Source organism: Solea solea, chromosome 8 (genome assembly GCF_958295425.1).
Source record: "Solea solea chromosome 8, fSolSol10.1, whole genome shotgun sequence".
Lineage (NCBI taxonomy): Eukaryota > Metazoa > Chordata > Actinopteri > Pleuronectiformes > Soleidae > Solea > Solea solea.
Genome location: NC_081141.1, coordinates 12,311,065 through 12,419,171, shown reverse-complemented (window position 1 = coordinate 12,419,171; position 108,107 = coordinate 12,311,065). Strand labels below are relative to the sequence as shown.

The 108,107-nt window shown below is 41.4% G+C and overlaps 3 protein-coding genes across 4 annotated transcripts; 2 read left to right on the top strand and 1 right to left on the bottom strand.

Moving 5' to 3' along the window:
- The first annotated feature begins 11,537 nt into the window (after positions 1-11,537).
- On the top strand, positions 11,538-16,942 carry coq5 (coenzyme Q5, methyltransferase). Its single transcript, XM_058635202.1, has 7 exons — positions 11,538-11,743; positions 12,756-12,905; positions 13,000-13,224; positions 14,196-14,302; positions 14,782-14,870; positions 15,844-15,955; positions 16,762-16,942. Exons 1-7 carry the CDS (start codon positions 11,551-11,553, stop codon positions 16,861-16,863), a joined length of 978 nt encoding a protein of 325 aa, XP_058491185.1. The 5' UTR covers positions 11,538-11,550; the 3' UTR covers positions 16,864-16,942.
- Positions 16,943-18,814: 1,872 nt separating this feature from the next.
- On the bottom strand, positions 18,815-85,224 carry znrf3 (zinc and ring finger 3). 2 transcript variants are annotated; one of them, XM_058636887.1, is made up of 8 exons: positions 84,786-85,224; positions 49,006-49,128; positions 28,016-28,090; positions 25,521-25,652; positions 24,582-24,692; positions 23,550-23,717; positions 21,334-21,436; positions 18,815-21,235 (listed from the first exon to the last, which is right to left on the bottom strand). In XM_058636887.1, the coding sequence occupies exons 1-8, from the start codon at positions 85,011-85,013 to the stop codon at positions 19,488-19,490; spliced, it is 2,688 nt and encodes an 895-aa protein (XP_058492870.1). In that variant the 5' UTR covers positions 85,014-85,224; the 3' UTR covers positions 18,815-19,487. The 2 variants fall into 2 exon arrangements, with proteins under 2 accessions (XP_058492870.1, XP_058492871.1); XM_058636888.1 differs by having other exon boundaries at positions 24,582-24,689.
- A 14,350-nt stretch (positions 85,225-99,574) lies between these two features.
- Positions 99,575-102,300, top strand: xbp1 (X-box binding protein 1). The gene is given in 6 exon segments (XM_058637250.1): positions 99,575-99,944; positions 100,474-100,570; positions 100,697-100,813; positions 100,973-101,053; positions 101,056-101,139; positions 101,245-102,300. Coding segments are annotated over 6 exon segments (1,194 nt in total). The 5' UTR covers positions 99,575-99,708; the 3' UTR covers positions 101,824-102,300.
- Positions 102,301-108,107: the final 5,807 nt, after the last annotated feature.

The window sequence follows — 108,107 nt, the reverse complement described above, 5'->3', positions numbered from 1 at the left end:
CAAAATACTATACAATGACTTTTTTGACTGATTTTGGACGACGTACTATACTATGACTTTTTTGACTGATTTTGGACGACATACTATACTATGACTTTTTTGACTCATTTTGGACAACATACTATACTATGACTTTTTTGACTCATTTTGAACGACATACTATACTATGACCTTTTTGACTGATTTTGGACGACATACTATACTATGACTTTTTTGACTGATTTCGGATGACATGCTATACTATGACCTTTTTGAGTGATTTTGGACAACATACTATACTATGACTTTTTTGACTGATTTTGGACGACATACTATACTATGACTTTTTTGACTCATTTTGGACAACATACTATACTATGACTTTTTTGACTGATTTTGAACGACATACTATACTATGACCTTTTTGACTGATTTTGGACGACATACTATACTGTGACTTTTTTGACTCATTTTGGATGACACACTATACTATGACTTTTTTGAGTGATTTTGGACGACATACTATACTATGAATTTTTGGTCTCATTTTGGACGACATACTAAACTATGACCTTTTTGTCAAATTTTGTACGACAAACTATGACTTCTTTGAGTGATGTTGGACAACATACTATACTATGACTTTTTTGATCGATTTTGGACGACATACTATTCTATGACTTTTTTGTCTCATTTTGGACGACATACTATACTATGACTTTTTTGATAGATTTTGGATGACATGCTATACTATGACTTTTTTGTCTCATTTTGGATGACATACTATACTATGACCTTTTTGAGTGATTTTGAAAGACATACTAACCTATGACTTTTTTGAGTGATTTTGGACGACAAGCTAACATATGACTTTTTTGATCGATTTTGGACGACATACTATACTATGACTTTTTTGACTGTTTTTGGACGACACACTATACTATGACTTCTTTGACTGATTTTGGACGACATACTATACTATGACTTTTTTGACTGATTTTGGACGACATACTATACTATGACTTTTTTGTCTATTTTAGACGACATACAATTCTATGACTTTTTTGACTCATTTTGGACGACATACTATACTATGACCTTTTTGAGTGATTTTGGAAGACATACTAACCTATGATTTTTTGTCTCATTTTGGACGACATACTATACTATGACCTTTTTGAGTGATTTTGGAAGACATACTAACCTATGACTTTTTTGAGTGATTTTGGACGACATACTAGCATATGACTTTTTTGATCAAATTTTGGACGACATACTATACTATACCTTTTTTGTCTCATTTTGGACGACACACTATACTATGACTTTTTCGACTCATTTTGGACGACATACTATATACTATGACTTTTTTGATCGATTTTGGACGACATACTATACTATACCTTTTTTGTCTCATTTTGGACGACACACTATACTATGACTTTTTCGACTCATTTTGGACGACATACTATATACTATGACTTTTTTGATCGATTTTGGACGACATACTATACTATGACTTTTTTGACTGATTTTGGACGACATACTATACTATGCCTTTTTTGTCCCATTTTAGACGACACACTATACTATGACCTTTTTGACTGATTTTGGACGACATACTATACTATGAGTTTTTGGTCTCATTTTGGACGACATACTAAACTATGACTTTTTTGTCAAATTTTGTACGACAAACTATACTATGACTTTTTTGATATATTTTGGATGACATGCTATACTATGACTTTTTCGACTCATTTTCGACGACATACTATATACTATGACTTTTTTGATCGATTTTGGACGACATACTATACTATGACTTTTTTGACTGATTTTGGACGACATACTATACTATGCCTTTTTTGTCCCATTTTAGATGACACACTATACTATGACCTTTTTGAGTGATTTTGGACGACATACTAACCTATGACTTTTTTGAGTGATTTTGGACAACATACTAACATATGAGTTTTTTGATCAAATTTTGGACGACATACTATATTATGACTTTTTTGATCGATTTTGGACGACATACTATACTATGACTTTTTTGACTGATTTTGGACACATACAATACTATGACTTTTTTGACTCATTTTGGACGACACACTATACTATGACTTTTTTGACTGATTTTGGACGACATACTATACTATGACTTTTTTGATCGATTTTGGACGACATACTATACTATGACTTTTTTGACTGATTTTGGATGACATGCTTTACTATGACTTTTTTGACTGATTTTGGACGACATACAATTCTATGACTTTTTTGACTCATTTTGGACGACATACTATACTATGACCTTTTTGAGTGATTTTGGAAGACATACTAACCTATGATTTTTTGTCTCATTTTGGACGACATACTATACTATGACCTTTTTGAGTGATTTTGGAAGACATACTAACCTATGACTTTTTTGAGTGATTTTGGACGACATACTAGCATATGACTTTTTTGATCAAATTTTGGACGACATACTATACTATACCTTTTTTGTCTCATTTTGGACGACACACTATACTATGACTTTTTCGACTCATTTTGGACGACATACTATATACTATGACTTTTTTGATCGATTTTGGACGACATACTATACTATACCTTTTTTGTCTCATTTTGGACGACACACTATACTATGACTTTTTCGACTCATTTTGGACGACATACTATATACTATGACTTTTTTGATCGATTTTGGACGACATACTATACTATGACTTTTTTGACTGATTTTGGACGACATACTATACTATGCCTTTTTTGTCCCATTTTAGACGACACACTATACTATGACCTTTTTGACTGATTTTGGACGACATACTATACTATGAGTTTTTGGTCTCATTTTGGACGACATACTAAACTATGACTTTTTTGTCAAATTTTGTACGACAAACTATACTATGACTTTTTTGATATATTTTGGATGACATGCTATACTATGACTTTTTCGACTCATTTTCGACGACATACTATATACTATGACTTTTTTGATCGATTTTGGACGACATACTATACTATGACTTTTTTGACTGATTTTGGACACATACAATACTATGACTTTTTTGACTCATTTTGGACGACACACTATACTATGACTTTTTTGACTGATTTTGGACGACATACTATACTATGACTTTTTTGATCGATTTTGGACGACATACTATACTATGACTTTTTTGACTGATTTTGGATGACATGCTTTACTATGACTTTTTTGACTGATTTTGGACGACATACTATACTATGACTTTTTTGACTCATTTTGGACGACAGACTATACTATGACTTTTTTGATCAATTTTGGACGACATACTATATTATGACTTTTTTGACTGATTTTGGACGACATAATATACTATGAGTTTTTGGTCTCATTTTGGACGACATACTAAACTATGACTTTTTGGTCAAATTTTGTACGACAAACTATACTATGACTTTTTTGATAGATTTTGGATGACATACTAACATATGAGTTTTTTGATCAAATTTTGGACGACATACTATATTATGACTTTTTTGATCGATTTTGGACGACATACTATACTATGACTTTTTTTATCGACTTTGGACGCCATACTATACTATGACTTTTTTGACTGATTTTGGACGACATACTATACTATGACTTTTTTGACTCATTTTGGACGACATACCATACTATGACTTTTTTGTCTCATTTTGAACGACATACTATACTATGACATTTTTGACCCATTTTGGACGACATACTATACTATGACTTTTTTGACTGATTTTGGACGACATACTATACTATGACTTTTTTGACTGATTTTGGACGACATACTATATACTATGACTTTTTTGTCACATTTTGGACGACATACTAAACTATGACCTTTTTGTCAAATTTTGTACGACAAACTATGACTTCTTTGAGTGATGTTGGACAACATACTATACTATGACTTTTTTGATCGATTTTGGACGACATACAATTCTATGACTTTTTGGTCTCATTTTGGACGACATACTATACTATGACCTTTTTGAGTGATTTTGGAAGACATACTAACCTATGACTTTTTTGAGTGATTTTGGACGACATACTAGCATATGACTTTTTTGATCAAATTTTGGACGACATACTATACTATACCTTTTTTGTCTCATTTTGGACGACACACTATACTATGACTTTTTCGACTCATTTTGGACGACATACTATATACTATGACTTTTTTGATCGATTTTGGACGACATACTATACTATGACTTTTTTGACTGATTTTGGACGACATCCTATACTATGCCTTTTTTGTCCCATTTTAGACGACACACTATACTATGACCTTTTTGACTGAATTTGGACGACATACTATACTATGAGTTTTTGGTCTCATTTTGGACGACATACTAAACTATGACTTTTTTGTCAAATTTTGTACGACAAACTATACTATGCCTTTTTTGATAGATTTTGGATGACATGCTATACTATGACTTTTTTGATCAAATTGTGGACGACATACTATACTATGACTTTTTTGACTGATTTTGGACGACATACTATACTATGACTTTTTTGACTGATTTTGGACGACATACTATACTATGACTTTTTTGACTGATTTTGGACGACATACTATAATATGAGTTTTTTTTCTCATTTTGGACGACATACTATACTATGACTTTTTTGTGTCATTTTGGACGACATACTATACTATGACTTTTTTGATCGATTTTGGACGACATACTATACTATGACTTTTTTCATGGATTTTGGACGACATACTATACTATGACTTTTTTGATCGATTTTGGACGACATACTATACTATGACTTTTTTCATGGATTTTGGACGACATACTATACTATGACTTTTTTGACTGATTTTGGACGACATACTATACTATGACTTTTTTGACTGATTTTGGACGACATACTATACTATGACTTTTTTGACTGATTTTGGACGACATACTATACTATGACTTTTTTGACTGATTTTGGACGACATACTATACTATGACTTTTTTGACTGATTTTGGACGACATACTATAATATGAGTTTTTTTTCTCATTTTGGACGACATACTATACTATGACTTTTTTGTGTCATTTTGGACGACATACTATACTATGACTTTTTTGATCGATTTTGGACGACATACTATACTATAACTTTTTTGTCTCATTTTGGATGACATACTATACTATGACTTTTTTGAGTGATTTTGGACGACATACTATACTATGACTTTTTTCATGGATTTTGGACGACATACTATACTATGACTTTTTTCATGGATTTTGGACGACATACTATACTATGACTTTTTTGACTCATTTTGGACGACATACTATACTATGACTTTTTTGACTCATTTTGGACGACATACTATACTATGACTTTTTTGACTAATTTTGGACGACATACTATACTATGACTTTTTTGACTCATTTTGGACGACATACTAAAGTATGACTTTCAGTTTGATTTTGGCAACATCATGTGTTTTGATATAAATAGCATGCCATGTTGCTTCTGGCATTTTAATTGGCTTAGCGGTCTGTAAAGCTTCCTTTTGGATGCCATCCTTCCATAGGGAACACTGGTTCGAATCCCACCACTGACAGTAACTATGACATTTTTAGGATTATAATTTATTTTGGACGACACACTATACTATGACTTTTCAGTAATTTTGGACGACATACTAACCTATGACTTTTTTGTCACATTTTGGACGACATACTAAAGTATGACTTTTTTGTCACATTATGGATGACAACTATACTATCGAGGCGAAAGGTGGTCTAGTGGTTAGCACTCTCGCCTTGCAGCGAGAAGACCTGGGTTCGAACCCCGGTTTAAACTAGGAGCATGGAATTTGCATGTTCTCCGCATGGGTTCTCCGGCTTCCTCCCACAGTTGATCAATTTTGGACGACATTCTATACTATGACCTTTTTGACAGATTTTGGACGACATACTATACTATGACTTTTTTGTCTCATTTTGGACTAAATACTATACTATGACTTTTTTTGACTAGTTTCGGACGGCATACTATACTGTGACTTTTTTGTCTCATTTTGGATGACATACTATACTATGACCTTTTTGAGTGATTATGGAAGACATACTAACCTATGACTTTTTTGAGTGATTTTGGACGACATACTATACTATGACTTTTTTGATCAAATTGTGGACGACATACTATACTATGACTTTTTTCATCGATTTTGGACAACATACTATACTATGACTTTTTTGACTCATTTTGGACGACATACTAACCTATGACTTTTTTGACTCATTTTGGACGACATACTATAATATGAGTTTTTTTTCTCATTTTGGACGACATACTATACTATGACTTTTTTGATCGATTTTGGACGACATACTATACTATGACTTTTTTGTCTCATTTTGGACGACATACTATACTATGACTTTTTTGATCGATTTTGGACGACATACTATACTATGACTTTTTTGATCGATTTTGGACGACATACTATACTATGACTTTTTTGTCTCATTTTGGACGACATACTATACTATGACTTTTTTGACTGATTTTGGACGACATACTATACTATGACTTTTTTGACTGATTTTGGACGACATACTATAATATGAGTTTTTTTTCTCATTTTGGACGACATACTATACTATGACTTTTTTGATCGATTTTGGACGACATACTATACTATGACTTTTTTGTCTCATTTTGGACGACATACTATACTATGACTTTTTTGATCGATTTTGGACGACATACTATACTATAACTTTTTTGTCTCATTTTGGACGACATACTATACTATGACTTTTTTGACTGATTTTGGACGACAATCTATACTATGACTTTTTTGACTGATTTTGGACGACATACTATAATATGAGTTTTTTTTCTCATTTTGGACGACATACTATACTATGACTTTTTTGATCGATTTTGGACGACATACTATACTATAACTTTTTTGTCTCATTTTGGACGACATACTATACTATGACATTTTTTACCCATTTTGGACGACATACTATACTATGACTTTTTTGTCTCATTTTGGATGACATACTATACTATGACTTTTTTGAGTGATTTTGGACGACATACTATACTATGACTTTTTTGATCAAATTGTGGACGACATACTATACTATGACTTTTTTCATCGATTGTGGACGACATACTATACTATGACTTTTTTGACTCATTTTGGACGACATACTATACTATGACTTTTTTGACTGATTTTGGACGACATACTATACTATGACTTTTTTGACTGATTTTGGACGACATACTATACTATGACTTTTTTGACTGATTTTGGACGACATACTATACTATGACTTTTTTGACTGATTTTGGACAACATACTATACTATGACTTTTTTGACTGATTTTGGACGACATACCATACTATGACATTTTTGACTGATTTTGGACGACATACTATACTGTGACTTTTTTGAGTGATTTTGGACGACATACTAAAGTATGACTTTCAGTTTGATTTTGGCAACATCGTGTGTTTTGATATAAATAGCATGCCATGTTGCTTCTGGCATTTTATTTGGCTTAGCGGTCTATAACGCTTCCTTTTGGATGCCATCCTTCCATAGGGAACACTGGTTCGAATCCCACCACTGACAGTAACTATGACATTTTTAGGATTATAATTTATTTTGGACGACACACTATACTATGACTTTTCAGTAATTTTGGACGACATACTAACCTATGACTTTTTTGTCACATTTTGGACGACATACTAAAGTATGACTTTTTTGTCACATTATGGATGACATACTATACTATCAGGGCCACACGGTGACCTAGTGGTTAGCAATCTCGCCTTGCAGCGAGAAGACCTGGGTTCGAACCACGGTTTAAACAAGGAGCATGGAGTTTGCATGTTCTCCGCGTGGGTTCTCCGGCTTCCTCCCACAGTCGATCGATTTTGGACGACATACTTTACTATGACTTTTTTGACTGATTTTGGACGACAAACTATACTATGACTTTTTTGACTGATTTTGGACGACATACTATACTATGCCTTTTTTGTCCCATTTTAGACGACACACTATACTATGACCTTTTTGACTGATTTTGGACGACATACTATACTATGAGTTTTTGGTCTCATTTTGGACGACATACTAAACTATGACTTTTTTGTCAAATTTTGTACGACAAACTATACTATGACTTTTTTGTCTCATTTTGGATGACATACTATACTATGACCTTTTTGAGTGATTTTGGCAGACATACTAACCTATGACTTTTTTGAGTGATTTTGGACAACATACTAACATATGACTTTTTTGATGAAATTGTGGACGACATACTATACTATGACTTTTTTGATGAAATTGTGGACGACATACTATACTATGACTTTTTTCATCGATTTTGGACAACATACTATACTATGACTTTTTTGACTCATTTTGGACGACATACTAACCTATGACTTTTTTGACTGATTTTGGACGACATACTATAATATGAGTTTTTTTTCTCATTTTGGACGACATACTATACTATGACTTTTTTGATCGATTTTGGACGACATACTATACTATGACTTTTTTGATCGATTTTGGACGACATACTATACTATGACTTTTTTGACTGATTTTGGACGACATACTATACTATGACTTTTTTGACTGATTTTGGACGACATACTATACTATGACTTTTTTGACTGATTTTGGACGACATACTATATATGACTTTTTTGTCTCATTTTGGACGACATACTATACTATGACTTTTTTGACTCATTTTTGACGACATACTATACTATGACTTTTTTGTCTCATTTTGGACGACATACTATACTATGACATTTTTTACCCATTTTGGACGACATACAGTAAAAATAATCAGTTTAGTATGTTGTCCAAAATTTGACAAAAAAGTCATAGTTTAGTCAGTCATCATCTACCGCTTTATCCTCCACCAGAGGCTCGCGGGGGGGTGCTGTGCCAATCTCTGCTACATCGGGCGATAGGCGGGGTACACCCTGGACAGTTCGCCAGTCCATCGCAGGGCCACACACAGATAGAGACAAACAACCATTCACTCTCACACTCACTCCTATGGTCAATTTAGAGTGTCCAATTTACCTATCCCCACATTGCATGTTTTTGGACTGTGGGAGGAAGCCTGAGAACCCGGAGAGAACCCACGCACACACGGGGAGAACATGCAAACTCCATGCAGAAAGGCCCTTGTTCCAACCGGGGCTCAAACCCGGGTCTTCTTGCTGCAAGGCGAGAGTGCTAACCACTACAACACCGTGTGGCCTCATAGTTTAGTACGTCGCCCAAAAAGTCACAAAAAGTCATAGTTAAGTATGTCATCCAAAATTTGAGAAAAAAATCATAGTTTAGTATGTCATCCAAAATTTGACAAAAAAGTCATAGTTTAGTATGTCATCCAAAAAGTTACCAAAATGTAATTGTTTAGTGTGTCATCAAAAGTTTGACAAAAATGTCATAGTTTAGTATGTCGTCCAAAAAGTCACAAAAATGTCATAGTTTAGTATGTCATCCAAAATTTGACAAAAAGTCATAGTTTAGTACGTCGTCCAAAAAGTCACAAAAATGTCATAGTTTAGTATGGTGTCCAAAATTTGTCAAAAATGGCAGTTTAGTATGTCGTCCAACATTTGACAAAAATGTCATAGTTTAGTGTGCTTCTCCCAAACCTCTTAAAGTTGTCATTTTTCAAGAATGGTAGATGATAGAGTGTCAGGAGGCTTTCAGCAGCTCCCACATTTAAATTTGTGAGAAACGGGTATGAATTGATAGAGAAATCACAGTTTTAAAAACACCTTTGTCTTGATTCTCCAAAGCAGACAGAAGAGGAATAATATAATTGAGAAGAATAAACGCCGGTAGAATAGCAAGAGATGCTAGCGCTGCAATGCATTCTAGTGAGAACTCTCAGGAGTTCTGACTAGTATGCCTTGCAGCAGCAGGCACTAATAATGAAGGGGTAAGGAAATACTCAAAACTCGCTTGTAAATCTAGTTTCAGGTTGTAATGTTCTTTGAAATGGGCCAAAAACAGGCCATAAACTACACAAGATACAAACTTGACAACATAATGACGTGAAATTAGACCATCTAGGAAATGTTTACTTGAAATCAGCCTTCATTTTCTTCACTTAGCTGACTTCAAAGTTATACCTTAAAATGTCTTGTATTTACACACACAACAATCAATTATAGTGAATTTTGAGTTTGGATTTATGGCATCCTCAGTACACACCAGCAGGAGCAGGTGTTAATTCTTTTTTCTAGGCCATAATTTGCTTGCCAAGATAAATGTTCTTGTAAGAAACAAGGCTTATTTTACTTTCTTAATTTTTTTTAAATATATTTAAATATTTCATAATATTCACTACACAGCTAGATACCTACAGTTAAGACAAGGCACAATGAAAACCATCTACACAAGAACACATAAACAGTAAAAAAAAAAAAAAAAAAAAAAAAAACAAGACTCAATACTGCAGCAGAATTCTCAATTACTTGATTATCACAATATTGTTTTTATATTATCAAATAATTAAAAAAACGTTTTTTTTTTACACTACCATTTATAATATAATTTTATAAAAATTATATACACAGACAAGTGCAATGATACAGCATTGAAAGCCAGATTGTAGTGTGTATACTGTATGTATTAGTGAATTATCATGGTCAAATCAATTTATTTAACCCTTGCGTTATCCTTGGGGTCAAGGTTTATTTTATTTAAAGGGCTATGTAGGTAGTCAACAAAGACACTTGAAATTGAAGTGGTTTAAAAACAGCATTCTAACTCAACTTTGACATATACCAGTCTGTGATTATCGATCAACACACGTGACTCTGATTGTTGACTAGTCAGAATACTTGATGATTTTGTTTATTATTACTCTTAAACTAGGTAAACGTTAATGCAAATGAGGTCTCATTGGGCTTAAATTCCAAATGGAACAAAGATTAAATGAATATTTGCATTAAAGGTGTAACACAGAATTGGGTGAATTTTCACTTTATGTTCTTTTAATGACAGTCAATCCAGATGGGGTCAACAGGTGTGATTATGTCAAAAACAACATTCTCATTAAACTTTGACTTTATGCCACTCTATGATAATTCAAATAGTCAAAAATAATTAATTGTTTAATTTAATTTTATTTTATTTTAACTCAAAAACAGGGTATACGTTTATGTAAGCAAGGTCTATTGGCCTTAAATTACGAAACGAAGAGAACAATTTGGTTGGACTGTAAGAATAAAAGCGTAACACAAACCAGTGTCAAACCAGGGATAAATCTATGATAACTAGCTCAACTTATTCATGTAATTTATAATAGTATGAGTAAATAATAAAAAAACTAACTTAATCTCGTAACTATGTTCGACTGTAAACAAATGTGAGACTAAAATAACAGTTCGTTCTTGTATCTTCTTATTTTTCTCAAACCTGTCGCACATGAATGACGATATAATGACGTTGAAATGATGCGTTCAGGGAACATGGCGGTGTCCATGAGACTGTTGGTCCGGAGGCTGATCCGTCTCTCGCACAGGAATGTCGCTGTCAGCAGAGCAGCAGTTTTATCTCGCTCACATTGTCACTGGGAGCCGTTGTTTTGTCGCAGTTTCAGCGATGACAGAAACACACATTTTGGCTTTGAAACGGTGTCGGAGGAAGATAAAGCGAAGAGAGGTGAGTGACAGCAGAGCAACTGCTGCCGGTGGAGCTTGTGCTTTGATTCACAACAGCCCAGGACGAAGAACTCCACTGACAAACCATTACATTTAACACTAAACTTAACACCTTAAGAGACATACTTTTTATATAATTTGCATGTCAAGGGTTTGCTCAACAATTCGGCTCATACTGTATGGCACGTGACATGACATGTATGTCCCACAAGACCTCTATCCTTCCGCCTTATGTTGTGAGTTTATATCATAGACCCTATCAGTGGCGTGCACAGACATTTGGAAGAAATTAAAAGGGCACCTTGTGTGCACTGGTGGGGCAGGAACATCCTTTATAGCACAGCATCACTTTCTGTCACTAAGATGGTTATTTACTATACAGCACTCTTTCTGATTGGAAGGGCATCTTAAAGGTCACTTTTCTCCACTAGAAAGGCACTCCTTTAGAAACAATATTTCTTTTTAAATGTATAGTTCCCTTTAGAGGCTACAAATTACTTTAGTGTGCATCTTGTGACTCAAAAGTGCACTTTAGCATGCAGCGTTTTTAAGGCATGTGCCCCCCACCATGAATGCCATGTGTATATATAAAAAGGGTTTAAATCAATGTTGTACCAAACTTAATACTTTTATTGTTTTCTATAAGCCAGTTGCGTAACATTTCACTCAATATCGTACCAGCAACTTTTTCACTGATTATTGTTGTCCAAGATTTCTTGTATTTCTTGTATAAACGTGCAGTAATACATTTATCTGACACATACAAACCATGTATGTACCAGTTAAAATTGTACTACTTGTATTTTGTTTTGCCACATGAAACCTAATTTTACATTTGGGGAGATGCAAAAAAAAACAAAAAAAAAAACTTAAACTTGTTTTGTAAAAATGACAAAACATGAACACAGGAAGACAAAACACGAGGACATGAAAACAGTATCTCAGTATGTCCACATATCAGAGGGAAACCAGTAACATGGGTCCTAATCTGTCTTTCTCTTTGTGTTTTCAAGTGTATAAGGTGTTTGAAAATGTAGCCCAAAAGTACGACATCATGAACGATGCCATGAGTCTTGGGATTCATCGACTGTGGAAGGACATGCTTCTGCACGCCATGCACCCACAGCCTGGTGCCCAACTCCTGGATGTGGCGGGTGGAACAGGTGAAGCATCTTGTGTGCAGAACTGGACAGAATTCCTTCTCTGGCGTGTTATACTTATAAATATATATATGTTTTTGATTCTCCTCCCTTGTAGGTGATATTGCCTTCCGTTTCCTGGATTATGTTCGTACTCAACAAGAACAGAAAAGGCGACGAGAGGCGCGGTCCATGCAGTTGCAGTCATGGCAGGAAATTTCCAACAGCTACCCAACAATTGACGAAGGAGGACGCCAGGAATCCAGGGCTGTGGTCTGTGACATCAACAAGGAGATGCTTAAAGTGGGCAAGGAGAAAGCAGACGGCAAGGGCATCAGTGCTGGTATGGTTTTTGGTTGTGAAAAGGAAAACAATAAGACAAATTAGGACATTGTAGTAAGCAAAGCATGTTCATATGGCCACGCACTAGGACTGGGCGATTATACGATACGTGATTAGTGATCGTGATAAAATTCAGGTAGATAGATCAGAGTTTACCTTTTCCTGCGCAACTGTGGTTTGTGAGTTTGTGGGGAAGGTTATAAAAATAAAAGAGCTGAATGACCGAAAGTGAAGCAGAGGGCAGCGGAAGTGACATTAGACATGACACGCTTCTGGGGAATAGAGAAGTATAACTGTATCTCACGGTGAGCTGTCTCGTAAATACCTGTGTACAAACACACAGTGAATATATTTTAACGAATAGCGGGTCATTAGATTAGATTTGATTTGTTTGAACTTCATTTGTGGAAAAAGTGACATCCATGTTCCACACGCTAGTTCTTTCCGTCTACAATCTGGAACAGAGCATGTGAATGAGTCCATGTGGTCATTTAGAAAGAAGGACTGTAAACATTAATAATACTGATAATTGGACACCAACAGAGTAATATTGTTGCTGTGGTCTTATGCCTCCAGCATATTTCGTAACATTTAGTGCAATAATCCGTGCAGCCGTTTACGACAGTGGCTTCCTAAACTTTGACTGAGATGAGTAATACTTCCCAAAAATGATTAAAGGCAAGACAAGAGAAGGTAAGACGAGGAAAGTAACGTGATCTTGGGTGTATTCAGTGAAATGGGCTGAGCTCAGGTGTGGCTTAACTGCTCAGTGATTTCAGCATTGGCTGCAAGAGCAGAAAGGTCATGACCTTACCAATTGTAAAAGAGATGATGTATGTTATGAATTGATAAAGTGTGTGAACTTCTGCACGATTATGAGCCAGAGCTATTTGTATTAAACGTGTGTGTGTTTGTATCATTAGTTGTTTGCTATTAATAAGTGGAACGTCTGTGTGTGTTGATGTGTCTCAGGTCTGTCGTGGGTTGTGGGGGATGCAGAGGAGCTGCCCTTTGATGATGACCAGTTTGATATTTACACCATCGCCTTTGGCATTCGCAACGTCACTCGCATAGATCAGGTAACTGAGCAGACGACTGTTTCCACTAAAGCCAGGATGCTGCTACAGCTCTGAGAAACATCAGCCCGGCAAACAACAGGATTGATTTGTAACTTTCATAATAAAGTCAAACATTTGATGTAAACGATTGAATTCACGTCTAACATCTTTCAGCATTATAAAAGAAATCGAAACAATTTGAAGTATAATATAACACTAATTATCATGAATGTAGTCTATGCTGTGGTCTTTATATGGCTTTTGAGCATTATTCATTATTCCCAGTACTTCTCTAGTATTACTTTCTGTCCTTAGTTTTCTTTTGTTTTCCAAATACAAATAAACCCCAAAAGGCACTGCAAATAATGTTAACAAAAAAATACAATATGCTTAATGTATAACATCAGTAATTATTATAATTGTGACGGATGCTTAATTTTACACTGATGGTCTAACCTGTTGACTAATTATTGATTTTTTTTTTTTCCTTTTCTTTTCAGGCACTACAAGAGGCTCTACGGGTCCTCAAGCCCGGTGGCAGGTTCATGTGTTTGGAGTTCAGCAAAGTGACAAATCCTGTGCTTGCAAGGTGAGAAGAAGCATCACATCATGATGGATGTCTCTGTGTAAATATCTATTATTAACTCCACAACGTGCTCAGTTAGACAGTTTCAATTCATTGTCGTTACCTGTTTCATGATCTGTTGGAAAACCTGGAGAAGGGAGGACATTTTTATTTTTTTTCAAATTTACTGTTTTACAAAAAAAACCTGAAAAAATAAAAAAGCACAGTATTATTTCTTGATTAAGATGTCAAATTATATTTATTGCATTCCGTAACAGATGATTGATTAATGATTGATTAATGATTGATTAAGGCCCCAGTGAGTCGGCTCACATTTGGGTAAAAAAGAAAAGTGAATTTAGTTTATTTGCCAAATAAATAAAAATAACATTTCTAGTTCTTCTTAAACAGGTTTTTGAAAGATTTCTTGATTATTTGTTTTCTCATTTCTCAGGAAGTGACAGCTAGTTGCCACAAAATTAGGTGAAAACTCAAGCAGCCATGCAGACCAATCTAACAAGCATTATTAACCAGCAACTCAGCAACAAACACTGCCCTCTTCTGGATTTAGATTGTATAGTTACTCAGTCGACATTGCCCCTCAGTGGTGGAGTCTTTTAGTGCTACAGGAAAAGTAGTGGCCAACCATGTGCCATGGATGGTTTCCCACATCCAAAGTCTCCACCCACTGGTTATCTCGTCATCAAGTAAAGGGGGAGAACTCACCTGCAGACTGTTGGCACATGGTTTTACCTCTTCTGTTGTACAGGCTTCACAAGGCTGTTTTTTTTTTTAAATAATTGGACTTGTGTAAAAAGAAACTGCAGTTCAAGGATTTCAATTAAAAAATAATATTTTAGTGGTTGTGAATCCAGGCAGAAATTCACAAATGTATAGCCTACAGCTGTATTTGCATATGCAATAAAATAGTTTGACTTAACTTAGATGACTTGATGAATGTGTTTGGCTTATAAGGCTTTTTGGTGTCATTTTTCAGGATTTATGACGCATACAGTTTCCAGCTGATCCCAGTTTTGGGAGAGGTGATTGCTGGAGACTGGAAGTCCTACCAGTATCTGGTGGAAAGTATCCGCAGGTTCCCTGATCAGGTGAGAAAATCTTTGTTTTCATATGCCAGGGCAAATATTGATATTTTAATACTACTACTGTCGATATTTAATCGGTACTTGACGTCTCCTTGCGGCGGCGCTGCTCAAATAAATGAGGAAAACGTGAGCGTAAATTAGCTGGCTGATGAGAGCGTTTACAGCGGGATAATGGCGGAGAAAGCTTCGTTAAGAGATGCTACATTCACGTTTAATACACAGACTTTATGTACTTTGTTCTCAATGTTGTGAATGAAAAGAGAAATCCTGCACTTTTGACTTTTCACAGATATTTTGTTTACTTCAGTTAGACAGATATCGTGATTTATCGCTAAATGATTGTCTCGCAATAGGTGATTATCACGGAATCTTTGTATCGTGATATTATTGGCATCGTGGACCATGTACCGTATCATATCCTGAGGTACTCTGTGACTCCCACCCCTAGATATGATCTTGTTACATTATTGTTCATCAACGTAAAATCAAACTTAAGATATAAAATATTTTTAGTCGTATTTTCTGTTCTTAATTTGCTTTTGTTAGACGTCGACGTGTAAATTCCTGTTAAAAGCTGGAGGCAGATGCTTCACGTTTGATATGCTTTGATTTATTACTTATCAAAAGTTGAGCTAATTAATTTTTGCCTCAATTGATTTAATATTTGTCATTATTTTACAGATATACTATATAATATATACCTTTCTTCAAACTCATGACTTTTCATCCGTTTTAGTTCTTTGCCTTATAACAATAAATGTGCATTAGTGTCACTTTTGTGTTCATAACGCTGTTTTTTTCCTCTGCAGGAGGAATTCAAATATATGATTGAAGACGCTGGTTTCTACTGTGTGCAGTATTTCAACTTGACTGGTGGAGTTGTGGCTCTACACTCTGGATTCAAGCTGTGAGACGCAATATGAAACGAATATATCCGCAAAAAGACTGGCTTTATGTTTCAGGCGTCTCTGTCTGTGAGAGACTGTCTGCCTGTAGTGACACAAAATCACTGGTTGGTGGATGTATTTGCCAATATCACTAGTGACTGCAACTACAGTTCTCACAGAGTTAAAACTAGGTTTTCATTGTATCTGTGGAGTGACTCAAGCAATTTGAGTACAACTGATTTTTTTTATTTATATAACATCTTGGTCTGTGATTTTAAGTGCTTATTTCCAAAACTGTGAAAATAGGTTTTGTCATTAAAAAGCATTAGAAATATTATTATAGTGGTTGAATGTTTTTGCATTTTTGCAAATATTTAAAACAAAATGTTTCTTTGTTTAACATGTTTGTTAATTTTGGCCTATAAGGAAGTTTAAAACCACAATTAACTGATTTCTTTACCCAGGTGCAACATTTTAAAACATATCACATCTATGTATTAACTTAAATTATCAATGGACTTATTTGAAAGTGTTTTTATCATGGTAAACGTTTGACTATAAAAAGTGTAAAGCCAAAAATAATGATTGCTACCAACGATAAAACTACTACAAAGACAAACTTTTGGGCGACATAAGCTGCAAGAAATAGAAAGGAAAATACAACAACATGGGTTACTTGAATAAAACTGTATATTTTACAGATCTTTGTACACTTTAATTACAAAACTGTATGGTACTAAAGTTTTAAAATCAGTTTTTTGGTCAGAGATTTAATCGTCTTGTGTGCAATTAACCATGTATTTACAAAGTCTCATGTTAGTGATTTTTTTCTCTCAAGATAAAAAGCAACCATATAACTCAAAACGTTTATACACTCTGAACATAAGACATGGCTTACAGATAAATATATTAGTAAATAAATATTCAGAGAACATATTTTCCATTTATGAAATGTGTTTTGCTATACAGGTACAGAAATATACAGATTGATTTCTAGCCTTTAAACATTTGTAATGGTAATGACAGAAAATAATTATTTTTAAAAAATTAAAAATATTAATTTTTGTACACATTTTAATCTTCTTAAGTGCTAGAAACAATAACAAAAAAAAAAAAATTAAATAGTGACTCAAGTACCCCAAAATGTTATATTTGCAGTAGGTACATATCTCTATACAAAAGGCAAGATTAGATTCTTACTTGATTACAGCACTGGGTTAACTTATAAATAGGGTTATTTCAAAAGGTTTCCCTCCGTGTTGAATGTGTATATTTCATAGAAACAGTATAAAAACAGTCTGCTGGACAAACAGAAAGGCATTAATGACAAGCACTGATATCGCGAATATGTATTATGCACGGCATCATATGATTCAAATTGATACATTGTGTTATGTATAACTACATTTAAAAAAAAAAAAAAAAAAAAAAATAGTCACAGTACAATAAGAAACCCTTATGAAATATGAGTCTTTTCCTGCTACTTTCCTTTGGCCTTTTGATACATGCAAGATCTTTTTTTTATTTCTTTTTAAAGATATATAATAGCCTCATTGAGGAAATTGAGTAAGTGGCAGCAAATAGTATGCTCTTAAGGGCTTCCAAACAAGAGGCGAAGTGCTACACTCTACTCTTGAAAACTCGGCTTACCTCACATCACTGTCACTTTGGTCTGGAGTTTAAACCAAAAGCAGTGCAGTGTCTTTAGATATTGCTACACATAGCTTACCAGCGCAAGGCTTTCATGTTGCTCTGGCACATCTCGTACAGGCAGGCCACTACTGGACAGAAATGCAATGCATAAACCAGATTCTGTATTGTTTTTAAGAGAGACCAGTGTCAGCCTTGCATTCACATTTGTATGCATTTTTCTTTCAGAGATATATATATATATATGTATATGTATATATATATAGATATATATATATATATATATATATATATATATATATATATATATATACATATATATATATATATATATATATATATATATATATATAGATATATATATATAGATATATATATACATATAGCTTCCTCTCCTCAGAGAAATGAGGGTCACCAATGCTTAGGAAGGCCCATTTCCCTGCTCTTGATAAATGTAAAAAAAAAAAAAAAAAAAAAACACTAAAAACAATCATGTCTTTCTGTTTTGGTATAGCTATGTCCATACAACCTATTTGAGTTGGTGGTTGAAGCTTTATAGGCAGTCAGTATTCATGTGCCCACATATACTGAAATGTATACGTGTAGATAGATCTCGTACAAAAGATGGAGACTAAAAAGGGGGGCACTAACCCTTGATGGTAGCACACAGTCTCCAAAACGATGCCAATACCAACCTCATTCTACTTCCAGTTTAAAAAAAACCTCTATTCTTATTCGTCATATTACGTTGTCTCAGTGCTATGTGGTAGCACAGTTTGACACGGAGACGTTTGCGGCCACAGGAATGAACTTGATTCTCTAGATCTAGAAATGACTGGCCACTTCAGTAGAAATCCACACAATCTAAGATGATAACATTCAGTGCTCAAAGAGCAAGGGTTAGAACAAGGCAACTGAGGGTTTCAATGAATGACTGACTGCGTGATTCGGTACCAAATACATATACTTTTGACTGTCCCTTCTCTCTGGGTTCAGGTTCATATACCCAGACCTCCCTCATTTGTTGTAGTACTGCTTCCCAACACAGTGGGGCTGGCAGAGAGATGAGGGTGGAACAAAGCCCTGGTCTCCTCGTCCTGAGGGTATGACTGACCTCTAAACTGTCCTGAGGTGAAGTACCTCCCACTGGGATCATGTTGCTCCCCTGTTCCCACTTCCGCCTCTACCGTGACATTAATGGGCAGTAAACTGCTCTTGGTCTCTGCCCCTGTGCCCACTTCACAATCTGTGTCCTCAGGAATTATGGGTATTCTCTGGTTGAGGTCACAGCAGCCCTGTCCTGTACAGGCGTCTGAGTCTGCATGTGCATACTGCACATTAACAGCGTAGTCCTCAGTGTAGCACCCTGCTGTGGTCCTGTGAACCTTCATCTCTTTGTAGAAGCAGCAAGGCAGTCCTTCGTAGCTCATCTGCTCTGACGAATGGCATAAGTGCTCAGGAGCAAAGTAGTTCTTTGAGGCGGAGCTCTGAAATTCCAACCCTTGGCGACACCGTCCTGAGGCCAGAGGCCCAGCTTGGTCCAAGTCCTGCCCTTTGCACTCCACATTGGGAGGAAGCACCTCAAAGCAGCAGCTACAGGCTGCAGCCCCAATCTCCCCCGACTCCTCCTGTGCCCCTTTCACCCTGTCTGCCCCAGCAGCCTCTGGAGCCCCGGCTGAGGTAGTACTAGTGTTGCTGTTCTCCCTGGGTTCCAGTGATGAGCGACTGCTGTAGTTGGGCTCCAAACTGCAGTTGGAGAGATGGTCCCCGGAATTATATCCCGAAGCCCCAGGAGGGAGCTGGAGACAGTCATGTCCCAAGGGAGCATGGGAAGATGAATCCTCAGTAGGAACTGTGGTGCAAGCTGCAGCCCCTGCTTCACCCGCGGAGCCCCTGCATGGACTCTTACTCCGGTAGACATAAGGATCGTAGTCGCTGCTCAGTGAGCTGCGGAAGGTCGAGCAGCTGCCGTACACCCCCTGGTTGCTGACCTCGGTACAGTCCAACATGGAGTCACTGGAGGAACAGTGGCACTGGCCTGAGCTGCTGCTGCTGCTGTCACTACCAGGACAGTCAGCAAGGTAACCACTGCACACAGAGCGGTGGCCATGGTAACAGCTTAAGCCAGAAGTACTGCCAGCGTCACCGATCCTTGAAGAAGACGCGGGTGCCATGTGTACCACTGTGGGGTATAACAGCCCCTGCTGAAAGGCCCTGCTGTGGTGGCCCTTATGGGCCCCTGCTCCACCAAGGTGTCCAGCCACTGCAGGCCCTTGGCCACCCTCAGGCTGTTGAGGGAAAGTCAACCCCTGAAAATAGTAGTGCTGGTACATAGTTTCATACTGCGAGAAGCAGGCAGCACGTGAAAAGTTGCGACCGTGGAACTTGGGTCGCTTAAAAGCAGCATGGTGCGGCTGTGCTGGGTAGGCAGGGGGTCCTCGGTGCTCTAATCCACAGTGATGGGGGTTTAGTGAGTGGTCCAGGTGAAGTGTGGGGTGGTAGCTCCGGAGAAAGGCAGACGTGGATTGGGGTGGGTACAGACCTTGAGGATCTGGATGCTGGTCCACAGTGAGCACCGTGATGGCGTTGCCGTGCGGATCCATGCTGGTTCTGGTTGGATAGGCAGTCACCTGGCCAGCTCGGTGAACCCTGCCAGGATAATGGACCGGCAGCACCACCCTTTGTCGGCTGTGGACTGGGTTGCTAGGTTCCATGCATACTGCTCCTGGATTTCCCTTCTTTTGCTCTGTGAAAACACATAATAGGGCATTCAGAATCTGAAATTAAGTCTTTGGGACTTTTTTTTTTTATCTTCTTCTGTGAAATGAAAACAAAGCAACTCACCTATGATGTTGTGTCGACAGTGGGGACAAGTGTGATGCTGCAGCAGCCAGGGATCGACACACTTTTTATGAAATCTGTGTGCACAGGGGATAACTCGCAGCTCCTACAGGGAAAAATGCACAAAGATGTTGCGATTATACCTATCCTTTTGACATACTGAGCGCTATTATTAGTTAACACTATAACATGTTTCTTTAAAGTTATGTCAATGTTAAAAGTTGTCGCGTCTAACTGTTAAATATAAAAGAATGTCTGCTACATTCAAACCATTGTCAAAAAAGCTCACACAATATGGAGTTTGAGTTGTCCTTTGTACTGATGCTTGAGTGTAGTTTTATTTTTAAATAAAAATATCTCTTTAAAAAGTGTCTCTTTACAGTCAGTAGAACAATAAACCCAAAGTACATAAATAGAGACCATATTTCTGAGATATGCACCAAATGTACATTGCAAAGGTTGTTGGTGAATGTATTTGCAAATGACCGCAGACGTGTAACAAGATGTATTCTGCCCGTGGGTGAACACACATTGAATTGAGAGTGACTAAATGTCCAGGAGATGGCAGCAATGCAAAACCCAATCAACAAGCGAGCTGTTTGTTTGCAAGTCTCATCAGGTTTTAAACGCTGATGAACTAACTTCACATCATGCCAAAAAAACAAAACTCCACACCGCAGTTAAAAATGCAGTGTTGATGATGAGTGTCTCCACTTTCTTGAACAAAACAAACATTAAGCTCACACTTGAGGGCAAAGAATGCAACCCCTTTGCACTCGGATGGAAAATTGACACAGAGGAATTTCAAGTCACAAAAGCAGGAGAACAGTTAATATGGATTGTAATATTATTTTCCTCAGAGAGCGCTCTATCAGTGCCAAAAGTACTTTACTCTTGCCTAATGTGACTCATCTCTGGGCTGCTTTCCACCCAAGCTTTTGTTGCTTGGTTCACTGCTCAATAACCCCTTTGATGCCATTCAGCCTTTTATATCGCCACTTCCTCTGTGAAATCCTGGCGCCATGCTTTGTTGTGTTTTCTTCTCCTTACCGAAGAGACACATAACCACAGAAGACGCACACGTACCAACTATGTCCCCCTGGGCACTGTGGGTTTGTCCCTCCAGTGTCCATGAATGAGGATGAGCAATGCTGTTACAGTAAACCCTCAAAGTCCAAGTGGAGCATACATATTTCAACAATGACTTCTTTAAAATGATTAAAGAAAGCCACGCTGGGAAAACAGGAAGCACAATCACCACCCAGTTTACTCTGGGTACCGTTATCTCCCCAGGTGTTCTGAAAGACTGAAGCAAACATCTGAGAAGGCGCCGGAAACAACGTCACTGAAGACTGCAGAACTGTGGTCCCTGAGCACATCGGGGAACTTCCATTCTATTGTCCATGAAAGTGCATTATGTTTCATGTCTGCAGAGCATGGAACTAGAGCTCACTAACACTGCCAGAGTTTAAAAGGTTTCCCTCCCACATCTTGTCCACCTATGCGTGACGTTGTTTGATCGATGCGTTTGTCCGTCACGTGACGCTTTTCTGTTGCGTCTCTGCAAACAACACTTTTCACGAAGCAAACGAAAACGAAAGCACAAAATGATAATGCGATTTAATCCCTGCAAAAATGTGTATGTGCCATCTGTTTTGCGTTGGCTTCTCAAAAAGTGTTGTTTGAAAATATCGACACAAATCTAATTCCATATTTCCACAAGAATCTTCGTTTTAATTTGATTTTATGGCTCCAAAAATGTACTTCATACTGGAAAAAAAAAAAAAAAAAACAATTCTCCACAGTTAACAATTAGTAAAACCTAGGAAATTTCCTATGGTAAATTGCTCATTGTGCCAATAACATTAAAGACTACACTTGTATTACTGATATAAGAATAGCAGTGACGGCCAGGATTGTATTAGAGGCTTTGAAATTCTCTTTGAATTGCAAAATATCTCCAGATTTATAACATTAATATGTGTGATTCTGCATTTTACCTTAAGGATACAAAAGGCTGTGGTAAGTGCTGCCACAAAAAGTCCGAAATTATGGCCACGTTTGAGTGAATTTGATGGTAGAAACACATTAAAAGATTGAAAATTGATGACAATATAATGCTGTATCAATATTTGGTCCCACCCCCACATATTCAGGACTCCAAGAATTACAGCAAAACTAAGCATTAGTCCAATGACTGTAGAATCGTCGTTTCCTACCTCCCCATCAATGTACTTCTCCAGACAGATGGCGCAGTCTGAGGTGGAGCTGCTGCTCAGTGAATCAGACGCTCCACAGCTGATCTCACGCTGGCCCTTTCCTTTAGCCTTGAACTTGCGAGTCTCCATCTTTTCCAGAGCCTGTATGGCCATTCTGTTCATGGAGCTCTGAAAAAGGAAAGTGGAACAGGGTGAGGACCACGTGTGTGTATGATAAGCAACAGTTTCGACATGAAAAACAACAAACACCGCAGCCAAAAATAAAGCATTAAAGTCATCTTAGCCATTAACATCCCTTTACAATGTGCATCCGTGTTGGCAAGTGTTTTACTGCTGAACTGTGGTCCCTCATGACAGGGTTGATGTCGTGATGTCGTGGTGTGTAGTTTTGAAACGACTGGAGCATTAGCAACTCTGTCTGGCTTGAATTTCAGAGCTTCTCTCATCTCTCATTTTGACTCCACAGTTGATATAAGTTGACACACACAAAACGACTTATTCCATCCAACGTTAATACATATGAAGCAGCCCTCTGTAGTTTATAGTAGCTAATGCCTTGTTCCAGAATTATTTATGCTCAGTGAAAGAATCCTTCACTAAACCAAAAGATAAGGATCCTTTTTGCTCAACGTCTAAGGTTAACCGTTGTGAAAATACACAGATAAATATACAAGAATAACATGTAAGCAATATTTACTGTAAATTTGTCAAAAAGTGTGACAAATTCACCTCTGGTTTGACACGTCATGGTTAAAAAAAAAAAAACCGACATGTTTATTAGCAGGATTACACCTGTCGTCTGAGTTAATTAAATGCTAATCCTAATTCAGGTGCATAATACAAGCCTTCACGGAGAGCTTTGTGTCAACACGAGAGGAATCAGTGAGCGACAGAGCAGCCGACACCTGACTTGATGCCCACAACTGCACGGTGCAGTGTAGTTTTGTGTAAAAGGTTTGAGTAAGTTTAGTCTTAAACTTACTCCCCCCCCACCACCATCTCTACATTGAATGACTATATTTGGATACTAACCTGGCTTCTCCTCTGCTTGAGTTTGATCTTGATGAGCAGGATGAGGCAAACCAGAGACACAACCACAAAGAACGCCAGGAAGATCCCCATGTCGAAGTATTCCGTGGGCTGCTGTGGGAAAGAGAGAAGAGTGAGAAATCGAAGTTTGGTCATGAAGTGTCACTGAAAGGGTTATTCGGCCCTTCATGCCGCTGGATATTTGATTATACCCTAGGTGGTGTTACTAATCTCCTCTGCATTATGCAAATAAAAAGAAACTTGTCTTAAATAAGGAGTACGGAATAAAAACACAGCTGATTTTTCCTCCTGCATTGATTTATTTAGGCAACATGTGTTGAGTTGAAAACATACTTTTCTTGATTGTGGTTCTCAAAAATGCTGAATTACTATTTTCATCGTTGTAAAGTCCATCTTAAGGGTTTAACGGCGTCAAATAACGAACCTGCTACACAGTTCTAGACCAGATGTAAGTCTCCCTTTTAAGAAACAGGATGCAGACTCCATTCTTGTGACGTGAAGTCAGTTTTTTTTTTTAAATATGTAAAAAATGACTGCTCATGTCTCCAAGTTGTTTAACTTTGCCCTTATCACTGGCCCTTCTCTTGGGCTTTCATTTTGTCAAGTTACTTAACCTCAAAGAGTGTTGATCTCTTATCAAATATTTCAAGCAAACAAACCCCTCTTTGACCGGCCGATATTAATCTCTCCCAGTGCTAAGAAAAAGTCCTTGGCCCCGGGCTCAGCAGAGAGCAAAGAAGAAAGGAAAGGGGTCAGATTTCACAGCTGGAATTTTGGCTTTTGTCCTCGCATCTGAAACGTCTCGGCACCGCTCGGTGCTTGGGAGCTTCACGTGAACATGTTCATCTCTTCCCCCTGTTCCTTACGTGTAAGTCGTCCGCCCTGGACGGGTTTATTAGTTTTTCAGCGTTGAGCTCTTACCCTCGGGGGTCTGTGTTGTATCCGAGCACGAGCCACTTTCTGCTTGTTGACGATGTTCATCAGCTTCACGGCATCGTTGCCCTTCACGTAAACCACCGGCCGCTTCAGGGGATCCTCGGCAACCTGGTTGAGCTGAGAGGAGAAAAGAGAAAGAAAAACAACTGAAATATAGACAAAGTTGTTCATTTAGGAGCTTTTGTCAAAGGGTCTCTTCACCAATTACACACATTTAAGTGGTCATTTTCCTGCTGGCTTCATGTAAACTTTAATATTTGCTTACTACAGATGTCACTCTGAGGTCAAATATCTGGTTGTCTGTAGACCGTACACTCGCACTTTTGTAGATTTTATTTGGTGATCCTTTTTGAAAAATAGTTTTTCTTTATCACTGTGCCGCCCTTGGTTGCTTCTCAGCACAAGGAAAGAACAGAGTCTTCCTGTAACGGGTACTTTGTCCTTATTCTGGACATATCGTTGACTCCAAATATTATTACCTCTGCCGAAGAAGCTGTATTCCTGCCCATGTTTGTCTGTGAGTAGCATAACTTAACAAAAGTTTTAAAAAACAGACTCTAATGAATTTTGACAGGTGGCGTCGCACTTATTGGCCCCTCCCACATTCAATTTTCGACGTACATTCCCCAAACACCAGGATTGATGTGAGTCTTGGGGTATGGGAAAGGCCTCAAAAAGGCAGTTCATTTGGGGGAATAATAAGAATAATAATAATAATAATAATCCTTCCAGTTTCAAGAGGGTTCTTGCAACCTTGTTGCTCGAACCCTAATTATACTTCCTGGGGATGGAGGTTATGGCCCGATGACAAACTTATTAGATTTTGATGGAGATCCAGAGTGGAGTGTATTTATACTGTGGGAAATGTAAGAATGTGCAAATCCGTCTTTGCTAGAGCTGCTCGGCTGACTGGAGTTTGTGATGCGTGGCGAAGTATTGCTGAATTTCTCGGTGACATCAGGCTGGAAAGTTCTGGAACGACTGACCTAATGGCTGTGACCTGTCTGAGCGTAAATAAAGCCAAAAGGCATAAAGTCATTTACCGCCTGGAGAAAATGACCTATAGGTTTTGAGACATGGAAAGTGTGGTCACAGGAGGAAATAGTCGATGAATAGCATGTCTTGGCGTTCGAGTAAGTTGACATAGTCGTTCGCTTCTCCTCGCCCCCCCTCGCGTCTGCCACTTTGGAATCTGTAATTTGTAAAAGCCCGAGGGACACACCAAGCGATATTCACATTTCTATTTCTCATGGTGTTATCACGCTCCCCTCTGAAATACTGTATGTTCTCGTTCGGAAGAATAAGTGTTGAAACCTGTGATTTGATTCTGGTGAGCTGATTAAAAAAAATCGCTTTTAAAAAAAAAACTCTCCACTGATAAAAGCATAAAAAGCAAAACCGTAGTCAAACAGCCTATAAATACACACTAACTTGGACAAGAAGGAAAACTCACAACCCCCAAGAATTTGACCTTCATGGAGGTCAAGTAAACGAAGTAAGCAGAGCTTTTATTCTAACACAGGATTCAAAGTGCTGCACGGCTCCAAAAACAAACAATAAAGTAGAATAATTTGCGACTTTAACCCTCTGCTTATTTCTCCCTAAGCTCCTCCCTCCCTGCCCCTCAGCCTTGTGGGTCTTGCCTCTGCTGATCGGGCCGCTCCGACTGGAAATGCCTCTCAGGGGAATTTAACACAACCGCCCAGCTCTGCCTTTCATGTGGTCTCCGCGCAATCCCTTTTATCTCACACAGCAACGCGCTTTACGACCCAGCGGCAGAGAAGAAGAGGCGAAGAGGGAAGGGGAGAGAGAAAAAAAAAGAAAAAAAAAAGAAGAACCTAGCAAGTCTAGGCCTGGCGTGGTGTGGATGAATACCACAGGAGAATTCTTGCGACAAAAGCGCTCAGAGGAGTAACTTGTGTATTTTAACTCCAAACAGCAAAGACACGGGAGCCAGAAAGACTGGAAGCAGGAGGAATGTGAGTGTCTGGGTGTGTGTGACACTTTGTTCTTACTGTGGCCAGTGAGTGCGAGTGCGAGTGTGAGTGCGTCCCTAAATGTGCACTCAAAAACATCCATGTTCTCGAGGGGATGAGGTAATGTGCGCTACCTGTGCAATTATGAGCTCAACAGAAGAGTTCGGTCACGGTCTAGTGAAAGCTGAACCTGGATATCCATTTTCAGTCGTCCCAGAGTGCAGTGCAGTGCACTGCTGAAAACATACCTTTGAGCTCAAAAGGCCCACAGTGGCTGAATGAGCGAGGCTGATCCACATGCTTTGAAACTGAACTAAAGATAGATCATTGTCTGCACAAATACACACACGGAGACGCACAAACACACCCTGCCAGTGCGAGGGGCAGGACATGCCGCTCCGCTTTATTCAGCGAGTAAAAAAAAGCAAAGTGTCTTTCACAGATAGACAAGACAGACAGACTGAAAGCGGGAATTCCAGGGTAATGTGAGGTGTGTGTACGAACCTGGTCGATGGCATCCGGATTCTCCGACACGTCAAAGATGACAGCCGTGGCCCCGCGCTGCACCGCTCGCTTCGCCTGCAAGCACAGAACACAAGCAATCGTTAGATATATGCAGGGTGAAAGGGAAAAGAGCCATAGTTTGTCAGCTGAGCTTTGTTTTGGTTTTGGTTTTTTCCACGTTCAAATTCAGGCCACTAGAGGGAGTTCTCTGCCCAAGTGTATCCACACACAGCAAACTGGGGAGGCAAAGAGACAGTAAACTGTTGCACTGATAACACTTGTTTGGATGCACATGTGGTCTCTTGCTCTCCAAGTCCTCATTACGTAATTCACAGTCTCTCTGCGCCACATTAAGCCGAAGGAGCCGATTAAATTTCCTGCCATATACAATCGTCTCATTCAAGCGCGGCAGCTGCATGCACAGGTCCATGTGATGCTACTCTCCATGAGGACACCAAGCTGAAGCTTTCAGTTCAATTAAGTTAGCAGGGTTTTCCCAACAGCTAATAATCTGAGCTCCTTTCATCTGAGAGTTCAGGAAGTTGTTGCCCCCCCGCCCCTCTTTCTGCTCAAGACAAAAGACAAAGGAAACGCTTGGATCTGCAGAAAGTCACTGCAGAATCTTCCCGTTTCCTTTATCTTTAACTTCTGCCTTTTCCCTCCAAATGTGATCCACTGTGCTCTGTTTAGACAAACGGTTTGATGTCTGCACTACATGATCTAAAAGAGTGCAGCTGGGATCATATCCTGGTATTATCAAGTGCCCTTGGGTTCTTGCCAGCGCTCTTCATTACTGCAGGGAGGAGGCGGAGGAAGATCAAAGTGACAGTGTACAGTCCTGTGACTCTGCTGCCGAGTGGCTGGAGAGTGTCACAGCTTCGGTCTGCAGCCAGGAGTGGAATGTGCAGACGAGGGCACACTTGCTCTTTTCACTACGCGTCGCGCTCAATTCCAAGGATGATGTGCACATTCCAGCATCTTCCGTCCAAAGGTTGTTTTTTTTAATTAATTAAAATACTATTGCTTCACAGATAGGGCCAAAAAAGTTTGAGTTCCTGAGTGAAAGTTTAATTGTTTGAAAGGTTAGTTGTGGCTTCACACTTCAAACATTTCCAATCAAAGCCATTATGTGTCATAGCTTAAGCTTGATTTAGAACCCACACAACAGTGCTCACATTTACTCACCGATTACTACAATTAATCAATCGCTGCAATTGCTGCAATAGTTATTGTTTCATTGCTCCGCGTGCCTCAGTCAGGTGTTTCGGTGCTTTGTGACATTGTCCATGTCATCACAAATCTCTTGCAATCCAACGTGAGAGCAGAGCAGACATGAATGGAGACGCTGATTACACAGTAAACACGTGATTGAAATGAAAAATACAGATGATCAGATGGAGAAAGTTGAAAGATTTGATTTGACACACGTGTGTTACGTCTGTAAGTTTCTGTTTTGCTTCCTGCAGCGTTAAACTTCATGTCAAAGTGCTGATTTCTGGTCAACTCTCTTATGACTGGTGCTTAGTGGCATCTCCGATAATATAAACCGCTTTTATAGCTGCAACTGTGACAAATCCATTTTCCATGTGGGCGCTTGCATCATTGCTCCTACTTCCTGCACGAGCCTTAGAAACGGGTTAATGATTAAAAACAGCTTTTCAGAAAGCTGCATGTGTAGTGAATGGGAGTTCCTGCTCCATGACTGTAGTTTCCATTCGCGGGCAAGAAAGCGACACAAGGGGGTGTTTGCGTTCTGTCAATACCGCAGCCAATTTGATTTGACACATGTGTGGACCAGCGTGGGTCTTTGTCACCTTTGGGGTGACTGTGCTGCAGCTTGGACAAGTTACAGCAGGAGGAAACAAGACCCAGGGCAATCAAATACTTTTGATATAAGAGGAGGCCTCGCACAAAACTCCAGCTCGAGGAAAAAAAAACACCACGACACTCCGAAGCGTGTGCGCGAGCAACAGTGCATCTCAATTAGATTTCCTCTTTGTTTAATTCAAAGACGAGTTGTTAATGAGTCTTACTTTCAAAGACCAATTAACTCTTATCAAATGGTGAGAATTAGCGGCAAAAAGCTATAAATACAAGCGCTCTCTTTCCACCTCTCTCCCTCTTTTGTGCTGCCTCCCTCACGTGAACCAACGTTGCTCTTTTCTTCCCTTCTTCACTTTTGTACTGAGAGTTCCGAGTGAGATCTCAGCTCAGCTTTTTCCCTCTCAGCCTCTCAGCTCCACACTGCCAGGCTCCAGCCCTTTGATGTTAGCTCTCCCAGTTAATAATTAATAGCTCTTGGTAAGACGCTTTGAGCAGAAAGAGATCTTCCTCCTAAAGAATCTCCACTCAGGCAGGCCTACGCTGCAGTGCAGAGACTTGCCTGACAACAACAAAAATGCAGCCACAGGCAAACTGGCTCTCTTAAAAAACATGACACATCTCCTTCCCAGCCCTATAAAAAAAAAAAAAACTACAACCCCAGACACCAGAGGAAGGATACATATGTCTTACTTTATGACAATTCCCCCCCCCCCCCACATCTCACAACTTTGCCATGTCGCTAAAAACTTCTGAGGGGGAAATGCTCCACTGTGAGTCAAGCTGGCGATAGAATTTCAAGTGGCAGAGTTCCTGGGTAAGGAGAGATTGTGAAATGTGAGACAGCATTCAGTCCGGAGCTGCAAACTTTTCAAAAAAGATGAAAAGAAAAAATGCTGGAGACGTCAGCTTTTTATTCATCCGTGCGGGTCAAAGCCTGTGCTCATAGTTAGTGATCAGGACGTGCACATAGAGTTATAGTTTTAAGAATTGTAAGGACCAACATGTTTGGTGTGAATATAATCTCACACAAAAATAAAAGGTGTACAAATACAACAATTAACTGTATTGAGCTTTCATCTTCCCCTTATCTTTACTACATTTTGATTTTGTCTTATCGAAATAGCAAATTAAACAAATCTCATCCAAGCAGATTGTTCTCAATCATTTGGCTCCTTAATGCTGTATTTCAATCACAGCTGCAGTGTTTCCCATATGAAATGAACACAATCCATGATCAAGGCAGCGGTGCACACTCTGTCCAGAGAGTTGTGTCTGGATATTCTCCAGAGTTTGACATTCACATGTAAAGAGTGCAGCAGCAGATCGTGTAGGTGAGAGACATTCACAACAGCAGGAGAATCTCTGGGGGATCCAGATGTGTGCGTGTGTGTGAGACTCTCCTGAGTTTCTCCTGCTGTGAGCTCCTCATACTGTAGGTGCATTTTCAATCAATTAGAAGAGGGAGCTGGCACGAGAATCTCCGGAGTGTGGCCAGACTGCATGTCTGAAAGCATTTTAAGTTAGAGATCATCCATCTCCTACTACTTGATCCTCCACATGAGGGTGGTGGAGGGAGCTGTGCCAATCTCAATCTGACATTCCATGTCACTCGCCAGTCCATCACAGGTCCATACACAGACAAACAACCATTCACTCTCACACCTATGGTCAATTTAGAGTGTCCAATTCACCTAACTGCCATATTGTAGGTTTTGGACCGAGGGAGGAAGACAGAGAACCCAGAGAAAACCCACATACACACACACACGGGGAGAACATGCAAACTCAACATGCAGAAAGGCCCTTGTTCCAACCGGGTCGCAAACCCGGGTCTTCTTACACAGTAAGTACAATATTTGTTTCTGATGAAGGTACAACTCTTTGTTGTCAATGTGCATCAAACAAAAGTTGAGAAAATTCAAACATTGTTCTTCTTCCAGCTGCAAAGAGTGCTATACGCAAGGTTTGGCAACTAAGACTTGAACAAACAGTAACAGTGCGAGGCAAAATGAAAGGGTGATGAGGTAAAAGAGGGTAAAAGGTTGGGTGTTTAAAAAGGAGTCTCCCCTTGAGCCTTCAAAGTGCACTGCTAATATTTTCCCCAAAGCTGAAACATGAGCTCTGGGGCCCACATTAGTCCTTGATCAGTCATCCATGCTGAACAATCAGCTCAACTCTGAACCCGAAGTGCACGCCGAGTTTCCCAGGTACTTCACAATACTGCAGGCTAAACAAACTTCCCGCTGGCTCAGGAGGCCTGAGAATTAGGGGTCCAATCTTCCCCGAGTGAACACAGAAACCGCAGCAGAAAGCACTGAGAATCCAGTCTAGACGCAGAGGAAAACGATAGCTATGTTTAGCATCCCTAAGTGAGCCTGCCAGCCCGTAACATCTGAGGGAGAGACATTTTCACTTGTCTGGAAAGAGACTTCTCTCGGCAGAGGGCTCGCTGCGCCGTTCACGTTTTACCGAGGAGCGCCGTGCGTATTAAAAACAGTTTGGAAACTATACGTGTGTAAATACCTGCAGGGATTTACCAAGACACACACACACACACACACACACAGCTTACATGCAAACATACAAAACACCTGGACTACACCTGCAACATCTGGCTCATGTGAAAATTCTTTTATCACATCATTCGCTCTTACTTTAAAACTTTCTTCTTTCCTCCTCCTAATGCTTTTCTATCTCTCCCTCCCTCCCTCTCCGTCTGTCTGTCTGTCTGTCTGTCTGTTCCTCTCTCTCTCTCTCTCTCTCTCTCTCTTGCTCTCTGCAGTGCTATAATTAAGGCAATTAAGTCTTCAGAAGACTCTCCACTGCTATTATGCTGTAATTTCATGTTGCCTCCTGGCTTTACGGTTTATTAAAAGATAAAGGCATAGTTTTCTCCCATTGATTTTCTTATATGTGGTCGGCCCTTTTTTCTCTCTCTCTCTCCGTCTCCGCTCGCTCTCAGAGGAGAAGGCATGTGTTCCAAAACATTATTTACATTCAGCTAAAATAAAACATTTTCAACGTGGCTCGCTATGCGTCATGTGAATGGAAGGTCTCTGCAGCCCGGAGGCAGAAATGAAAACTATGTCTCTTTCTCATTGGCTCTGCTAAACACGCCGTGCGTCCGCCGCCATGGAGTCTCGGACCATTTTTCGATCACCGCAACAGGATTTTAATCCTTCACCCTGTTCATCGGGCACTTTCCTCCCCGTTTGATGTTCACGCGTCGCTGACAGACTGTTAAATCTGTCATCACACGTCAGATACCCCGACACATTTATATTGACTCCGTGACATGTAATCAACTGGTTTGACACTCATTGAGCCGGATTTGCGAAACTGCTGTGTCACCTCGACTGCAAAATGAGAACTTCCCTGTTCCCACAGGTACATACGTGTTAATGCTGTCCTGAAATCTATTTATGAGTCCAAGTGTGAACCCGGCTAAACCCTTTTTGGGGGCTAAATCCTTCTCAGCTCGTCAGTCAGACTTCATTTATGCAACATATGAAGTACAGTACAACAATTTTTAAAACCATAATATAACATGTACAGTATATAGATGATATAATGACACAATATTGTAACAATATACATAATAATAAATATTAGGCATTACTAATGAGGCTATTACCCCAAAGTCTTGAGGATCCTTGAGAGTTCATGAAAGAAAATCTGTATGTAAGTATGGATGAGACCATTGATAGTGCTTTTCACACTAGCAAGCACCACCACAGGATTGTTCCATTCAGCCCAAGTTCAACAGTGACCAAGAACCAAAGTTCCATTACCCTACATGGTCAAAGACAGGTGTTACTCAAAGGCCACCTATGAACTCCTCTTTGCTTTTCAACGCAGGGGAAGAAGTCGTCTTCCAATGTGGTCACAATGCGTCTCCGATCACCTCCCGAAGTGGTATGGCAGATTGGATAACAATCGGTCTTCCTAGTTCCTCTCATCTACAGCTTACATCGACTGATGATGTCACTTTTGGTACCATCTTTTCTGTTTCCAAACAAATGTATTTTCAGTGTCAATGTGACGGCTGGTTCAAAATTTGGTTCAGGAACGTATTTAAACTTATGTAACAGTTTTAAAAACAATGTAAAACCAACTATAACATGTTCAGTTAACGTTGTGTTCCTTAGAGTAGTCTTCATTTTCTCCCTCCACCTTCCCAAACTTTTGAACTCTCCAATATTCCTGTTTAATATTTATTCTAATGCAATTAAGCCCCTGGCTGGAACATTTCACATGTGTCCCAGGACATCTAAAGCACCATTTCTAGAGCTGCATTCAAAACAATGTTTACAGAGGATGTGAAAAAACCACTTGTGAGTCACACTGGCCACAGCAAGCCTCCTCCAAGCTCCTCTCCATCTTCATATAAATGGGCAGTTTACGCAACGTAAACACACAGAGGAAAGAATCACTTGAAGCACTCAGTGAGCTCAGTGATGGCCATTTATATAAGACTACAGATTAGAGGTCCGGTCAGAAAGGGAAGGCAGACCTGTTTATTGTGACTCTTCATGTCACGGTGCTGTTCTCGGATCAGTTGAAGAGATCCGATTTGTCAACAGGACGTGGAGCCAAGTACAGCAAAGCTGCAGTAACATCTTTGGGTCACAAGAGTTCTATCGTACTTTAAAACACCACGCTGTATTAAAGAAGACCAAAAATTTAGGGCTGAGACCATGAGCTCCTTAAACAAAGGTTTAATTACGTTATTAATCAATCGAGAAGATTTTGGAACCAGAGGAGTCGCCCCCTGATGGCCATTCAAGAGAATACAAATCTCCATCTTTTTGTTGTATGATCAAAACATGCCAACTCATATGCTACACAGATTATTTACACATCATATGCAAGTTTTAGCTTTTATTTATTTATTTTCTTTTCTGATAATGACTGGATCCACAATACAGGACTCACTATCACCAAAGAAATACAGCTCTTTTGTGTCATTCAGTTCACTACTGCTACAGTCTACCAATCTCTCTGCATGAATATTCTAATAAACTGTTTCAATTAAATTAATATCACTCTGTGCCACAGCGGCAGCAACAAGAGACACTGAACGTGAAAATCAAGGTCCTTATCCTTTACACACACAAGAAAACAAACCTTTGAAATCATGTCCCTGCAGCAGACAGTGAATGAAAAATGCGCATTAAATGGGAGTAAAAGGCATGAATGTCATCCTTTTAGGAAACGACTCATTCCTTTAGTTTGAGGAAAAATGTCATGTTTATGGTATTTTATCAGAAATCTGATGTGTGTGTGTGTGTGTGTTTCCTTTCCTAAAGCAGGTATGGACCAAGTGTCCTCTGCACGTTTCCATGCATAGTTACTAAGTATCACATTTCCCATTTTTCATTTACCAAGATCCCATCTAGTGATTGTGACCAGTGTTGTACACTGATACTGTACACCATGTCCAGCCAGCACACTCTCACACACACACACACACACACACATGAATACACACTGATACAGTGTGTAGTGACTATCTGTTCTACTGTGTCTCAGTTTGGGAAGATCGTTTCTAATGGGTGAAGTGTCTTCTTTCCACTGGTTTAATCCTCAAATGGAGACAAGAATTGTGCAACAAACCTGAAACAATAGCAAGGAAGCCCCTTTGGTAATATAAATATATATATATGTATATATATATATATAGATATATATATATGTGTGTGTGTGTGTGTGTGCGCTGCACAGCTGGGCCATCATCTGGATTTGTGTGAAAAGCCTCTTTTAAAATGTGGTCATGTCAGGCTGCAGTGAAAAACACAGAGCTCTGTGGAAGGAAAACTTCACACATGAGAGAAGAAGCCTGTGGTTTTCCATAACAATGCTCCAACCATTATCCAGTGAAGATGTCCAAGTCTACTCTACTCCTCCAGCGTTTCTGACAAGGCTGCCATCTTTCTTTTGTTCTTTTCCTCTTCCTCACCTCATCTCTCCCCCCCTCCCTCCACCCCCCCCCCCCCACACACACACACACACACAAACACCTCCGCCCGAGTTCTGTCTCTGCCTCAGTGAACATCGGTTGGACATTGCATAACCAGAATTATACAACTGAAGTGTGCTATCAAAATGTGCTTGGCAAAGAGCAGTGACGGAGGGGAGGGAGCGAGTCATTGTACGGTCCGTGTAAAGTATGTTCATCTACTTTTAGCAAACGACCAACACGCGGCGTTCACATATACAGCCGGGGATTAAGCATCAAGAGCTTTTCCCTCCACATTCATACGGCACTGAATATCTCATCAGGTGAGAGCTTGGACAGTTTGGGCCAGAATAAGAAAGGATGGTGAGGAAAGAGCAGCACTGTCTCCACACGTAGGACCACAAGTAAGATGCTTCAGGAGTAACCGAACAGATGTTGAAAGAAAAAACAACAAAACAAAAAAAAAGTAAAAAAATAAAATTTCCACAATAGGACAAACATGTTTGGCCGCAGAGTTAATCCTTGTGGTTGAATTTCGAACATGACATTTTAATTATTCCAACAGAATGTCAGGTAATACACACAGCATGCGATCAAGAGACCAATTAAACACTAAACACAACAAACACATGCTTGCGACAAAAAACATCAATAACTTCAATAAGAATATCAGTTAAACTGATTGAAAATTAAATATTTATTCCAAATATAGCGATGAGATTAATATTATATAATATTAATAAACTCTTTCTCAATCCTGTTTTTATTTTTGATTAAATGTTTATGGAAAACAGAAGAAGTATATATATAAAGTATACAATATTGTCAGTTAGGCTGTATAAAGATACCTTTCATTTCTAAAGCCTGTTCTTTAAATCTTTGATATCATCTTACTAAAGTATTATTATCCTAAAAGTAGTAATGTGTTGCATATTTTGGAAAGCAAGTTTGGAGAGACAAAGTGACTCAAACTTGCACAAACAAGAGGCCAAATAACCTCCTGGCGAGTGATGAATATAAAACAATATTTTGGCAGAAGGCCTTCACCGGGGCAACAAAAAGATAATTGTTCTCAAACATTTAAATGCTTTGCATCATGTGGCCACGAAGGACGACTTCTGAGGAAACACCGTGAAACACTTTAATGAACAAAGGCTGTTTTTAAAAAAAAACATTGACTTTGTTGTTCATTTTGGAAAAATGTGCTATATGGAGAAATGATTGATTTCAAATGACTCAAATGAATGTGGATCAACATTCCTTTGATATAACCATCTCCTGTCTCTCCCGCATAAACGGTTGTCTCACGTCTTGTTGCTCCATTTCCAGGTTCACTTCATGGTTTGATGTCGAGTATCAAACATAGTCACTCAGACGTCAGATGGATAAAAGAGGCTTTTTTGATCCTCTCCTCCTCCTGCTGCCCACTACTCTGCCCTGGCGAAACTAAACACTAGGGCCGGAGGAATGGACAATCACTAATTCAATTTCCTCCACTTTTCTCTCTCTGTCCCTCCCATGCTGTTTTTTTTTTTAACTGGTTTTGGATTCTTGTCCTTTGTGAATCACAGGAAAATAAACAAACACTTCTGGCTGGGGACAAGAATATGGCTCCTTAAGTGCTTCTTCTCCATTTAGTCTAGTGTCTAAACATCAGCAGCCTGGATGAAAGTGATGTTAAGTCTTGATTACAAAGTTGTAACAGAGTTGGATTTTTCATTTGAATCAGTATATATATATATATATATATATATATATATATATATATATATATATATATATATATGTATATATACATATATATGTATATGATTCTAATTTTAAATATTTATGAAAAGAGAGCTGTCAATTGAAAGAGGGACGACAATAAAGTTAGGAGCAGGTTGGGGCAAGTAGATTGGAGTTTGCCTACTACAAGTCTCCCGGCACATCATAGATCAAATTTATTGTTTTGTTTTTTTTCAATTTCTTTGACTTTTGAATATATAGATGAGCTCTTGCCAACAGCCATGGACATAAAACTAAACGACAGTCAGTACTACATTAGCAGAGAAGCTGCAGCGATGGCTCGGTCGTTATCTGCATATACACAAAAATGTGTTGAGGCACTCTCTCGTGTGGCTGACGGCACTTCTGGCAGCTCAACACACAATTACTGTAGATATGCATGTACAGTGAATAAGAATTGATTGAAGTGTAAAAGCATGCTTCAGGATGCAGTTATGCACAATCTGTGCAGGCAGCTCTTGTGATTGAAGGTGGCAAAAGAGTTTTATTGCCACTTTATTAAAGTTACTACTTAGAAGTAAATGCTGATTGCACATTGTCGTGGCTCAATAATTAGGGATGACTCAATACCACGTCTCCTGAAATACTGACGTGTTTTTAATACACAAAACTGTTAAAAACACATGCATTTACCATCTAGACATAACCAGCCATTTTAGAAACATCAATGTATAATATATCTAATCCACTGGACTCACTATCCCTTAAGAATAGCCTCAAAAACAACTTCCACATTTCCTGTCTGTTGAAAAAAAAGTGCCTGAGAACAGAGACAAACTATGGCAGCAGAATAAGAATATTACTCTCAAAGACAAGCGATAAACTGAAAAAAGTACAATTAAATAAATACATCAACTGGTATATAACACAATCTAAGTTCATTTCAAATGATTTAACTAGTTCCACAATAGCTCCGGACACGTTGAGGGTTAACCAACACGTCTGACACCGACGTTACCTGCTGCCAAGCAAAACAGCCACACAGCAGTATTTGTTATTCCCTGAACCCTGGCAAACATGTGCTATAATCCAAATGTAGTGATTTCAGTTGAGCTGAGGTATCTCGCTAAACGGCCACTTCTCTTCTCCTCTCAAATCGTCTGCAGTCATATGGTTTTTCTCTAATCTCCCTCTGCCTTGAAGCTGCTTCAACAGACCATGTCCATGCTTGCATGAAAGAGAAGTTGCTGTTGTTGCCTCTCTCTCATGAAATACTCTATCCTCCTGCTGCTGCTGCTGCTGCTGCTGCTGTTATTGGGGGTGGGGGTTGTTACTGCCACTGTCTGTCTGTCTCTTTTTTCCCTAGGCAAATAAGGCAGAGCAGGTCAGGACTCGGTCCTATATAACCCCCTGTAATGCCTCTTTTCTTACTGTACCTATTAACTCTATCTGCTGTGTAGCTGTCCTCGCACACGATCTATCCTTTAGCTCTTTGCAACATTTGAGCAGATAATCATGTGTGAAGTCAGCAGGTACGTGTCATGTAAATGTCCACCACGCAAGCCCAAGTTTTGGGACTGTATTGACTGTGCTTATCAACCGCACATGCACCAGCCACCTTGTATTCCACTGTTCAGTTCTGTCAATGAGAATCAACTATCAAAGTGAACGGGTATGCATGCGCGGACCCTTATTTTAAAGTGTCTGGAAATGTAGGTGTAGGTCTGGATCAGAATATCTGCATTTGTGTGTCCTGTTGGGATGCTCTTGTTTTGGTTTGGTTAAAAGAGACAACATAGAAGACCGTAACCATGGACACTTGCTTTAGATTGTGTGAGGAGGACCGCTGATACCGACACATGTACAAGTCATTCAAAGGATTAAAGGATACTGAAAGGAAATATGAGATTGCGTATGCATCAGGGCCGAACAATTCAAATACATTTTATCGACATATCAACACAGCCTAGGCACAATAATTGTTAAAGCCAAAATATGTGTCCAAATCTCATTTTAGATCAATTATAGTCTTGATATATACACATCGTATTCTACAGACTGAGGAGAACATCTTTGTTTCTCACAGATCTGCACAAATATCACATTTTAAATACGTTTTCCGAATGAAAGTGAGAATAATGATGTAAATAGCATTCCCTCTGGTATGGCTAATCATATTGCAATGGCTATTCCGGTCAATAATCACAATCAGATATCTGTTCAAACTCTTTCAGCTTTAGTATGCATGAATGGAACACTAGACTGATGCGGACCCTCACTTTTAGTAATAACAGCACCGCAAACATTCCCACGCATGCAGAAATGTGACGCAGTTCTCTGCAAACATGGAATGCAGAAGGTATGGCCTGGTCCAGAGAGTATGACAAGTCTTTACTGTCCCTCCTTTGACGGTCTCCAGTGAGGTCAACATTTGAATTCTTTGCTTTTAAATAAGAGAATGAAAAAAGGTTTACTAAAATGTCGGTGCTGATTTAGCATTGCCTTCATAATATTGTTCAAATTCATGCTGGACAGAAGGATATGCAATTTTTTCTCCCTGTCAAAAAACAGTGCCTACATTCTCCAAAATGCAGCACGTTCGCACAGCAGATGCAAACCTTAAGCTGATGTGATGAGAGGTCTGGGAAACGCACGTCTTTCAAAATCCACACCCACCGACGGTTTTTACAAATCTAATTCAATTCAAAACTCCCAATTGATCAGACTTCAGACTCCTCCCCCTGAAGACTCTGAAGCTTTGCACTCTCATTTTTTCCACATATGCAGTCGTGCTCTCTGTAAACAGAATTTGATGTGTGGATTTCCCCCTTTTAAGTGATCTAGGACACAAAGTCTGAGGAGTCACAAGATGGTTGACGGGACAGTCAAACAGAGAAACACACAGTTTTCTTTTCATCTAAACACTTCCTTTTTTTTTTGGCTTTTTCTAAACGTGTGTTTTTTCTTGAGAACAAAGTCTTTTACTGTACAACTAAAACAGTGTGAAGGACGAATGCGGTCCTGTGCCGACATTGGACTTCACATCAAAGCAAAACCACGTTTATAAGCAGGATACTGTCTATTTTAGAAAGTGGAGCTGTGTTGTCTAAGTCCATCTCTTCACCATACTGTATATAAAACACACCTTTTGTTGTGTCCCATCAAACTAAAAAGGATTTGAACGCACAATGATCACAAGATATTGCGACATTCAAGTACACAACAACAAAACATAACAAGCTCCTCGTTGTCTTTCCACAACAAGTACCTTATCGTGATCAGCAACTGCACAGTACTGGGTAGTACACGGGGCTAATACAATAGTACCCTTAAGTATATGCATATAAGGTACTTCTGTGCATCTGAGAGCAAAGTATTAGAACACTTTTGCCTACACACAGCTGTCTTCCAGATGTCTACATTCTATTGTTCTGTTGGCCTCTATAAACAACGCTGATGTTCTCTCAGTTTGGTGCATTCCCACTCTTCAACCTTCCTATCTCCATGATTCTCTTCTTCCATGGCCTCACTGTCTCAAGAGCAAGGGCAGCTCCACTGGCGTCCCCACACACCTATTCCATTCAATTCAATTTTATTTGTACAGCGCCAGCTCATAACATACATAATCTTGACGCACTGTAGTGCACACCTCCATCTCCCTGCTGGGCCTGCTGGGCCTAACCCTGGCAGAGCATAAAAGGAAGTTCAGGCGGTGAGAGCAGGATGCCATTTTCACCCCCACTAACCCTCCTGCAGAGGATTCACCTGTAGCTGAGAGCGGCATCAGATTAGCTGTGTGGGGACCAGGGGACCTCAGTTTGTAGCTTCTGTGTGCCAAGCTGTCGGCCCCAAAGCCTTAAAGACAACATGGCCATGACATACCAAACGGGATGCAGGACGCAAGGATTCTCACGCATACAAGCACATTCTCCTACAAAGCAAGTGGCTTAGACAGAGATGAAGAGAGAAAAGACAAGGCTTTGGTCGACATGGGTGGATGTCTCTTCCTATATTTTCAAAGATTTACTTTTTCCACAGCTCATCTTTTGATCCAGTCTTTCCTGGAAGCCGTTTGACAGACAGGAGAGCTTTAACCGTCAGCTGGTATCTGACTTTCAAATAACAACTGCGATTTAGGACAAAAATCAACGTAGGGTGGGGAAAAATAAAAAAAAAAACAACTCCTCAGTGGTACTAACTGCACTTTCTTGTCTTTCCACTCATTTGCCTTCCTTTCTTCCTCTCCCTCTCTGTTTTCTCCCCTCGCCTTCACTCTCTTCTCTCATCTTAAGTCCCCAGGGCTCCTTTCTTCTCTCTTTAAATAGGGGCCTGAGCTGTGAAGTCTAATAATGGTCATTTGGCCTCCCATTGAAGGCTGGGTAATTCGGCCCAGGGACGGCTCACTTTGAGCCACATGACACAAGGAGCTTCCCAGTGACCATGGAAACACGCGCAGTGGGATCCCAGGCGCCTCCCTGTGCCGTGAAACGTGGTGAAGCGGTGATTTAGGAGGGGGGGTTGGAGAAGTAGTAAGGTGGTTGAGGGTTCCAACACAGCCTTACAGCGATATACTGAAACGGAGCATGAGAGAGGCCCCTGCCTGGTCACAGTGGAAACCTCTCCCGACACCCTGCCAGGAAGAGCAGCCAAGATAATATCAGCAAGTTGAGGCGTACACAAACATGAAAGGAGAGCCCAAAAGGCAGGCCCCCCGAGTGCCACGCACTTCACAAGCTTTCCCCCCCCCCTTTCTTTCTGCTCTCCCTGCTCCTCCTCTTCCTCCTCCTATCTTTTTCAGTTTCTCTGTTCTATCCCTCCCTCCATGCTGAGGTGTTTGCAAGTGTTAGTGGAATGTGTTTGGGGCAAGGGGCAGGTGGGAAGGTAAACTAAAGCCTATGCATTTTATCCCCGTCAAGTTTATTTCATTGTCTACCATTTCCATCCTCCAAATGGGAGTCCGCTGAGATGGGGCAAAAGGCGGGGTAGATTGTGGACAGTTCGCCAGGCCATCGCAGGGCCAACATACACTCACACTTACAGTGGATAAACCTCTGGAGAGAACCCACATGGGGAGAATATGCAGGATTTGAACCAGTGACTTTATTGCTGTGAGCCAACAGTGCAAGTCACTACGAGCTGTGGATGCAGTTATATATTAATGGGCGTGAAGTGATCCTGTGGACACACGAAACCTCACTCCGAGCAGACCGTTTAGAACGTTTTTCCGATATTTTTGCAGTTAAAATGTGAGACCAATTGTCCAAGTCCGTGAAATACCCTTTAAATCTGACAAGCATATAGCAGAACACCACATTGTTAGAGGAGGGAGGCTCAAACGCTCCCTCGCCTTTCTTATACTCCAACAAAGCAGAGCGGCGGATGAAGCCTCGACAACACCTGCCTGCATTATACCTCTCGCATAAATGACAGCTGCCTTGACTTAAACGATCGTAAATTGACTTTCATTTTGAAAAGATGCAAGACCTTTCATTATTATTACAGGCATAGAAAAAGAGAGAGGAAAATTGTCTTATCAAAATCCTGCATCTTCATGGCTCCATAATCAAAAGATTTCCTTTAAAAACTTTGGGGGTGCAGCACACGAGCATTATCCGCATCGAACGAGAGCCACTGTTAAAAATCAATCAGTATTGTGGCTTTGCCACAATTTAACAAAACAATCTGGAGACGACTGGGTGTAAAACTACAGCAATTTTCTTTCCCTCTTGTTATTAAAGCTCTCTGATTCGCTGACGTCTTTGCAGAGGGAAGAGGGAAAAAAAAGCACAAGAATGACTCATTAAGTCATTCAACCAGAAAAACACGCGCTCTTCCACCATCCGCTTTTGCAGAATCGAAAATTGGTTTGCTGCTGATTTGACACCATTGTTATCAAGCCTGTTTTGGAAGAGGACTGAAAAATGCAGCCGCTTCATTCCAGCACTGAATCGTCTTTACAACAAGCCCTGCCACATGACACCTTCCTGGCATTGCCATGGCCTTGGGATGAACTCTAGCACACACCTCAGTGTGTAGGACAGCTAACCTGGCCGCAGGCTCACCGCCAGTCACCCGCAATATCACACTCATCTGTCTGTTGCCATTTCTTTCTTTCTTTTTAAAGCTGCTCTCTCTCTTCTTCAGACACTCACTTGTGTACATTATACATCCCCATCACTTGTCTCTCTCCCTCTTATACACACACACGCAACACCCTCTGTGCAGCTCTGGCTGACATGCCAGACACATTTGGAGTCCAAAAGCCACTTAGCACTAAGACTGAGCAGCTGTTTGCTCTGGCCAGGTATCCTACAGTGCCAACTAGACGGCCACGGTAGAAAAAGACAGGAGACACACTCCCCTGCCCACGCACATTGTTCCATGGCAACAGTGGTTTTTAGGATTGAGTTTGTATGTGTGTCAAAGACTGAGCTTCCCACACAGGATACACTTTTTATGGTTATGTGCCTCTGGCAAAAACTTCAAAAGTAGCTAGCTTTATTTCTGGAAGGACATGTCAATAAAGATCTTGAAACTTTACTTGTTGCTCTGGTTATTTTTAAGTGATTCGTTGCAGCCAGTCCCAGGCCAGTTACACTCTGCCGCGATGAAATGTTTTTCTTGGCTGGCATTTAAGGTGGAACCGATCGTAGATCAGAGACAAACTGGTCAAGGGCAGCGCCAGGCCACACACAACAAGCACATACCAGGGAATTTTAAATGCTATGCCAGCCAAGAGGCTTGCTTTACAAAAAGCGCAGTGCTACATTGGAGGAAATTTTTCTGCTAATATATCTATATAATATATCTATATATATATATATATATATATATATATATATATAGATATGATACATATTGGCCTTCATCATATGCTTGAAAGGCCAAAACCAACGTCCCTCTTCCCTCTGACTACCTTGTATTCCAACTCGCCAATGGCCCTCTGTCGTCCCTCCCCTGGTTGCTGGGGTTAGAGGCTGATGTCATGAGAGTGTGGGCAGGATGAAAAAGGGGGAAAAGTCAACGAGCTAATGCCCCATGTGCCCATTGAACTGACACTGCGGAGCTTGAAAGAAGAGAGATCTCACTGGCACAGTGACAAGGACCCCAGCGAAACCGGAAAGCCAGTGGCATGATTTCATGTTCCACAGCCGCTGCCAAGAAACGCAATGTACAGTATGTATGTGAAAGACAGTGTAGACATGAAGGTCGTTTCTGAGAAAGTCAAGCTGCAGGGAGGAAATCAAAACCAAGAGTACTATATGCTATTGACTACAATAAATAGTTCAACTTGAGAGCGGATGTGAGGAGAGGTGTAAGCATGATTTGGAACATTTACAAATGCCTCAGAGAAAGCAGAGACTTGCTAAACGGTAACTTAAGACAAGCCACCACTTGCAGCTGTGTTCTGCTTCCACCAGGGCACCTTGCACTGTCATCCTTGTATGACACCATAACTCAGACAACAAAACCACTTCAAAGAATGCCTCAAACACAGTTGGCTACAGTAGGAACTGATTTACTCTTTGTTTCCTGCGTTTGGGGGAGGAGCTGCTGCTGTGGCACACAAAAGGTCAGAGGTTTAACAGTCCTGCGGCTCTCACAGGAACCAGACAGGAAGTGCAGGAAAAAACTGTGTACATATATATGACACGCCAGCACTTTGGTGAGGATTGCACGTGGACTTCAGAGGCCAGCATGACCAACCTCTTTTCCTCCTCTGCTCTACTGCTAATATTTGCTGATGTCAGAGGACAGTAAGAGCGGCCGCACATCTCTGATATACTAAATTGGATAAATTAGTATCAATGCAAAATATTTAGGGTTGAACCAAAAGGCTCTAACTTAATTACGACAAATATCAAACCCAAATATGCTCAGCACACCTCTACAATAAAGAATATTGACGGAATCTGTCAAATTATATTTAAATACTGTAAAAACCTGGATAGAAAACTTCACTGTGAGATGATCGCTCATGTCTTCTCAACCGTCACCAATCACTTTGCTTTGAAAATGATCAGCAAGGACATGTACACAAGCACATTAGGACTGGACAAGGTAAGTCGCTTCCTAGTATTCAGAGGACTTTAAATAGCGGATGGAATGTCCATTGCTGCATGTCTACAAAGCACAGCTGGGGGCCATGTCCCAGACACTATTTATCTAGACATGAATTAGAGTAAACAGCATTTTCCCCTCCTACAATCCAGTTTTGTGCATTCACTGGGATTCTGTAATGAAATGGAATCTAAATAGACCAGACAAGACCCCAACACTGTTTGTGGCAAAGTGGCAGCAAAGTGGGGTGGGCTCTTGGGTTCAGTCAGGGGCCAGACGAACAGGGCGGGAGGGAGACGGGGGCTGCCCAGCATTATGCCAGACCAGGCAGTGTGAGTGTGTGTAAAAGTGGGCATCGCATCAGGACAAGGATTGGGCATGGGGACCTGACTGGCTGGGCAGAGTAAGCAGACTGGCAGGGGGTAAACACTGCACTGTCTGGCCTGGCAAAAGCAGCCCTGCCAACACAAAGCACCCAGCTGTGTTCAGGCCCTGGGCAAGGGTCTGTCAAGATGCGACAAAGGGCTTTCCCTCCTATAATTATAGTCCTGACTGAATAAACACATAGGAAACAGAGAGGTGTAGAGGTTAGGGTGCCTGGCTGAAGACTAAAGTGTCACAGGCCAAGGTTCCTGTCATCCTCACCACTGTGTCCCATACAAACACATTTTTTTAACCCAGAATCTATAAAAACAGCAAGCTCATTAGAGCTCTACTTCCACTGGTTTGTTTGAGCGGCATTTTTCTGGCGTGCTCATGGCTAACGAGGTAAAGGCACATGCCATGCAGTCGCAATATTGTGGATCTGAATGTGGCCCGATCATTCTGTATATTACCTGCCCATCTCTCCATGCCTGCATCACTAACCACAAAACATTGACTAAACTTTACTGGCATTTTACTTACTTAACCAACTATACACTACAGTCAAACTCATGATCGACAGCTTTTAGAAACACACAAAAAACAACCTGCATTACCCACAATGAATCCATCTACAGGTCAGTGCATTGACAGCTGCCAACAAAGCCTCAAGACCTTGTCCTAGACACATGGGCCCCCTTTAAACCTGGCATTAAAATGCATTTTCTGTGTTCAGATTGCAATCAGAAGTGCCTGACCACCACAGTAAGTACAGGTTGTTTCAAGATTGTTATCCGATCTGCCAAACATGCATCTCTGCGTGAAAATATAATGGCGGCTCCGAGCACAGCTAACGTGAAAGTGGCGACAAAGCGGCACAGTCTCCTCTGCTGATTGTCAAAGACTTCTTTCCCTTCTTCCAAAAGCAAAGAGAAGTCCACACAATAGTCAAGTGTGTGGACAAGTGTGTCAAGTGTCACTAACACTGTTGTTGTTGTGGATATGACAGCGCACAGGATGTGACGATGTAGTCTGCTGCTAGAAATCTTTGCAGAAGAGGGGGAGGTGACGTGATCGGATAGCACATCGGATCTTGATTTGGACGCCAGAGACGCATGTTAATACCAGGTGTAAATGCATGTGGTGAAGCACTATCCGATCGCTATCAGATCACAGAAGACACATTCTAAGGCCAGGTCATGTGACCTGAGTTCTTTTCAAACTTGTAGTGAAGAGTTTCGTGAAGTGTCACCGTGTGGGAATATCATGCAGTTCCCTGTCGAGCCCAAAAGATCTTATACAACTTTTTTTCCCAAATGCAGATGTAATCTGCTGGATCAAACCTTCATGTAACTGGTGCAGAGGAGGGGCCTACAAACTGACTATATGGGTGCTGTTGGTAAACATCACTGAGTCCAGGTACAGCTCTTTTCTGAGACTACAGCGAAGCAGTCTTCCCGTTCTATGCATCTGATGAAGACTCCATCCTCCACAGGAGGCAGCCCCTGGATCTGAACACAGCTCATGTCAGTCTTTACTCTGTCGCATGACACTTGTATATGTGTCCGAGAGACTGAAATAAAAGAGAAAAAGCAGGGTTTGCTTCACGTGTCACCCACCTGTAGAATTACACCGTCATATTTTGTTGTGCAGTGAGTTAGTCTCCATATCGATGTCGTACCAAAACAAATTCCCTGTTGCTCTCTTGATTAGTTCACGCACTGACCACCTCAATCTCCTGCACCCCAGTAAAAGGACAATCTCTTGCTCCTTGTTTATATGATCAACTTAATCAAATCAAAACATTTCAAAATGAAGAAAAAATAGCACACGTTTAGAGGCAACTCAAAGTGCTGGTTACAGGGAGAAACATTTTAATTAAGTTGTGTCCAGTGACATTAATCAAAGGTGTCCCGTGAGAGAGTATATCAGGACTTACAGTCCTATCTACAGAATTATACTAGTGGCAAGCTGTAAATAAAAAAAAAAACATGAACCAGTTCCTCAATTATTAGCACATCAACTCAATAAAGACCGTTTACTAATGAGCGAGGCGCACCCATAACCATGACATATTCTTAGTTACAGTCGGATAACAGTTTCAATGCCTCAACGCGAGGCCAGATTTCAGGACTCCGCATCAGTATGCATCATCTAGGTAGCGGCAGGCATCACCAAAGAAAAAGTGCCCCATTAGCATCTCTATACGGTACAAGGGCTCCTTAAATTATGAATGGCTGCTCCCTTTCTGTCACCAGGCATGCACAGGATAAATGAGACTATAGCCAGCCGCCCCACCCTCATCCTCCGGGGAATGTTGGTACATTCCATTAAGAGGAACACTTAATTAAAGCATGATAAAATACCACTCAGAGACTCCAGAGGGGTCTGGGCACAGAAGGAAAAGGAGCGAGGGGAGGGAAGATGGAGACAAGGGGGGTGTTGAGAGAAGGCAAGGGAGAAATTTAGCTCAGCCTTATTCTTGCAGGAACGGGAAGGAAGGCATAAAATAAAACGGTCACCCTTCCACGAGTTGCCTCAGTGACTAAATAAAGATCACAGATACTTTCTTAGGAGTGAGTTAATAAAGAAAAATAGGGGGACAAGTATAAACCTTTGGCAAAGGAGACAAATTAAGTATAGGATTAGGATTTTAAAAGAGCATTATTCTTTCAATATTCATGTCCTTAATGATGGAAATGGCTTTTCTTCAGGCTGAATATGGACATATAACCTTCCTGTTTGCAACAAATATGTTAAAACACAAACATGGTCTCAAATTTGACCATTTTGTGTCAGTCAAAATGTCTAATATCCGATTATGTTTCTGACAAACCCAATAAGGTCTGACACCTCATTGTTATTCACTTACAGCGGTTCTCTTATGCAGGCCAGGCTGTACCCCCATGGAATAGCTTATGTTTATGTGTGCAGAGTTCTTTTGTATTTGTTTTTCAGATTCATTCCAGATCATTACTAGTAACTTAAATGACCTGAGTGAGTTATGCGAGTAAATGACTTTATTGATCATACAGTGAAACAACCAGCTCTTTACCTTTCCTAGAACGGTGAGACAACTGGGGTCCAGCTCAGGTTGCTCCAGCTTCACCACTCCAACCCAGCCATACTCGTACAGATCCTCCTCATCATTATTATTACATAGTCCCAAAGGATGCATCTGGAAAGAAGAGAGAAGTGATATGTATTAATATCAAAACACAACGAGTAGCTACAGATTTCAGAGGTGACCATGTTGAAACCTTGCCATGATCTCTTCAGCGTAAAAATCCAAGAAAGACTAGTGTGATGAGTGTGAAGGAACCCGACATCTCCGGTTTATAAATCTACTCCATCTGTGACCACGCTTAAGGGGAGTACAACAATTTATCATCCATTTGTCACCTTTTTTTTAAACAAAGAAACACACAAGAATGTGCTGTGTGCTGCAGAATTGTTCAGGATCTAAAAACATACAATGCACCCTCCCACCTGATTTCGCAAAGAGCAGTGCCAGATAAATGCACTTGTGCACTTTTCATGGATCTGCCAACGCAGCAGAATTTCACTGAATATCCACTCTAGGAAAGTTGCATAATGGCTACTTCCCATCTTACTGCCGAGGCTGATTAATGGAGCTGCTATTTCTACTGTGCCCGTATGAATTTGTGCATACCGATATTTCACACTGGTGAACACACTGGTCTGATTATGGTCTACCAGACTTTTTTAAGAATGTTCTCTTGTTATACTCAAGGCCACTAAATTAGGCACTAGTTGTTTGTGTCAGGGAGCAGAGCCAGCAGCCAGACACTGTCTTTAGAGAAGAATAAAGTATAAAATAAAAGAAGAGAAAAGCATTTATCTAAAAGCACGTCTGTTACTAAAAAAAACAAAAACCTGTAGTGCTAATAATAATTTGTGTGTATGTGCTAACATGAACTCCCAAGTGTGGTTTGTGCCCTGATACAAATTTACAGATGACCTTAACAACCATAATCAAATGCTTTGACTGAACACAAGGCTGAAATAAAACATGGAAATAATACAAACACAAACCAAAAACCAAGATAAAAGCTGCAGCTGTTTGCTATTCATGAAATAATGATGTGCTCAAACAAGGCTGGATTAAAACTGTAACCATGTAGAGTTCTTGGATCCAGCCTCCACCCTGGCAACAGAGCAAAGACAAGCTCTTATATTAGCATTAGAACTGGGCCAAATTGACCTTCAGGCCACTTATTCTATTAACCCAATGACCACCACACCCCACTCAGCCAGAACTGTGACGCCAATTCCTTGGCCACTCTGGCCCCAGGGCCACAACTGATGACCCGAGATACCTTTTTCCCTCTAGTGACCCCTGACCTTTGAACCCCACTTCATCAAGTTGAGAGCAGGTTAGTTGTGCAGCCGGCCAATGGGAGAGATACTCAGGAGTTGTCTACTTACTTCAGTGCAGAGGAGTCAAGCCTCTGACCTGAAGGATTTATAGGGAGGACTTAGCTGAGAGTAAGGGGGCCCAAATACAATTGGGGTAGATAACTATGAAGATGGGACGTGGACAACGTGTGCCATTAAATGATTCTTCTTTCTGTCTTGGAGATCTGATGACAAGATTGATCTAGGGTCTGCAAGTCTTAACAAAAATAGCTATGGCAGACTACACTTTGGCGTTGTTGTTGGCCTGCTCATCACAGCTCTGCTTTCATAACACAAGAAGTTGTTGAGCAAGAAAAAAAAACTGTGTCGACACATAGATCCAGCCAGGTTTTCATTCAACTTGCATTACTCAACCTATAAACTCCAACAACTGCATACCAGCACATCCCAGTCAACTGAGGTAACACATTGTGACATACCCATAAGAGCACGTTATTGGGGAAAAAGATCCGTCAGTCAGTCAGTGTAGGAGGATCCTAAGAGAGCCTGTCCCAGTGTCTGAGTCAATCTAAATGAGGACCAGGACGTGGAGCACTGCTCGCTGTGTGATTATGACCTCTCTCCTGCTTGTCTAACAGCTTGGATGGCAGTGGGGAGCCCCGCCTGCGCCCTGGGTTCTGAACACTAAGCCATTGTGCAGGGGCTCTTGCACTCCAAATGGGGCAGTGTTGTTGTTGTGGCCCATGTTATTTTAGAGGCTGGCAATTGCACCATTATCTTCACCACAGGGATTTCTCTTTTTGTCAGATGTTGACGTAGGCATTGATAGATGTAGGGATGGAGAGTGCATAAGGAAAGGGAGCTTGGTATGGATGAGAAAGGGTGATCCGCTGAATTGTGTCACAGCTACTAGCTGTGCACACAAAATAGTAATGAGCACTTATTCAAACAGGCCTGCACATACACACACACACGCCATGACATAGACTGTCCCCTCTTGTGCTCCAACAGCTAGGTTTCCCTGCTAGGCCCCAAATCACACAAGCTCAGCCCACTGGAAACACCCGGACGCTCCTTTTTTGCTCCACTTAGCTCCACTCCTCTGTACCCAGGGTTTTAGGTGAAGGGCATCCGGTGCCCCCGAAGTGCCACGAGGGGGCAGCTCTTGTTCTGCCCTGCCTATATCGCCCCTGGGGGAGGCAGCCTTTCACATGAATATCCTGTTACACAGACCACACTCTTAATGAAATCCTACTGGGGATTTGGACTCCACCTGTCACTCAAGTTGGGCAAACCCAATGCCAACCCCCAACCCCACTCTGGAAAAACAACCTGCAGATGAAGGACAATTTTTATTTGATCCCATTTGATACCATCTTCTTATGATATCCATCACGATATGAGATCGGATTCAGACAAAGGTGTTTTTGTTATTAGCCAGAGTTGAGTTCATACTAATTGTACCTTGAGTGTCAAGGTTTTTCCTATAAATACAGAAAGTGGCTATTGGAAAGTGGCCATTGAAAATCTATCTACATTTAATTTTTTTTTAGAAATATTTAAACTCTGACACTCCTTAATGGTTGTCTCCTCCAAAAACAAATGACCTTAAAAACAGTTGGTAATGGGATCAAAATCAGGCGCTACATCAAAAACACTGCCACCATCGTCTCCTCCTCCAACCCTCCCGCCCCATTCCAGCCCCTGAGCTCTCAGAGGAAATCAAAATGCAAGTCACACCATCCAACGCCATTCTTCTCCGTCTGTCTGTGACACAATTCACTGAGTCTTTGATCATACAACACCCACTTCTTTTGCCCCTCCTCCTCTTGCTACAACCCCTTTTTCCTCTCTCCCTCTAAATAATTGGTGGCCCTGGTTACAGCCCCCAATTGCCCTCATCTGTCCAAAACAGTCACCCTCCCCTGATCTCACCATGCTACATCTCCCTTGGCTGAAAGAGATTGTTGTTTTACTTTGCACAGCTCTCTATGTATGAATATATTATATTACAAAGTTTGTACAGACTTCAAATTCAATGCTTGAGGTAGTAATAATGACCATAAAAAATAAACAAGTTTGTTTTCTTGCTTTCTTTATGACAAAAACTGTTCTCCTGTATTGTTTTTAGCTCCGCCAGTCAAGAAAATATTGTGAACTTGTGAACGATGCGCACAGAGTAGCAAAATCAAGAAAACTACAAGAAGTTAACGAACTGAAAATGGAATGGTAGACATAGGGTGTTTAACATTCTGTGGATTAAGGCAAGACGTTTTTTGCTGCATAGCACACCAGGAGCTCAAAACATCAAAGGCAAGTTGGAGAACTAGAAGAGTGATCCCTGAACTTCGCTGATCTAAGCCGCATTTCCACCGGCTCTACTTGCCTCGCCTCGGCACGACATGACACTGCACGATTAGGTTGCATCTCCACTACAAAAAAGTACCTACTTAACGTGGGCGGAGTCATCACTGCATGGCTGAGTGAAACTGCGGTGACTTGTTTTATGCGGTGACTTTGTTTTATACGCGACACACACACACACAAGTGACTAGTGACTTTACACCACACTTCTGTAGTTGTTGGAGATTAACCCACGTTTTTAGGATTGTTAAGTCATTTTTAGTGATCTACAGTTCGGCGTTGTTCGGCTTGATTAGTGTGTGGGAGGTCTCTTCATAGTACCTGCTTTTAAGCATGCTTGTAACCTCGTCTGACCAGGTACTAAAAATAGTACCTGGGACTAGGTTAGTGGAAACGCTACTTAAACAGTGCCGTGGCGAGGTGAGGCGAGTAGAGCCGGTGGAAATGCGCCACTAGAGAGGCTGCAGACATACACACATGTATGCTTGAACATCAACTAAAAAAACATCTTAAGCACCAATTATTTCCATAGAGCTGCATTCCAACAAGTATTGTCATGCAATGTAGGTCACACTGAGGACAAGTCTCTGTCATAACAATCAAAGCTGCCTTGTTGTCTGAGGTAAGTGACAGCCAGAGACATTTTTTTACAAGCTGTTCTTTGTGGAGCTGGCTAAATGATTAACCAGACAGATCTGATATCCATGGGTGTCTTTTAAAAGTTTGGGAAGAAGAGCTGGCACCTATTTCACATGCACACAAAATCTAGAAAGAGGAAAAACCTGGGCCCAGTGCCAGGCCTCGCACCCATCTGCTTTCCCAGTATCTCGCCGTTTGAGCACGGCCGTAGTACGGCTGTAGTCTGAAACACAACATGGGTGACCGTGGAGTCGCTCAGTGGCATCTCTCACGTCATGGACTCATTCACCCTACCCAAGAAGCATCCCACCCACCTACCCAGGCCTTTAATTCAGCCAACCTTCCCAGCCTCCTCCAACACCCTCCCCACCCCAGCAATGTTCTTCAACCTCCTTCAATATGGGGGGGGGGGTATTGTCAACTTCCTGGAATAACACACCAGTCTTGCCAACAGAGGTGGCGAGTGGTTGTATTGAGGGCTGTGGGGATGGGATGACTAGCTGGATATGTCTGATCACAGCCCACAGACCAAGTCTCCCCAGAGACCTGTGGTGGAACACAGACACGACTTGTCAGAGCTGTTTTTGAAGAAGAAAAAAACAGGGACAGAGTGGTATGTAACAGACTGTGCACAACAAGACAAACACAGCTCTACAGGATAACTACCTTCAGCCTACACCTGTACTCTGCTTTTGTCTTATTTGTTTTTGAGAACTGATTATACTATGTGATTTATTTAGCTGTTTCGTAAGATAAGGGTTGATAAAAGCACTATTTAAATAAAATGCATTGTTTATCTTTTATGTCTCTATCAATAGTGTGGTTCACTCCAAAAGAAATTATGACTTAATTATATGACTGCAACTGCCACACCTGGTTAATGGTTCAAATAGGCACATAACTATACAGCACTCCACTCAAATTATATGACAGTGACTATTAGTTTGTGTTATCCAGTTGTCAGGTCTTTTCAGAAAACATACTGCCCAGAAAAATAGTATCAGAGATTTCACCAAAACAATAAAACCATTTCATACAACGGTGTATATAGGTTTTTATCCTCCAGAACCACAACTCAGAAGAACATGTACACATGTAATAATGCCTGGTTCTCCGGCATCAATACGGTAGCACATACTGCGCATACCGCTCGTCTATAAAGCTGGTTATTTGCTGTTGACAATGAAAACTCACACAAACACAGATCATATCCTAACTATAGAAACAAGAAATAAAAAAAACAAAAAAAAAACAAACAACAACCTCCATGTAATTTTCAGTCACAACTACATATGAGAATATATACTGCATGTGCTGTTCAAGAGGTACGTGGCAAGTCACAATTGACTGACAGTCACTGGTCAAAGGTTGCATTTTCCCAATGTCTTCTCACCATCTGCTAAGTGGAATTCCTCTCTTAGCTTTCATCTCATCGCTTTTCATCTCCTCTGATTCATAATCACACTTTCCGCGGCTGGCCCACACACAAACGGTCTAAAGCCTGATGAGCTCGGACATTGTGCAGGAAGGACAAAAAGTCAAAGTCAGACACTTAATCCAAACAATGATCCACAGAAGCCCTCAATGAGGCAAGGGCACAGAGTTGTTTTAGTTTAGGCTTGGTGGGGTTCATACTTACCACAGTGCCTCTGGCATGAAGGCAACGAGAATATTTGGAAATGAGCTGCGAGTGCAACAAATGCATCCGTGGGAAGCAATTATTTGTAAGCTGCTCAACAAGACCAGAGAGACCATCGCATGGTTCTGTGTCCACACGGAAACTGTGTTCTGGGAGACCTGAAACGGGTCCCAGAGTGGGAAACTCTGAAAATGCTGCCGTTGCATTTTCATAGACAACGACTACGCTACTTTGGGAAAAACCATGAGGTCATAGTCCCACCTCACAGACACTATTTTTACTTGAATGAACAGATTAGGGGGTTCCACGGGGATGGAGACATTTCCTGGCACTACTATGCTGCGTTTACTGGAAACTTTTTCAAAACGGCAAAGAAATAGATCGTTTTACGTTTTGTGCTGTTTACGCATGGATATGGCCTTAGTGGCATAGTGACGCAGCACACATTAGGCTACTTGAATGGCATGCCATGTGTGAAAGTCTGCACCACGATGCCTTCTGCAAGGATAAACAAGGTTTTTAGGAGTATACAGAATATAACTTGTAATGTGGTAGATGGACTGTTCCGGTCGTGAGATGCAATGTCTGAATTTGTGGCGCGGAAACAGGCAAAGGAAATGAGTTTTACATTGCACTCTATGTTTAGCATGCAATAATATCCTCACAAACTTGAATGCATTCATTAAAACGCACAAGGACACACACACACACACACACACAGTCACCCTGCCCCTTTTTCCCAGCACTAGAAATAACTTCAAAGAGGACTGGTAGCCTTGTGGAGCGAGGGAGCCGGATCCGGTTACAGTGGAGCAGCTGGGAGGGCTCTACAGGTGGGGTTGACACTCCTCCTCCTCCTGTAACATTATCACCGTAAAGAGATCCCTCTGCTTCTCCTCTCAAATAATGAAGACTTCCTCCCCTTTGTCTACTACACTGGGAATAAAGGAACAATTAATCCAATGCAGCCCAGTGTCCATCTTTTGTTATGGTGGTCTTAATCGACATAAAGCAGGAGTTTTGGGAATATTTTGGTAATGAGAAGAATGTGGAGTCAATTTTAGTTCTCGTCTTTGAAAGAAAAACCCCAACCCTTCACTGAAAATCACCTTCAAGCCATCTTCATAGCAACAGGAAAAGCAAACAAGTGTTGTGGTTTCAGTGGAGTAGCGGATTGCTGGCTGTCAGAAGACACCTAATATCATGTAAATGTCCTGATATGTAGCACAAGGCTCTGGGGTTGACAGCTTTAACACTGAGCAGGACGCCGAGCTTGTGGCTCTATTAAGTCTCTAAGTGCATCTCAAAACTGTCAATGGTCTGTGTGTGTGTGTGTGTGTGCCTGTGTGAACACACACTCTTCCTGGTGTCACTTTCAACTCTTCAGTCTTGAAAACATAGAGTGACATGAACAAAGGACAGGCCGACAAAGTTCAGGGGTCAACATTGGGCTGAATGCAATCATTTTGGAAAACAACCCCCATGTCCCTGCACGAAACAAACACATTGTCTCTGTGTGTGAGAGGCTGCAGTCCTTATGTACCTCACATAAACTCGATTTCCTGTCACAACAATTAATGATGACAATGAGTCAACATTTTACATTAATAATGTTCAGGTAACAGTGAAAATTGTCCATTTGATCTGTCCGAAATCATAAAAGCTACAAATCTTCTTATCTTAGTGGCAAAAGCTTGCAAATGTGCAGTCATTGCTGTAGCTTGATTAGCCGATTACCTCTTCTAAGGAGGTTGTCCGTCTGTTACACAAACTGTTATGAATATCATTTGAATAAATATTCCGGAGATGAAGTATGTTCTGGCATAAGGAAGAATTTATTACATGTTGGTGGTGATCCAGAGTGACGTGTATTGGCACTGTGGGAAAATGCGCGGCCCTGGCAGAGGTCTGCTCTCGAGGAATTTTAGCAAAACACAGTGAATCAAACAACACTTTTCCACCATTGTTCAACACCACATTCACTGTCTGAACAGCTATTATGTCTCGAGCCACCACCACCCCAATTATCAGTGGCATACCCCTGCTCTGCCTCGTCCCATGCCTCCTCAACCCTCCCAGTAAAACAAAAGTCAAAATCACTTCTTAATGAGCTGGTAAGCCTGCGGGGGAGGAAGGAGGGAGGCTGAAGGGCACACATACCTGGCACAGTCAGCCCACTCTGTATGTGTGCGTATTTGAAAGCTGAGGTTGAGGTTGAGGTTGCTAAAAGTGGACTGAGGGGAGGATTGCAGTCATCAACACCTAGACTTTGAGTGGCCTTTGATGTTGTGCGGCATCTTTGATGGCCCCGGTGATGGAGGTATGCTGCTCACTCTCCCTCCTTGCCTAAAAAGTCCCCAGGGTTGTGGAATGCAGAGTTAGCTGCTGCTGCTGCTGCTGCTGCTGCTTCTGCTGCAGAGCCCTCTAGAATGGGATTTGAGCATACGTCCATATTGCCCTATCTTCTCTCCCTCATCTCTCTCACAAACCTGCTTCTTGAAGTTGGACGACATGGCTGCAACCTTGTCCAGACCAGAACATGTGTATATTCCTTTTATACTTGTGTCTGTTGTCATATTTAGCCCCTGGACTTTTCCCTCAGCTTCATACTACAGTGGCGTCTTTCACTTATTTCTACTTCCTGATATTGGTGGTCTAACTTGTAACTTCTTTTCAACTGCCTCACAAAAACCTTAAACCTAAGGGGGCAGCCTCATTTTGTCTAATCAAAACCAAAACATATTGGAGGATTAACCTTTTTCTACAAGTAATAACTTGAACCACTGATGCCTTTCAACTTTTTTATTGGTATTTTGTAGTTATTTTTGTGTTATCATGGTGCCAAACTGAAACCCAAATTTACATAGTACCAATGCAGGTGATGTGGACCTGCTCAGACAGGGAGTCATTCACCTTGTTGTTAGTCGATTTCCATCGAAATGATCTTGGAGACAGAAATCCTACCTTGTGTTACTTTAATGGGCAAATTATTTATACCAAATTAACAAATCTGCTGCAAGCTTTTGTTGACTTAACTCAGACAAAGGTCCCCTTGTGTGTTAAAAAAAACCTTTGCATTACACAAGTAATGATATGATTAAGTCATTAAAATATGAATAATTCTGAATTATCATTTTAAGAGCGCAGCTTTTTACAACCTGTGGAGATCAAACACACCAAGGGCGAGCAGCTTGTTTGCAGTCATAAGCAGCAAAGACTAATCCCCATAATATTATAATTGTTAAGGTGATGGCAAACACTCCTGACGACCAAGGCCACTTGCCAAACATGCACAGTAGCTCTTGGACTGAAATCTCCTGCTGTGCAGATATATACAGCATGCATGTGTGATGGTTCTGGTGGAAGAGTATCATATCCAGCCACTCCTCAGTATGGACAGGGCTTTCTGCATAGGTCAGATTCGTGTTGTCCTCACACATTTAACATAGTGAATGACCTTCCACACAACAACTGCACAAACAAGCCATTTTGGCTGTGGATGCTAGTGTCTGTCAGGACTTGGCGAGACTAGACTCGGCTAACCAGAACATTGGCTGAAGCTGCACAGTGTGTTTGCTGAGGATTGTAGCTCCCCACCAGTGAGAGTTGAGAGGAATGTGAACAGGACTTACAGTACATGCACATGTTTGCGCACTTAAACGGTGGGATTGGTGTTGTAAGAACTGCACGCCCTCCCCTCTCTCCTTACCTCTGCTTTCACCCCGACCACAGGGTTTAGGGAGGGAGGGAGGCGAGGAGAAGCAGCCAGCATTAGCTTTGGTTTCAGATTTCGGCCACCTCTGACTTGTTTTCTTTAGGAAACATTTAGTGAGGGCTACAGCTACACCAGGGGAAGTGCTCACCTACATCACTTCCGGGTCGGGGGGCTAAGGTCACGCTGCACTCGGGGGGGAAGGAGACGAAGACTGGGGCACCATTAAACCACATGTGAAATGCATTCAGTGTCACCAGCAATTAACCTTGTGGTTTTGACTCAAATGTATCAACTTTTAAGAAAACACAGAGGGGTAAGTGGTAAGGGGGGAATTAAGAGATTGATTTTCCTTGTGAAAACTGGTGCACCGAGAATCAGCCCCATGACTTCCCAAGTCTTTTCTTGGCTTGTCCGTGTCAGCTTTTCTCCCCCTGCCCCTCGCTTTCTTTTGCTCCCTCTCATTTCTGTGAATGGCTGCACGATCACCTTTCATGACAACCTGGAGGGTGGAAACAGGAGGAAAGCTCCATCCAGGAGCTCAGGGCCCTCCAGGAAACAAATGATATCAAACATAAAATAACTTTATAAGTGACTGCCAATAAGGAGGTTTTAGTTTTTAATCACAGTAATTAAATAAAAATAAATGTTACTTATCTCCAGCATTTGTTTTTAAATGAGTGTCTCCACAAACACCTCTTGAAATATCAAGTTAGGTAATGATAGCTATAAACTATTCGTGAAATGATTAGTCGAATAGAATATCGACAGAAAACTTAACAAATGATTATTTACCTGGTAGAAACCAACTCATACTTGCAATATTAATGGGTCTTATGGATCCATTAATGGAAGGAATGGAGGAATATAAATATCATCACCTATGTCCATGATGGTATGTGGAACCTCTCTGGATGTCTATGTGCAGCCAAGTGGAATAGAATAAGGGATCACGTATGCATGCTTAGTACGCCACATGGATCTATGTCTGAAACCGTGGATGTAGTACGCCTGCGCTCAAAAATACCTTAAAAATACTCTGTTCTGTTCCCACTTCTACGGTATACTTCAAAAGACATACTAGGGATCAGGAAACAACTAAACAACAATAATCTTTCAAATATTCATGTTGACTGCATAGGGTAAACGGAACTCGATCAACTGCGACAAACATCATCCACATCTTCAAAATAAAGTGAGTTAAAGCTACGCTACAGGTATCAGGATGAACGAGGGGGCAGGTTAATCCCACCTCTGAATCTACATCTCTGCATGTGTTCTCAGAGCCTCTCCCTGTCCTCGTTCAGACCAGTGATCAAGTCCTTCTATTCAGAGCTGCACCGTAACACCGATATCCCCAAAGAGAGGGAGGAGGTGGAGGAGAAGAAGAAGAAGAAGACGGATAAGGAGAAGAAGGGGTGGAGGAAAAATCCTATCTGAGAGATTAACTCACAGCACCCAACCGAGTCAGTGCTGGGTTCACCGGCTCACTCAGTCCTATCCTACCCAGAAGTCTCTTGTTCTAAAGAAAAGCACGTCTTTGATACTCAACTAGAAGGAATCTGGAGGCGTTACAGGTTTCTTTTGTGCTTTGCAATGCACAGAGAGTCTGTGTGTGTGAGTGCCAAGGCTGGGATTTCTTTTCTTTAACTCCCTCCCTCCCTCCCTCCTCCCTTTCTTTTTCTCCCTCATAACCCTTGCCTAGTCTCCTCCCCCCTTCCCCCCACCCCAAACACAAAGTCAGTAAATCATAAACCTTTTCTCCCATCACAGACTCATCTGCTCATGCTCAAACTTTCAAGCTGCCTGCGTGATCATGTTCAAAGTGACCATGTTTGGGTGATGGACACCTCAGAAAAATTTGAGGGGTTGGATTTTAGACAAAAAGAGAGGGGAGGGAGGTAGTGGGGGGTGTATGGGTGGGGGTTTGACTCCCTTGGAGATTTTCTTAAACCCATTACATCAGCTTTTTTCTGCTTCATGGACTCAAAATCTAGTGCTTTTGTGAGGGTAGAAAATGACCTAAATTGACATTCAGAGTAGTTGGGGTTGGTTAATTGTCACCAGGCATTTTGACATTGATAAATTAAGATTCCACAGGCCTTCTTCTTTAACCCTTTGGCAAATTCTGCTTTTTTTTTTTTTTCAAGCATGGCCTCCACTGAATGTAAAATACCGATAACCACAAACCATGTGAGCATTCTCAAATCTGCTCAATCCCTGCTGATTCCCATGGTGTGAGTCAGCCTTTGAAGAAGCATTTACAGTTCTGCAAGTGTGCAGCGCTTGTATCTCTACTTTTAGATTATTGAACAAACACAGATTTGGTCGTGATGAGGAGGCTGTCAAAGTGGCACATCTTCTTTGGTGCGCCATAGGAAACCGGCCACCAGCAGCACAACCAAGCATTGAGCATGAAACACCATGCAGTCTCTTAAGCTTTCTTCCTGTCACATGGTGAGGGAGGGAAAAATGAAGAGTGGCCAGGCAAACAGTGAGGGGTAAAAGCTCAAAGGGGCCTGGTTGCCCGGGAGAGTGGGACCCACTGCACCAACAATGTCCACATCAAGTGTCCAGCTACAGACCAGGCCTCGCAAAGGTGCATTCCCAGTGTGCTTTGGGGTCAGTGGCATGGACAAGAGGGAATGGGGTATAGAAAGGGTATAAAGGCTTAGGACTTTAGAAAGAGGTGTGTAAGTGTGTATGTTTTCCAGGAAGGATAAAGGGGGACACAGGAGAAAGCAAGCACAGAACTTTCAAATTTCACATTTGAAACCCTGGGAGGTGATGCTTGCTTCAGAAACATTTTCCCCTAAATGTAAATTCCCATCCCAATTCTCGTTAATGACATTCTAAATCTTTCAACTAAAACCTCAGGGGTTCCTGTGTAGACACTATGGCGTTAGTATTTCCTGACTACGATGGCATTGAGGGTTATCCTACTCATGAGCTTTAGTCACCAATATGTACAGACATGATTCAGTGTTGTAGCAACACCTCCTTAATTCAGTTGGTCATTTAACACAAAACCATACCTGGCTCATTTAAATTTGATCTACAAGTCTCAGTGGCCTGGTTTGAACTGCTAAAACTTCATCCAGTGTTGTCAAAGTGTTAAAATTCTAACCCCATTAGAGGCATATGCCAGAGAATCTGGACTCACGGATGCTGAGTGTGTGTTTGTTTTTGCAATTTTAGTTACCAAAATGATCTGGCCACACCTTCTTCTAGCCGTTTGAAAAACTGTGTGCACACACTCATTCACTGACTGTCCCTTCACACACCAATAAATGGGGGGTGGGGCTGCTGCGGTGATCGGACAATCACCGTTATTGGAACTCTGCCGAGTAAGGCTATTGTGCAGGCGAGCGGTAAAGACACAGTGAGAAAGGGTGGGGAGGGGTGGGGGTGACATTCAAGTTGCTTCAATAGCAGACTCCATCAGAAATACAAGACAGAAAGGTGCTAGGCCAAGTAGACGCCTGACAAGTGTAAGCAGGTGAGGTCTGAGAAAAGCAAAACCGATCAAATCATTCATCATCTCTTTTCTGTTTCTGACAAACTTAAAATTTGAAAACTTAAAGCATTCACATTTGTGCTTTTGTCAACATATATATATCAAGTTGACGGTACAAATTTAATAAAAAGCCTGAGGAACAAGGTAAAATTGAACAACAGTCTTTACATCATCAAAATCAATTTCTACTGAAGAAAGGCATGAAATGGAATTTTCCATAATAATAGCAATTTTTTTTTGATTGAAAGAGCTTTCTTATTTGGCTGAACCGACATTACCCTCTTTAGGACCATTAAAGTTGTCTTGCATGTGGATCCTTTTACTATTTACCTCAGGGCCACATGGACCAATGGTCTAGGTGTGGATTAATGTCACCTGGTCATTCAATCCCACTCATCTCAAGCCACATTAAACCATCGCTTGAGGATGGAGTCTGTGAAATTCATACATTCCAGTGAGGGAGGAGATACACTTATCATTCTCCAACATAAGTGTGTAAATTGTTTTGATTTCCAAAATCCCATGAAAGCAGTTTCTGATAAAACTGAATAAAGTTAAAAAAACAAAACCAAACCACAGTGGATGTTATGGCACTTTTCAACTATGCAGTTCCAGCACGACCCGGCACAGCACGACTGTACTTGGGTTGGTATTGTTTGCTTAACTATAGTACCTCCTCAACCCAGGCGGAGTCATCATAGCACGGCTGCATAACATTGCCATGACGACACACAAACTAGTGACTTGTAAAGCAGTTGTTATCAGTGTACTGAATCATAAAGACTCAGTTAATTAAAAGTATTTGTTCACAGAATCTTTTTGTACTTCCTGCACGAACAGATCACAGACTTCGCCTGACACAGTCACTTAACTGAAATATGGCCAAAGGGGTTGTGATGTAGTGTGGTTGCTAGATACACCAGACTTGATGGTGTATAAGGTATGTAAACTATCCATCAATCCTACCGCTTTATCCTCCACATGAGGGTTGTGGGTCACTGCAGCCAATCCCAGCTGACAGGAAAAGCAGCGAAAAGGCGGAGTACAACCTGAACAGGTCGTCAGTCCATCGCAGGGCCAACACACAAACATGAACAATCATTCACTCCATCACATAAATATTTCCACAACATCAGTGGCAATTACAGGCAGCGATTATTGATTTTTGAAAAGGTTACAGCCCAAGCCTAAAATAGACTGTCATGGCCTCAGACCTTGCAGAACTAACAGGACTAAAATAAAAAGTATACATGTTGGTGAAAGGAGAGAAAAGTCAACTTTAATTGGTGTGGAAATGATTCATTACCCTATACAGAAGGTCCCTGAAAAGGACCTACTGTGATTTGCTCTTTTAATCACCCAAGAGAGTTTATGATGTCACTGTCCGATCAGCCTGGGCCCAGTGGCAAGGACCGCCATTAGAATTCCACTGAACATTTGTTTATCAGCAGAGCAGTGTACAAACGCAGTATTGTTCCTCCTGCTCTTGTTAGTCATGCTTCCAGAGGTAGAGGCTGATGGTGCCTGAGCGAGTTTTGGGGCTAAGAGTTGGGAGTCAGCAGACCATGAAGATAACTGGTCCTGAAGGAGTTAAACATCAAACCCACTTTACACTCAAGCACTTCCTGCACGTGGTGTTACCAGGGCCACTTTGAAAAGGTAATGACCAACTTCTAAAGATGAGGTAATTTCACAGTCAAGAGGACTATTCTATTACAGAATGGTCAGAGCCACCACCTTACCCACTCCACTTCTATCTTCAGCACATAATAGCTTATAAATTGTACAATCAAATCCGACAAGTTCCTCCCACATCTAGGAATGGGTAACGGTGCCGACATAAAGAGTAATAACCAGACTGAAGAACAATGCAAATGTTGCGCTGTTTATTACTATCACCGACTCTTGGTGTTCTGGCGTCACTCGCAGTGTTGGTGCTTGGCTTGTTGCATGCGATGTTGGGTAGGATGGCAGACAGGCTACATTACCTGTGTTTGATCATATGCTGTATGCTATATTCAATATTTCTGTTCAGTGTCAGCTGCTCTAGGTAAAGGTTGCATGTGAAATCTAAATGTTGAACTTAAGTTCTTTCACCGGGTTTAGACAACATAATTCATGTATTTAAACAGACACATAACATGTAGGTTGACTGGTATCAAGCGAGGTCTTGTCGTTGAGGATGATGAGGAGGAGACAGACAAGGCAGAAAAACATGCACGTTTAGAAGTTCTGAATCAGAGGAACAATGTACTATCTAGTCTTAAAGTTTTTTACTTTCTTTTAAGAGCTCAAAAGAAGTCGGTCCTGGAACGGTTGTTTGAAGATGAAGACGGAGAGCTTCTCCAGGCAACTCAGACAACAAGCAGTTCCCACTCCATCACAGAGCAGGTGCAGAAAAGACCTGCCTGCAATCCCATCTGGACAAGACCCTGTGGCCTGGTGGTGGGGTAAGAGGGACACCCTCCCTAATGTATCTGCCCTGTATATGGCACCATATATATATAAGAGTATTGCAAGTTGTAAGTATTTCTCTGAAAAAGGACAGCCATGGTAAATATGGCCTATGGAGACAAAAAAGAAGATGGGATAATGATGCAAAGAAAAAAAAAAATCACATGACTGTTTCCTATGAAAGCCAATGCAAATATGAGTCATGTAATGCAGCAGAAATAAAAAAAAAATAAAAAAAAATTAAAATGTGGCTTTGCACTCCTTTATAGTGTAGATTATTTTAAAACCCCATCTGCAGGGGCATTTACTCTGGCCCTCCACCATCATGTTTGTATTGGACAGCAATGAATTACGGGGCTGGACTTTGTCTCGTTGATAGGCAATACAGACCCTTTTGAAAGTCAGTGTGATAAAAATATCAAAAGGACAGAGGAAGACGAAGGGTCAGGGAAGGTCAGCCTGTCTCTGCCTCTCCCGGAATCAACATACACCTCACCTAGGTCTGTTGCAGAAGGAACTTTCACTGCGATAAATTGAAGTGGCTTAATACCACAGTTTGTAATATTCTGTTTGAACCAGTCTTAAGAAATGAGGTAATGTGTAGTTGTTCAGTGTTGTGTATTCTCCTCTGTGATAGTCTTGTTCGTACCACCGGTATTTAATCCTTGTGATTATTGTGAATACCTAATTCTGAGGATCCAAAGATGATGAATCCTAAAATGGAATGAATGTATATTCAAATAGCCTGGCAAGTCTGGCCTATTTTTGCATATGAAATTCCACTGCAACTGAGGGTCGGGACCTCTGAGTCCTTCAGGAAAGAATGTGTGACATGAAATGGGAGACCAAAGGGACTCTCTTGCATCCCCTGGCCTCCCAGCTGTGAGGACACCATAAGGATCAAAGAGACTCGGTGAATCTTCAAGAGGGGCGATTGGGATAAACTTGGAGGGCGTGTGAAGGGTCTTGTCATGCATTGCGTGCGGATGCCCCATATCCTTGGGACCATTTACGGTTTCTCTTTGTTTCATTAATAATTAAAGCAAACATGAAAACGACTGTAGCCAGCTTCTGCCATAAGAGTCCCCAGGGTGTGCTGCTAGCATGTTACAGTGCGATTCACTCAGCCCAGTGAGCCAAGGCTTTACTTCATGTTTGTCTTGACCAGCTGTGTCGTGCCATATTAGAGCCAAATGAAGAATGATGAAAACTCCATGTTGGCTCTTATCTCTTCTGCAACTCTCTCCTGTGATGTACTGGGTGAGTATGAGTCATGAGGGGTAACATGTGCAGGCTCAAAACCAACAACACAGTGGCTTACAGTCAGAATTCAAAGCTGTTTTTTCACTACTTCTCTTTAACTCACAATCTCTTTGCTCTTTAGTCACATTTATAAAGAATAAACGATAAAAAATGGGGTAAAGAAAAAAAACACCTAGAACATGTGGGAGATAAAAGCTGGCATTGCGAACGTGTGACTCCCACCTTAACCTGTATGTTTAGGTGGGGCCTGGCATGTCACAATAACAAGAGCTGATAATAGAGATGGAGAACAGAAAGCCTTTTGTACAGAACAGCGAAGACCAGCATCTCTTGTTGGGCTTCTACCCCATGATAGAGCTGAAGTCTCCCGACCTCCTGTACCTAATCTGCCAGCCTGCAAGGACCCAGCCTGGAGAGGCCTGTCATCACTACCACAGAGGCCTCTATTCATCCCTGCAAAGACAAAGCCAAAAGTGTACAGCAGCCATCCAAGGCATCCCAAGCATCCAGATATCCACCAGTGATATCATTTTAGGCTTTTGTGAAGCTACGCTTTGGTTTACCCTCGTTCTCTCACCACCATCCCTGCTCTTTGTTTTCTTCATGTCAAGGTCTGTTTCGTGGAGCAAGGACCTCATATGACACTGCACATATCCCTGATGCAAGGTACGGAGGTAGTATGGGATGGGCTGCAAATCACTGACATGATTCTTAGGGATAACTGGAAGAACAATGTGAATACTTATGCTTTTATGTATATACATATACACACTGCCTTGGCAAAAAAAAAGGATCACATACTCGTTGGACCGCCTTTAGCTTTGATTACGCTGTGGCATTGTTTCCATAAGCTACTGCAATGTCACAAGATTTATTTCCGTGTTGCATTCATTTTTCACCAAGATCCTGTATTGATGATGGGAGAGTCGGGCCACTGAGCAAAGCCTTCTCCAGCACATCCCAAAGATTCTCAATGGGGTTAAGGTCTGGACTCTGTGGTGGCCAATTCATGTGTGAAAATGATGTCTCATGCTCCCTGAACCACTCTTTCACAATTTGAGCCTGATGAATCCTGACATTGTCATCATGGAATATGCCCATGTCATCAGGGAAGAACAAAATGCATTGATGGAATAATCTGGTCATTCATTATATTCAGGTAGTCAGCTGACTTTCAGCACATAATGTTGCTGAACCTAGACCTGACCAACTGCAGCAACCCCTTACCTATTTGCTTAGTTAAATCCAGGTGGCGACTTTACTTTTGGCCAGGCAGAGTATGTGTACTATTTCCCCTAAAGTAGCTTCATCTTTGACAAATCGTTTTTCCGTTACTCTGAGAAGAACTGGAACAATATGTCTGTAATGAAAATCCAACAGCTTGTTCATATCGCCATGACACTTTAATTTTGCAACATTGCAACAGACACAAAACCACATAGTCAAACAAGACATGGAGAGCTGCATATTTTCAAAACACAAAAGCACAACATGGCTCACGGCAAAAAGCATGACTGATGCTTTGACAAGAAAAGTCTTTGAAGTGCAGTACAGGAAAAATATACTTGTCATTTTTTTGTGTTATTACTTCAGAGGGAAACTGAAAAAAGACATGTGCTAGGTTCACAGGTTGACAGGAGGATCCACGCTGTCCAGAGTTCACAATGCACACCCATGTGCCAAACCTTTCCGGTCATATATTCCTCTGGTCACATTGCACCCCTGAACTTGGTGGCGAAAGCTCCACCCGCTGATAGCATCAGCTGCCCCTCACCTCCCCACCTGCCTGCTCTCTCCTCCCCTCTCTTGAGCATGTGTGGTGGCCACTGATAAAAGAACCATAGATAAGAGGAAACACAAGCTGCGATGAGGAACGCACTCTAAACAGGAGAACAGAACATCAGCCAAGTGGAAAGGAAGCAGTAGAGAGGCAGAGGGAGAAGGACAAGGAGAGGGGGAGGAGGCAAGCAGAGGAGCAAGAAAGGGGTGAGAGGTGGGAAAATGCTGGCTCTGTCAAACAGAAGTTAACAGTAATAAATATAAACATCTAGCAAATTTAAAGAGCAGTTGTTCCTGGAAAGAAATTACATCATTACCAGCATTAGGTTTATATCCTGTATACCTCTAGATCAGAGGTTGTCAATTAAAAATCCTAAGAGGCCCAGATGGAGAAAACTCTTTCAAGCCAGGGTATGAAACGTCATAATGTCTAACAAATGCAGTTGTTGGCTTAGTCCAATATAGTGTACATTTATATATGTGCATCAACAGCTAACTATAAAATCAAATTCAGTGCAATAAAATAATATTTTTGATTTGTTTTCGTTAATTTGAAGTGGATGGGTTATAACGTGTTTCTTTTAATCAACCTGCTGGAGCGTAGGTGCTGTGTGAACACAGCCAGACTTTTGGCGATTTGATTAAACAAAAGTTGCTGGAAGAAAATGCTGGTGGTGTAAATTCAATGTGACAACTGTAGACCATTTTAAACAGTTATTACATTATCATTCTTATAAAAGAAATTGGAACATCTAACCGTCTAATTAGTTAATTAGTATTTGATGACCCACAAAACCAGCGGTGTGAAACAGTGTTCTTTCAGTGTGCGATATGTTCAGCAAGAATGTGTCTGTGTCTGTGTAACCCCGACGCTACATCAACATCACCTGAAACACACTTTATTACTAGACCATGTTCAGTGTCATAATCATTCATTCAATGATATACAACATCATTTTTCATTATCTGAGAATCTAAATCTGTTTAGTTTGCCTAAGTTACTATGGTGATGTGAGTTAAGAGAGAGCTCACCTGGCAAATGTGATGTGACATGACTTTGTGGAAATGTGTTACAGCCTGTAAGTAATAACATTATTATTAAAAAAAGAAAGATATTTGTAACATGTTATTTTATACTACAAAAAGTAATGTATTACTTTTGTAACCCATTACCCACAACATTCCCTCATCATCTCTCCCTTGAGTGCATGTCTCTCTCGCTCTCTCTTGCTGTTGTTCACACAGGGAGTGTCTTGCTTTGGAGCCGCTGCTGTGTTTTGATCGGTTTGCCTTTTGTTTTTGCTATAATATACATTTAAATACTTTTCTATACTCCAGTATGAAGCCACAAATGTCACAAATAGAGCCCTACTGAGGGAAAAAATGAAAAAGGAGAGTGCTTTTACTTCAAGACAAGAGCTGGATGCATTATATTTGTGGCATAATGCAACGCTGAAACTGTGGTGAACGTGCAAGACAGTTTTCTTTGTTCGAATTGCTCTGAAACAGGAGCGGTTCACCATAAAAATAGACGACAGCTCTAGTCTCCTCAAAACCAGTGTGGTTCACTCAGCCTGGCTGTTGTAATCATGTGTCCAAACCATAAATTAAGCAAGACGTAAGCTGCCCATGCATCCAGTGTGGCCCCAATTTGCTGATATAATTGGCTGAGTGTCATCACATGGTCATTTATAACACATCTAACTGCATTTCCTGGACCTCTAGTGCTATAAAGGCTGAAAAAAAGCTGCACCAGTTGAAATGCTCTGTCAAAATGTGGCAGTTATAAATGGTTGGACCTAGGTCTGGATAGGACGGATCCGGTCCACCTTTTAGTGACCTGGGCTCCATTTCCTGATTTCTTATAAATGTGTGGATCCAAAACTGTAAGTCAACTTAGTTCCAATCAGTACACCATGAAAAAAATGACACCGCTGCAGGATTCTGCCTAGAAAGGCTTCAGTGAGACTGACAGACTTATAACATTATTTTCTGAAATCATGACAATAGTCACATTGCAGTTTTTGCAGAAATCCTGCAGCATAGACTAAAAGGCCATCACAAAGCTGCTTCCACTTAAGTTCTCTGGAAAACAAGAGTGAATGTAAATAAATCTGAGGTGTTGACACGAGCCAAGAGCGGAGGCGACAGGTGCCACAATGACTCGGACGACCTCCATGGGGATGTATGCATCCCATAGCGGTGTCCCCTTTCAAGATGGACACCGGAGGGGACAAACCAGTTGGTTCAGTGTGAGCACAGCAACGGGTCACTCTTCTACAGCTATTAAAACACCCAGAGCTTAGGCAACATTTAGTGTACATTGTTTGGAGTCCTTACATCCTACACTAGGATTTCTTCCTCTCACCTACGATGACCTATAGAAAGTGCTTATACTTATAATTTTGGGTATAACTGCATCTTTCAACCCTGCTGTGCTCACTTAAAACTATGCTGGACACAAACAGCGATGGAATACTTGCATTGTACATCTATGTACGCACATACATGTATACACTCGCACACAAAGATTCTTTTAGCCTGCATTCAACCAAATATACCCAGCTCCTGGCATGGGCTTCCTCCTATTGGCTTAGAGTCAGTGCGACGTGCCTTGGTAATCCAACAGTTGTCTGTCTACACTGAAAGTCACCTCTGCGTCCAGCTCTTGCACTCATGTCAGGAATCCACAGGCTCTTTGCATACCGAGTGGCCGGATATCCTCTAGTTAAAAAGGGCCCTCAAAGCCAAGGCCATGTGTCGGTTGACTGGGGAGGGTGACAAGGGGGTAGGGGTGTTTTTGGGAGGTGGTGGTGGCGGGGATGTACAGGCAGTGCTTTAAAGGCCAATAGCCTGAAATCAGCATCTCTTTGAGCTGAGACAAAAGCTGCCAACACTTTCACCAAGTGTAACACTCCATTAGAAATAGTACCAAAACAACCAGCCCCAACCATTACATTTCTCAGCAACCTTCCCTTGGTGTACCAGGGTAAACTGGTACGGTATGGTCAGGTGAGCCAGTCTAGCTCCACCCACAACAGTCAGCTGATTGGGCGACAGAAAAACGTCACTCCTTTGCAATTGGTCAGAATATCCCATGGAATTCAAGGCAAACGCCCACAAGCTATTCTCATACAAAGCTTGACATCTTGTCGAGACAAACAACCACAAACCGAGCAGGAAGAAAAACACCTGCTGGGTGTCCTCCATTGTTGTTTTGATGTGTTGTGGTTGATGTCATCGTATATTGTTGTCGCACAGGTGCAACGTCATGCTACGCAGCCATCGGGCACAGCCCACACCCCGCGTACCAACTAAAGGTACAGTTGTCAGCTGAAATGCAAGCCTGACCCTGGGCTTTACCATTCCAAATCATGCCATTATGGAACCACAAAGTGAAAGTGGACTGCAGAAGTTCCAACCAAGCCTTTTTCCTGATGATCTACAGAGCAGTGCACTGTCTCGGCTAACAGTGCAGTTGCTCCTGTTTGGAGCCCACAGATCTGTGCATCTGTTAATGCCTTTTGTGCTGCTGCTCGGGCAGAACAAAATGAGTTCAGGTTACTGCACTCCTCCCATTATTGGACTACATTGTCTCTAATTATTCCAGCAAACATTGACACAGCATGTGTGGTCTCACATCTACAGTCCTTCCCCTCCCATGCTAAACAGAGGGGGAGAGGGAGAGGGAGAGGGAGAGAGGGAGAGGGAGAGAGAGAGAGAGAGAGAGAGATCAGAAAACAGCTAGAAAAACCTCATGAAAGGGAGGGAAGGGATGATGAGAGAGTTTTTCGATTCACTGTGATGCTGTTAAGAGGGGAAACTAGTTGAAGATGTACTGACATGCTTGTTTGCATGTACGTGAAGAGAACACTGTATACCCATGGGTCCTCATCATCTTTCTCCCATGTCACCTCAGCACAGGAGAGAACAAATGCACCATGACAACAGAAGCTACTAATAGATCAACAACAAAGACCAATCAATGGGGAAATTTGCAAAGAATATATACTTTTTTTTTTTGTTTTACAGAAAACAGCCCTTCTCTACAACTAAAAAGCTCAATCCCACACTCTAATTTGAATTCTGAAGCTTTCCTGTTGCTGGGCAATTGTAACTCCAGCCTCTGCAAAACAATAATTATGACAAATGTATGCATCAGTAGCTTAAACGTCCTCTGGCCTTCCTGGAGTTTAGCTTGGGGCATTGCTGCAGAAAGATGGTTGCCAATAGGAAATGGGTTGAAAGCAGAAATGATGGTATTGTCTACAATAAAACCACAGCGTGTTCCAGCAGCAGCAGCAGGTGAATTTCCAAACTATAAAGTTGGTACTAGCCTATGATTTTGGAAGCAGTGCTACAGAAAGTGGAGAAGTGCCGAACTTTTCCTGTGAAGTTCAAATAAAGGCTTTTCTGAGGAGATCAGATCTTCTACTATTGCTGAATTAAATAATTGATAATCTGATGTGGCCAATGATATTTGCAGACCTTTGCACCTTTATACCAAAGTGTGGTGTTTGTAACCATGTGAGCTCCATGTGCATGTCCACGTGTCAAGCCTTAAAGCACTGCAACAGTATAACATTACACGCCATATCATTTTCACTGATGCTCATTGCTGTATCATGTGCAGGTGGTGCAGCTGAGTATTTTCCTGCAGTGTTTGTGGATGAAACCCCTGTGTTTCAGTCTTTATCTGCTCGGCCATGGTCATACACTTCTACAAACACCATTTAGAGCAAACGATGTCTCCAGGGTCGCGAAGGCAAAACACACATTAAATCAGTGTAGGTTTATCGGAAATGACTAATAAATGTCAATAACTAATCTTGATTGTGGTAACATTTGCATACGGGCAAGAAAAGGTACAGAAGCTTCATCTTATGGTTAAATAAACACTAACACAATAGGAACAAATTACAAATCTCCCTGCATCTCTTCCATTCGCGGTTGGCTAAAACTGACTGCTGAAGGCTACCATCCAACTCTCAGACCAAGCATTCCCCGAGATGTCTTTACTTCGAAATGCCTGCGGGATGCATGTCACCATGGGGGTGACAATTTGACTTTGTCACATGCCTGTGGGATGCAGACAGAATAGCAAAAGGCTGTATTGGCCCCTCTTTCTCGGTCGTCCTCATCTCCTCCCACTCAATCTCTTGTTTCTCTCAAAACAACATTCTAACTAGGTGGACTTCTTGACAACTCCGGAGACAAGTTATCATTACAGAGCCAAATGTGTTTGGACAAACAGACCCAACTCTGCCAAGCACAAAATAACCAAGATTTTCTCTGCACCTTTAAAAAAAGTGCAACTTTTTCAACGACGGAAGGACAAATCTGGATAAATACAGGGTACACAACACAAACATGGAGACGGCAGAGTGACACAAATAACAATCTGATCCATAGTAATTTCCCCTCCCCATAAGTATGACCTGTATTCCATGTCTGAACAAAATGTATGCAGACAATAAAATGGACATTTGGCCAAGAAATTATCCTGACCTTTAAAAACAGTGAGGTTCACAGTGAGCCAGTAACGTAATGTTGTAAAAGTTACAATATCCTGGTGTGATTTAAAAAAAAAAAAATAATGATAATAATAATTAATTTATTAAGTCTGCAAGATGCAAACATATGATAAAGATGTATACATTACAATTAGGGATGCACCGATCCAATATTTGTATCAGTCCCAATATTGAAGAAAAATTCTAGACCAGGTATCGCGACAATGGGCCGATCATAGCGGCCGATCTATTCAGTATAATTCTATACTGAATAGTCTTGCTTGCTTATGACGTCACTAAATGAGTGACGTCATACGCAAGCAATACGCCGTGCGGTAGCCCACATTGTTATCAAAATGAACTTTTTCACACTACCACAGCCAACAAACTCAACAACTACTTGCGCAGTGAATGCTTCCGAGGGGTGGTAATCATTATGGATGGGCACCCACTGTCGGTTGTCTGGGACAAGGGATTCCGGCTGGTAATTAGCCAACAGGAGCCACAGTACAACATGATAAGCCTAAAATATTTGTCCAAGACGACTCTACCTGAACTGCATGGTAAAGTGTACAATCGCATATTAAAGCTCCGAGTTTCACTGCAGATACCTGGAGCTCTGACGTTTCCCCCATGTCACTTTTAAGTTTAACAGCACACTGGCTGGATGAGAGTTACGTGCCACACAGTGCAATGTTAAACGCACCAAACTTCAGTGGGTCACACACCAGTGATGCGATTGCAGCTACGCTAATGGAAATGTTTGACAAGTGGCAAATTCCTTTGAGCAAAGTCTGTGTGATTCTGAGGGACGACGGCAGCAACATGCGAAAGGCGATGGAGAACATGCGAGTGCGTAGTCTAGGCTGTGTTGCACATACAATGCATCTCGTTGTGAATGAGGGACTTCTATCTAGAAGCCATTGGTTTATTCTGCTGCTTTTGTGTTGGATGTTAAAATATTTTTTGTACTAAACCATTAACAAAGAACTGACTGTTTATTTTGAATGTCTATCAAGCTTGTGAAGCTATCGGTTTATTTAAGATTGCTGTACTGGTGCACATGTATTAAATAAATAAGTAATTCAGTACATTTCTATCTGTTTATATGTTTTTAAAAAAAACAGGAAAGAAATGTTTAAGTCAAGTCTGATGTTGCCTTGCACAAAAGAATGGTCCCAGTCTTTTTCACACAATGAGACATACCGATATCGGTATCAGTATCGGAGGTGAAAAAAGCGGATCGGTGCATCCCTAATTACAATTAGTGAAGAATATCCTATTAATTTTAGGACACATTTCATGAGGGCATTCATTCACTGACAGTCTAACTAGTGTAACCTAAGAGAAACACCTTTTAAGAGTAGTTGTGAATTCTGATTGTGTTGAGTGTTGTGGGATATTTGCAAAATTTCTTCCCACATGGATTACGATACTATTCAAAGCGTATTTTAATTTAAGTATTTTCCAGGTTTAAAATAATAATAACAACCCTGTGTCACAACTTTTCTTCACTAGATTGCTATGGTTTGCACAGCATCCCATGGTGTTTTGTAGAATATTTGGAGCTGGAAGCTTTGGAAAGCACAGCATCCACAGCACGTCGTCTAATTAAGGTTTAATTTAACAGCAGCACTTCAGAGATTCAGACAATTTTTAACTCACAGGGGACCTGCATGCCATTGGCTTGTATACGAGACACTGTTCATAATAACTGATAATTTCACTTTTGTAATAATAATAGTGCATCAGGAACGGGTTCCACTGTTTTAAACGCAGTTTGATTAACTGTTTTTAATAGGCTTACTATTAATAGTACATAGGCACTAAAGATGTAACTGCCTTAACAAACCCATTTTAGTGTAAATTAAAGCAATTAAAAATAATTGCCAAAAACACCTGCTCTGATAATCTCTTAATTGTTGAGGATGTCATCAAGGTGTCAAAGGTGTCAAAGGTGACAAATGCAGTGAGCTCCTTTTCTCTGTTGCACAGGAATGCTCATTGAAAATGTTTTGTTGAAGATATTTCTGTGTTCAGGAAAATTTGATGGGCATTTTCCATTGTTTACTGACAATCCAGAGCCAAAACTATTAAGTGAAAAACAAGCGTCAAAGGGTGAACTGATAAAAGAAAATTAAAAATATGTGGCCCTAACTGGAGGCATCGGTATGAATTGTGTTTTGTTTGTCATTTAAATGCAGCTATTAGCGAGATGGGCATGAATTACTATAGTCTGCACACTGGAAACAAGGAGGTCTCTTCTTCTTTATGAGGAGCTGAAAAGGCTTTATGCAGCAGCGCTGACTTCAGAGTTCAACCCAAGATGCCGGAGCCGACCTCCACATGAACTCCACATAAATAAAACTGCAGCTGTTTAGTGCTAATTTCACATCAATGGGATGCATGTTTACAAAACCAGGGCAAAGAAAAAGAAAGCTTCCATCAGAGGAGAAAAAACAACAACAACATAAAACACCACCAGTGAATTATTGATGTGTGCATACAGCAAGGTACCAACATTCCTGTAATGCATCTCTCAACTGTCATGGGAGCTGTCAATGAGTTATCAGCCTAATGACAGGGCTCTAGATTGCCACCAATATGTGACCAAAAATCTTTGGAGTGCGACTCAATTCTTAGTTCCACCTAACATTTCCAGAGTTTCCCATACATGGATCAATGCATGGCGACAGAATCGGCACTGATTGAAATTGATTCAGTCTGTTTTTCCTGAGACATGATTTAAAAACAACACATCATGCCGTTCATTCATGTCCCTGCTTTAGCCTCTCTCTATCTCTTACAAACACACACACACGCAGACTAGCAGCTGATTTGTGTGCCTCATCTCTCCACACACACACACACACACACACACACACACACACACAGTGTGTGCAGCTTATATGAAACAATAATGCAAAGAACGGTCTCCGTTTGCAAGTTCTGTTGGTAGCATTAGCCGGCAACCACCCCTCTCTTGGTGAACCAACATTATCTCCCTCCTTGCCGCCCCCTACACCATATAACCACTCCAAAACCATCTTTTCCTGTTGATCTAACCAGCGAAGCAATCTCACCATTTAAAGTGGATGTGTGCGCACACACTATGTTTGGGCTTCTAATGAAGGCAAATATTTACTTACACCTTCTTCTCGTTTACAATCTTTGACATATGAATGTATAGGGGAAAGGACAAAAAGGCAACCCATTAAAATTGCGGCGCTCAAGGCAGCAACATTTTGTGCTGGTGTGCCAAAATGAAGACATCAGGTGCACCAGTGCAACCAGTTAGTCAGGAGCCCTGAATGATCCTGTGGCATTTTAAAAAGATCTGGGGCCACGCTTGGTTTGGGACATACTACAAGTGAAGTGCATGTGCACACTTTGCCTCACACACGCATACATGCAAACAGGCCCTGTATAAACTTCACAAAGAACAAAAGAGGCGACTCTGTTCCACCTGAAGTGTACTTTGGTAACGCCCAGAGGATTGTCTGCTGAAATCAGATAAAAATTCTTTCCTCTTTTCAAGTCCTCAATCAAAACATTTTTTTGCACCAGGATCTTTACATTAGCAGAGAGCGTGGAGGCGACCCGATACCTTTGCCTGCGAGTTCTAAACTGTCCGGGGTCAATCAAACGCTCAGAAATAGTTCTCTCACTGTGCCTGTGCAAGGCAACACCTCCACCTTTATTTGTATGGGAGCGGATTTAGCTCGAAGGTCTACAATTACATCATCACCGAGTTTTGCAGCGCTACATATCAGGGCCGGCATTAGTCAGAGAAGCCTTTGAAGAGTTTGGCCCAGCCCTCACTCACTCTCTTCCCTCCTCCCCTCCTCCCCTACACCTCCCCCCTTCAGGCAATGCCTTTGAAGTTAGCGCATGGAGCTGTGCAGCACGTCGAGGCCTCGCTGCTCTCCGCGCCTTGCCTGATCCTATCTGCTCAGGCGGCACATTCATGTGGTTTACACCCGCAGCATGACTCCCGGCAGCTATTCACCCAGCGCTGCAGGCCCCTCCCTGTTTAGGGTCCAGGGTCTGGAGTGGCAGGCAACATGGTCAGAGCTGCCATCAGGGGTCCCTAAGAAGAATAAAGAGGAATTGTGGAGGTTTTGTCAAAGCCCACAGCTCAACTGAAAAGTTTTATTTTGCACTATATTTCAGGGGATGTACTATATTTATAATAATAATAATAATAATAATAATAATAATAATGATTACACCTGACCCTGCAGGGTTCAGTGGAGGTTTCAACTGAAAGTTGGTCATTCACTTTGAATGGCCACATGTTGCCGGACTGCATTTTGAATCTGTTGCCTTGCTTTGCTCACACTTACTACTTTCCAAGTGGCATCAAAAGAACCAGCCAATCAAATCACATGATACAACTATGCCAGCACAGGCACTAGCCCGTTTATGCATTTTAGCTTAGACAGTAGACCTTTCAAATAAAGCTCAGACAAACCTGTTCTGTCGCCATCACTTCGGCAACTATTGCTCTGAAGTTGTCCCTGGCATGCTCTGCAAACTTCTGAGAGCAGGCAACAACATCAGGTGTCAGGAACACCCACTGCCATGAGCTGAAGCCACACTTGCATAAGAGTGTACTGTTCGAGCCACAGTGTCACAGTCCTGCAGATCGGCACACACCACTGCATTTGGGGATTTGCCATGTTGTCAATTTTATATAGGCTTATAGTCAATGGATCAGAGGACTTGTCTTATGAGTCGAATGAGGCGGCGTTTCACTCGTAGCGTACATAAATAGTGGCTCAATTTCTTTCCCCTTGGATACGATGAAACAACATGAAATAAGCCTCACTTCAAAACTAAATATTCAACTTTGCAATCAGGACACCAAACAGAACAGAAAACACAACATCCGCAGTGTATACCTATGACGCTGGGATGGCATGAAAAGAAGCCAATATTGAATTTGAAATCTATAACATCTCTAACAAGGGCTGCATGTGAGAGGACACAGATATTTTCACTCTGGAGCTAGACAACATGCAGCACTGCTGGGGGAAAAAAAAGAGGGCACGGATAACCCAGCTTGTTTTCGTCTGATCAAACAAGCCCAATTCATCACAGTGCTGGCCCCATTGCATTAGAGCCAGGATTCTCCTCATTACTGGAGCAGCAACACACAGCAAACACATAAGATGCCTCTAGAATATGGTCTATTTAATGGAGAGAGATGAATATGCTAGATTTGGAGCATCCACCTGAATCTGATTTGTTTGTATCTGGCACCGCTGTAAATGACCTTTGCCACTGTTGCGTAGGAATTCATTTAAGAAAACATGCTGGAGAAAGAAAAACGACCGGGTTGTTGACAGCGGGCCTGTCAGAAAAACCTCACCACATTAATATGATGCATTGGGCTGAGGTTGAACAAGTGCACCAACACAGGCATGGCTGCCATGAACAATAGCAAGAGAAAGTGAGAGGCTGAGAAAAGGCAGGACAACAACAGTGCGATATTTTTGAGGCGTAAGGCTGATAATTATGTAAGGATGTATACGAGAGAGAACTTTGAACCCTCTTTTCTTGATCTTGGATGAGTGGGACAGACCTGTGATAAGATTTCATGACAACAAATGCCAGCGGTTAAGGAGGATCGAGCACATGGACATGAGTATAGTGGGAGGTGGGAGAAGAAGGAGAGCAGATGGAGTGCAGTGCTACCTTGGTAGTCTATTGGCAAAAAAAGTACTACAAAAAAAGGGGGAGGCTAGTGTGGCTTTTCACATTAGTCAGCACATTCCTGGCAAACAACAAAGCATGCCGCTCCCTGGATGAGCCACTGTGAGCATTGTCATTTCATAACCCTCGACCCCTTGGCCTTTGTTTTGCAGAGCCTCTGTGTCAGAGGATAAAAATGTGGGCTAATGGGGTGGACTGGGCCTTTCAGCAGGATCTCATCAAACACAGACAGACACATCAGGGGCCATTCAGAAAGTGAAAATACCCACTCCAGACCCTTCTTCATCTTTGAATTGTTGCAAATGGGCTTTACCTATAAAAAGGTGTGACATTCTGTTATGGTGCATTTCCCAACAAATTTCAAATGATAGAAAATACACACCCTCGGGGAAAATCTGAATGAACATTTCCTCATCTGCAGAGGATAGACAAAACGACATTCATACAAACGAGCTTCAACACAACATCGGTAGCAGATTGGGGAGAGTGTCATGGCAGAGTAGGGTTCCCCTGGGAGCAGCCCTGACACTGGAGATAGCAGCAGTGAGCACCAGCACTGACTGCTAATCTCCCTTGGAGTGGAACATCAAAGATTAGCTCAGCCACTCAGTCCAGTGGAAATGAACATAGCTACTGGGGCTACCAGTACCACCACGCTATTGTCCCAGGTGGAGCTGTGCAGTGAGCAGGAATGAGAGGCTCAAGCTCAAGCACACAGTAAGAGATGGAGTAGTAGTAGCAGAAACAGTCAATGCATATCAATGCCATGCTAGTTGTTAGCATGTCCAGTGCTATTCAAAGTCTTTCTACCATCCATGACATTTAATATATTCAATTATTTATGCTGACCGAGCATAAAATCAGTCTCCTCGTCAGTTTACTGGCCTGGATTTCGTCATGTTTCTGTGGCTGTTGTCTTATCCTTTATACCGGCTTATTCTATTATTTCCAGGTTTAAGATAAGGTGGAAACTGTGGCACATGCACAGAACCCCCAGGCCAGCTGGAGTCTGATAGTGGTCCACCTGAAGGTCCCCGGCCAAATCAAAGAAGTCTGGACAAATAGATGAAATTGAATGGGAAATTTGGCACTTTGCAGTTAATGTACACCTGAATGCTCATTACAGGCAATCGCTCGGTGCGTTAACATGCATGTTAAAAGTCAGATTTTAGTCGGACTAAGACAATTTCGAGCTAGTCTTAGTTGCACTAACATGCCTGGTTAATGCGATTCATAGTCCGATTATTCCTGCAGGCTTAGTCGGACTGGAGTGAGACTTGGCGTATTCACCAAAATTTCCTCCCCGGACTTTGACCCGGAAGTAGAGGGAGACAACGTATAAACTGCAATACTGTTGCCGGAAATCATACAGAGGCTGTATTTTTCTTCAGAATATAATCATACATTTTGTTATACACCTGCTGTGAATGTGTGGTGATTAAGTATTTGCTCAGAGTGTAGACAGAAATATTTAATCCTTCTAAAATTATTACTTGCCAGTTGCTGCTACTTCAATGCATTGGGGTTTTACCTGATCTTGGACATTTTTCCAACTATTTCTGGCCTTAACAAATCGATGATGAAATAACTTCCTAAAATAGAAGTATTTAGGGTATTTTGTGGCTTAATTATCAGGTTGACAAGGAAATTGCATGCAATAATGGGAGAGAGAGGTGAAAAATAGAAGGTAGAGGTAGCCATGGAAAACCACAACAACCGAAGTGACAATTTGTCAGTGCACGCTGGTTAAGAAAAGGTTGTAGTCATCATGTGAAGTGATTCTCATGCAATATAGCAGGCATGACAATCTTTGGCTGCAACAAAAAGAGCAGACTGGTGGTGGGGGGTGAGAGTTTGTGTGTGGGAGGGGGGTGTGAAGCAAGAGGAAGAGAAAAACAGTTTAGACTGTTCTATTCCGAAAAGGGGAGAAACGCAGCCTCAAATTACTTTGGCTAGGACATGAAAGTTAAACAGGGTGGCGGTTAAGAGACGATAGCACTTAAAATACAGCTGTAACCGCCAAGCCAATAAAGGGAAAAAAGTAGGGAGCAGCACTTTTAACCTTTTAAACCAGTGTTTGTGTACTGCTACTGTTGCTTTGGCGCTGGGAGTGGCCCGATCCCTGGCACCTCCCGTCTGAGACCAGCCCATTATGGCCTCTTGGGGTTTCCAGCCTGTGGTGAGAAAGTGCACTGGGTGCCTTAAACCACTAAAGCTCTCATTATAGTCTAAATGCAGAGCGACACAACTCCTGCCAGCTCCAAGGTAGGAGCTCCAGGATTTAAGCTCATCGTTGTCTTAGCACAAAACCAGCACTTTCCCTGTGCACATCCAGTCAGGAAAAAAATGCCACTTTCAAAGAACCACACCAAGAAGTCTCCCAGCTATAGTTACTAGAACGTTGTGCACATGGTGACAAGGTTCAAAGGAGAAACAGCTCATGGGTTGGGTTGGGTTGGGAAACTACAGCCTCTTCTTCCCAATGAATGACTCGGGGGATGCTCTGTGTCTCATAAAAAGGAAGTAGGTAAAAGTCACATTATTCCCTCTGGTTCTGGCCGATGACACTACGAGTTCCATCTGGTCCTCTCACTGCCCCTGCCACGTCCCTGCCTCAGCTCTTCACTCTCATGCTGACAGCGTAGGCCCGCTGGAAATCAGAGGCAGATGTGCGGTCACGCAGTGCATCGCAGCTCATCTCACTGCAGGAAAGACAATTTGGCGTCTTGAGAGAAAATAGAGATTGATGAACAGCAGATGGTGCATCCCTTTGCATTATTGGCATTTTTATCAGTGGAGCTGTGTGAGCGTCATCAACAGTGATGAACAACACATTAACGTCCGGTCCGACTTTGCAAGGAGACCATTTCTGAAATGAGCTGATCGAGAGGCAGAGCGCTTTCAGTGTGCTAAGTATCACCAGGCTTCATGTCAACGCTGATGTCAGCGAGCACACCTAGGTGACTCATTAAGGAGATAAATTGGTCGTGATTCTTCTGCCCTGCGTAACAGGTTTAACTCCAACGAAAACTCTCAATAATACGTGGTAAGGTATCATCAGCTTTTGAGCTGTGAAAATTGTAAAATCTAAGAAACTGAGTTGTTCAGTGAGTTTTTTTTCCCTCGGCCTCCTAATTTTACCAGGACATTTACAATATCATGATCTAATCTGGGACACGAGCTGAAGACAGTTCAGATGGCAGGACCTGAAGAATTCTAGTAGCAAAGGATCAAGAGTTCAATGCCTTTTGAGGTAAATACACTTCAGTTGTCTTATTACACTCTTATTTACGTTGTTTAATTTCTTGACAGAATAACAATGGGACTGCTTTACTTTACTTACTTTGTATCACTTTGCTGTTAGGGAGAGGAGCTAATAGAAAACTGGCTTGGGAGGCATGGTATTTGGCACTGTGGCCAGATCGTCATCATGTCATGCCCCCCAACCCTCCGCCTCTCCTCCCTTTAAGAGTAGAGCGAGAAACAAATTAACTTAATTTATTATTTTTGGCCCCGGCACCATGTGCCACTTTTTGCACACTTCAGGCAGAGCTGAGCGGGTGTTAGCTTTGGAGAATTAGCAAAAGTAAGCATGGAGTGTTATGAACAAAGATTGCGGTTGGGTCTTTGCTCAGGAACATTGCCAGGCCCCCCCGTTTCCTTGTATTTGAACCCATACCTGCTGAGGTCTGGTCACTACTGTACACACAAGGTAACATAAAAACCTCTTGGGGCTTTATCCAAACAGCAGAAGTGAGAACTAGAAGGCCCCATAAACCTCAGGCAGACCAAATCAAGCCCCCCCTATTCACTCAACGCTGAAGGCTCAAACCTTTAAAACTAGAAAGTAGACCAGTGCAATGGTAGCAGAGTTCACTGCGGTCAAGTGAAAGCACCAGGACCTAAATACTATCTTCAACCCAATTTCAGTGCAACACTATGTCCGTTACAACACCACAGCAGTTTAGCAACACATTACAGCAATGTTATTTCGCAAGTAAAGAATTTGCAAGTGGGGAACGTGATACCAGTTTTAAATTATATTCTTCAGGTTGTATGGTTTTACGTTTGTTGTCAGTTACAGCTTTCATAAATCTTTGGTGGAATATATGCTGTAAGAAATTCAAGATAGCACACTGTGCTGGACAAACTGCCCCTCATTATAGTCTGACAAAATATAAGCTGCCTCTAAGTGGTCAGACGCTATGTTAGAAAAAAAAAAAGCAAACCTAAATAGATGTGGTTTTCGATGTAAAGCTGAGGTCCGACATTTCTGTGTGGTTACCAAGTGGCGCCAAATGGCCATCACTGTGTATAAACAGGGGCCATTTTTGTGCAGTGTATCTCCTAATTTGATCCCCACGTGTCATCCTTCTTCTGGGGCTTTTTAGGAAAACGAAAAACGCAGTTGGTTGTGTGCTAAAAAGATGCTGCTGTGTGGCTGATTCAGCCATTGTTGCAGGGCAGGAGGGAATGGATGGGACTAGCTGTGTAAACTTCACCGTCATCAAGATGAAGGACAATGTGCAACCTCATCGCCATGTTGTTGCATGTAACAGGTCATGCAGTACTGTGGAATTATGATGACAAAGTTGAGGTTTCCTGTAATAAAGAGGCTGATGGAGCATGATGAACTCAATAGCAATAGCATGTGTGAAGCACACAAGCACACCAACACATCACCTGGCTGACAAACACAAGCTGCGTAGAAGCCTGACCCAAGAACAGGACAGGACAGGACAGTGTCCTCTCCATCAATGATCTCATGAAGTTTCTCCAGTACAAGACCACACCTCACAGAAGAGGCAAACATCAACATCGTCTCTGCCAAGACTTTGTCCAAGCAGCAACACCATAACTTCCCTCTCACAGTGATCACATGTTAGAGTTGTTTACATTGTTTAAAACTCAAGCAAACTACCTTTACACTGTCCTCTCACCGTCTGTTCTTTCACACGCATGTGTTGGAGGTCAGGAGATAAAACCTCATCTCTCATAAGACAGACCCTAAATGTATGTGTAGATTCCTAATTCATTGCTCAATCAAGGTTTGGTCGACCAGGAAAGAACAAGTCAGTTCTGATTATGTTACCATGCTACTAAAAATACTATCTCTTTAATAATTATCTTTAAGATAAACAAACAAACAAACAAACTCGTGTCATTTCAGAGGCGGTGATGATGAAGTCGACAGATGGCGGGACGTTGTGGGCTGGTGCACATGCTACTAGTCAACAAAACCAAACTCGTTCCGCTGTTAAAACATGACATTCCATTTAAAGTCCCATTTTTGAACAACACTCGCCACCAAAACGGCGTAAACTCCGTGAAAAACCGGAGTCAAACAGTGGCCTCGCAGCCTTGTTGTACACCCGAACACAGGCTGCACTGCTCGCGGGGGGAACTTTAATAACTCTGAGCGAGGTCCAGGATCCACAACTTTATTTTTGTTTGTTCACTTGACGTAAAGACGTGCACGTCGGCGAGAAGGTACATCAAACGTGATGAGGGAGACAGACAGAGAGACAGACGGGCAGACAGAGAGAGAGAGAGTTTCGCACATCAACAAAATAACCTGCAAGAGCATGTTCTCACAGTGAATGAATTCCACCAGATAGGAGCCATCTTGTGACCGCATACGCTTGCATGCTTGGTACCATCCTCACTGCCTGCGCGCACACACACACACACACACACACAAGCACAACACAACTCTTGTCAACCCTCAAACCCCCGTGGAAAAAGTTTGAAGAAGGCCAGCGTGATACATTCACACACCACGTCTCGGCGGTGTTTCGCGGGACTGTTGTTTATCATCCCCCCCCTCTGTTAGAAGAACAAAATACTTTCCACGTACTTGAACGATCTCCCCCTCCGCGCTGATAGTGGCTCCTGCTTTAGAGAACCGTCCCTGCAAGCCAGTCGTGTAAGTCGTATAATCTCCATTGGGACTGGACTCGAACAGAACCACTTCCACAAAGGCAGTGTCCTTGGCGCAAACGGTACCAACGGCAGAAGCGGCGATCACCAAGATCACCAGGACCACCGAGTCGGGCACACGATCCGAGCCTGGTAAAATCATCATCTTGCCGGCTGGATCTGCGCCGATCGGGACATAATTTCACACGGATTAATTAATCGGGTGCGGGTAATTGACGTAAGGCCTGTACGCGCTGCGGCCGATGCGTCAAAAGAGTCAGAATTGTGTAATAAAAGCTGCGCCTGAGCTCAGGCGTGTTTATTTCACCACTGCAAGCCTTATCAATTACACTGGCTGCAGACGCTCTAGCTCTCGCTCGCTCGCTCGCTCTCGCTCTCTCTCCCTCCCTCCTTCTTTCTCACCCCCCCTCCTCTCCTCCTCTACAAAGCGGATCTCCTTTGATCTCCAAACACGTGATTTTTTTCTCTCTCTCTCAAAAGGGTTGTATCCCCACCCACCAATCTTTCTGACCCTCTCCCCTTCACTCCCCTTTCTGAAGTGCCAGCACTCAGTTAAGGACGCACCGCCGAGCAGGGGGGTGGCGAAGAGGAGGGAGAGGAGGGAGGCGTATTGTGTAAGGTTATACGTTTTTGTTTGTGTTTATACATTTTTGTATCATTATTTTTTGAGCATATGAAGCGGGGGCCACATTTCCAGGTGCTGGTAAAACGCTAGTGTACACGGGGCCCCGTTCTCCGCTGTCGTTCCACCTTAAAACAAACAGTCCATGATTTAACCAGGCTAATTTTTCAATCCGATTACAATTTTATTAGCTGCAGTTTGAAAAAAATTCTATCTATCTATCTATCTATCTACCTATCTATCTATCTATCTATCTATCTGTCTGTCTGTCTGTCTGTCTATCTATCTATCAGCAGACACTTTGTTGTTGGCATGGGGAGCTGATCATAGATCATTCCAGACATTTTATAAATGTCAAAAATGTTTACATGTAATAAAGAGAGAGTGAACTTGGTGGCTGAGTGGATGATTTTTCTGTGTATTTACCTTTTTATTGTTCCTTAAAAGGCGGTTTTCACCTGGAAGTGACTTTGATGTCGACTTTTTTGTCAATTTTATTATTATTTTTTTAATCCCAACTTCCTTTGTTGCTGTGGGAACGAGAGTTGTATCTCAGATCCACTGCCTGATGATTGAATAAAAAAACAGTATATTTTTGGGGTAAAGTGGACCTCTAAATTGTAATATTAATATCCAGTATTTCTTCTTGAAACCAACTGCAAAAAGTATTTCTCAACTATTCTATGTTTAGAAATGGAAGTGTGTTATAAGTCAGTCTTCTGCCTTTTCTCTCAGTTTGCGAGGAGCCTCATTAAGTGTCTGCAAGTAAGCACAATGTGAAAGGAACGGACTATAAATGAACAACTCCAGATCTGTTTTCATTCCCTACAAAGAAAGGACAACAACTTCAATCAGCGTGTCACTAAACAATTTGTGGAAAGAGCTCATAGTTCTGTGGCATGCATTGTTCTGTCTGAAATGTAGGTTACAAGACATAAGGTGACCATAGAAATGAGTTCAAAGACGTAATATGACAGTAACTCTTCCAAAGTGGCCTCTTGTGATGGAAACACTTGTGTTTCTTATGAAGGGCGAGCTCTGCTCCGTGGTAGCTGTCCAAAAAAGCTCCGAAAACACGGTTCCATCTTGCCGTCAGCTGTGTGGCAGTGGGATTATGAAAACCAACTATGAAGACTTTTTAGGTCAAGAATGTGGCCGCCTCTGGAAGAAAGCGTGATGGTCAACATGTGTTTGGGCTCAAGAAGAAAAAGAAAGGGAGGAAAAAAACAAAGATGTGTGTGGAAAAAAAAGTAAAAGCCAAAACCTTAGAAGGTCTGCAGTGGCTCCAGCGTGACAATAATTTACAGATCATACTCTGGTTTATGAATCCTGATCCACACCACATGTCTCTGGATCTGTCTTATGACACTTAACGCTGTTTCTCTCGCACGTGCATGAAATACATATGACTGGATGATGAAATCCATGAATGATGGGATTTTGAAGGCACAGTGTGTTCGAGCTTGATGATGAAATATAATTTGATTTACTTTTTCACTTCATTAATGGATAACACAATGCATTAGGGCAACAAGTTCCAGTGATCCATGCTCCTCTGTTGTTGCAAGTCTGCCCTCTGCTGGTCGCGCCAAGTCCTCACTCATCAAATTCAAGCTACACCTCCTTTTTTGTAGTATAACTTACATTTAAATGTTCACCCGTGCACTCTATTTAAAGTGAGTATGCTGATGTCTTTGGTGACCTTTAGAAGAAGAAAAAAAAGACATTGTGATGATAATAGGTTGTATTTCCTCACTTTGTAGCAGACAAACTGTCCAGCTCCTCCAGTTGAAGTTTGAACTGACAGCAGCTGTGAACCCTCTGCTGACACGCTGGTCTTCCTCTCCTCCAGTGTTTAAACCCAGGCCACAATGAGAAGAATCAGCTGTCAGCTTGTTTAGGCTGAGAGAGTGCTGAGGACGAGGATGACTTTGAGAGATGACGATGGCCTGTGTGTTACTGTGCTGTGAAGACATCTTTCGGGTGTAGAGCGACCTTGGGTTTCGTGAAAGGCGCTTTATAAATCAAAGTTATTAGTATTAGCATTATTATCTTTAGCCAGTTAGGGACCGAGCACGAATGGCAGGGGCCGAAACGGTGCAAATTTGTGCGAGGAACCTATTGTTTTCCTTCAGATTATTATTATTATTACTCCTATTAATTAAAGTACTTTTTTCTTGTGCGCGAATTTTGGATATTAATCTTAAACATGTGTGAACCCACGCCACTTTAACTCTTTTGCAAACTCCTTCACACCATTATAAAAACTCTGCAATGATATAATTGTTTCTTTAAAGCCCTACTCCATTGAGAATACGGTTTTGTCTTTAAATTACTCGCCTGGATAAGTAAATAAATATGAAATGAAGACCAGATCATGGGTTACTAATAATAACAATAATACCCAATGGGAACATTTGCTTGATTAGTGCTTCACTGCAGCACTACATGTACCAACTGTGCTCTCGGCCTCTGTGAATCGTCCCTTTGTTGGCTCAGTGCTGACGTTATTTTTTTAATGAAGGACGGGGAAGATTGGGGGGGGGGGGGGGGATTTACATTCATGGCTCCCAGAAGAGAGCGCATCACTGCAGCATATTATTACATAAAGCAATTAGGGGGCCCCACAGCCCCTAGATTATGGGAGGATGCTTTCCCTATGACTATTGACTTCAGCCAGCTCAGAGTGTATTTCATGGCCGCAATGATGTCATTTTCACAAGACCCAGTGGGAAACTCTCATGAAATGTTTTGCAAGGCATTCTAAATTGCGAGGCCGTAAATAGAGATATACATATTTCATTGAGGCAATAATCTGCAATCTGCAACTATGCTGTTCACCATGTACACCCTGCTTGCAGATTATATAGGTCAAAAATCAATGAACAGCCATTCACAAAATCTTCCCTTCTCATAATCTGTAATGTAAACTTTAGGACATGGATGGGGAACTGTTTGAAGAAGCTTTTCAATTACTATGACATTTTAAAGCATTCAGTACGTACAGTACATATCAAACTAACCCTCTGTTAGGTGACGGCTGCAGCTGATCGTAGCGATAACGATGCAGCGCCCTCTCTAGGTGTTGGTCGTCAGTCTTGAGCACAGCCAGGTCTGGGTGATATGGCCAAAACTTTATCAAGATACAATATATGTTAGACGGGCAGTGACGCTTGCATCAAAACACACATGTTGTGGGTTGTCAGGCACATCGGCTGGTTCCATGTTCAATTCCTTTGGTTTACCTCCTATGTCCTAAAGTCTTCTGAATTCCCAGATTTCTTAATTCATTGTCTACCACTTTATTATCCGCATGAGGGTCGTGGGGGGGCCAGAGACAATCGCTGCTGGCATAGGGCGAAAGGGCAAAGGCGGAAACAAACGACTATTCACATTGACACCTCAAGTCATTTTAGAGCGTCCAATTAACATCTCGGGGAGGAAACTTGAACATGTAAACTTAAAAACTGGGATTCGAAGAGGCAACCTTCTTGCTGTAAGGCAACAGTGCACGCCACTATACCACCGTGTGGCCCCACACTTATTCCAGTATTAGAAAATGAATAAACTGACCCAGTTTACAGCTTCTATAGAGATAACATACATCCACGTAGTAGGGGAACCCTGACCTTACCTGCTCTGGACGGCCCCTGCACCCGACACAATTTGCCTCTGAACTTCCCAGTGTTTATAGACTGAATGGCACAAGATGGGCCCCAGGAATTTAACTCAGTCACGGGGCAACCCTGGGGAATAGTGTGTTAAATTCTAAGCACTAAACTAAGTTGTTCCTACACACTTTGTGCCATTGCACTCGGAGAGTGCGACACCCCCAGACCCAGCATAAACAAAAAAGCATACACATACATATAGTCCAGTGGTGTAGTTGTAAATGTAATAACAATGTTTTAACTCAAGAATTTAATTAATAAGTGAAAATGTTTCGTCACTGTATCATTAAACTTTTCTGTCACGTGTGTCAGTTTGTATCACACGGAGACAAAAGTAAAGTTGCTCTCTCGCAAACACTTAGTTAACTGTCCCTCCTCCCTTGCTCTACTTACATGGAATTAATCACATTCCCGTTGTCATTTATGGAGGCATATTTTAAATCAATACATAAAAACAGTCAATTAAATCACAGAGGAGACAAACAACATTGCTTTAGGTAGAAAATAAATGGGCACAATTAGCAATATACTTGGGCTATCCTGTGTGAGAAAAACATTTTTATAGTCACACCTGAGTTCTTTGCTGTGTTGGACCTTAAGTTAAGTTGTTTGGGTCATCATTTTTCTCTGCATTACTGTTGTCTTTTACATCAAATCTATGAAACCTAACCTTTAATGTAGACATCCTAACTTCCATTTCTCTTCTCAATATCACACAGGTTTATTAAGCAATATTTTATAAAAAAAAAAAAAGTGATTTAGCCAGACTGGTCTGACAATTATAATTATAGTATCATCTTCACAGTGGACAAATGATAGCATCCATCAGCCACTTTTTTAGTGTTCTCCAGTTTTCAAACAGGTCATAACTAAATTTTACAGGCTTTGAAGACTTAACTATTCAGGGGCTGGGCCCTTTCCTTTCCCCTCGGATCTGGCTCGAGGGTGAAAGTCGACTTTGAAGTGCAGACTAAACCAGGGGGAGGTATTTCAATAGGCCCCTAGTTCAGTCAAGGAGTTAAGTTGCAGCCAAAGGGGGGGAGGGTGAAAACGAGAGAGGACAAGGAGCGAGGGAGAGAAAGAGACGAGGGCCAGAGTCTTTTGAAATGAGGCACCTGTACGTTCGAGGCCTGCAAGAACAGGTTTGTTCCCAGGGGTTAGGGACTTTAGAGAAGTTCCCCATCTGCTCTGAGAAGCGAGGAGGATATGTGGGGGATATGATGTTGATACACTCACACAGGCGTGAACATGTTCTCAAAAAGACTGGACGGATGGAGGGGAGGAATCTGTACACGCACGCGCACACACACACACGCATACATGGAGGTTTTAAAAGTAATCCTATGTACGTGAAACCATGTCTAAAGAACGCCAGAACACATTTTATCTATCTCTCCTCTGATTTGCCAACAAGGCTTTAAAGTTATACAGTATACTGTATCTTCAGCTGTTGACTTGGCATGGATTTGACTGCACTTAATGGAAGCCATTTGTGTACAAAGATTTAAGGCTGATGTCCTCATCACTGATCAGAGAGTAGTATTTAAATTGTTTTGGGTAAGATTATTTTTTTTATCTAAATGTCCACTTGTGCATGATCATAAACTGCAGTGGGATGTTTCTATGGCGACTGCAGGGAAATCGATACTATAATCGATTTGTTGTTTGGGATATGCTGATTTAAGTGGAATTTTGAGACAACAATCTTAAGATGAGGGAATAATGTTGACCTTTTCTCTGAATGTGGGATGTGCTCACTAATTTTCTTGCCAAAAGCTGGATAAGAAAGTCAATCCCAGTCTCAGATCTGGAAGTGTGTATTAGTTAGTCAAAATGAATACCCGATCAGCAAAACCATAAAACTTTCTCCTTAAAATGACATATACCCATATATTTACATGAATAATTAATTGAGAATTGACACCTGAATCAATTCCCCCTCATTTACTGTTTATTAGATTTTTTCTTTTCTTTTTTAAGAATGTATTTTTAATTAAAGTTAAAGTAGTAACATTTCATCTTAAGTAAAATGGCTCTAACATTTTTTTTTTGTCTTTCTCTCCGTCTAGGGGTCGCCAGAGCAGATGATGCGCACACGTGATTTGGCCGCGATGTTGATGCTGAATGCCCTTCCTGACCTTCATGGTCAAATTAGAATGTCCAATTAACAGTGAGCAATGGGGACTGGGTACCTTGCTCAGGGGTACCCCAACCCTTGACCTGGCAGGGACTTGGACCGGCAACATTCCCGTCACAAGCCAAGTTTCCGTTCCACTTGGACATTGGCTGGGAAAACAGCTTTAGAACAGAAATGCTTATAAAATAAACTAATACATGATTCTGAATCAAAAATGTTAATTATATTAAAATCAAATAACACTGTAGCTTTCTTTTTTTATTAAATCACATTGTCATTTTCATTCAGCTCTTCTGTCACCCCCTCTTCATCTCTACTTACTCCACTCCGTGACTAAATTCCCATCACTCACTCTGATGGTTCAGTCCTATTCCCAAACCTCTCATTTGATCACTCTTATTGCTTCTGACTGCGGACACACATCATCTCTCTGAGCAGGACAACAATGCGTCACAGCGCCGAATCACAAACATCCAAATTCCCAAAAGAAAAGCTGCTCTCTACGTCACTCGGACTTGTCTCAAAGAGAAAGATATTTGGTTTGCATGCATAGATATGCTGACATGGTGCAACACTTTGCCACATGTGCCACCCGGTGGTTGGGTGGCAGCATAGATGTAAAAGATTGAGGTTGGAGAGAGGGATGACTGGAGAACATGGTCAGGGAGAGACATGTGGTTGACCATGACTGTGTTTCTTTGACGTCTGTGAGACTTATTTTGTTTTCTGCTGATTGTGTGGTTGTCAGGCCTCATGCACCCTCCGAGGCTCATATGCTCATATACAGTGTATGTGTGATACTCCATAGAGCCTACACGACTGCATGTATACACACACACACAACAGTATAGGATCTAGTAGCGTAAAAATATCTTAGACACAAAAACACTCGCCAGTAAATATAGTTTCAGTTTTCCATGCTGTACTCATTACTTTACTGTATAAACTTAAGTAGATCTAAATAGAACTCTCATTTGCTGTTCCTTTATCTTTAAGGCTGTAATTCCAAAGGTGTGGACCGCTAATGATAATTCACTTTAAATGCAGGTACATTTAATTGTATCGTAAAGCTTAGCCATAGATTCTTAATCTTAATTCTTTCTGTCTTAAAATGGTCAATGAATTTAACTTTGACCCAGTTCAGTTTAACCTTTTGTACCAATGAGTATATTTTAGGAACTTTAACACCTGAAAGTAAATCATTTTAATTAAATCATTTGTTCTTTAAGAAATGGGAAAAATGTGTAGGGGGAAAACAAAAAAGATTCAGATAAGATTTTCCTCAATTCAATGTCAATTGAGACATGAACCAAATTCTATATATATAAATTATTTGTTGCTCTTTTGTGATTAGAAAAATGTCTTTACATCCCAATATCTGTATTTTTTTTAATGGCAAGTTGTTTTTAGCCATACAAGTATTTCCAGTGCGTGCATGTTTTTTGTGTGTAATGTGCTTTTATAAACACCAGAGGGCAGTCTGACTTTTACATTGACATATCATTGTCTGACGATGGGCAAGTCGGATGAAGTTTATATTATGCATAACAACATTTTAATTTGGGGACATGTGTGTGTGTGTGTACCACACATCGAACTGTGATACTGACGTCAAAGTAAGAGGAAGTGACTGTCAGGTTATGATGAATAAGAGTTAATGTGGGTTCGATACCTTCCTGCTTAGCCCTGTATTGCATTAGTGCAACGTTGCATCACCGAGCAACCATCATGCACAGCTCTGTAGAATCATATCCTGTTTTACTGTTTAGAAATCTATTGAATTTGGCACATTCTATGATATGTCTTCTCACTTCTTATGACTGAAAAGGGCAAATACTATTTATTGCAACAGATGGAATAATGCGTAGACTTGCCACTGATGGCTCTGCTCTTTAGATGCTCCCGGGATTGGCCAAGCAGCATGTTGTGCCAAACAGTGAGTACAATGCAGGGAATCCCAATAAAAGAGCCTTTTTGAGCGTGTCAAACTCTAATCTAGAAAGGCAGTGGTCGTTGGAGCCTTACCTATAGATGGAAGTCAGCTGATTGCATCTGGGGAGTATGACTAAGGTGTCTGGCATGAAGACTTAATGTATGAAGCCGAGGATATGATCCTCTGTAGGAGTTACTCTACTGATCAGTGAGAGCTCAGTAGACTGTCTTTTTCAAAGTCTGTTGTTGCCAAAGCTTGAGAAGTGACTTTTCCACAAAAGGGACATGAAAACATAACAGCTTATTAGACCCCCTCTCTCTCTTTCTCTCTCTCTCTCTCTCTGAACTGCCCTGTGATTGGTCAAAGTCAGATTTCCCCAGATGTCTTGTTTTCTCTCAGATCACTAGATTTACATTATGCTCAAAAGTTATCATGGAATTATTGATTCATAACATTTAAGCCCAGATTTAAGATTCTACAGTCAAAGTCAACACAACGGCATCAACAGGTTTAAAAGAGACATTAAGTTGCTGTTGTCACTGTTGTTTGTTGGTCTGTCAGTACAGTGAGAGTTACATAATTGTGGCCCATGAAACAAAAAGAGTGATATGTCAGCTTTATTTATACTAACAAAGCAGTGCTTATCTGGGCTGACAAAGTGCTTACAGAGACCCTGAGACAATTATGGAGAGGACAAACAACAGACTCTGTTCCAATAGTTGGATTTAGGTCAATTTATGTATTTGCCTCAGAGGTTTTGTTCTGATGTCTCTTAATTAATGGTAGATTTGCTGCAGAAACTATATGGTGGATGGATTAATTAAAATTTTTGCACAGTAACAAAATGATTATTTCTATAATCCAGCTGCAGGGATGTCTATGTGTTTCTGAGCACCTCTGGAGTCTCTCTAATCTATTTTACTGCCTGTTCTCTCTCTCTCACACACACACACAAAAGTACATTCAAAGTGGTGTAAACCTTATCTCTAGATAGGTTGGCGAGGATGTACATGCACCCCAGCACACTCGTACACACTCACACAAGATAAAGAGCCGACTAGTGTGCAGAATTTAGAATGAAGTTTCTGAATAACGATATATGGCAGAGTGGTTCGTATAACTGCGCAAAAACAAAGAGGAACTTGACATGTTAAATAACAAGTGAAGGAAACTCGTGTGTGAAACGCAATAGTGGAACTGCAAAACAACCACATGGACACAGAAAGAGACGGAGCAAGAGATAGAGTTTGAAGGGTGTGGGAAGGCTCCAGGCCATACAAACACCCCAGTGGATCGTGGGTAGTGAAATGTGTGATGGGAAGGAGTTACTGGCAAACACATCCACCCACCGCCCCCTGCAGCTGGCTGCTGTCCCAGGGTGTGACCCCTGCTCACGTCTATTGTTCAGCCGGGCTTCGCCCCATAACAGCGTTGTTTACACCAGTGCCCACCCTGATGAGCACACACGGGTGTTGCTGTTTATGCTCCACGCCATGGCGTCACTGCAGAAATCAAGCCACTCTAAGCAATAAGAGAAACAAGTCAGCCTGTAATTAAGCATGCACCGAGTATGGTTATGCTTTTGGCTGTGTTTGTCTGGTTTTGAGTTAAAAAAAAAAAAAATACAATACAATACAAGGCCCTGTAGGTTATGGCCAAAGGAAGAAATGATTTAATGTTAGTAGTGAAGTGTGAAGTTAACATGAAGTGTTAACTCTGTGAGATGGGGGAGTGTATAGACACTGTGGAGAACTGTGAAAAGAAACAGCCTTGACAGCGGTTTGCTTGAGTGTACTTAATTAAATCATGATTGCTGGAACTGAGAATGGTTTTAAATCTATTAACGTTATTCGTAATCATGGTCACAATTAATTAAAGGAGAACGCTGTGAAGTGCAACCGTCGTACATTTGACTATAATGACAAGCTGCCAATTGTTCTCATGGCAGCATGCAAATTCTTAAAGTGGAGTCTTTATAAGCTGCCAGACACTCCTGTCTGGGTTTCCGACACCCCCGCCCTCCCCTCCCCCGAAAACTACGTTTTTTAAAGTTTCTTTTAAAGATGTTTAACTGCTCTGTGAGTTTTTTTTAACAAGCACAGACTCAAATTTGAATGTGTTAATTCAATAATATCGATACAAGTCTTCTTTGCAAAGGGGGTTGGGCCAAGATAAGGGGCAATGAGACTTCCTATGAAATTACAAACGACATGCCATGTAGTCAGACAGAATAGTGGAGTACACCCACATTCAACACAGTCATTTAAATACCACAGGGTGCTGGTTTCATCTGGTTAAAGCGCAGCTATGCAGTTATGTCACCATCTGGATGAAATAGATGCAATCCACACACGCTGAGATGCTTTCTGGGATCGGTCAGTTTTGAATAAAGCCTTTGAGGATCTGCCCACCTTAATTACAGGCTCCAACAGCAGGGAGGATCCCTTCTTATGTTTATCTGGCTCTGTGTGTGTGTGTGTGTGTGTTTAAGTACTGGTTAAGCAGAGTCTAGCAGCCCAGCAGACTATACATAGATTTGGCTGTGCACACAGTCCTTCTCAGAGCCAACAAGGATTCTCTAATTCCAGGATGTGTAAGGCTGGCACTGTAAATACAATATTAGCTTGATAAAAAAAAAAAAAACTTTTGCAAGTGGTTTCTGACACTTTTAGTTGGTAAAAAACTATATATATATATATATATACTATATTGGAATTTTAGTCTTTATGCCTCACACAGAAAGCTGCTTGCGGACACATACTGAACTCTTTTCTGAATTTTCTGGGGACTGTCCAGCAAAGGCTGTGTATACAGTATGTGTGAACACAAAGCTGAGCACAAAGAGTGCACTCGGGAGATTCTTCTGCTTGCTCCCTAGATTAGGCAACTGTAATTTCCAGTTGAGCTCATGTAGGAACACAGAAAGAGAAACTCCAATAACCAATAACTGCCGTCCAATAACTGCCGTCTCAGCCACACAATGACCTGATGTGTTCGTCATGTGTGAACAGCAAACCTGCATGACCTGCATCTCAGGACAAGTTCTTTGAGTGCACGTCTGAAAGATTGCTTGTAGTGAGGTAATTGTGAATTATCTGAATTGACATTAACATTACGCCCATTTGGTGCGATGATACAAATAAGTGCTTATTAGAAACAAATGAGGGAATCATTTCTAACAGATTTTGTTGTATGTTTGATGTATCATCGTTTCAGTGTCCACTGACATATTGTAAATCATGACATTCACAGCATTTTCCTCCCAAATCTCACCTTCAGGACAGCTATACTCTTAATATTCACAAAACGTGGATGGAATTGCACATTACTTTTTCTCTGTTGCTGGTTTTCTGGAACTTATACTGCTGAATAATGTAACAAGTTGATTGACTGTGTGTAGCCTTTGCAACAACAATTGATGGGACAAGTCTTGCTGAAGCAACATCCTGAGACGCGATGAAGCAATATTCAGTTAGAATGAGTTTCATCAGCATAGTAGTCACTTTCCTACTCATACTTTCTTATATGACTTTATACAAGTCAATAACTATACTCAACCAGCTGGATAACATTGCTGAAAATTGCATTCTGGTAAATATTTTTTGGCGGTGGGGTTAGATGAGAAGTTTATTATCACTTTTAGTTTAGCATAGACTTTAATCCGTCCAGTTAGTAAACGTAAAAACAAGAATTGTAATCTCAGTTACAGCCAGTTCATACTTCCAGCATCCAGACGTCCACTGAGGTCTTGTGAAGACAAGTCCACTCATGTTTGTGACAGTAATGTGGACACTGCAAGGACATCAATGTGTGGTTCAAACAATGTTGACTGCAGGGACCGTGTTCACAACATGACATGGGTTACATTAAGTATGGCGAGGTACAGATTGGCACTTTGTCTTTTCTTTTGGGGAGAACTACCCTTTGTTAGGTTAGTGTTTGCTGGCTGTAGTTCACTTAAGGACAAAACAAGCAAAAGATTTATTCTGCTGGGTTTCTGAGTGAGTAGCCATTCTGAAGTTGAACAGGTGTTTTAAGAAGCTCCAGGGCTCTTCTGGAGGAATCTTTCTTCAAGGTCTAGTTCAAGTGTTCCTGTAATGCACACTGGAGTCTTCAAAACCAGTCAGGCAGCCACAGCCTTTAAAGACGTGACGTCCTCAATCTCCTTGTCTAACCCTTGAGCATTAACTGTTTGTGCTTTGTATTGTTACACCCACGTAAGCACATCATGCATTAAGAGGATTAACAGAGCACTCACAAACACTACGTTCTCTACAGCGGCCCCTGCAGCATATAGCCCTTCATGCTATGGAACGTTGAAAGACAGTCGAGACTGACAAACACGATTTGCATTTTTCATGCAGTGCATTGACCAAACAAAAGCAGTTATTTGACTATTTATTTCTGTGATATCGTCACACTGACAGCTGACTATTTTGTACACAGGTCAGAATGTAGAAAGAATGAAAAAAAAATCCCTCAGGCTGTTCTCCAGAAAGTTTTGGTTGTTGGTCTTTTTTCCCACATAGCAAAGAGCTATGCAAATATCCAGTTAAGGTTACTTTGCGAATGACAAATGTGACGCTTGTCTCACCATGCCCGGAAACCCCCCAACTGACTTCTGAGGTCAAAAATAACTGTGTTTAATGATATGGCAAAAGAGGGTGTTATACAATATAACATATGTCTGCCTGTGTGGTCTTTCCAGTGACATCAAGAAACTGAAATGGTCACGAGGAAGTTCAAAGCCACCCCTGTTTCACTGTGTATGTAGCTTGTGGCAAGTCATTGAACAGGAGTTTGATACTATTGGTATACTGCAGAAAATAAAGGACACCATGTATTGAAATCCTGTTTTCTTAACAGGATTTCAATACATACATTTCTTCAATATACTACACAATGACTCGCACACAGAACCATAAACCCCTGCTCTCACTTTCTGAGATGTTGATTCAGCAGCGCTGGTAAAGCCCTGCAAACAAGGCCTGTGTTTGTTCTAGAAGCAGTGGTTACTCCTCCTGGGGTGAGGTACTAAAGGGGAAAAGGGACACAAGTTGTAAACAGTAGCGGTGGACAGACACTGCACGAATGTGTGAATTCCTGCTTGTGGACAAATCTGAGTTTTAGGTCTTTTATGCACATTTTGATTCTGCCTTTCATTTGATTCCAGTGGGAGTCAAATGTCAAAATGACATTTGTTCAACAAATGATTCATGTACAGTCAACTAAGTTGCTGTAACACGATTCCCATTGCTTCAATTGAAAGTGAAATGGTTTTTAATTTTCTGTAAACCAATGCTGGTAAAAAAAAAAAAAAGTACGTCAGTCATGCCATTCACATTGTTTTCCTCAGAAAATAAAAGTGAAAAGAATCATCTGACAAAAAAGAACCTGTTGTCATCGCTCCTTGGCAGTAAAAAGGAAATGAGGGTTTGAGGAAGCCACCGCAGTGGCAAAGCTGGTTTTATATGTTTGAATTGAGGAACAAGGAACAATAAATACTAAGAGTACAGAGTGTACTATGCAACAAAGACACCAGCTACTGTAACCCTGACCTGATAAAATAATAAAACAATCAATTTTACTGAACAACAAGCTGTAATGTCATTAGGTCCAGTTGCTAAAAAAAAAATCTAAAGCTTTGTGATCTTTGACCTTTGAAACACACATAATGTCATGTCTGTAGTTCTGTTTATCTTTCCTGGATAGAGGTTGTAAATGCCACACAATGCTCGCCGTTTCAACCGAATGCTTCCAGCTCCACTGCCCACCAAATCCTGACTCAAAGGAGAAGTTAAGATTGAACTGAGGTGGAGGAGTAGACACATACAGTAGACTGGGTGAATATGAGACAGTAAAATCTGATGCAACTCATGGAAACAGTGCACAGTGAAATCCTTGTTTCCTTCAGCACGACATGCTGGAGAGAGAAGAGAAGGTGGACACTGTGGTAACTTGGTTCCACAAAGTAAGAAACACTATGTCATTCATAAACGTAGCACCATACTTTTCTAACATCTATCTATCTATATACCTATCATAGCTCTCATAGAACATCAAAGGTCAATGGTGCCCTTTATTATAGAATATCAAAGGTCAACGGTGCCCTTTATTATAGAATATCAAAGGTCAACGAAACCACAGACACATTAGCAACAACAGCTGACAACAAGTGTTCACGGGAAATTACATTTTCGGAGAACACTATGAAATACAGTGAAACTACAACATGCAAAATACCTTCGCAGAGTGACCAATCACAGGGCGCACAACTATTGCATCAGAGCCGCCGAGAGCCAATCAGGTGTTACCACGACTGTAGAAAACGATCGCACAAGAAACTCCACCCCAGATTCAGAGGTGGTGACTTACCGGGTGCAGTTGAACCGGGGTAACTTTAGGGGTCTCTACTGAATTCAACAAGGATACCGGGGTATTTTCTGATTTCAGACAGCGCTAGTGGGATAATTCAACATGGTGGTAGTGGCAGCAGGGACCGGGGGAGCACATAAGGTGCTCCTCATATCCGGGAAGCAGAGCGGCTCCTCCGGCGGCTCACAGCCGGGCTACAGCCGACCCCTATCCGTCGTTTTACCGTCACTTTCCAGCCAAGTGTCGTCGGACTCAGACTCCGGCAGCTCAGCGGGGCCGCCGATACGAAAACGGCAGAGACTCACACACTTGAGTCCGGAAGAGAAAGCACTTCGCAGGTTAGTTTTTATTTATTTTTTTTACTACAGAAAAAAAATCGTCTGTTTTGTACTGCGTATGCGCCGCCATTGTTCTGGGAATGATCACAGGGACACGCCCTAACTTATCGATCCCTAAACAATATATACAAACACAGCAGTAATCAAATCAGTCGTCCAATATAAAGCCCAAAGGTGTTGTATGCATTACGTCTTGTACAGTAAGAAGCTTATCTGGACTGTCTTAAGTGGCCTTTGTGTGAGATAAATCTCTTAAACGGGGTTGTTCTGTGTGCCTGGACTTTGGACCAGCTTGTCAAACCGCTGTGTGAGTGCGTTGACTTGTGACTGGACCCGCCCGCCTCTGCCGTTACAGAGCAGGATACAGAGATCCTGAAACGTTTGCGTGGCAGAAACATGGCCGCAGTACTCTGATCCCAAGTCATGTCAGAGAGCTTAGTCAGCATCATGGAAATAATGTGTGAAATTCCGCCTTTTTTTTTTTTTATGTACACACACTTAATCAGTTTCCACTTCCCCTCCTCCCCAGGAAACTCAAGAACAGAGTCGCAGCTCAGACGGCCAGAGACAGGAAAAAGGCCAAAATGGGGGAACTAGAGCAACAAGTCCTAGAGCTGGAGCTTGAGGTAATTTGTCTTTTGACAGAAAAGTCATGTCAAAACCAAACCTGTGCAACTCAATCCCTAGTTGTAATTACATTTCAGCTGCAAGTTTCAAGCTCAAACATCCGTTTTTTTTTCTTTCCACTACAGAATCAGAAACTTCACATTGAAAACAGGCTTCTTCGGGAAAAGTCGGGTGGCCTTCTGACAGAAAATGAGGAACTGAGACAGAGGCTCGGGTTGGACACCCTTGACTCAAAAGAGAAGGTAAGATTGAGTTGAGATAGGGGGAGTGTGCTGCATTGAATTGCCATACTCATTTTATTTTTGATTGGACTCAATCAAAAATCAATTATGTCCTCATAATGACAATAAAAAAAATTCATGATTCTTGATCTTAATTTCCACTTTCTATTCTTCTCACAGGTGCAGGTTCCATTGTCCACGGGGAATGATTCAAGTTTAGGGGTCGGGTCTTCTGAGTCCGCAGTACTTAGGCTATGTGTGCCTCCGCAGCAGGTACAGGCCCAGCAGTCCCTAAATCTGAAGACTTCTCAGTGGATACAGATGGTTCTGACACTACAGACAATGAGGTGAGTCTCTGACCCAGATTTTAAACCCTGTTCTTAGCTTCATGTTAACACCACTCGGGTCAAGGGTTACGAGGTTAATCTCTGTTTTTCTTCAACCCCTTCTAGTCTGATTTGTTACTGGGCATTCTGGACATCCTTGACCCAGAGCTGTTCCTCAAGTCATGTGAGCAGGAGTGCCAGGAGCCGCAGGTGCTGCTGGTCGGAGGGGGGGACCCAGTACCTGCCGCCACACCTGAGGCTCTGGGGGCCCCATCAGTTAAGCTGGAGGCCCTTAATGAACTGATCCACTTTGACCACATTTACACCAAGCCTGTGGAGGAGGTTGATGATGCGCAGTGCAGCGACTTGGAGAGCGACACAGAGGAGAAGATGGACGAGGATGCCTTCCCTATTACGGAGGTGGTGGTTGAGGAGGAGACCGTCTCCATCAAAGATGAGCCAGAGGAAGTGGTCATCCCCAGCTGTAATAGTCACAGTCAGGTGGATGAGTTTTTCTCTGCGGCCTCTTCCCCAGCCTTCAGCGCCCCCCTGGATAAGGAAGTTTGCCTTGCGGACACCTACAGCGACTCTGGATACGAAGGGCCCCCTTCCCCTTTCAGCGACATGTCCTCTCCCTTGTGCTCGGAGAGCTCCTGGGAGGACATGTTTGCCAATGAACTTTTCCCTCAGCTTATCAGTGTCTGAATTCAACCCCAGCAACTTATAATGTAATCCAGCTAATAAGTAGTGTTTTATTGCAATTAAGCACAAGATGCTTCAGAATAACTTAAAAAACAACAACACACCACTCAACCCACTTATGTGTGGGCTAAAGTTAAGCACATAATCTCCTTGTATTACAGCAGGTCTGTACCACTGATACTGCATTGACTTGTGGGATATGGAGTTTATGCAGACTTAATTTTAGCTCCACTTAATTTACTGTATAGGATCTAAGATTGGATATAAATCTTTCAACTGCCATTCAAAAGGGGAAATGTGGATTCAGTATTTTTGTGAATTTGTCAGGGGGATGGGGGACTGAACATCTAAATATTTTATTTATTTGTATTCTCTGCTTCAGAGTCGTCGTATGTTTGCATGTATAAAGGCCATCTTCTAATTTGTCTGCCGCTCTCCTTGTAGTCTAATTACTGCAATAAAAAAACTTTTTGCATTGCATCTTTGGCTCCTTGTTTCAGTCACTGAATGATTTTTTTTTTCCCCCACATACAGTGTAGTCCAGTGGAGTGTTATCAGGATAACGTAAGATGGCACATGGTGAAAACTACTGCTAGAATATCGTGACAATATCACCTCCATTCTTTACACCATTTGAGAAAATGAAATCACCTAAATGATGAATGGCTCAGCTCTTATAGATAAAACAGTATAATTTGAGGTATTGCTTGCCACAAACTAATTTAAAGCTAACTAAATTATACCAATTCGAGGAGTAGTCACTTACAGTTTAGAGGCTATGTTCTCACAAAGGATGGTTAGACTGGTAAATATTTGCTGTACTCTGAACACAGAGGCAAAGTTTAGCTCAAAACAGGTTTCTCAACATACATTATGTCAGTTATGAATTCAATGTGAGTGACAATCATTTTATCTCTTTAATCCACACACGTCTTGTTTCTCCACATAATTTACCATTGTTTGTGAAATCATTTCTCACATGTGTGTTTACCTTCCCCATTTCTCCTCTATTGATAGAAGAGGCCTGTTTGTGTTACATAACACTGTTAATGTAGCTGGGAGTTTCCTGGGAGTCTAACCTGAGAGTGTGGTAAGTATTTGCTTCTCAACAGAAATAGGTCAGTTTTTGCATTGTGTCTTGTGTTTTGGCCTGGTGTGGAAGAGGAGGAGGGGGGGGCCACACCTTTCACCTGGGGTCTTTATTTAATGACAATGAAGATTCATTTAGCCTGTTAGAGGAGACAGTTGCCTCTTTTATTTTCCCAAGGCTGTAACTGCTCACTTAATGGACAAGAGACCCCCCCCCCCCCCCCCCCTCCCCCAGCCTTTATCGTCAAATCAGCGATCATCAAGTAGGTCAGCAGGTTTTTAGATGCAACACTAATGTTTCTGGTCTTAACTCTGTGTGTTTACCACTTTAGCTCACTGGTTACACACTCCATCATGTTTTTTAGTGTTGGGTTAGGTGCAAAATATAGCATAAACTGGAGGAGAACAACAGGTATCCTACTGCAATTCGACCTCCATTTTTGGTTTATTGTGGTAAAAAAAAAAACACACCCGCCTTTGACATTGCTTCCTTCTGGGCTCCACTGAAAAACTAGAGAGAAACTTAGAGCTTCCTGTGTTGTAGCTGCAAAACCACAGCAAAGGCAAAAACAGCCTCACAGCTGTGGAGATGAAACTGAAAAATATCTGCTGAAGCAGGTCTTTTGATTTCAGTGCGGTAAAATGAATAATAATGGGGTTACGTTTGTCAAAGGATATGTGGACTTCTAGCACTTTTTTCAGTGACGATTTAATCACCTCTCAAATCAACTCCCTTGCTTTTATTTCTTATCCTTTTCCCTTTATAATACACCCTCTCCGTCCGCCTTTAACAGTCTTGAGATTTAAGGCAGTTCAGAAGTGATATTCAAATGATTATCAGTCGAAAAGGACAGAATTCAAGGTAGTCTTGACTACAACAATACGTGTTCACTGAGATATACATCGTGTGTACATTTAGGATTTATGACCCATCGTTATTTAAGCAGAACGGTCATCTTACATTTAAGCTGTGGCATGACATGAGCTAATGATATGATAATGATAATCAACTATGACAGAAAACTGACAACTCCATAAAACCCCTGAGCTATTGTATTTGGCATCCTCTGTCTGGTGTGATGTATTTGTTTATTTTAATTGATATACTAGAGTGCAGAGAAGTACTTTTTCCATACATGTGAATGATATCTGGCTCGTAATAAAACCAGTATTATTAGTTATTATTATTATTAGCTTACGTATCTCCTGCGTCAGTGTTTTCTGATGTTGATGATGACATACGGAAAAAGGGCATTTGTGCGCATGTGTGCGGATTGAGATGCAAGACACTTGTAATTGATATGTGTGAACTGTCAAATCTGATCACTAAAAGAATCGGATTTGAATCGGATTTGAATAATGTAACTGGTAATCTGAAGCCGAGGTTATTGAGGCACCGAAATCATTATCTTCAGCGCAACTGGTTTTTTATTTATCAACAGGATTTCGTCATTCGCCAGTTTCTGTCTGGTAGTGTCAACGTTGATATGAGCTATTTTATGATGCAAAGATTTCATAATTTGTCAGTTATTGTGGCCTCAGATTTGATAAAGACAGGCTCCAGATCAGTACATCACTCTGAACCAGTGTGAAACCAACGTGGTCCAACGCTCATGCTCAAATTAGAGCCAGATTTGTCGTGTTAATATGACACTGTTGTCACTGACGCATGGCTTTGAATAAACCTTACTCCAAGGCTCGAGTTACTACACTCAGCAGTATTATAAAGAGCTTTGCTAAACCTCACTGGCAGCTGTCACATCAGTGTACAGTAAATTCACGTTTACAGGTGGAGCTTTCAAGATGTTCACTCAACATCTAAACTAACAAAATATACATTGTGGGACTAATAAAGGACTATGTTAAATCTGCTCTGATGCAAAAACAGAGACTCTTTCATTGGCTTCACTCACCTATACACCAAAGAAGTGGACCAGCTGATCAAACAGGATTTAAGGTTAAAGGGAGTCAGGTGTAAAGCAAACAAGAGGTCAAGGTAGCTAACAGAAAGCACACAGTGTGACTCATGTGACAGTTTTCTCATGTGAGGGCTAATGCTAATGCTAATGGTATTGTTTGGTGGGGGCAACCTGGAGCCACATTCCCTGCATATGTATAGCCTTTGAGACCCGAACACATTAAGTCACCTGACCCTAATGAGGGGTGAAAATTGCTCAAATGCAACCCCCCCCCCCAGGCCTTTTATATTAAAAGGCTGAGCACAAGCTGTGTAAGGAAAGGGGCACAGCCATGGTATTTAGGGCACTTTATGAATGATTCAGTCAGGAAAAAGTGAGTCATCATCCCTGCAATTTCCAGCAAAGGACATCTGTCTATCGCTGTCTTCTGCAGACGTGGAGCAACACGATGCACCAGCGTGTTCATAAGACAAACTGCTATGCTCAGTCCTGTGCTCATATTCTGAGAAAGAAGCCTCGTAATTCCTGTAACGGTTCGTTCCGGCACAGGTCTTCCCTTCGTGTCAGGCATGTTTTTCTGGATTGTTGTCATGTCCATGATTCCAAAGGATTAATTAGCTGTGAACCACGCAGACAATGCTATCTATCCACAGTCTGTTACCTTCCTTGTCTCATTTGAGCAATTTGGTTTTCACCTCTCAACCAAAAGAAAACCGTCTGACATGACAATCGCTAACCTTTTGTCCTTTGTCCACCGTCATGCCAACCATTCCTTATTGCATCACGACTTCAGTGTGTGCGCAAACAAGGAGCAGCAGCCACGATGTGATCACTGACGCACAAATACCAGTGTGTGCTCGAACACGGATGCACATTTCACAATCAAGGAAGCTTGATCTTGAGCCGTGAGAGAGAGAGAGAGGGAGAGATCGTTATCCTCCGGCACCACTGGCAACAAAAGCCAGTCAGAGGAGTGTGTTCATGCATATTTGAGGCACAGTGATGAGCCCGCTGATGGAAACAGTCAGGCTACTAATGGGAGTCAGGTGTGAACCTGAAAGAAAAGAATACGCAATCAGAAAGTAATGTTGCAGTACTCTGTATGAAGTAACCCAAGATTGTATATGTTTAAATAGATATACATGCTTTGTTTAACGTGGTTTTGCCCCTAAAAACAAAAGTGCAAGTCCCAATGAAGCCCTGTGACACAGTAGTTATAAACTCCAACTGGAATCAGCTGACAGCCTGCTGATGTCAAGCTGCCTCCAGCCGAGCCTTCACCTCTCTAGATCACAGTTTATCAGGCTCAGAAGTTTCAAATGTTTTTTTTTCTGTGTCCTGCTTTGGCTTATTCTTGCATTGTGCTCCCTGTTTGGCTGAGAATGGTGCTTGGCCAATCAGTCCAGGAGCATCTATGACTTCACACATTCATTTCATTGAGATAGAAAATCTGTGGAGAAAGTTCACATAACCAGATTGTGCTACAAAAACCGAACAACAGCTCTTCTTCTTTAGAACAAATCCGAGGTCAGCTGCGGAGAAGAAGTGGGACGAGGCGCTGCGACAGCAGGCTCCAGCTGAGTCTTCCTGGAGTGATATTTAATAGGCACAAGCTAATGCAAGCTGTGGGAGAACTGGCGTCACACATTACACAAGGCTCCATTGCCATGGTTTCACTTCCTGTACATGTGGCAGGTCTGCAAGAGGCAGCCTGTCTGCTGGAAGAAAAACATTAATCACTTGGCCTCCTTCCCCACAGCGAGGAAGACTCTCCCTTCGAAGCCTCCTCATAGTCAGAGGAGAACAGGGGGATTTTAACTAAAACTATAAAGCAATTATCTTTCATGTCATTAAAACTATCTTTACCTGGACACAGTTTTGCATTTTTCTAGAGCTGTAATCTAATTCAAATCTTGAGGTTTTAACTTTGTATGATAGTTTCTTGTCAGGGGGGGGATGGTACAAACCAGAACTGAACTACTTGTTCCTGCCAGGCATCGGCCTGTGTTTGCCTGCAGTTACACAGTCTGAACATGATGACAGACATGCACACACATGTACAAGTGCAGTCATTTCTCTGTGGACATTTCATGTGATTTCACCAGGATCACTCAGACCATAAACACCCCTTCACTGTCCCAGCTTGTTCTGTGTTGCAATGTTGGAAGAGTCAGTGATCGATAGATAACTCTGTACTCTATATGCCAACTTATTTAAACAAGACTTACCGTCTGCGGCAAGGCTTGCTCGGCAATTGGAGCACGTTAACATGATTAAAATGACAAAAGAACCTGTAATAGTGACCATGCACTGATGTGAATGAACTAACTTTCTTAGTTTTCTCAGTAAAAAAAAAAAAAAAAAAGAACAATAAAATACTTTTTTTAAGACTGATGTCAAAGATGAATCACGACCATCAAACATTTGTAAAATGTAGTAGTCGGGATGTACTAATAGATGAAGAAAGGCCACTAGTTTATGGACCAAAATAAATAATTTTGTACATATTTTCACACAGCTGCAATAAGTAAAACACAGAAAACAACTTGGCTACTAATAACTCCATCGTCCATAATGTGATCAACATAAAGACATATTTCCTGACACACTGAACAGTCATGGTCATCCATAAAATAGTGTAAAACTGAAGAAGCACACTTTCAGTGCTGTGCACACAACAGGTCATTTCCCCTCAGCGGCCTCTGCTGTAAAAGTGTGGCGTGTGTGTTTATAAGCCAACTCTAACAGCTATTTTGGTCAGTGGTGGAGACACTTGTGTGGGACTTTGTGTGACATTTTAAAGTCACTTTGAACTTGGCCTAAGTGACATTTGTCACGGTAACGCTGGGGTCCAGTTTGTCACGACTTCTTCTCGCCGGGAAAAAACTTGCGTCGAAATTTCCAGTGTGCGCTTGACTTTGAAAGAAGTGAGGTTGCCCTCAGCTGTTTGAGTAATCAGTGATAAGAGTGAGTGTACGTGGGGAAAGAGCCAGCTGCGGGGGATTTATCAGTAGGACAAAGGGCTTAGTGTGGTGGTGAAGTGGAGCAGGAAAATACAATAAAAAAACTGATAAAAACATGTTATGTGGCAATTGTTGCTTTATATTTGATCTCATAACACTGAGGAAACAAGACTCACATCATGGATTATGAAGAATTAATCACATTGTTTGAAGGTGAAAGGTTTGTTTTTGCTTTTTTTGTTTAATGAAACTTAATATTATTGTTTTACGATTCAGAAGCTGTGAATGGATGGATGACACCTATTGTCTTAGTTTT

What these genes read in the sequence shown, in the direction of transcription:
- coq5 (XM_058635202.1), top strand. Translation starts at nt 11,551, where the DNA reads ATGGCGGTGTCCATGAGACTGTTGGTCCGGAGGCTGATCCGTCTCTCG. An exon ending in GGATGTGGCGGGTGGAACAG is followed by an intron (nt 12,906 to 12,999) that starts GTGAAGCATCTT and finishes CCTCCCTTGTAG; the next exon opens with GTGATATTGCCTTCCGTTTC. An exon ending in ACAAATCCTGTGCTTGCAAG is followed by an intron (nt 14,871 to 15,843) that starts GTGAGAAGAAGC and finishes GTCATTTTTCAG; the next exon opens with GATTTATGACGCATACAGTT.
- znrf3 (XM_058636887.1), bottom strand. Translation starts at nt 85,013, where the DNA reads ATGATGATTTTACCAGGCTCGGATCGTGTGCCCGACTCGGTGGTCCTG. An exon ending in TCAAGCAGAGGAGAAGCCAG is followed by an intron (nt 23,718 to 24,581) that starts GTTAGTATCCAA and finishes TTCCTTTTTCAG; the next exon opens with AGCTCCATGAACAGAATGGC. An exon ending in CTGTCGACACAACATCATAG is followed by an intron (nt 21,236 to 21,333) that starts GTGAGTTGCTTT and finishes GTGTTTTCACAG; the next exon opens with AGCAAAAGAAGGGAAATCCA.